The following is a 127,991-nucleotide window of genomic DNA, read 5'->3' as shown; positions in this document are numbered from 1 at the left end:
TTAAGGTTATATAAATATTCAATAGCGATAGAACTTTTTCAATTCTTTTGAATTTTTAAGATTCATCATACGTGGCGTTGTTACACCTAGGAGGATCCATTATATCTTGCAACTCGATATAAGGCAACCCGTCAAAGTTTCCACCTATATACTTTGAATCTTTAAAATATTTAAAATAAGGTTGGAGAGAAGGTCACTATTGTTGTAATTATAATGGACAAGCAAGCTACATATATGGTAATAAAATTAATTCATACTTATTCATACTTCAAATAAGTAATACTATAAGGTCAAGTTTCCAGCCTATATACTTTGAATCTTTAAAATATTTAAAACGTACCTTAATAAAACGTACCTGGTCTACTCCACTATCACCAGCAAACAGAGGTTGGAGTCCAAAAAGTAATATTTGTTAAGTAATTTAAAGTGAAAATGCATAGAAATAAGGAAAAAAATTTTAGCAACTAAACGGCCTATACGTACCTAGAACAGATGTAAGATTATAAGAGTAGCACCAAATATATTTCAGTTTAAGAAAATATAAAAACTTTATCTATATCAGTACCAAATTTTAATTCAAAGATTAAATGGTAGCTTCAGTTGAACCAAATCAAGATCGGAGGAGCAGAAGCGATAAATGAAGTCTGTACCCTCAAAGAAAATCTGCAAAAGCGCACATCTTTTCAAACCATTTCGCAAAAAATACAAAATCTTTTATGAGCATACAAATGACTTCCACATCTGCAAAAAAATTGTAAATACAAGGCACATAACACAATTAGCAAATCCAGTCAGCTGTTTCTTCAAACCTTGACTTTCCTAAAGTGCCCAAATCGAACACATTATCCTACATCTTAAAACAGGTTTCAGAATAAGTACAAGCAAATACTACCATGCTCATTCCCACTCACACATGAATCAGAGCATCATAGGAAATAATATCAATATTCTAAAGACAGAAAGCATAAGAAAAAACTCAAATACTAACAATTTCGTTTAAGGACAATAGCCACCTCTTGTTCTCTTGACTATCATCAAGAATTTTCAGCATGGCAGGCAGTTCTCTTCTTTTTTGGTTCATTACCAACATTTCAGGAACATTATTTATAAAATTTCACAACCATCATTTTTATTAAGTTCTAGGTTTGGTGAACAAAAACAATATAATGAAAAAATATCTTAGAACTTTTGACTTTGTCTCACGAAAGCACTTCCTTTTTGGTAGTATGGAGGGTATGAAACTAAAAAGAATCCAACAGGAAACAAGTGAGGATAAAATGATTGACACAGAACTAGACATGAACAGGTTAACAACCCAATGTGTAGGTTCCCAAAAGAACATGAAAAATTATTCTCGCAAGAAAGTAAAGTGTCTTTTTCTTGCATGCCAAAATTCTTTTATTTGATTCAAAATGCATGAAAAGGAAAAATCAATATTAGGCTAGACTCTAGAGACAGCCAAGGAGAAAATTAGAAAGAATCTTCACATAATTTCAAGAATGGTGAAATAGAACATAATGTCAATAAAAGCGTAAATTCATATAAACTGGTTTTCTGCAGAGATTGAAAACCAAACAATGACCAAGAAGCTCAAATCAAAAGGTCCTTTCAGACGACGCGAGCAACAAATGCGCTTTTAACATTCAAGACCGAGCAAATAAATGCAGAACTACCCTAGGAGAATTCCAATTCAAACAATAAAAATAATAAACAAATGGATAATAAAGCGATCCAAGACGACCAATTTCTTCACATAAGCGAAAGAAAATGAATAGAGGAATTCAACAATATAAAACGTGAGCAACAAGACAAGAATAAACTCTTAAATCAATCTAAGTCCACACTAAACACATAAGTTGGATAGAAACATGAAAAACAGACCAAAAGAACATCTAAATAACCAAAATATAACAATTTTATTATATAAAACGTGAGCAACAAGACAGCAATAAACTCTTAAATCAATCTAAGTCCACACTAAACACATAAGTTGGATAGAAACATGAAAACAGACCAAAATAACATCTAAATAACCAAAATGGAATCACCATTATTATGTAAACATGAAAATGCATGATTGAAACAAACCAACTTTGCATGTGCAGAATCATACTCCACAAAACTCATAATCATTAACTTCTCCTAACCAGAATACCAACTTTATATTTACAGAGGCCTTGATGGAAACTAATATAACTGTTGATATATAACTTATCTAATAAGAATCACAGAATATGCAGAAAGTACCGAGTATTTAGTATCAAGAGAACCATGTATTCAAAGGAAAAGAGCAGAATTGATCAATGTATGCAAAACTTGGTCTATATTTCAAAAGCTGAATCTGACTTTCATCTATTACCAAATACATACATATATAGAGACACAAACACACAGGCATACATCTTCCATTACAGGCATCTGTTTCTTGAAAATAAAAGATAAGTACGCTTCTACTGAAACTTAACGAAGGAAGCCAAATCGAGACAAAACACAAAAAGAGTGGATGAAATAAGCTTAAAATTTAGGAATGTAATTAAAATGTTAATTAAATGTTAGGAAAAACATTAAAACTTTACGAATGTAATTAAATGTTAATTAAACATTGAAAACATAAAAGGAAAAACATGTTGAAAGAAACATAAATGTTAGGAAAAAAGGTTACCTTGATTGAAATGGAAATGTTTTCTTGAGGGTTTATTTAGAGATGCTTGGGATTGATCTCTAATAATGTCGAGAGACTTCCTACTCATTGCATTTGAAGAACAAAAGTCATTTACAGTCGACAAAACAATCAAATGAGTTCTAAAATAAACAACATTTAATGATTGGTATAATATTAATTATATTGCATAATAACGGTGGGAATAAACAAATAAAATGATTACAAAAATAGCCAGCAATATGGTATAACATTAACAGGAGAAATAGGACCAAGCTCAATACCATTAAAAGACAGTAAGTTACATTGTATACATATTAAAAGATAGTAAGCTGTTGTTGCTCCAGTAAATTTGAAAGCTGTCCATATATTTGGGAACATAGGAGATCAAATATATATAAGCACTAACAATATTACTGTTAATGCCAAAGACCGTTTTTTACTCTCCGTGAGAGGAGCTGATCCCTCAAACACCAAGTTATCCACAGTTTGCCGTAGAGAAAAGTGAATAACAGGGAAAACCAGAAACAAATGAAGACCAAATATAATTCAAAGCAGTGCTAAAACGAATTCCCAGATTCCTATCAAAATTGGTCAAAATATCACCTTCGAGCTCATTGTATATAGGTTGAACATTGAAATGGCAAACATATGCATTAGTCATAATAGGGATAACTACTAGTAAATCCAAATTTGCCATATTCGATCCAAAATATAGGCTCCTCCTTGGAGCCTCTATCTTCCCTTCAATAAGCTTAATGAATGCAACAGCAAGGCAAACCACAATTAAAACAACAGCGAGAGCTATCGAAGCAGCCAAAGTCATGCTCAATGAATGAATCCTATCTAACACGCAAAGTTGAGCAAGAAAAACAACCATAACAACCAAAACCAACAACTTCCTATGATCCCCAAAACTAGTCCTAACCACTGATCGAGAACCCCAATATGATGAACCGAACCAGACATAACATCTCCCAGACATTACGAACCGAACCAGTCCTAACCACTGATCGAGAATCCCTAAAACAAGCCCTAGAACCTTCATAGTAGCAGGTAAAGCCATGATTCCAGCACCAATAATTGTGGTGGTTCAGTTCAAAACAGCACCAGAAACACCAGACTCGGTATTGGGTTTACTTAAAACAAGGGTATAATCATTGAGATCAACATCAACATCAGTATCAACATCATTAATCTAAAATCCCAAAAAAAATAAAAGCCAAGTAATACAGTAACTACACATTAAGCTAAAGGGGAATAAAAAACTAACCATTTAAAACCCATAAACCATCTGACCGTCGACGAGAGGAAAGGGAAAATAAGTAAGGGATTTCGAGAATGGGGGGAACAGATTAAGGGAAAAAAAGGGGACTTGGGGAAAAGGTTAGGGATTTGGGTTTGGGGAATTAGGGATGATTTGGGGAAAAAAAGAGGTTTTGTTTTAGGATTTGGGAAGGAAGACGAGATGGGGAAAAGGACTTAGCCAAAAATGAAACCGATTTGGGTAAAGGGCATAAACCTCGGAGAGAAAAACGACGCGCTTCAAATAAGCAAAATTTGTGGCGTTTTTAGCAACGCGCCGCTAATAAGACCTTTTGCGGCGTTTTCAGCAAAGCGCCACTAATACCTATTTCGTATACACAATAAAACGATGCCGTTCTAAAACGATTTGTGGCGTTTATTATAGAAACGCCGCTAAAGCCAATACTATTCAGAGGAAACGACGCCGTTTTACTGTAATGTATAATGAAATTTTGTGGCATTTTCTAATAAAACGCCGCTATTTTCTATCTTTTGCGGCGTTTTTTGTGTAAACGCCGCTAATACCTAAAACCCTAACTATAGTTGAAACTTTAATTTTGTTTTAATACACATTTTAAAATACATATTATGTATGCATATAAATTAATTAATTAAATAAAAACATGATGCTGTTTATTATATCAATAACGTGTAAATTAATATTTTACAAGATCTAGATCAAATTACAATTCATGTACACAATTGCACACTACACCATTGACCCTTAAACCCTAAACTCTTAACCTATATCTACATAACCCTTAAACCCTAAAACTCTAAACACTAAGATCTTAGACCTTAAACATTAAACCCCAAATAATAAACTTTAAAACACTAAACCCTATCCTCTATCCTCTTAACCCATATAAACCCCCCCCCAACATCTAACCCATAAACCACTTAAACCCATGCATATATATCCCTTAATACTAACCACTAACCAATAACCACTAACCCTTAAACCCTAAACCCTAACCTTCTAAATTATAAACCTCAAACTCTAAATCAGTAAAACATAAATCATCAACCCTAAATCATAACCCTTAAACCCATAACCCTAAACCTATAAAAATATTAAGTGTAAAAATCGGTTTAAATAGAAAATTTTAAATTCATTTAAAAATAAGTTAGATGAAACATTTAATACCGAGTTTGGTCTAATCCGTTTTCAACTTCATAATATTTTATATATATACTATGTAATTTTATAATTTATAAAAAATAAATTTATACTAAATGTATAATAGTAGTCTAATATAAACATTAAAATAATATTAAGATAACTATATAAAAATTTAAATAAATAAAAAATATTAAATTAAAATGACATAATTATTACAAAAATTAAAAATATAATATGATTGGACTTAAAATAGACTTAGGTTAATCATTTGCAAGTATTAGTGGGCTTTAACAAAATGTTAAACCTATAATTTAAACCCTACTAAAAATAAATTCAAACAAATATAAAATATATGATATTATATTTAGCAATTGCGGCGTTTTTTAAAAAAACGCCACTAAAGTTTGATCTTTTGCTGCGTTTTTGGGAAAACGCCGCTACTGCCAAAGGAGCACATATAAAACGACGTCGTTTTCCCTAACATTTTAGTGGCGTTTTTTCACAAACGCCGCTATAGGTTTCCTTTAGCGGCGTTTTCCAGAAAACGCCACTAATGCCAATTAAGCTCATAGAAAATGACATCGTTTTTCCTAACATTTTAGTGGCGTTTTTCCAAAACGCCGCTATAGGTGGACTATAGCGGCTTTTTATAAAAACGCCACTAAAATGTTAAGCTCATGTGAAACGACGTCGTTTTGATTAACCTTTAGCGGCGATTTTAAAAACGCCGCTAAAGGTCGATTTATGCGCTTTTCAAAAACGCCGCTAAAGGTCGACCTATTGCGGCGTTTTTTTAAAAGCGTCGCTAAAACTCCATCTATTCGATTTTTCCGTTTTCTTTTAAAACGCCGCTAAAAACGCCTGCGAAAAGTCTGTTTTGGTGTAGTGAATGAAAAAATTAAATAAAACAAAACAAAATGATAATAAGAATAATAATAATAAAACAAAGAATAATTATAATGATATCGAATAATAAAGATAATACCTTAATAACAATAATATGATAATAATAATAGTAATAGAGAACAACAATACATTAATAATAATATAGGTTAATAACAATAATAATAATATGTAAAAAAGGAATAATAATATAGTAACAATGATAATAACATGTTACTAAGAATAATAGTAGTGGTAGTAATAACAAGGTAATAGTAATAAAATAGAAATAAAAATAATAGTTATAATGATAATAATAATAATAATAATAATAATAGTGTAGCAAAAAAATGAAAAATATAAAAATGATAACATTAATAGTACCATAACGACAATTGTAGTAAAATAAAGAATACAAATAAAAATAGTAATAGTGGTAATAATAATAAGACCACAATAAAGGAGAAAGAAATAATAATATGTAAATGATAATAACACTAACAATACTAATAATAATAATAATAATAATAATAATAAATTTAGCAAATGATAATAATAATATTAAATAAATAAAAATGGTAAAATAGCAAAAAAGACTAAATTGAATTTGGCTTGTTACCCTACTGCTTAGGGAGACAAGATCTGTAATTCAGCCTGTTACCCTACTGCTTAGGGGGTTAAGGCTCACCGTCTTTGATCTGCTCCACTACTGCTTAGAGAGACAAGATCTGTAATTCAGCCTGTTACCCTACTACTTAGGGGGTTAAGGCTCACTGTCTTTGATCTACTCCACTTCTGATTAGGGAGACAAGATCTGTAATTTGGCCTGTTACCCTATTGCTTAGGGGGTTAAGGCTCACCGTCTTTGATCTGCTCCACTACTGCTTAGGAAGACAATATCTGTAATTCGGCCTGTTACCCTACTGCTTAGGGGGTTAAGGCTAGTAAATTCACCGATCTAGAGACATGACCTATAGGATCGGTTTCATGTATCTATGCTTATGCCAAATAATTAGGATACGATGATCGAAATGAATCAAATGCTCCTAACTAGATGTGATGCTTATGTCAAATAATTAGTATGCTATGATCGAAATGAATCCAATGCTCCTAACTAAATGTGTCATGAATGATATATAAATGCAAAAAATATGAATGATCCTTTTTAGAAGGCTTAAGGTATCATTGCTCATTGTTCATCAGGGCCTTATCACTAACGTATTACGCTACCGTCTTGTTCAACTGGTATTCTTGACGAAAAACCCTAAGTAACAACCACATTCTGTTTAGCAAGCTTGCCCCACTGTAATTGCAGAGTCCTTTCTAATGTACCTTCTGGGACATAAAGTTTGTACTTCCCATTGAAAACTTCAGGGGAATAACATTTGGTTTCATCCATCCATCCTGCTGCAATTCAGAGGTACAGGATTTGTATCATCTTCAATCAATTAATTTGTTACACTATTCCCTGGGTGTAATGACTAGATGTATATGTCTGATATCTGTATGAATGCAGAGTATCATTTTTCTTTTCTCGAGAATGATCCCCTTTAATGCTTGGGTGAACATTGCTCGTCATTCGTCGAGGTTGTATCACCAATGCAATATCTTGTATCCGATACTTTTGACAAAAATCTAAAGAGATAGTCACAATTTGGACTCCTCTTTCCAACCCTTAAGCTTGGTGAGTTCTAAACAATAATCCTATTTCAGGTTCCTGTACCATTTAGAAACTTCTAGAGTAATACGCAGAACTTCTTTTATGAAAGTATTATTGGTCCATTAATCGTAATTTCAATGCAAAATGCTTGAAAAAGATTATAACAATAAACAAGAAGGAAATTGATTGGAAACATATCTCGAAATGAATAAATTAATCAAAGATTGCAAATGCAATAAGAAGGAAATTAACTCAAAATGAATAAGTTAATCAAATATAGCAATTCAAAATGGGTAGAATGAAAAACTAGGTGCTCCAGATATCGCAACTTGAGCTTCTCTATACCAACTTCTTGAGGACACTTCTGAGCTCAATATGTGTTTAGGGAATCCACAGTACTTTGTCGATGCCCCACTACGTAACATACCTCTTTATTGTTAATTCAAGAATAGCAAGACTGCTGTATGCCCCACTTTGATCAAAATTTGAGTCGCCCTTTTTGGGTTTTCAACTCGAATCCCTTTTAGTCTCAAGGCGCCATTTGCTAGGTTTCGCCTTGGCCTCTCTTTTTTTTTTTTGCTTTTTTTTAGGATTTTTTTATTATTTTTTGTTTTTGTTTTTTTTTGTTTTTTTTCAAGGCTCCCTTTGCGAGTTTTCACCTTGGCTTCTCCCTTTTTAGGTAGAATACTCCTTGACTAGATTTGAATTCACTGATTTGGGAAAATCTTTTCCATCCATTTCGGTCAATATCAATGCCCCTCTAGAACAGGCCTTCTTTACTACATAAAATCCTTCTCCATTCGGCATCCACTTTTCTCTAAAGTCCTTTTGTATAGGAAGGATCTTCTTCAATATCAAGTTCCCCTCGTAGAATTCTCTAGGATAAACCTCTTTATCGTAAGCTCATATCAGTCATTTTCGGTGCATTGGACCTCGACAGATAGCTTTCGACCCTCTCTCTTCAAATTCAATTTATCCTTTTAGGATTGGATCCATTCTGCCTTATCCAACTTCAGCTCTGACAAGACTCGTAGAAAAGGAATCTCATCTTCAAAACTGATTCTATCCCGTAAACCAATGAGCAATGTGTTGCCCCAGCTAAGGTCCTGGTCGACGTTTGATAAGGATAAAGGGTAAAAAGGTCACTTCCTTATACCAATCTTTACAAGTCTCGGTTGTCTTCCATGATTTTTTTGCTGCCTTTGCTATACTGTGATATGGCGTCTGATCTACGAACTTTTGACATTGTGCAGTTAGAAATAATCTTTTTGCCATCTTTTCTTTTTTTTGTTTTTTGTTTTTTTCCTCTCTTTTTTGAATTTGATGACCGTGGACTTAGTAATATTGGCCATATGAACTGACTTTCACCCTTTTCATGAAGTAATCAACGACCCCAAAGATGAATCAGTATCGGTTAGAAGCTTTTGACAAGATCAGCCCCATAATATCCATGCTCCACATATAGAAAATCTGTGAAGAAATGGATGAGGCACATAAGTCTTATCTTCCTCCATTTGGCATTTATGGTAGAACTAATACAATTCCCTTCTACGGTGGGCCAGTAGAACTCGAATCTCATGATTAGCCTGGCCATCATAAAACCATTAGCATATGCTGCTCAAACACCTTGCAGCATCCTCACGTCTTAATAGCCCAGGCATATCTTGATGCGATCATGCGAAAATATCTTTGAATTGGGAATAACTCAATGATGTCTCACTTTGTCTTTGTGGTGAGCTAGGCTTTGATCTTCACCTCTTTTCTTCTCTTAAGTTCACGATGTCCATTGCCCCTTTGTAAGGTAGGATCTATTTCTCATCTTGTTCTACCATCCTTGACAAATCAGGAGATAGGCTACAATCTCTATCATCTTCAATGTCCTGAGATCCCTCTAGACACATATCTTACTCAAAAAGAGACTCGGAGTTAGTGACAGCGTCGCTCCCGTCATTGATATCTGGAGACCTGTTGTAGGTACAAAGGCATATTCTAAAGAATAAATGATTCTAAGGATGATTATTTGTATGGTATGATCATGAATGAAGAATAAATGAATTTTTGAAAGAAAGTCCAAAGAACAAAGGAATCTAAGAACAAATATTTGTACAGTATGAAATGAAAAAATAAAATAAAAGAATACTTGCTCAAGAAGATGCATTTTATTGAAATAAAGATTTTGGACACAAGCCTATTTCACAAAAGGATTCTTATTGCTTCTAGGCTTAAAGCAACAAGCGTGTTTTGAATATTACTCTAGATTGGCTCTAAAAATACATATATCTCTTCCACAGCCCCATTGTTCAAAACATTCTCAAGTATGCAAGGGTTTGAGAAACTTTTATTCCCCAGTTCCCTCTTCGGATATGTCATTCAGATTCCCCGATATTTCTTCTAGGCTTTTGACTTGTTCAAGGCATCGCAACTCTTTTGCCCCCATTTTAAAATGTCGCATTTACTGCATTGTTAGAGCGATTAGGTTCTGAGGAATCGTCAAACTTCACAATTCCCATTTCAATGAACCTTTCGACCAACTTTTTAAATGTAGTATAGTTTTCAATTGAGTGTCCCGTTATTCCCGCATGGTACTCGCATTGAGCATTCTCATTATACCATTTTGAGAATGGAGGTTGTACGGGTTTCGAGTAGAACGGAGACACCACAAGCACATCAAAAAGATTATGATACAACTCCTTATATGACTCGGGATGGGTGTAAACTAGAGTCTTTTTATGTTTGGCCTCGAGTTGGATTCTTGCCTGGAAGGGCCTTGATAGCTAGTGGTTACAGCCCTCGGCTGACGTACGTTAACTAATTTGGAAGATGTGCTCACGATGTTCACTTTATTTTCCTTGTTTCTCGGGGTTGACCTTTTAGCGCTTTCTCCCGCATCTATCTTCCCACTTCTTACCGTATTTTCAATCATCTCACCAGACATCACTTTATCTGAAAAGCTCAAAGTAGTGCTTCCTAACATATGGTTAATGAAAGGGGTTTTCAGAGTATTGGTGAAAAGCATCGTGGTCTCCTTTTCCAGAAGAGGCGGCTGGACTTGTGTTGCCACCTCTCTCCATCTTTGGGCATACTGTCTGAAGCTCTCATTGGGTTTCTTTTCCATGTTTTGTAGTGTAATTCTATCGGGTGCTATGTCTGTCACGTGGCCATATTGTTTCATGGAAGCTTGAGCCAAGTCTTTCCATGAACCAATTTGGGCGCGGCTCAATTGGTTGTACCATTTGGCAGCTGACCCGATCAAACTGTCTTAGAAGTAATGAATCAATAGTTGGTCATTATTGACATAGCCTGCCATTCGTCTGCAGAACATGGTGATGTGAGCTTCGGGACAGCTAGTCTTGTTATACTTCTCAAATTCTGGAGTTTTAAACTTGAGGGGAATCACCAAGTCCGAAACCAAGCTTAATTCCTTAGCATCGATTCCACCGCGATAGTCAACGCTTTCCATTTCTTTAAATTTTTCTTCTAACCATCTACACCATTCTTTGAGTTCTTTCGAGAGCTCTACCCTTGTCTTTTTTGTTTCTATTACATCATCAAGATCGGGGACAACGGGGTTAGTTGGGTTATCCCCCGAATTAGAGCCTAAGCTGGCTTGATAGTTCATCGGCACCAAAACACCAACCTAAAAATGTTGGGGCCTAATTGTGACAGATATCCTTCGTGGGTACACATTGGGTTGTGTCTGAACATTCGTTGGGGTAAAACCTGGAGGGTAGAGAGGATTTTCATTATCATCTCCTGCATTGGTGATGGTACTTTTTCTATTTTCTAATCCCCCAGCCAGTAGTCGTGTTAATTGATCCATCATACTTCTCTGGGACTCTAGCATCTGGTCCCTCATATCTTGCTGGATTTTGGCCAGCTGTTCTTGCATATATGTTTGTAGTTGATCCTGCATCTTTTTTTGCATTTGTTCCAACCTCTCCAACCTTTGTTCTATTGCTTTGGTTTTTTCTCTTGTACCGTAAAGATGCCTAGTCATTTGACTTTTGTCAGTTCCCAAGTTAACTGAAATAATTTTACCTAATCAGGGTCTTTTTTGTGAAAATATGATGAAATGCAATTTAAATGTATGGAATGAATGCAAAAAGAAAGAGAGGTGTTGATTCTGAATTCAATTCCATTAGAATAACTATTCTAGAAAACAAATTTCTTTATATAAAAAAAATTACATATGCGGCGTCGCCTTTATATTCCAAGCAAATGCAACGATCTTTTCTTCATATCCAGATGTTATGGTCAGATCTTGTGAATTTTCCAAAAAATGTCTCTATTATCTCCTTTCTGCTTGACCCGGACCGCGACCCATTACTTACTTATCCCCGCTATGCTCGTCAGCTTCTTTAGGACATGACGGCTCTCGAATAATTTTTGTTGCCTTGAATCCTCAGGCAATAAAGTAAAGTCGTGTATTCCTTCATGGACTATCGGCCCTCTCTTGTTGTTTACTTGGATCCTATTCGAACAACCGTATTATAATCCATTTTATCAAAACATCCGTTTTCCATGACAAGCTATTCTATTTAGCAATCAAATATGAATCAACACCTCCTTTCTATGATGAAAATGCAATGCAATCAAAACAAGAAAAAACATGTTAGCACAGGAGAAATAAACAAAATAGAGTACCTATCCGAGTGACCACTAGGGGTTCGGAGTGGCTCTACCTAGGGTGGGCTCTTAAGGCTTGCTATATGGGGCTCGGTTCTAAAGTAAAGGTACCTGAACCAGTAGATTCCTCGATCCTCACCCATTATAGGCTCATATAGACCGAGTTTAGTTCAGGGGAATACATTTTCCTATGGCTGCACGTAGATGAAAATCTCACGAAGACATAGGTACGGATGTATCCCAAAAGCGATCCGCTATCCTGCACGGAGGTGAAAACCTCACGAAGGAATAGTTTTTCACTCCCACTTAAAGGGTGTGACCACAACGGCCATGCAACGCAATGTGCAAGGATATATGCATAAAAACTCGAAGCAATTAAAGAAAATAGGAATAAAATGATGAAAATCGGAAGAAAAATAGGTGAGATGCAATGAAGGGATCATATATCAAAACCAAATTTTCAATTTTCGACAAAAAGACAAAAGGTAATCAATTTGTGGCTTGACTCTCTTATTTGGGTCCCCAGTGGAGACGCCAAGCTGTTGAAACCATTTTTTTGTTTGAAAAAATAGGGATCAACTTTGGAAACAAAAATGAAAGAACGGGAGTCGCCACCAATCTTTTTTGATGAGGTGTGATCGGGTCACCTCAAATTAGTCATTTTAATAAAAGTTAAGATTCACTAAAATGATAATTTTTGGTCTTCAAAAATCAGAGAGTGAGTTTGGGAGTCGATTACGCACGAGGAAGGATTAGCACCCTCGATACGCCCAAAAATTGGTACCTAGTTGATTAATTAGTGTCTTAGTGTCGAAAGTTAAAAATTTGAAAGACTTCAAAATACGATCCCTCTTTTTGTAGACCTTCTCATCTATAAGTAATGAAACATCACATCCTGTAAGTTTGGACGTAAAGTCTCGAACTTTTGAGAATGAATCTGTCTTTTACTTAAAATTCATGTATTTTTATCCTTTTTTTAAGGGTATTCGATTATTTTAGAGTAAACGAGAAAAATCGAAACCCAGTAAGTTAGGGCGCGATATCTCGAACTTTCAAATACCGAATATTTCTTTTGTTTGCAAATATCTCATCTCAAGGTAACAAGATGTCATATCCAGTAAGTTAGGACATAGCACCTCGTATATCCGAGAATAAGTATTTTATTCAAAACTCATGTTACGATTTAAAAAAGAATATGTCGTTTTTTAGGTTAAACGAGAACAATCGAAACCCAGTAAGTTAGGGCACGATTTCCCGAATTTCTAAACACGTAATATTGCTTTACTTTAGAAAGCACAATTGTTGTGTCGAGTAGAAGACTAATGAATTATGATTTTATGGTAGAATGAGAGAACAAATTATAATGCTAATATGTGCAACAAAGAACGTAATAAAAGTAATAACGTAAATAACAATGACAAGTGCAAAGTAATCAATAAGATAAATAATAGGTTAAATAAAAACAATAAGTGAAAATACAAAATTATTTGATAAGATAAAAGGGCTCGAATAACAAATAATAAAAGGCTAAGCAAATAAATGTGAGAATAATGAAAAAAATTAAATAAAACAAAACAAAATGATAATAAGAATAATAATAATAAAACAAAGAATAATTATAATGATATCGAATAATAAAGATAATACCTTAATAACAATAATATGATAATAATAATAGTAATAGAGAACAACAATACATTAATAATAATATAGGTTAATAACAATAATAATAATACGTAAAAAAGGAATAATAATATAGTAACAATGATAATAATATGTTACTAAGAATAATAGTAGTGGTAGTAATAACAAGGTAATAGTAATAAAATAGAAATAAAAATAATAGTTATAATGATAATAATAATAATAATAATAGTGTAGCAAAAAAATGAAAAATATAAAATGATAACATTAATAGTACCATAACGACAATTGTAGTAAAATAAAGAATACAAATAAAAATAGTAATAGTGGTAATAATAATAAGACCACAATAAAGGAGAAAGAAATAATAATATGTAAATGATAATAACACTAACAATACTAATAATAATAATAATAATAATAAATTTAGCAAATGATAATAATAATATTAAATAAATAATAATGGTAAAATAGCAAAAAGGACTAAATTGAATTTAAAATAGGAGTTCGGGCGAATTGAAATAAAATGAAAAGGAAGGTCCATATTGCAATGCGCGAAAGAAGTGGGGACCAAAAGTGCAATATTCCTCCTTCAAAACAAAAGATAAGGGAGGACCAAAATGAAAATCCAAAAAAAATTACAGGGCACATTTAAAAAACCAAAAGAACTTGATTTTAAAACAATGAAAAGGCAGAAGGGCTAAAAGTGCAATTAGCCCTTCTGTTGAAAACACACGGATCCTAGGCCTGAAGCGGGTCGGGTCGCAGGTTAAGGCTCAAAACAACGTCGTTTTGGGGTTTAAGGACCCAGGCCAAAACGACGTCATTTTGGCCCTCTATTTAAGCAAATTTTCTAAAATAAAAATTCATTTTAGCATTTGTTTAAAAAAAAAACCTTTCTCCTTCTAATTTTCTCTCTGCAGACGCCTTAGGCCGGTCGAAACTTCGGCGAAACATCCGTCATGACCACCACTGTCGCCGACCACCACGCGAATTCCAAAAGGTACTCTTTTTTCCCCCTTCTTTTTGTATTTTTTTTATATGTTTTTAATATTCGTCTATATAAATGGTAAAAGAAAATAAATGGGTCTTTATATGTAAATATAGTTACGAAAAGTAAATAAATAAAAATGAAAATAGATCGAAAATACACCTTATTCCGAATCTAACTCCTCTGTTTTAGTATTTCTTGCTATGATCGAATGATTCTATTGGTGTTTGAATCTCTTTTTTTTTGTTCTATTTTCTGTCCAAAAAAGTTACATTCAGTTTTTTTGGCTTTTATAGCCATTTACAAAAATATTAAATATCTCTGCTTGTCATTTCCATTTTAATTCTTGCAGGCGCAAGTGGAGGGTGGTGCTGACACGAGCGGTGGAGCAGGTGGGCAGGTGGAGCAGGTGGACAGGTGTGCTGGTGGCAGGCAGTAGGGACGGCACACCTAAGGGGCTAGGGTTTGTAATTGGGCTGATTAGTTTTTGGGTAGTTGGGTTTTGGGTATTTTAGTTTGGTGGGCCGGGAAAAAGTAGGTTGGGCAAAAGTGGGCTGGTACACTCCACATTGGAAGCTTTATACTTTGATGGTAGAGATGTTGATGACTCGGTTTTGGACTCACAAGGCTCGCTTTCTGATGCAATCTTTGATGGCAGTTCGGAGTTTGGGTTCGGAATTAAGGCATTGTCAGCTTTCTGCTGTTCCTCCAACATCTTCGCAAATACCTTGCATGTTCTTCTATGCGAATCGGCGACCTTTGTAGCTGTGCATTACTCAAATACATTCGAAATAGAACATCAACGAATTCAAACCAATCAAATAACAAAGCTACTTAAATCGGACTCAATTGTGTCATTAATTGGTACATTCATTCTGAGACATGATAAATACCTCCAATTGTTCATGTAATTGTTTCGTACTTCCATCGCATGCGGAAAACTTCCGTAATATGCATTCCCCTGCTCACAAATGGTGAAAAACCACTAGTTTACGTGTAGATTCTATTTCTTTTTTAGATTCAAATAATATTGAAATTAATATCTACTGCAAATTTGGAACCGATGTTGACTTTAACCATTGGATATTTATTATTCAAATTTACTTTGTTTTCGCAGATAATGAATTTGGATATCTATATATTCTATTCAACGGAAAATGTTATCTAAGTCGAACCCATATTTATCATAATAAATGTCCAAGGCTTATTACCGGAACCGCTTTCAAATGAGGAACGAGGCTTGAGCATAGCCTTATTATCGCATTTGCATATTCAAAGATTCCAATATTTAGTGACTCCCAATGATTGAAAAGTAGTTTTGAGAGAAACCAACCCGCTTTACAAAGACATTAATTAGGTTAGGATCGGAAAAATTACTATTTAGTTTCTGATTTGATCAATAAGTGGAGAAGAAAATGGAGCTGATCGAGAGGCGTTTCAGAATGATAAGACCTTCCTTTGGATATTGTATAGACAGGTCAGTAAATCGGGTGCACCTTTGGTTACATTTGGGAATATCGGCTCTCAATTTCGTGAATCGAAAATCCACTTGCTTAAAACCATCCATTTCCATAGGTACATACGAAGTCTATGCAAGTGTGGGAATACCTCATAAATCGACTTGTAGAAGCGGCACCAAGAACTAATTTTTCGATAGCAGCATGGGATACATATTCTGTCAATGCTTTTACAACATCTGTATCTTCAAGTATGATATCAAGGCACTGTATCTGCAGTTGTCAACCCAAAACAATCCAATTCCGACACACCATTTCATATAATAAAAATCAACTTAAACTTACATCCTTTCGAGTACAAAAGACATGGAAACTCAGGAGCAATTCCTTGGTTTGCCTAACCACACTACATGAAAATAGGGCTATAGTGGCGTTTTTTGTGGCGTTTTATCAAAAAACGCCGCTAAAAACAGAGCAATAGCGGCGTTTTTTACTAAAACGCCGCTAAAAATAAAACATTTGCGGCGCTTTTGGTAAAACGCCGCTAAAGACCAGAGCATTAGCGGCGCTTCCGGTAAAGCGCCGCTAAAGACCAGAGCATTAGCGGCTCTTTCGGTAAAATGCCGCTAAAAACCAGAGCACTAGCGGCGCTTTCGGTAAAACGCCGCTAAAAATCATATAACCCCTAAACCCCCAAAAAATCATAAACACTAATTTATAACCCCTAAAACAATAATTATTAAAATTTATGGTTATACAATATATTAAATATTTTCTTATATAATCGTAAAAGAGATAGTATTGAATTTAAAATATTAAATTAATTATCATTATAATTTAAGGTTTATGAGTTAACTATGGTTTAAGATATATGGTTTAGGGTTTAAGGTTTAAGAGTTAACTAGTATTTGAAGGTTTATGATGAATTATGGGTTTAGGGATTATGATTTAAGGTTTAGGGGTTAGGGTTGGAGTTTAAGGTATAAGGGTTTAGGGTTAAGGGTTTAGTGTTTATAGGATAGGGGTTAAGAGGTTTAGAGTTTAGATAAGCAATAAAATTCCTTTTTAATTATCTTTGTCCCTTGTAATATATATATATATATATATATATATATATTTAGTGTAGCACCCCAAACCCGGCCCAGATGTTATGGCCTGATCCGACATGCCACATCGAAGCGTTCAAAACATTTTATATTGTTGATCCGAAAAACTTACTTAGTGTTTTAAAAGATAATTTCATTATAGGTTAAAGTGAATGGAAGTCGTGCACCGGTAGGAAACCGAGAAAAGAGGTGGTAAGTCCATCGGATCGCTAATACCAAGCTCCTTCGGATCCAATCCTAGACATGCATACCGCCATTGCCACACCTTAACGTCATGGATGTTTCTAGGAAACCGATTTGATTAAGTCATTTTAGGAAAAGTGATTAATTTTGGAAAATACTTTCATTGCGGAAGCTTTGCTTGTTGTCGTGTTATTTTGAAATCAATTGTTGTTTTTGAAAACGCGCCTAAAGCTATCCAATTTCAACAGTTAAAATAAGTAATACCTATCTTAGTAATACATATTAAAACCATCAAAAATAATTAAGCGGCCTTATTACATTTAAAACCCAAAACTTCAAACGTAAATAAAAGGATGCCCAGTTCACCAGAAGAAAATCAAACTTTCAGAACGGGTGGCCACTCCGAATTCCCTCACAGCTCTAAGCCCACTATGGTTGGGGATTTCGGCGTGGATGAAAATAAAAGGGTGAGTTTGGGGAAACTCGATGTGTAAGGAAAACCCATTCAAAGCCCAAGTCGGCTCAAGCCTATTGGGCCTAAGCCCATTCAGGTAACAGTGGTACTAGGCCAGAACCCTTTTCAGATTACAATAAAATGGGCCTTAGCCCCTTATTCAGATAACAGTATGGCCCATAGGCCCATTTCAAAATACATGCAACATCAGTAAACATATGCAAGCCCATTTGGGAGACTACTCAACCCACCAACCACTACACTCCACCGTAGCAGCCATACACTCCATGTGGGAATAGCTCAACCCACCCAACCTAACACTCCACGATTCTTGCAAAGATTGCTTTCGATTATCGATAAATTGAGGCAAAGCCTCTAGTACGTGGACAAGTCACTTTCAGTACTTCCTCGTCAATATCCCAATCCCATGCATCAGATAATAACAACATGGCATGCGATAAATAACAACAATCAAACATGCATTTAAGTCAATTTAACCCTAGGGGTATTTGGTAATTTATCTCCTAGGGGTAAAAGCGTAAATTTTCCACTTTTAAAGGTATTTCAGTAATTTATCTATTTTAGGGTTTTTCATGCATATTCCTACTTTTCATGTACTAATGAATCACTACCGAGGGTTCTTACTGAATTGGGCAGTTGGCCCATCATTCCAATTTTGGCCCATTAAGCCCAAAAATATCGAGGCACGTAAATCATACACTTTGCGGTCCAAATTTTGCAGCTTACCAAAACATTAATCAATTTACCTCACGAGCATTCGCACACTCTCAAATCTACAAAATACCGGTTTTTGGCATTTCGGCTTTTCGACTTTTGCCGATCCAGACTAAGAAAGAGGGTGTTAGTTACACACCTGTTTGCGACAATATGCTGACGAGATCCACACACGAATCGCCTACAATTGGATTACTAACACTTTAATCTAACTATTCAAATACAAATTACGTATTAACCCCTTACAATATTAGGCCAACCACACCTACAGATCATAGTAAGCTTATAAGAAATCAATAAGCAACTCATTAACAAATTTTTGTCAATATTTACCACATAATCATAATTTCACTGCAAGCTGTCTTCCTGAGCAATAGTCACTAAATTATTTATAACTGGAGCTACGAAACTCCAAATCAAGTGCCGTTAATTTTCCTTGAAAATAGATTCATATATCTTCTATCCATAAAATTTTCAGAATTTTTGGTTTAGCCGATCAATACCAGATTTTTCTCAAAGTTTCCCATGTTTCACTGTTTGACTAATCTGACCACCCTTCATTACGAATCAAATTTCTCATTGTACAGAATTCAAAATATGTTCTTGTTTATTTCATTAGAAACTAGACTCAATAAGCTTTAATTACATAATTTATTCAGCTTCTAATTCATCTCCCACAATTTATGGTGATTTTCCAAAGTCACGTTACTGCTGCTGTCCCAAGCAGATTTATTACCAAATCACTCTTTCATACACCTATCTTGCATGCATGTTATTTAAGCATGTATATCACCAATCAATCATCACATATCTATGATTTTTACTTAAGCATAATCTCCATTTCATCATTTTAAAGCACCACATGTTAGCCGATTTTTCCCTTTAGCATCTAAGGCACATGCATGCTCATTTGTTTGGCTCAACTTCACATATCTTCCATTTTTCATCAAAAGAACATGAAACAACAACCATTTCCTTCATTTTAATTCATGACCAAATGCTCACAACACAACTAAAAATCAAAATATACTTCAAGAGTTAAGGTAGAATCAAGAAAAACTCATGAACCTCAAAATAGAAGCAAGGTACCAAGAGCTTACCTTCAATTTTCCTCCTCCTAATGACCGAATACTCAAGAGCTTTCTCCTCTCCTTTCTCTTCTCTAACTTTCAGCTATGATGAACAAAGATAGACAAAACTTTGTTCTTTTCACCCCTTTTTCTTTTAATAAAACTTCATATTTCATCCATTTAATTCTTTAATATAAAAGACATGAAATTCTTATCATGAAACATTTACCTAACCCATTATCATGGAACATTTACCTAACCCATTATCATGGAACATTTACCTAACCCATTATCATGGAACATTTACCTAACCTATTATCATGAAACATTTACCTAACCTATTATCATGAAACATTTACCTAACCTATTATCAATTTGTATCAATTTGTACCATAAATTATAGATATCAAGTGTACATTTTGTCTACAACAACATGATGGCTGGCCACTTCATGTAAAATGGGAGGTTTGTCATGCAAATCCTCCTATTTTGCACTCCTATTTATTTGGCCACTTCAATTTAATCTATAGCATTTTCAAACATTTTCACATAGGTCCTATTTCACAATTTCACTCCCTTTTTCTTATGGAACAAAAATTAACTAAAATTACCGGGTTCTATCTTAAGCTTGGGCTTTCTAGAGGCCCACTAACATACTTAAACCTATGCCAACATTCATAGGATTCCCGAAAATTGGGGCGTTACATTTAGGGTTTAAGGTGATGTTGGTTTAAGATCTAGGGTTTATGATTGGGGTTTAGGGTTTGGGTGTGGGGTTTATGATTTAATTTTTAGGGTTTGGGGATAAATATGGTGAACTACATAACTTGTGTATCTTGGATTTTTTTATAATATAAATCTAAATAAGATAAATATAAATTTTTATTTTAAAAAATAAATATATCAAGATAGGTTAAATCCCAAAAGCATACATGAACAACGGTTTAGTGTGCAATTGTATACATGAACTTTAATTTGATCCAGTTATTGTAAATTATTAACACAATTATTGATATAACATCATTTTATATTTAGGGTTAAGGATTTAGGCTTTATAATTTAGAGCGCCTCAAAATTTAGTGTTTATGGGATAGGGTTAAAGGTTTAGGGTTATGATTAAGAAGTATGAATTAATTTATATATTAAACGATTTCTTATATAATTGTAAAAGAGATAATATTAATTTGAATATTATATTAAAATTATAATTACAGTTTAAATTATTTAAGAGATAATAGATAAACTTTATATAAATAAAATAGTTTAAGATTTAATCTAAAAATATTTTGATATATTAAAATAATTCAATTCAAATTAATTCCTCTACACTTAATTTATTTAAGTGAAATTTAAACTTAAAATTGTCATAGAATATAACAAATAAAAATGAAAACTAAGAGATTAGTGGCGTTTATTTAAAAAACGTCGCAAAAAACATAGCAGTTTAACGAAAATGGCGTCGTTTTAATTGGATATTTAGGAGAGTAGCGGCGTTTTTTGCGTTTTTTGAAAAAACGCCGCAAAAAAATATAGTTTAACGAAAACAATGTCGTTTTTATTGGATTTTTAGAGTACCGCTTTTTTTAAAAAGCATACAAAAAGCAAAAAAAGTATAACGTAAACAATCGTTTTATATGAAGATTTAGGGATTAGCGCGTTTAAAAAAAATGCGAAAAAACATAGTACTTTAAAGTAAACGTCGTCGTTTTCATATGTACTCTAGAGTAATATGGGTTTGAATCATTATTGTATTAATTTTTAAAAAAAAGGCAAATTATGCTATTATCCCATGTACTATATGTAAAATGTGTATTTAGTCCTTATATTTTAATTTGATTAGTTTTAGTCCCTGTATTTTTCAAATCGATCAATTTTATCGTTTGTACTTTTCAAAATTTAAAATTTTAGTCATGGTGACTCAAATGATAGCAATTTTATATGTTTGGTTAAATTATGCTATTAGTCTTGGTATTGTGCGTAAAGTTGTAGCTTGAGTTAATGTTATCCAATTAGATTATTATTGGTCCCTATATATACTTTTCGAATTTTAAAATATTAATTTTGACACAAATGACAACCGTTAAATTCATAACTGGCTTTTTGTGAGTAATATGTTTGTTACATTAGATTTTAGAAATAGCAAAACTTAATGAATTTAATAGCTACCATTTAATTAATACTACAATTTGAAAATTTAAAATTAAAATAACTAAAAATAACAAAATGAAAGTAAAATGACTAAATCCACAACTTACATATAATTAAACAACTAATAGAAAAAAATATAATTAAAAATATTCAACTTGTTTATATTTAAAAATTAATAAATATCAAATGAAAATAACATGTATATATTTATTAAAAAAATTAAAACAGTATCATTAGGTTTAAATAAATTTACTTTAAGTATTTATAAAGATTTAAGAGATTTAAGTAAAATTAAATTGAAGATTTAAAGAATTAGCGACATTTTTTTAAAAATGTCACAAAAAATTAAAATAGTAAACGACATATTTTTAATGAATATTTAGGGGATTAGCAACGTTTTTAAAAAAAAAACGCCGTAAAAAAACATAATTGTTTACCTTGAACGGTATGGTTTTCCTTGAAATGTTTGCTTCTTTCTCATGCCCGACACCTCCCCCCAACCCAAAATAGATTTCTCAATTCTCTAATTTCTTCTAATCCCTAAATTTCCCCCAAAAGAATCAGCACCCAAGAAACCTAAGACCAGACCCCTTTCATGCAAACGGAAACTGTCTCTACAATTCCAATTCATGCGTTTTTAAGCAAGGGTATACATATAGATCTCCTTTTTTGCAAACTCCATTAAAGTTTCTTATCCTCTTTATAACTTTTGAAAACTGCAGATATATAAGTTGAGAAGCTTTGGAAGCCATTTGAGCAATGCCTGCCATGAACAAGCATGTAATGGAATCTTCATGTTCATAGGGTAAGCTTTTCTTATTTTGCTTTTAAAAACAGTTGTGGGTCATTTTCGTATTATTTTGCTTTGGAAGCACAGATATCCAGATTCGCTGATAAAAATAGGCTTCTTATTGGATTAATTAATGTTTTGTTAGCTTCGTGATTATTGCGTGTTAGCTTCGTGGTTATTGCTTGATCTAGGACATACATACATACAACTATATCTCTCACATGCTCCACTGCATTTAACCCATATAGACTTCATACATTTCTCATTGCAAACTCTAAGACCCATCACAAGTATATTTTCCTTCATGTTTTTGACTGACCTGAAACTTGAACAAGAAATGATCAGTCTTAAGTTTTCCTAATTTGCAATTTTCTCGTTCCAGTTCCTCCTCCAGACTCTTTAACTTTTCCTCTGTTTCTTAAGTTGTTCTTTCAGACCCCCCTTTTTTTTTGTTTAGTAAGCCCAAAGTGTAGTATGTTGAATTAGTGGAGCCGAGTGTGGAACCTTTAAATCGAAAAAGTGAGTAAAAACGAAGAGGTTTATAAACTTGACAAATAAAAAAAATAGAAGTAAGCTGGTGTTGTGCATAGGAGTCTGAAAGTTGCCAAGTCTGGTGTCAAGAAGAGGAACAAACCTTGAAGATCTATGTCAATAAGTAAGCTAGACAATTTAAGTTGTCTGTGCTGCGATTTTCGTTGTACTAGACCCCTTTCATTTTTATCCATTTTGTGTCTAGATTTTTAAAGCAAAGATTCATGGTCCTTTCCAGTTTGATTTCCAAATTATAGTATGGTAATTTTGAGGAGAAAAAAAAAGTCTCACTCTCTTTCAATTTATTTTTAAAGTTCTGATGCAACATTACTCATTTAGAACTTGGAATTTATTTTTAAAGTTCTGATGCAACATTACTCATTTAGAACTTGGGTTTCTTCTCTCTTCTAAAACAAATATTATTTTTCCTGGAAAATTTCGTTGTTCCAATTTTTTTTTTCTTTGATTATGTATAGTGTCAATTATGAACTTGGGTTAATATTTGTATAGTTAGAACCTAACTAAAGCACAAATGCTCTATATTAAGTTTGTATATTGTCTTGTGATGATAATTTATTTCTAAGAGTGCTTAAACTTGTGAATGGTTTGTATTTTAACCATTATTGTATTTGATAGAATGGTTTCTAAATTTCTTTTCAACGTCAATTGTATTTTTTTTCAAAAACATTTTTTTGACAGCTATAATGAATATTACTAAACTTTTCAAAAACAATTTTCCATAAAATAGCTCTTAGAGACTACAGTGGCCAACTGCTTTGTTTCCTTCATCGGAAGTGAATGATGTTGCGAATGTATCATCATTTGAACAGGGTACCTTCTAATAAAACCCTTTGAATCTTAGGAACAATCAATACCTAAGGAAGTCTCTTTAAAAGGTAACTCATGTCTCTTTAAAAGGTAACTCATTTACTCAATCCACAATCAAACAAAGGCCTATTCAATTCCAGGAACAATCTATCACATATCAAGTCTGTCATTTACTATTTAGCATACTAACTCCACTTTAGAAATAACCATACATTCTAACAAAAACAGAGGTATCACACTAAAGTAATCCACTTTTTATGTTAAAATATGACTAATGATTACATATCTTGATGAGAGAAATATTTTTTTAATTTAAAATATAAATTCTAATGAAGAGTATTTTTATCACAAAAATACGAGAAAATCGGGTTCTGTACATTTTATACAATAATTTTTGGTACGAAAATAATTTCCCAATAGGAAATTATAAGAGTAAAATATTGATAATGTTGAGTGATACAAAATTAAAAGAACCACTTAACATATGAATCTATCTGTGATGTTCTGTTTCAGTTTTGGCTTGGTTTAAAAAGTCTGTTTCTTTTCTTTTTTTTTTTAATTGTTCTTTGGGTTCAACTAGTTTAATATCGTCCCTTACTTCCCCATACCATGGCCATGCTTTATTACATCCATTAACTAAAAAACTAAGCCTTTTTTTTTTAAGAGTATTATATTAAAATAGCAAGTTAACATGTGATAACATATTTTTCACTTGAGATTTATGAAATAATAAAATTTAACAACACTTGAAAAATATAGATAAAATTAGGATAGAAAAACTAAATCTCCAATATATATAGTGTAGGAAGCAACCTAAAAAAAAATCCTATTTCTCGAATCTAACCCGACCATCAACATATTTGGTTAACTGTGTTTACAAGAATTAATCATGAAAAACCAACGTGAGCCAAGTAGATTCTTAATTGGTATTATGTCTTTTCACAAATTGTAGGTAATTTGATAAAGTTTTTATTTTTTATTTTTTTACAATGGTTACATTTTCAACTATATGGTAAGTATTTCTCATTTTAATATTATGAGTTTGGGCTTTTCATTTTATTGTATTTGTTAGTTTTAATCAATAATTTATGTGAAATAATAATTTTTTATGAAGATATATGTTTGGACATCACAGTGAATTGGTCTTATAATTTTGACAATTTGGTCTTATAATTTTCTAAACCACAAATCATTCACTACTACAACTAAAGGCAGCCACCGCATCAATCTGGATTCAGCATATCAAACAAATAGAAACACTTCAATTGTTTCAATGCCCTCAAGTCAAAACGAGGCGTGAAATTAAACAGTTCCTACATAGAAAAAGGTAAACAAACAAAGCCCCCTCAAATTCTTTGATCACAGTAATTTCAGACACTCACCGTACATTCCAACTCATGTTATGGCAGATAACATTCATTTTTCAGCTTGATTCATTTATCTCTATAATTAAATTAGCTTATTTGGGAAAATTAGAATCCATTATCTGGTTTTGATGCTTTTAGGAATTCAGATGAGGTTAACCCAAAATATCTATGGCATATATACAAAGGCATATCATATTTTTCTTTTGATTGCTGCTTCACTAAAAAATAACACTTTCTGTTTGGACCAGATTCAGCATCAGTTACTGCTTCCTGCTCCTCCTGCAACTATTGGTTCAACTGAAGCTATCATTTAATCTTCGAATTAATATTTGGTACTGATATAGATAAAATTTTTATATTTGTTTAAACTGAAATATATCTGGTGCTACTCTTATAATCTTACATGTGTCTGTATTAGTGAATTAATGTTGTATGTATTTCAGTTACTGCTTCCTTCTCCTCCTGCAACTATTGGTTCAACTGAAGCTGCCATTTAATCTTCGAATTAATATTTAGTACTGATATAGATAAAGTTTTTATATTTGCTTAAATTGAAATATATTTGGTGCTAATCTTATAATCTTACATCTGTTCTAGGTACTATCGAGCACCTGAATTAATATTTGGTGCAACTAAATACACCACAGCCATTGACATCTGTTCTAGGTACAGGTTTCGTTGCTAAATTCTTTTCCTTATTTCTATGCATTTTCACTTTAAAGTACTTAACAAATATTACTTTTTTGACTCAAGCCTCTGTTTGCTGGTGAGAGTGGAGTATGAATAAGTATGAATTAATTTTATTACCATGTAGCTTGCTTGTCTATTAAAATTACAACAATAGTGACTTTCTCTCCAACCTTATTTTAAATATTTTAAAGATTCAAAGTATATAGGTTGAAAACTGACGGGTTGCCTTATATCGGTGTAAGATATAATGGATCCTCCTAGGTGTAACAACGCCACGTATGGTTAATCTTAAAAATTCAAAAAGACTTAGAAAAAGTTCTATCGATCTTATTTACTATTGAATATTTATATAACCTTAATTTATTTCCAATTTACTTATAAAAATTAAACTACGATTCTTTTTGATATTATTATATTCAAATTACTATTTTTATATTAATAATGTTTGATTTTAATATTTAATATTTTAAATGTCTTTAAAATTTATAACTATTTTTTATCAAAATAGTATTAATATTGATCATTACTTAAATAGATTACATAACTTACATAACTCATATAACTTACATAATTTACATAACAACTTACATAACTCACATAACTTACATAATTACATAACAACTTACATAACTCACATAACTTATATAATTTACATAACTCACATAACGTATATAACAACTTACATAACTTAACTAATACATGTAGTTTAATCTAATAATTTCCTTAAAAGCATATAGTTTAAAGTTCAAATTTCATAACTTACATAATCTACATAACTTACATAAAACATAAAAATATATCATATCAAGACTTACATAATAAACAACTTACCCGTGTAACTTATTGCCAACTTTAGACTTCAACAACTACGAAATGGATAGGACTTGGATGAATTTCTCAAGGGCAAGCAACGAGTATCAAAATGGAGTGCAATCTTTTTTAGATTTTGTATTTCACAATTCAAGCCAAGAGAATATGATTCTTTGCCCGTGTAAGAAGTGTGGCAATATCTATTAGCATTATCGTGAAGTTGTCTACGAACATCTAATTGTTGATGGCTTCATTCGGGGGTATAAAAAATGGATTTTCCATGGAGAGTGTACACCTAGTAGAGCCTCTTCGACGATTAATCCGGGTTATCCTTATAGTGGTTACCGTCAGTATGTTAGAGAAGATGACGTGGAAGGTATGATGCGGGATGCATTTAATATGCGGAGTGAAGGTTTCCAATCATTTCCACCAAACTATGTTGCATCCGATAATTATAATATTGGTGGGAATACTTTTATAGAAACGAGAAGAAGTGCACCAGATGAACAACCAAATGAAGAAGCGGTGAAGTTCTACACGTTACTTGGTGAAATGAATGAACAACTTTATGAGGGATCAAAATTTTCGAAAATGTCATTCTGTATTCGCCTTTTCCACTTAAAATGTTTGAGAGGGTGGACCGAAAACTCTTTGACAATGTTGTTAGAGCTTTTGAGAGAAATGTTCCCGTTTGCAAAAATCCCTCAATCATGTAAAGACATGAAGAAAGTGATAAAAGATTTGGGCCTTGGGTACAACAAAATTCATAGTTGCCCAAATGATTGCATGTTGTATTGGGGTGATCGAAGAAATCAACAGTCTTGTCATGTTTGTGGTAAATCTCGTTGGATGAATAGAGATGCAGAAGATGTTAATGAGGATGAATATGGGCCACAGTCAATAAGGAAGCCGAACAAGATTTTTGCGATATTTTTCGCTAATCCCAAGGCTTCAAAGGTTATTCATGTAGTCAAAGACAGTCGAGTTTATGACGTGGCATCATGATCATCGAACAGATGATGGATTATTAAGGCATCCTGCAGATTCTTTAGCATGGAAATCATTTGACAATAAATTTCCAAGCTTTGCAAGTGATCCTTGAAGTGTAAGGCTCGGGTTAGCATCTGACGAATTTAATCCTTTTAAAATCATAAGCACCTCGTACAGTACTTGGCCTGTGGTCCTTGTTCCTTATAATTTGTCTCCATGGCTCTGCATGAAGCAATCTTCTTTGATATTATCTATGATTATCCCCAGAGAGAAAGGCCCCGGAAATGATATTGATATATATCTGCAGCCACTTATTGAAGAGTTAAAATAATTATGGGCGGGTGTTAAGACGTATGATGTATTAAGAAAGGAGAACTTTTACCTATGTGCTACTTTACTGTGGACAATTAATGATTTCTTGGCATATGCGAATTTATCTGGTTGGAGTACCAGAGGACGTTATGCTTGTCCTTGTTGTGCTACTCAAATGTGTTCACAGTGGTTATATAATGGGAAGAAGTTCTACTATATGGGGCATCGTCGGTGGTTAGATGAAAATCATAGCTATAGATTTCAGAGGGCTTTATTTGACGATACTGAAGAGTTGAAAAAAGCTCCTGAGCAGACCATTGGATCTGAAATCTTATTCATGTTAAAAGATATGGATTTCGATTCACGGAAGTGAATCAACCATCTAGCAGGCAAACAAATAGATGATCGAGGGATGAATCTGATGATGAATCTGACGAGGAGGATGACCCTAATGAAGCGGACTTGTGGAAGAAACGAAGTATTTTTTTTGAGTTGCCTTATTGGGAGCATCACATATTACGCCACAATCTTGATGTGGTGCATATTGAAAAGAATGTCTGCCAGAACATCATCCAGACAATTTTGAACGTCGTTGGTAAATCAAAAGATAATCTTCAGAGTCAACTTGATTTAGTTCACATGGGAATTAGGCATGATCTTCATCCCCAAGTACGTCCTAATGGAAAATATTGGTTGCCGCCTACAATTTTTGCAATGTCAAAGGAAGAGAAAGAAATGTTCTGCACGGTGTTGAAGGATATAAAGGTTCCGGATGCATATGCATCAAATATATCTCAATGTGTAAGTCTTAAAGATTGAAGACTATATTCATTAAAATCACATGACTATCACATCTTGATACAAGATCTACTTCAGCTTGCTTGCTTGCGGTCTTTGTATGTCAAAGAAGGTAACGTCCTGTATAATTGAACTGTCCAATATAATGAAAGCAATTTGTAGCAAAGTTCTGAATGTTGAAGAACTTGAAAAAGTACAAGATCGAGCCTCTTTGACATTATGCAATTTGAAGAAGATCTTTCCACCTTCCTTCTTCACAATTATGGTGCACATTATCATTCATCTCCCTCGTGAAGCAATAATTGGTGGGCCAGTTTTCTATCGTTGGATGTATCCAATTGAAAGGTGCTAATTTATTTCAAAGGCATTCCACCTTTATACCTATAGTTACCAGATTTGATAATGTTGTATATGGTGTTTAGGTTCCTAAGCAAATTGAAGTCTTATTGCCGTAACAAGCGTTATCCGGAAAGATCGATTGCTGAAGGCTACTTGGCAGAGGAGTGTATGACATTCTGTTCTAGATATTTAGAAGATGTTGAAACAAGATTGAATAGACCAAGTAGAAATGCCGGACTCAATGATCCTAGCTTGGCGGAAACTTATTTATTTCAAAGTTATGGAGAACCAATCGGCAAAGTTGAAATTGCAGAATTAGATGACCAATCTTGGATACAAGCACATAGATATGTTCTTTTCCACCACGATGCACTTGAACAATTACGCAAGTAAGTTCTAGAATATGATAAATATTCATCTTTTTTTGATTTGTTTATTTTTTAACGAATTAAACATGTTTTTAACATAGTGAGTACAAACAAGTCTTAAGATCTCGTTCACGCTCACGAAGATTACAACATCGCGAGATTAATAGCTTATTCACAGAATCTTTTCATGAATGGTTAAGCCAAATGGTATGCAACTCAACATTTTATTGACAAATAATAATGTTTTCTCATAACATTTACAATTACTCAATTTACTTTTGATTCAATAGGTTTGGAGTGGGAATGTCGTTAATGACGAAGTTAAATGGCTTTCCCAAGGTCCGAATAGAGTAGTAAAAAGATATAGTGGCTTCATCATGAATGGATTCAGATTTCATACCAAATATCGCGAGAGATTGAGAAGAACTCAAAATTGTGGAGTAGTTGTTAATTCTTTAATTACAAGTTATGCTAGTGCTAGGGAAAGTAATCCTGTCGAAGGAAATGTGGAGTATTACGGACTTCTAACCGACATTATTGAGTTGGATTATTATGGAAAATGGAAAGTTGTCTTATTTCGATGTGATTGGTGATGCTAATACCGCCGCATGGAATTAAAATGATCAGTTTGGTTTTACAATGGTGAATTTCTCTCGATTAATTCACACTGGAGAACATTTGATAGACGAGCCGTATGTATTTTTTTCTCAAGTTAAACAAGTTTTTTATTCGAAAGATCCAATTGATGAGGGTTGGTACGTTGTACTCCGAAACACCCCTAGATACTTATTTGACATGGGGAATGTAAGTAGAGATGACATCGTTGAAAGATCAGAAACTTTGCTTTTCCAGAACAAAACTTAAATGAAAATATCCCTAGTACTAGTACACAATTTCAATGGGTTCGTCAGGATGTGGACGAAGATATTTACGATTTATGATGTAGTAAGATTTATGATTTTTTATTTATATGTAATGTTATAATTTTAACATTGGTCATGTTATATAATTTAACTATTTTATATTTACTATTGTTGTTATTTCTTACTAAAATTTTAACTATTTTATGTGTTGCAGGAAAAATGCCTAGAAGAAGATTAAGAGATCTTAGTATTGTACAGAATACTACAAATTCAGAAGAAGTAAGTACTGAACAGCAGACAGTTGTTGGATCTTCAAGTGTGCCGGAGACACTTGACGAGTCTATGGAATTTCAAAGTAATGTTAAGTTTATTTTACAAATTTTATTAAATTTTATTACTGATTTATTTTTAAAATTCAATATAGTAATAATATATTATTTTTCAGCTGAAAATGGTCGGACGTGCAGAGGTCGAGGACGTACGCTCCTAACATATTTATATAACTTAAATTCTGTCGAGCGTGTCAAAGTAACTAGAAACAGCCATGGTCAGCCTGTTGGACAAGAAGCTTGACTTTTAGCAGGCTATTTGGGCATTATAGCATGAAATGCCAATATGTTGCCCATCAACTACGAATCATGGTATAACATGCCTGATAGCAATAAAAATCAAGCTCTCTCTAAGATTAAGGTAACAAAACGTTAATGTAATTTATAATACTTTGGTTTAAGTTTCATTTATATTTACTTCCTAAACTTGTGTTTGTTAGGAGAGGTTTGCTTTAGAGGTCTCTGATGCCTATATCAAGAAGGCATTGGGTAAAAAATGGAGAGACCATAAAAGCATTTTGAAAAAAGAATATTTTAAAAAACCCATAAGCCTCGAAGAAAAATTGCAAAATGTCCCACCGGGAATGCTGAGGTACCAATGGGAAGATGCGGTTAGATTTTGGAATTCGAAGAAAGGAGAGGTATTATGTACTTGCAAACTCTTATAAAATTTTCAGTTTATAGTATTTACTTATACATAATAATAATTTCATTATGTAGGACCGTGAGCGAGTTAGAACAAGCAGCAGGCAAAAACAAAAATTTACGCACACGGTAGGATCGAGAAGTTTTGCTTGTGTAGCTTAGGCCGCGGTACTATGGATTTATTAATTCTATCAAGTATTAATGACTTTTTACTATTAAATAATATTTACTACTATATTGTAAGAAGCCTCGCCCGGTCAAAAAGTTGGACGCCTTCAACTCTTTGACATTACGCATGTGAAAAAAGATGGAACTCGATGACATCCGAGGTCGCAGAAATTATGGTATATTTACTTAATAAAATTTGATTCATTATAAATATTTATAATATTTAATTATAATGTTTTAATTAAATGCGTTTTATTAGTTTAATTTAAATAATGTTATGTTGTATTCCTTTTATTGTATATTTCGTTTCTAACTCTTTAACTGATTTATTAGGAGAAACTAAAAGATAAGAAGGCAGAGTATGAAGTGACTGCTTCGACTGATAGTTTTGTTAATTTTGAGGATATTGATAACATAATTATTAATGAAGTTTTGGGTCTGAAAGGTATGGTGGGTTAGATTTCAAGGATCCGTGTTAACTTGACCCAATATTTTGGATCCACCTCGCACCAATACATGCCTTCCGGAGTCAAAGTCAAGTCAAGTTCGAGGCTAAAAGATCGAGATAGTTCAGATACAAGCTAGCATGATGAGCAAACTTCTCAACTTAGAGCAGAGGCAAGTAGCAGGAGGTGGAGGCAAGAATGAGGAGGCGAAGCAAAAGCAGAAAATACAATAAACTCAACTCTGACTTGATCTATGATGACTATGTTCCAGCAATTTCAAAATCCGCCATCTTAGACATTTGTTTTCTTGTAACTTTTAACATTATTGTAAGAATATTTTAAATATTCATTTATAATTTATATAATATATTTTTCGTATAATTTTGTATTATTTAAATTTGCGGGTTTTGGTTGGATTTCATGGTATATTTGCTGTTTTTGGTTGAATTTCTTGCAGGAGGGTTGGATATAGGTGCAAAAATACATATTGCAAAACTGGGCAAATTAGCGGCATTTTTTAAAACAAGCGCCGCTAAAAGTCCTGGTCTTTAGCGGCACTTTTTTAGTCCTTGTCTTTAGCGGCTTTTTTTTAAAAGCGCCGCTAAAAATCCTAGTCTTTAGCAGCGTTTTTTAGTAGCGGCATTTTTCTAAAAAACGCCGCCAATTTTACCGGTGTTACATATAGCGACGTTTTTTGCGTTTGGGAAAGCGCCGCTAAAGGCAAAAAAAAAACGCCGCTAAAAGTTTGTTTTCCTGTAGTGCCATCGTATATTTTGTTGGAGCAAGTGAGCTTGTTTCATCTGCACCAATCAAATATTTTCTCATCATGCAATAATAACATCCCATCTCCAGACTAAGCATAAATTGTCCAACACAAAGAAAACATGACATACATGTTGGTTTAGTAACATGAATAAGAACAATAGCTTGGCCTCTGGAAAGAAGGTGTTCCACAGCCCATCTAAGAGCATTTTGGCTGCCTTTGTCCTTATCAATGGCCACAGCAACCAATCCATTCCCTGCTCCTCTCTTTTGTCCTCCCTTTGGATTCCACATTTTCTATCTTCTTCTTCTTTTATTTATTTATTTTTTTGTCTCCTTTTAAAGAATTAATTAACAAAGAAAAGAAAAGCTAGCCAGATCATGAAAGGAAAAAAATAATATCAAAGATTGAAATTATTGTTATTTAGAACTAATTTTCAAAGCTCCAAAAGCTCCTCAAATTCCTGTTTTAATTGCTTTTTTTCTTATTTTAATTAGTTTTTTTTCTATTTTGGTTGTTAAATTAAAGCCTCAAAAATTATATGTATTTTGACCGAAAATTGTGTGCTTACGAAACATGTTTTAAATTAACAAAGCTGCCACAAAATTTTCTCCTTTTTTCTCTCTATTTCAATGGGTCAAAATTATGTTCTCTATAATACAGCAAAAAAAAAAAAAATCCCATAATTTTTTTAAGAAAAAAAATTCCATCATTTGTAGTAAATAGAGTCAAGGATTAAACATGATATATTAATTGGTAATTTTGGACATGGTAAACAAATACGAAACCAACCTTATGTGTTGCATGAAAATAGTGCATTAAGAATTTGAAAACCATAAAACACCACGTGTTTAATCTACATATTATATTCATGTTCAAAATTTTAACACCTTTATAATTTTTATTTTTATTTAAATTTTGCGCATCGTTGGATTTTAATTTGATTTTTTTTTACTTTTTAAATATTAAAATTTTAGTTGTGAACATAATATAATTGTTAAATTTATTAAGTTATGTTATTTTTCAAATCTTATATGGTAAATATATTATCACATGTGTGATATAATATCTATTTATTATTTTCACATATTATTTATAGAAAAAATGTAGTAAATGAATTTAAAAGCTTTATTAGTGTCAAGATTGAAATTTCAAATTTTGAAAAACATAAATACTAAGAATGATCAAATAGGAGGATATTGACTAAATTTATAACTTTTGCATTGTACAAGACTAATAACATAATTTAACCGAATAGATTTGACTACTACCATTAAATTTCAAAAGTATAAAGATTAAAATTAGCTAAATTAAAATATTCGCAAATTTCCAACTTGCACGTAATTTATGGACTAATAACAAAATTTTATTTATATATTTATACACGGGCTATTTTGTCATTTACATGTTATTTTTTGTGATGTCAGGTTTTTGATTTTTTTTTGAAATTTCCCAAATCATTTTTTTAATTATTTTTATAGTGATACAATTTTTCCTTTAAACTTATTTACTTAAAAATTAAATTATTGCATCACACATTAATATTAATATCATATTAAAATTTTAATTTTTTAAGCACGGCGAGGATGTTCAGTATAATAGAGATTACCTAAAAAATTCATAATTTCAAACTTTACAAATTAAAAATTATAAGAAAAAAAACAATGTCATGTAAAAAGAACAATTTTTAAATATGTATATTTATATGGTCCCATGAAGAGCAGCAGCAAAAACAAAAACAAAAAAATGGCAATGGCTTCTGTACTTGAAGAGGAATTAAAAATGGTAATATCATATGGAAGTAGTTGAAATTCCGTGACATATACATCATATGATAGAAGAATCTTTATGCTAATTAAAACGTAACAGCTGTGAATCATGTTGGAGAACACCTTCAAATATGAGACAATATCAGTATTTCAAATTGCATCTGCTGACCATCACCAAAATGCTTAACACCCTATTGACAACGTATTCTATCACTTTTAGTTTAAATGGCAAATCCTCTGGAAATATGAAACATTGTTAAAAACAGAGGATAAGAACCGAAGCTTAAATCTTCTCTAAATTATTAGCTGCTTGAGAAAGAATGTAAACATACAAAATAGTTGTGGATTTTTATATACAAACAAAAGGGTTAAGTATTTCCTTAAAAAAAATAATGAATTACCTGGCATTAATGATAATTACTATCACTTGCAGTCTTGGAATATGATAGAAGGAACGTGTTGGACTTTGCAGAAATCTTCTCCCCCTTCCTCCACTCTATCTTTGAATGTCTTTGGCATTGATTCAATCTTTAGTTCTTGGAGGGTTGCAATGAACCTCAGCCCATCTGGAAGCTTTTTTAGTTGTCTGCAGTTTTCTATCTCCAATCGCCGAAGACAAGGCAGCGCCCTTTCATCCGCCTTCCACTCCTCCAAATTGGGAAGACACACAAGGCTTAGAGACTCAAGTTTGGGAAAACCTTGTGTAGAGCACAACATTTCGTTTCCTATGAAAGCTCTGGGATGGAATTCAAGAATCCTTAAGTTAGGCAGCTTCTCAAGTGTTGCCATTGGCTCTTTCTCAAGCTTGCACCTTATCAACTTTATGTAAGCGAGATTTGAAGACAAGTAGTGGTACTCTGGTAACCTTCTTATCTCCACATCTAAGCTCAACTTAGAAATGTTTTCGCAACTCAAAAGGAGGTGCACCAAATGTCTTGGATCCATTCTTCCTTCATCATTGATAATAGACAGGGAATGAAGATATTTGCTTTGGATGATAGGTGGATTCTTGTCCAACTCCTCCGTGTTAAAATCTTCAATATTGAAGGGCCCTCGAATCTCCAACTCCCTAATATTTGTCAAGTTGATAAGATCCTTTACATAACAATTCTTGGTGTTGAAGTTGACGAGCGTTTGGAGGTTTCTCAATGTACCCAAATTCAACTTTGTTTTACGACTACATTGCTTGGGGAGATATAGATGTCTTAGTTGATGCGGCCTCCATAACACGTTAGGTACATGAAACAATCCCGAATACAGCCAGTTTTCCATTCTTAAATCCAATGTTTGCAAGCACCTTAAGTTGCCTAGAGATGATGGCAAGGCAACTTTGACCGTAGGAACTCAAGATCCCTTAGACTCAATAATCTTAAATGGACGAGTTTACCAATGTCTTTGGGTAACTTGCATCCTGCACCTCGTCCTCTTTCGTAGTCTAAGACTCTAAGAAAATTAAAATTATTGAACATATTTTTCCAAAGTCCCATGTATTTAATACTTAGCATGCTAACTCCTAAAAGCATCACAAACCAAACCAGTGGATTGAAAAGTTCATCTTCGTGGTCGTCGTAGTAGCTTCGCATTGTCAATGGCAAAAGCTTTGAGTGTTCCTCTTTCGGTAAAAACTCATCAAAGAGCAAAAGCGTTCGAAGACGTGGACTTTTAATGCACTGTAAGGAAATAAATTTGTGGACAGAAACTCTACGAACCCTCCCAATTGTGGATAACTGGCAGGCATTTGACTGATTAGCAATATCGAAGAATTTTTCTTGTTTAGCTTTTGACAAGCAAACATCTCTCATTAGATCATGCATCTGAAAACTTCTCATCTTTAAGGTTGGAATGTCTCTTTCTCGTACTTGAATCATACATCTTTCTGCAAGCTCCATTAAATAACCTTTAGCCACATCTTCCGCCATTAGCCCTTCATCTCCTTCTTCTTGCTTTGATGAAACAATACCTTCGGCAATCCATAACTGAATCAATATATTCACAGGTATCTCATAATCCTTGGGAAATTGGCTTAAATAAAGGAAACATGGTCTTAAATAGGGAGGCAAATCATCATAACTTAATGCTAACACATCTTTTAGTACTTGACCTTTATCGATCTTGAAGTATGATTTCACATTTACAGATACCTTCAGCCATTCAGTTAATGAAGGATACTTTGTAGCCAAAATTCCTCCCAATATAATGATGGCTAATGGAAGCCCTGCACAGTGTGTCGAAACCTCCTTAAAAACAGGTTTTGAAAAACGAAAACGGGAGTCGTCACCAATCTTTTAAAGTGTGATTGGATCACTTTATAAAACGTTTTGGTCTACGAAATTATGAGAAAATAGGTTCGGGAGTTGGTTACGTACGAGGAAGGATTAGCACCCTTGTAACACCCAAAATTGGTACCAAATTGAATAATTTTATCTTAGTGTCAGAAGTTTGAAAGAATTTAAAAATGAAATTCCCTTAAAGCCGTAATGTTTTGAGAAAAGAATCAAGATTCCTTCGTTTTTAAAAGAGTACAAACATCACATCCAGCATGATTGGACATGATATTTTAAACTTTCGTAACTGAAATCATCTTTTGATTTGTAAAACTCGTTTTAAAAGGATATCTTAGATATTTAGACAAACGAGAAATCGCAACCCAGCATGTTAGGGCACTACTTCCCGAGTTCCTAAATATCAAAACATTGCCTCACTTTTTTAGAAAATTCCTTTTGAAATGAGATATTTTTTCTTTGGAAATAATGATGTATTTTACATTTTTACAAGAAATTAACATTTAATAAACCTAACTATATAGTACATGCTTTATAATTTTATGCAAATATAGTATAAAGAGTAATAAATAATGGTGTAAATTATACAATATATATTATCACTTTATACATATGTCATCATAAAAATGTTCATGCATTATTGTTACATGCAAAAATACAACATAGAGTATAATGAATTTAATAATATAAATTACATAACACCTATATATAACAACATTTCATGCAAATGTACCTTAAATTAATATAAATAATTAACTTCCATGCAAATATGTAAAAACAATAACAAATAATTTACTGAACAATAACGAAATATGAAAAAATAAGCAAAGTATAAACATATGAAATATAGATCATATAAAGATATTCATAAATTTTAGATTAATATGAAAATAATAAACGAAAACCCAAAAAAATGATTAATATATATAAACCATATTATAGGGTATAATACCTTAATAATGTACTAAATATTAATATTACACATACTTATTTAGTAAAAAATATATATAACTAATGAGTGATAAAATAGTATATATTTTATAATGAAATAAAAGTAATGTAAATGATAATATATATAGTAAATATTTAGTGTATAATATAATTTATAACCAAAATATATAATAATATAAACCATATAATAAGTAATATAAAACATATATATAATAAAATGTAATATGTAATAAAATGTAAATATAATGAAGGATAATATATATACTATTATTTAATAAAAATTAAAATTTACACAATTAATAAATAATAATACATAATTTTTAAAAAATAATATATATAAAATATATAAATAAATATAATTTATAAGTAAAAATAATATAATAAACAATATATAAAATAATATATACTATTTTTATAATTAATATTTATAGATATAAAGTATTTAATAGATTATAAAAATATTTAAAGGACTATAATGAAATAAAATTAAAGTTTTAGGGCTAATTTAGATAATAAAAAAATTTGGGCCTTCTGGAATGCATGTTAAAACCGAGGGACTCATTGGGCAAATTGCCCTAATCCCAAAACAACACTGTTTCCCCAAATTAAATTTTAAAGCACTGTGAAGACCAAATTGAAACAAAATTTAAACATTAGAGCTAAATTAAAAAAATAAATAAAATGAAATTATAAATATTAAAATTACGAGAGGACCAATTGGGTAATTAACCCATTTTACAAAAACACGCGGATTCTCCCCAGGTAATCGGGTCAGCACGCGGATCCCCTGTTGAAACGGTGCCGTTTTAGTGCTTATTGAACTAAGCCAAAACGACACCGTTTTGTACTGCTATATATATCAGAACTTAAGCCTAAAATTCATTTAGTTATTGTTTTAAAAAAAAAAACTTTGAAAAGCTCTCTGAAAGAGAGTAGAGAGCAGTCCTCCGGGCTCCGGCCTCCGTCGAGCCGAGCCCCGGTCATCGGACTCACGCGCCCACATGCCGTCGTCGACTCCGCCTCACACGGCGGTCGGAAGCCCAAAGTCTCAATTTTTCGAAGCGATTTCAAAGGTAAATTCGTTTTTTATTTATTTTAATGGTATTTGCATGTATTTAGGGAAAAAATGAAAAGGTAAAGGTATATCACCTTTAAGAAACTGTATGTATTTGGCTTTTGTATTCCTCGTTAAAAATCTCCGTCTGTTTACAGGTTACAAAGGAGGCTTTTATAGCCACTGTTTCTATTACATATTTTGGGAAAAAATCTTTTATTTCTTTCCATATTTGTTTTGTTTGTTTGCTGCTGTTTCTTTCTCTTTTTGCAGGTTTTCATGAGGAATGTAGACCACCGGCGTTGATTTGGCCGTGGACCACAGCCTGATTCGAAGCCTGCAATCTCGGCTCTGATGGTGGGTAACAAGAACGACGGGACACGAACAGACGCGTTGATCGCGGTGCAAAACGAGGCTGATGTCGACTACAATCTCGAGGAAACTTTGCGGGGTGAACCGTAGCTAGGGTTCCTCAGAAGCTGAAAATAGGTTGGGCCATTTGGGCCGGTTAAGTCTTGAGTTACTGGGCTAGTTTAGGGTATTAGGGGTAGGGTGTAAATGGGTCTGCTGGGTAGTTCTAGTTTTGGACCTACGGGCTATTGTAAATGGACTGTTTAAAAATAAACATTCATTTATTTATTATTTTTTTGTTTTCGATTTTATTTTCTTAATTAAAAATAAACCATGAAAAGATATCTTTGAACTCACGTAGCAACTCAATCAGTCCTTGCCTTGTGTCTTTGGCAATATGTGTGCCAATTTTCAACTCCTTCCCTTCCTCTAGGGCTAAATTCTCTATTGCCTCTTTTTCATGAGGCATGATTTGCTTTTCTTCATGTTTTACCATCCTCAAAAGATCCGAAGACACATCACAATCCTGGACATCTTCAAAATCCAGAGATTCCTCTAAACACATGTCTTGCTCACGAGAGAAATCAGGATTTGACCTATCGGTGCTCATGTCATTGATATCTAGGGACCTGTGAAGTATAAAGAATATACAAAGAATGAATGAATTTAAGAATGATTATTTATGTGCTATGAATGAAAGAATAAGAATTGCCAAAATTTAAAGGAATATTGGTTGATAAAAATGAAACAATACTCGTTCAAATTGATAAAAGTTATATTTTATTTAAATAATAATAGATGAACATAAGCCTATTTCACAAATGTAATCCTATTACTCCTAGGCTCTAGAGTAACAAGAATGTTTCAAAAATTACTCTGAAGAATTCCTAAAGACTACAGGAAGTTCCTCCACAGTCCAATTGTTCAGAGAGCTTCCTGATTCGTAAGGGCGAATGCATTCAAGGTTTCTTTGCTTCGATCCTTCGTCTTGTATAGCATTAATCTGATGACTTCCTTCTATAAGTAACCCTCCCAATATAAAGGTTTGGGATATTGAAGGGAATGTCATTGGCTCCCACTCCACTTCTCTTCTATTAAGGCACGCCCTTCTTCCCTCTTGGCGCTTCTCAATTTCCTTCCTCCTTTGCTTATAGTCTGGTTTGAAGCCCAGACCAAAGCGATCTCTCTTCTCCTTAAGTTCTGGGATTTGAGTCCCTCCTTGTAGGTATTTTCCTAACCCTTTTCTTGGTAAGGCTCCCTTTCTTGCCATCATTCGTAGAGCCATCCTCGTAGCTCTTGCTATCTTTGGCACTAGTAGCTCACTCCTTTCTTAAATGAAGGTTTCATTTAGAAATTCCAAAGAGTGAAAGGAACACTCAATAGACTCTTCATTCGACTTGACATAAGGGGCATTGCTAGTGACTGCAGCTATAATGTCCTCCTCCGCATTGATGGCTACTAACCATCCATCCGTCACTAACTTCAGTTTCTGGTGCAACGATGAGGGCACCGCTCCCGCTGAGTGTATCCATGGCCTACCTAATAAGCAATTGTAGGAAGGCTTGATATCTATCACCAAAAAGTCTACTTCATATATATTCGGCCCAATTTCCAAAAGGATGTCAATTCTTCCCATTACCTTCCTTTCTGTACCGTCGAAGGCTCTTCCCACATTTTGACATGTCTTCATGTAAGAATCGTCAATGGGTAATCTATTCAATGTAGATAACGGTAAAACATTCAAGGCTGGTCCATTATCAATAAGTATGCTTGGAAGTGTGTACCCCTTGCATCTAGTTGTGATGTACAAGGCTTTAGTTGACCCCCTGCCCTCGGTGGGATTTCATCATCATTAAAGTAGATGAAATTATCTGCACTTATGTTATTCACCAACCGGTCTAACTTGTTAACGGATATGCCATGGGTGACATATGTTTCGTTAAACACCTTCATTAATGCATCCCTATGCACTTTAGAACTCAGCAGTAGAGCCAATACTGATATGCGAGCCGCAATTGCTCGACCACGCTATACTCGCTATGCTTAAGGAACTTTAGAAATTCTTTAGCCTCCTATTCCTTTACTGGCTCCTTGACAGACACTTCAGCCTCTTTCTCCTTCTCCGTACTAACACATTTTGCTTTTGTGGGCTCCTCTCTGACGCCCACCATATTATACCGCTTCCCACTCTGTGTATGAGAACCCTCCACTTGAGCTTTCTTAGAAGCAATTGCTATATCTTCTCTCTCTGGCATTGACACATGACAATTATAACTCCATGGCACCCTCATGTTATCCTTATAAGGAAAGGAAACAGGTTTGTGAATGATGACTTTCGGTACCATTGGTGTTTCAACTTCATTACTTCCTGGTAAAGAAATAATGATCCTTGGCCGGTTTTGATTTTTCGGTGCACCTTCTAATGTGCATATATGTTACTCATTTGGCACAGCTTTATAAAATTCTAACTCTTTTTATCCATAAGGCTTTGTATCGAGGCTTTGAACTCGTCACATTCCTGGATCTCGTGCCCCTCTTCAGCATGGTACTCACAGTAGTCCCTTGCTCATTTATTCCTCTCTTTAGAGATTACCATCTCTCTTTTCACCATTTCCTCCCAAATCATCCTTATTAGCGTTCTCACCTCAGCCACGTCTTCCTTCATTCTCCTCGCACTGGCTTCGCCAATGGCATTCACTCCTTGATCGCTATGATTTGGTAATGGGTTTTCAGTAGTATTGTCAAACTTCACTACCCCCATCTTAATAAGCCTCTCTACAGCCTTCTTAAAACCAGGACAATTTTCAATCGAATGTCCCAGCATTTCAGCATGGTATTCGCATCTAGTGTTTGCATCATACCATTTGGGGTATAGGGGCTACAGTGGTTTTAAGTGAAAAGGAGAAATAGCATGTGCATCGTATAAGCTTTGATAGAGCTCACGATATGTCAAGGGATAGGTGTGAATTGCATCCTTTCAGAATTTTGCCTTGCACTCGACTCCTTCCTTTGAGAACTCTGTTGCTCGACCGCAACTGTTTTTGGTTGACCAACTGTGATTGCCCTTGTATTGAAGGTGCTTGTGTTATTCACTTTATTATCCTTTCTCCTTGGGGCCGATATTTTGGTCGTTTCCCCCTCGATTTTGCCACCTCTTATGGCATTCTCGATCATCTCTCCTACCATGACTATATCCGCAAAACTTTTACTGGTGCTTCCAATCATGTGAGTGATGAATGGAGCCTTTAGAGTGTTGATGAACAACATAGTAGTCGCCTTCTCCAACAACGGTGGTTGAACTTGCATTGCCACCTCTCTCCATCTCTGTGCATATTGTCTAAAATTTTCATTAGGCTTTTTCTCCATGTTTTGCAGCGTGATCCTATCCGGAGTCATGTCAGTCACATGATTGTATTGCTGCATGAAGGCCTGTGTAAGATCCCTCCATGAACTTATTCTGGCCCAGCTCAGTTGATTATACCACTTGGCTGCTGCTCCCATTAAACTATCTTAGAAACAGTGGATCAACAGTTGATCATTATTCACATACCCAGTCATCCTCCTACAAAACATCGTAATGTGGGCCTCTGGGCAAGTAGTCCCATTGTACTTCTCAAATTCTGGCATCTTGAATTTTTGAGGAAGCACCAAGTCTGGGACTAAGCTTAGATCTTTGGCATCAACCCTATGATGCCCATCAGCATTCTCTAAAGCCTTAAACTTTTCCTCCAACCATTTGCAGCGTTCTTCCAACTGTCTTGCAGCCTCAGTTCTTAGATCCTCTTTTTCAACCATGTCTAACTCAGAAATGACTGGATTTGTAGGATTGTCACCCAAATTGAATCCTGAACCAGTTGGGAAATTTATGGGGATCCTAGTATCGACTGACCCTTGTTGGGGCCTTATAGTGACAGATGGCCTCCTAAGAAGTGCCTCAGTTTGTGTAGGCACGTGGGGTAGGGTGAAACCTGGAGGATGATCCTCACCGTCCTCGCTAGTAATTACCATGGGAGCCTTTCCCTTATCAGTGGTCCTCAGAAGTTGAGTCATCTCAGCCATCATGTTCCTTTGTGCCTCCAACATTTGCTCCCTCATGTCATTTTGCATTTTTGCCAATTGGTCCTGCATGTCCTTCTATAGCTGTTCAAATCTTTGGTCCATACTTTTCGACTTAGCGCGTGTACCGTAAGGATGTGTTGCTTCCAGATTTTCTTTCTCTTACTCTCTTTTTCCCTAATAATTTTAACTAATTAGGGTCTTTCTATAAACTTGAATGCATATGATATGATGAAATGCAAATGCATGAATGCAAAAAGATGTCGATTCTATAAACGGATTACAAATATACTTTCGCCCGTAGGCCTAGAGTCTTAACCCTATCCAATAATAATGCTAACTCTCGTCCTTTGTCTGACGATGATCATACATTATACTCAGTGTTCTAGCTTGTATTGCCAAATCCTGCAAGTGTTCAGCAACCTCTCGAATCTGAACTAGGGCCTGTTCCATGACATGATCTCTATCTCTCACTTGATCCCGAAGATGGTGAAGTTCTTTCTTCCACTGTTGTTCTCTCGCCTCGAGCTGCTCAATTCGTAGCTCATAGTCTTGTAGTGCTGCCTCTAACCCTTCGATATTGTGCTTCATTTCCTCGATCTTGTTTAGACTTGCTTTTAACTCGGCTGTGGAATTACGACTTCGATGATGATGAAGAGATCGTCCAAGCTCTGTGACCTTAACCTTTAATCCTTGATTTTCTTTTTCTAGGGCCTGATTACGCGACTGTATCTTTTAGAACTTTTTCTCCCAATACTCAGCCTTGGCTCTTTCCTCTTGAATCTCATGTTGCCACTGTTCTGAAGATCTCACTAATCCGACCCTTTTCAATGTTACTTGGGCTTTCTTGTAGTGCATCTTTAAATCATCTCGATCTTCTTCGATCTTTCTTTTTTCCTTTTTCACCTTCTCGACTTCCATCTTTTGAACATCGACATCGAGACTCAAACATATTTTTTCCTCTTCGAGCTTCTCCATCTTCTTTTCAAGCTCCAAATTCTTTCTCTTGAACTCTTGCTTCATAACTTCCAATTCTGATGGAATCACTTGTAAGCTTTCTTCTAATGATCGAGCCATTCCCAAAATTGGCCTAGGGACATTATCATTGACTCTCCTACTAAACCACCCTTTATACTCAGGAGTTGATGTCGAGCCTTTAGTCAAGATCTTCATACAGAAAGGCTTCTTCCAAGCCTCAGAAATCTCTCGCATCTTCTTCTTGTAGTGATCGCCTTTATAAGAGAAATCACTTTGAGCTAAGCCCTATGTAGCCAGTATAAACTGCCTTGCTCGATACTGCCTTAGAACAAGCAATGGTGTATATCCAACAACTCCCCAAATTCCTGGCAAAGGGACCGAATCAAAACTGCCACATAGGTAAAGGACTTCACTAGGACCCAACCAAGGAGCCTTCCACATAACATCTTCCTCTCGAAGATTCTGAAGAATATCTATCCACCTCTCTTTTGAAATGTCATCTTTTCTAGGCATGTCTACGGCTTCCTTTAAGGGAGAATAACCCTTAAAAAATACTCAAAAAGGAACCTTATCAAGTTTCCAGAAGTGGCTATGAAACCAGACCAACAGTAATTGGGCACATCCAATGAACCTTCCTACACCAGCTCTTCGACATGCACTCAAGGATCTTATCGTCTTAGCTAGAATTGCGGGCACAGGTGTGTTCTGTTTACCAAGTCAATCAAATAAATCCGCAACCGCCTCATCTATATGCCCCAACGCCTTTGGGAAATCACCATACCGTAAATACTCAAAGCCAGAACGTCGACCCTTTTTTTCACGTCTAGATGTGTCGATATCAAATTCCTCAGAACAGCCCATGGAATGCACTTACTATCACCTTTTTGCTACATACGAGTTACAGCCCACTGCTTACTCATCCTAGTAATCATTACCAACTTCTTCGTAAAAGCTGGAAGGCTAGCAGGCCTAACATAAACCTTGTGACCCTGAATCCTCGGGCAACGCAGTAAAGTCGTATATTCCTCTAGAGTAGGTACAAGGTCAACATCACCAAATGTAAAGCAAATATAAGCAGGGTTCCAGAACTATACCATAGCTCGAAACAAGTGCCTATCTACCTTGACGTCTAGCAAATATGAAAGGTCTCCATAATTCTGATAGAAAAGTTGCTTAGCCTCGTCATCCCATTGGGCCCAAATGTTTCTTAGCTCCTGCAACTCATTCTGCGTCAAATTAATACGGGTGAATTCCCATAACTATGACGTATACCCTTCGGTAACACTATCTCCTTTATCTAACTGGGTTTTCTCTAACCAGGTACGGACAGAAGCATTGTCCTCCACTTTATTAAGGTATCGTTCCTCATTACAAAACTTCCTAACTCAAAAATCGAACCTTGAATCGACACCTTTTAATGCCAAATGACATGCAATGATAGCAAAATAAAAATAGGTCATTATCATATATATATAAAAAATGATAAATAAGTACTTATAAGGGTAGCTTTACTAAAGGCTATCACTATCTTTCCTAGGATAAGCTCTTAAAGTTCACTATATGAGTTTAGTTCTAAAGCAAGGGTACCTGAACCAGCAGATTCCTCGGTCCTCACCCATTATAAGCTCATATAGACCAAGTTCAGTTCAGGGGGACACCTTTCCCTATGGCCATACGGAGATGAAAATCTCACGAAGACATAGGTACAGTATCCCGAAAGCAATCCACTAGCTCATACGAAGGTGAAAACCTCACGAAAGCGTAACTTCTCACTCCCACTTAAGGGTGTGACCACAACAGTCATGCAAATGCAATGTACGGCAATAAGATAGAAACATATGAAACAAAGACATGTAAAACAGGATCAAATTTTAAGCATTCCAAACTTTTGACATTAAGACATAATCAATTTCTTGGCTCGACTCTCTTAATTCCCCAGTCAAGTCGCCAAGCTGTCGAAACCCCCTTAAAAATAGGTTTTGAAAAACGAAAACGGGAGTCGCCACCAATCTTTTAAAGTGTGATTGGATCACTTTATAAAACGTTTTGGTCTACGAAATTATGAGAAAATAGGTTCGGGAGTCGGTTACGTACGAGGAAGGATTAGCACCCCGTAACGCCCAAAATTGGTACCAAATTGAATAATTTTATCTTAGTGTCAGAAGTTTGAAAGAATTTAAAAATGAAATTCCCTTAAAGCCGTAATGTTTTGAGAAAAGAATCAAGATTCCTTCATTTTTAAAAGAGTACAAACATCACATCCAGCATGATTGGACATGATATTTTAAACTTTCGTAACTGAAATCATCTTTTGATTTGTAAGACTCGTTTTAAAAGGATATCTTAGATATTTAGACAAACGAGAAATCACAACCCAGCATGTTAGGGCACTACTTCCCGAGTTCCTAAATATCAAAACATTGCCTCACTTTTTTAGAAAATTCCTTTTGAAATGAGATATTTTTGCTTTGAAAATAATGATGTATTTTACATTTTTACAAGAAATTAACATTTAATAAACCTAACTATATAGTACATGCTTTATAATTTTATGCAAGTATAGTATAAAGAGTAATAAATAATGGTGTAAATTATACAATATATATTATCACTTTATGCATATGTCATCATAAAAATGTTCATGCGTTATTGTTACATGCAAAAATACAACATAGAGTATAATGAATTTAATAATATAAATTACATAACACCTATATATAACAACATTTTATGCAAATGTATCTTAAATTAATATAAATAATTAACTTCCATGCAAATATGTAAAAACAATAACAAATAATTTACTAAACAATAACGAAATATGAAAAAATAAGCAAAGTATAAACATATGAAATATAAATGATATAAAGATATTCATAAATTTTAGATTAATATGAAAATAATAAAAGAAAACCCAAAAAATGATTAATATATATAAACCATATTATAGGGTATAATATGTAGCACCCCAAACCCGGCCCAAATGTTATGGCCGGATCCGACATGCCACATCGAAGCATTCAAAACATTTCCGATCCAGAAAGAAAACTTACTGAGTGTTTTAAAAGATGATTTCATTATAGGTTAAAGTGAATGGAAGCTGTGCACCAGGTAGGAAACCGGAAAAGAGGAGGTGTGTCCATCGGACTACTTAAGTACCAAACTCACCCTTTTTATTTTCATCCATGCAGGAAATCCCCAACCATAGTGGGCTTGGAGTCGTGAGGGAATTTGAGTGGCCACCCGCTCGAAAGTTTGATTTTCTTCGGTGAATTGGACATCCTTTTAATTACGTTTGAGGTTTTGGGCTTTTAAATGTAATAAGGCTGCTTATTTATTTTTGACGGTTTTTATATGTTTTATTAAGATAGGTAATATTTATATTTAACTGTTGAAATTGGATAGCTTTAGGGCGCGTTTTCAAAAACAGTAATTGATTTCAAAATAACACGAAAACAAGCAAAGCTTCCGCAATGAAGATATTTTCCAAAATTAATCACTTTTCCTAAAAAGGACTTAATCAAATCGGTTTCCTAGAAATATACATGACGTTAAGGTATGGCAATGGCGGTTTGCATGTCTAGGATTGGATCCGAAGGGAGTTTGGTACTTAAGCAGTCCGATGGACTCACCTCATCTTTTCCGGTTTTCTACCTAGTGCACAGCTTCCATTCACTTTAACCTATAATGAAATCATCTTTTAAAACACTCAGTAAGTTTTCTTTCTGGATCGGAAATGTTTTGAATGCTTCGATGTGGCATGTCGAATCCGGCCATAACATCTGGGTCGGGTTTGGGGTGCTACATAATACCTTAATAATGTACTAAATATTAATATTACACATACTTATTTAGTAAAAAAAAATATATAACTAATGAGTGATAAAATAGTATATATTTTATAATGAAATAAAAGTAATGTAAATGATAATATATATATAGTAAATATTTAGTGTATAATATAATTTATAACCAAAATATATAATAATATAAACCATATAATAAGTAATATAAAATATATATATATAATAAAATGTAATATGTAATAAAATGTAAATATAATGAAGGATAATATATATACTATTATTTAATAAAAATTAAAATTTACACAATTAATAAATAATAATACATAATTTTTAAAAATAATATATATAAAATATATAAATAAATATAATTTATAAGTAAAAAATAATATAATAAACAATATATAAAATAATATATACTATTTTTTATAATTAATATTTATAGATATAAAGTATTTAATAGATTATAAAAAATATTTAAAGGACTATAATGAAATAAAATTAAAGTTTTAGGGCTAATTTAGATAATAAAAAAATTTAGGCCTTCTGGAATGCGTGTTAAAACCGAGGGACTCATTGGGCAAATTGCCCTAATCCCAAAACGACACTGTTTCCCTAAATTAAATTTTAAAGCACTGTGAAGACCAAATTGAAACAAAATTTAAACATTAGAGCTAAATTAAAAAAATAAATAAAATAAAATTATAAATATTAAAATTGCGAGAGGACCAATTGGGTAATTAACCCATTTTACAAAAACATGCGGATTCTCCTGTGTAATCGGGTCAAGACTGGATCCTCGTTGAAAGCAGTGCCGTTTTAGTGCTTATTGAACTAAGCCAAACGACACCGCTTTTGTCTCGCTATATATATCAGAACTTAAGCCTAAAATTCATTTAGTTATTGTTTTTTTAAAAAAAAAAACTTTGAAAAGCTCTCTGAAAGAGAGTAGAGAACAGTCCTCCGGGCTCCGGGCTCCGGCCTCTGTCGAGCTGAGCCCCGGTCATCGGACTCACGCGCCCACGCGCCGTCGCCGACTTCGCCTCGCACGGCGGTCGGAAACCCAAAGTCTCGATTTTTCGAAGCGATTTCAAAGGTAAATTCGTTTTTTTATTTATTTTAATGGTATTTGCATGTATTTAGGGAAAAAAATGAAAAGGTAAAGGTATATCACCTTTAAGAAATTGTATGTATTTGGCTTTTGTATTCCTCGTTAAAAATCTCCGTCCGTTTACAGGTTACAAAGGAGGCTTTTATAGCCACTGTTTCTATTACATATTTTGGGAAAAAATCTTTTATTTCTTTTCATATTTCTTTTGTTTGTTTGCTGCTGCTTCTTTCTCTTTTTGCAGGTGTTCATGAGGAATGTAGACCACCGGTGTTGATTTGGCTGTAGACCACGGCCTGATTCGAAGCCTGCAATCTCGGCTCTGATGGTGGGTAATTGGAACGACGGGACACGAAAAGACGCGTTGATCGCGGCGCAAAACGAGGCTAATGTCGGCTACAATCTCGAGGAAACTTTGCGGCGTGAACCCTAGCCAGGGTTCCTCAAAAGCTGAAAATAGGTTGGGCCATTTGGGCCGATTAAGTCTTGGGTTACTGGGCTAGTTTAGGGTATTAGGGGTAGGGTGTAAATGGGTCTGCTGGGTAGTTCTAGTTTTGGACCTACGGGCTATTGTAAATGGACTGTTTAAAAATAAACATTCATTTATTTATTATTATTTTGTTTTCGGTTTTATTTTTTTAATTATGGGCCCGGGTAAATTTGAGTTATTACACAGTGTTTAACCATGCCCTCTCCTAACTCTTTCATTTTCGCATCAATTTTATAGCCTGTATAATACAGAAACAAAATTTTAGAAAGATAAGTGATAATTTCAAAACCAGTCTACAATTTAGTAATTAACCACAATATTAACATACTAAACAATTTGAAATAATTAATAAAGCAGGATGCAATACAAGTTACCCACAACATTACATTTTAGTAATTAACCACAACATTACCACCAATTTAACAATTTTATAAGTTATTAAAAATAAATAAAATGGTTTTTGATTGCTACAAAAAAATAAAATAAAATTTGATTGCACAATCATATTACGAGGATGCCTAGTCACTATTAGCATAACCAAGCAGTTTTATTTCATAAACCTTGGTGAATTTCATTCCAAAGCTTAGTGTACCTTTGATGTACCTGATAACTCTTTTGGTAGCTTGAAAATGCTTATCATTGCAGTAATGCATGAATCTAGATAGCAGACTCACAACAAACATGATATTTGGTCTAGTAATTGTCAAATAGAGCAAGCATCCAACTAGACTTCTGTAGGTTGATTCACAAACCTTCTCAAAATCTCCTTGACTCGATAGCTTTTCTCTAACAGCAATTGGTGTGGTTGTTGCTTTGAAATTCAGCATAGAGAATTTGTTCAGAATCTTTAAGACAAAAGCCTTCTGACTTAAAAAGATTCCTTGCTTAAGTTCAGACACTTCCATGCTAAGAAAGTAGGACATTTGTCCAAATCTAACATCTCGAACATCTTTTCCATTTTCTTTTTGAAATCAGCCAACATGACATTATTGCTTCCTGTTACCAGTAGATCATCAACATACAAGGACACTATGAGCTGTGTTTCAACACCTTCTTTCTTCACATACAAAGTAGGCTCATTGATGCTTCTCTTGAACCCCAAGCTAGCTAGGTAGCTGTCGATTCTATCATACCAAGATCTTGGTACCTGTTTTAAGCCATACAAGGCCAGATGTTTGCTATTTCAAAGTAAACTTCCAGGTAAATTTTGGGCTGAGGCTGTCAATACCTCAGTATATCTACTCAACAAGCCTTCTACTCGAGCTGTGAAGGACAAAACACCTTTTGAGGCATGGTATGGACTTAAACCATCAGGTTCACATCTGAAAGTGTTTGGATGTATATGTTATGTTCTCATTCCAGTTGAAAGAAGAACCAAACATGAAAGAAGGTCTGCTCCTGGTATATTTGTTAGCTATAGCAGTACCAAAAAGGGCTACAGAGTGTATGATCCCTCAACAAAAAGGATTCTGGTGAGAAGGGACATCAAATTTGATGAGGAGAAGGTCTGGAGTTGGGAAGGTTCAGATGCAAGTCAGTTTGATGAAGACCAGTTTGACATCAGCTTAGAGCCAGCTGAAAGTAAAACTGAAAATGCTGCTATTGATGATTCTCCTGTAAGAGGAACTAGAACCATTGCTGACATCTACCATAGATGCAATGTAGCAATATTTGAGCCTTCGAGCTATGAAGAAGCTGCAAGGGACAGATGCTGGAAAAAGGCAATGAAAGCTGAGCTTGACATGATCAAGAAGAATGAGACATGGGACTTGGTTGATAGGCCAGACCAGAAGAAAGTCATAGGTGTCAAGTGGGTTTTTAGAGCCAAATTCAATGCTGATGGCACATTGAACAAGCACAAGGCAAGGCTAGTGGTGAAGGGCTATAGTCAAGAGTATGACACTGACTTCATGGAAACATTTGCTCCAGTAGCAAGGCTTGACACAATCAAGTTATTGTTTGCCTTGGCTGCCCAGAAATAGTGGAAACTTCATCAACTTGATGTCAAATTAGCTTTTTTAAATGGTTTTCTAAATGAAGAGATTTACATCGAGCAGCCAGATGGATTCAAAGTTTTAAGGAAGGAAGAAAAGTCTATAGGCTAAAAAAGGCTCTGTATGACTTGAAGCAGGCACCTAGAGCCTGGTATGACAGAATTGATGAGTATCTGTCTAGGCTTGGATTTGAGAAAAGTCTGAGTGAACCAACACTTTATGTGAAGAAAGCTGAAGATGAAACCTTGCTGATTGTTTCAATTTATGTGGATGATCTGTTGGTAACTGGAAGCAAGACTGATTTGATCAATGACTTTAAGACACAAATGGAGAAAGTGTTTGATATGACAGACTTGGGAATTATGACATACTTCCTTGGGATGGAAGTGAATCAGTCTGATTATGGCATTTTCATTAGCGAACATGCTTTTTCCCTGAAGATCCTAGACAAGTTTTGCATGTCTAATTGTAAATCAGTGAGCACACCAATGGCCCAAAGAGAGAAGCTGACCAGCTTTGAAAGTCAAGAGAAGGTTGATGAGAAGGAGTACAGAAGCCTAATTGGTTATCTGCTTTACTTGACAGCAACCAGACCTGATCTCATGCATGCTGTTAGTCTATTATCAAGATTCATGCATTGTTGTGACACATCTCATTTCAAGGCATCAAAAAGGGTACTCAGGTATGTTAAGGGAACCTTGAAGTTTGGTGTCATGTTTAAAAAGGAAAATGAGCTTAGGCTGATTGGATACTCAGATAATGATTGGGCTGGATCCTTAGAAGACATGAAAAGCACCTCGGGTTACTTCTTTACCCTTGGTTCAGGAGCCTTTTGTTGAGCTCAAAGAAGCAACAAACAGTTGCTCAATCCACAGCTGAAGCAAAGTACATTGCAACAGCAACAGCAGTGAATCAAGCCATTTGGCTCAGAAAGTTGTTGTTTGATTTGAATGAAGAACAAAGTGAAGCTACTGAGATTATGATTGACAATCAATCAGCAGTTGCCATATCTAAAAATCCAGTCTTTCATGGCAAGACTAAGCATTTCAAAATCAAATTTCATTTTGTTAGAGAGGCTGAGCAGACAGGAGAAGTTAGCCTTATTCATTGCAGCTCACAAGTCCAATTGGATGATATTTTGAGTAAGCCATTTGGCGCAACAAGGTTCAAGGCTTTAAGAAGCAAGATTGGTGTATACTGCATACAGTCCAAGGAGGAGTGTTAAGCATTGGCCTGCAATGAAACATTGGACCAGCAGCAGCTCATGAAACCAGAAGCAGCCTTAGCATTTTGTTTCTTCTGTTCAAATGTAACTTGTTTTAGTTGGTTTGTAACTTGTAATCAAAGTTAGTAAGATTTTTTGATGTAATGGATGTAATGGCTGATCATATCAGCTGTCGCAATCGTTTTAAAAGGGGAGGGTATTTTGAAAACGGGGTCCGATTTTTTTAAAAAAATGAAAACGAATGGGAGTCGCCACCAATCAGTTTAAATGTGATTAGATCACTTTATAAAACGTTTTGTCTACGAAATCACGAGAAAATAGGTTCTGGAGTCGGTTACGCACGAGGAAGGATTAGCACCCTCATAACGCCCAAAATTGGTACCAAATTGAATAATTTTGTCTTAATGTCAAATGTTTGAAAGAATTTAGAAATAAAATCTCTTTAAGACCGTAATAATTCGAGTTAAAAAGAATCTAGATTCTTTGGCTTCGAAAGAATATAAACATCATATCTAGCATGATTGGACACGATATTTTTAAACTTTCGTAACTAAAATCATCTTGTGATTTTCAAAACTTATTTAGAAGGATATTTTAGGTATTTAGACAAACGGGAAATCGCAACCCAGCATGTTAGGGCACTACCTCCAGAATTCCTAAATACCAAAAACATTACCTTATTTTTAAAATTTTTTTTGGATCGAATGAAATATAAAAGTTCTTTAAACTGATGATGCATTTGTCATATTACAAAGGACTAATATTAAAATAAATTAACCTACATAATATCTTCTTTAACATTCCATGCAAATATAATAAAAAAATAATGAATAATGGCATAAATTACACAATATACGTTACCATCTTATGCATATGTGATCATAAATAACATAAATGTACATGCATTATCGTTACATGCAAAATACAACGTAGAGCATAATGAATACAACAAATATAAATTGCAATATATATGATAATATTTTATGCAAATGTAACTTAAATTAACATAAATAATTAATTCCATGAATATATAAAAACCATAACATCAAATAACAAATAATCTATGAAGATTTAACCTACTAAAACAAAATCAAAATAAAAGAAAACAAAAATAACAAATTATGAACATATAAAATGTAAATCAAATGAAATAAAAATAGAGATATTTAAAAATATTTAAAATAATATAAGAATGATAATAGAGAACCGCTTTTTTAAAAAAATTGATTAATATATAAATCATGTTATAGAATATAATAACTTAGTATATATTTAAAAAATAATGTGCTAAATAGTAATATTACACATATTTATTTAATATATAAAAAACATATGTAGTTAATGAGTAATAAAATAATGTATATTTTATAATAAAATAAAAGTAATGTAAGGAATAATATATGGTAAAATATATAGCATATAATAAAATTTATAAACAAAGTATATAATAATATAAACTATATGATAAGTAATATAAAAGAATATATATATATATAATAAAATGTATATAATATAATATATAATAAATATGATATGTAATAAAATATATAAATAAAATATAATGAAATATAAATACTATCATATAAATAAGGATAACATATATATTATTATTTAATAATAATTTTAAAATTTAAAATTTACACAATTAATGAATAATAATTTTATAAATAAATATAAATTGAAAAAGAAAAAATGTAAGGAATAATATATAGTAAAATATAATGTATAATATAATTTTTAAATAAAATGTATAATAATAAAAATAATATAATGGATAATATATATAAATAAAAATAATATATATTTTATATAACTAATATTTATAAAATAAATAATATATAAAGCATTTAATAAATAAATTATGCAAAACAATATTTAAAAGGATTAAAATTAAATAAAACTAAAGTTCTAGGGCTGATTTTAAAATAACAAAAAAGTTTGGGCCTAATTGGAACGCGTTTAAAACTGCAAGGGACTCACTGGGCAATTTGCCCTAATCCCAAAACGACGTCGTTCTTCAGAATGGATTTTAATGTCCGTTAGGATTAAATTGAAACAAATATAAAAGATTAGGGCAGAATTAAAATAAAAATAAAATAAAATTATAAAGATTAAAAATGCGGAAGGACCGATTGAGCATTTTGCCCATTTAATAAAAACACGAGGATCTCATCCGGGTTTCGGGTCAACACGCGGATCCTGGCTTAAACGGTGCCGTTTTGGTACTTATTAGATTAAGCAAAACGACACCGTTCTAATTACACTATTTAAGTCAATTTTCAGCCCAAAAATTCATTTTAGAAACTATTTAAAAAAAAAACTTTGAAAAACTCTCTGAAAGAGAGTAGAGAGCAGTCCTCCGGGCCCCGATCTCCGTTGAGCCAGGCCCCAGTCATTGGACTCACGCGCCCACGCGCCCACGCGCCATCGCCAACCCCGCCATGTACGGTGACCGGAGGCTAAAAAAAACCTGCTTTTTAACGTAGATTAAAGGTACGTCCTTCCTTTCTTTTTTTATTTTTACTGTTACAATATCTATATATATTTAGAGAAAAAATATTCACCTCTATATTCCTCAATTGACTGTGGTTCTCTCTTCTGTATATGTGTGTAAAAACGACTTTTTATTGAATCTGTGTGTATCCAAAAAAACTGTGTATTACAAAAGATCAAAAAGGGGTTTTTATAACCTTCTGTTACATTTTAGGAAAGATTCCTTTGATTTCTTTCCCTGTTTGTTTTTTTGGTTGCTGTGGTTTCTTCTTCTTTTGCAGGTACCAGCAAGGCGGCCAGTAATGAACGAGCACTGATGACGGCACACCGGCGTTGATTCAGGCGTCAATTTTGGAGTGATGTGGTGCCCGGAATTACGGCGCTAATGGTGGGTCACTGCGAGACGAACGGACACGTCTGTTGGGTGTTTGTGGCGCCTAGGGTTTCTGAAACCCTAAGCCTTTCCGTATTCTGTTAACATTTTGGGTCTCTTGGGCCCCGTTCATTTTTTGGGTTAAGGGTGTAATGGGTATTGGGTTAAATGACTTTTTGGGCTAAAGGTTTAGGCTAATCAGGTCTTGGGTGTAACCTGGTATAGGGCTTTTGGGCTACAAAGGCAACTGAACTTTGGGCTTTGTAAATGGACTGAAAATGGACTTTATTTGATTTTTTTTGATAAATTTATTTTCGTTGTTTTTTTATTTATTTATTTTATGGGCCCGGGTAAATTTAGGTTATTACATCAGCTTACTTTTGTATGTGGTTTAAATTTGTTTTTGTTAAGTATTAGTGGGAGTAGTTAAGTTTAAATGTCCATTGACTTTGTAATTCATATAAGTTACCATTTTATGCAATGAAAAAGTGGAATTTTTAGTCATTCTTTGAGCTCAAGTTCTCTTAGTTTCTTTTGCTTTTTGTTTTGATTTCTTAAGCTTGTTTTGATTGCATTGTTGCTGCCATTGTTCCAACATATCCATCGTCTCTCTGCATTCATGGTGGAGGTGACCCCTCCATCTCACACTTCCCTACAGATATAGAATCGAAACAGAGAATTGACTGCGGCCTCTCATCTATTTTTCTCACTCGGATAATAAGAATGACCTAACGAAAGAAACTCAGAATGAGAATTGAGTGAGGATATTCAAATCGATTATGAAGAAAATATGTTGAATCCCAGAGACGGACGAAGCTGACGAAAATTCAAACTAAAATTAAGAAAAAAGGAAGAATAACGAAAAGAGAGGGATCTAAGGAGAGCGGTAACTGACAAGGGGTCTTACAAGCCAAGTGGCCAGCCGAATCGGGAGAAGGCTATCTTAGATCAGATAAAAAATAATTTGGGTAATTGGTCTAATTTGCTTCCGATCCTTGTACGTTTCATTTAGTCCTTTTCTTTTTAACACTCTATTATTTTGATTTAATAATTGAAGTCTAATTGATAACATTCTCAAAGGACTTCAATTAAATTAGATCACGTGACATTTTTAAAATAAAAAAGTTTGCTCATGTGGCTTATATTACATGCATTGGAAGCATTTTTAAATTAGCCACGTGAATAAATAGGTTAAAATATGTTCCAAGTCCATTACTCTTCGAACATTTGGAAATTAATCTTTCTATTTTTATTTTAAGAAATTTAACCTCTCTATTTTTAGGATTTAAAAATACAAGTCCAATTATTAATGTCGTTAAAATTATTCTATTAAATTTAAGTTCATTACAATGATAATTTTTTTGTTACACGACTTCTAAGTGAATTTTTCTTTAAAAAGAAATTGAAAGTGTCGTACCGGTGAATTTAACAAAAATATTTTAACAATAATAACAATTAGATTTATATTTTAAAATATAAAAAATAAATTAAGGTACAAAAACTTATAACATATTTTAAGCCAGCAAATAGTTTAATTTTGAAAATGTGACATAATCTAATTTGGGTGTTTAGTCACTTTTTTCATATTATATTTTGCCTGTTTAATATTATTAGTATTTTGTTTGCAGTTAACATATTCATGTCTTTTTCTTTGGTTGGATTTGTGTTTTGGCAGCATATTTTACATTGTAGAAACTCTATGCTTGATCCTAATGTTATTTTAACTGTCACTTGGGTTATTGTATAATTTATTGTTACTCTTATAATTTTTATTATTATATAAAATTTCGATTTCGATTGTATTTATAAAAGCATATTTTCTTGTTCCATTTAAATATAATGATATTTTTAATTGTTGATTTGAGTTAAGTATTTCTTTCAGTTGTATATGCATATGCATTTTCATTAGTTTTATGCTTGAGGACGAGCATAGTTAAAGTGTAGAGAAATTTGATAAGCATGTAACTTTCTAATTATTTTTATATTTATTTTGTTTAATTATTCTATTTCAATAATTAATTATATTATCAAGAATTATATTTTACTTATTATAGATTTAGGGAATAATTGAAGAAAAAGAGTTTTTTTTTTTTTTACAAGTTTTAGTTTTTTTTTTTTGTCATACTTGAGCTACAAAATTTTGTTTTGGCTCATAATAAACCGATTCGAAAGGAATCAAAATATCTAGCACAAGTTATTTTACAACTCGAGCTCAAATAATATTGGGAATGTGTCCAAAATTGACTTGAAATTTTGACGGGAAAATTACCAAGAAACCTAGAAATTTTCTTTAATTAATGACACTTTTTTTTATTATGTGATTTTTGCTCTATAAATAGATATTATTAAGTTATATATAATCACCCCTTAGCATTATTTTTATTTTTGTGTTTTATTTTCTCCTTGAATTGCTAATTTTTTTTTCTAGTTGAAGGAACTTCGAAGTTTGACTTGAAGATTTTGTCACATATAAATATTCTTGATCTTTCTTTGTTTTTCAATATTTATATATCTTCTGATTTAATTGCAAATATTTATATTTGTTGAATATATAACCCATATTCAATTGCTTAAAATATTTGTCTTGTCCATTAAAAGTGTCAAATCAGTAATTGTATACTAGTGATAAGCAACATAGGTGGGTATGATAAAGATATGCATTCTATGTTGTGCGGGCATACGGTCCAACTTAAATAAACTCTGATTGTATATTTAAATTTGTTGGTTAAAATTAAAGCTCTTTCATTCTCAATGTTATTGATAGATTAAATCCAAAGTGGTCATTATATGATTGTTTATCAATAAGAGAATTAATTAATAGCATTTGTCTTATTTATCGAGAAAGTAAGAAGTGATTAGTTGCTAGATGATCATCGAGAACTATAATCAATTTATTAAAGCACACTGAAAATCATCTTTTCTTAATGATTAAACTCCTGAATCGAACGGTAATTTTACCTTTGGTGAAAGTTTCACCTTATTGATTTTCTCTCAGCTTTTGATTATTGTTTTTCTATTAAGTTTGAATTTTAATTTTAGTTTTATAAAAATATCCCCCATCATCTTTAATTTGTTTATTTTTATTGAAGAAATAGAATCACTGGTATATGTGGATTTGACCTTACTCACTGCTATTTGCAAAATTACTTTTGAGTAGGAATTTAGTTTTGGTAGTCTCGACAATTGTCGAATATAATTTTATAAATTTTTTAGAGTTTTTATATATCATTTTAATATTTTTTAAATTTATATATATATTATTTTTTAGAATCTAAGCTAAATTAAAAACTTAATTATTGTGTGCTTGGCTATTGCTAGATGGATTGACCATTGAAGCAATCAGAGTTTTATGTTGGGGTCTAGTCTTTCATTTTTTGGCTGTGCCGTTTGTTGTATGTATTCCTTACTCAAATTACTAGTCACAATATTTACGTTGTGCTTAAAATCTTAGAATCCAAGTATTAACATTACAAGAACAGAACAAAATAGATCAGCATAAGGCAAAACACATCCAAACAATACATCAAAATGACATGGTTAAGAAAATGAGAGGAAGACGGAGATAGAGGAGTGACGTGAGTATGGGTCACTTGTTGGGGTATCTGACACCAATTGGGTTCTGTGAACTAGACCCTTAGGGCAACCACCTCGAATACTTCTTCGGGGACGATAGCCTCGTTGATTTTGGGCTAGAAAAGGATATGGCTATGATCCTAATTAATGAGGTCAATGAGAGATATTACGTGATGGTTGAAGAATTGAGAACACGGATGGGACGAACTGCATTGTTTCACCGGGAATATGTATCAAAAGCGATTCTGGAAAGTTGGAGCGAATCGTGCGCAATAACAGAAAAGTAAGAAGCATCTACGATTTTGATGATGACGAAATTGTGAGATTAAGGAGAAAAAAAGAAGATGAGGCAATGGAAAAGAGACGAGGCAGACCAAGAAAGGATCATTCTAGATTATTGGCTACTACATCGTTAAATAAATTTAGCTCTTAATCTTTACACATTTATTTAATTTGACCCTACTCTTTTATTGGAAGTAAATTAGAAAATTTTAAAACTAATAAAGCTAAAGGGTCAAAATGCCTTAGTAAACAAATTTAAAAATCAATTAAGCCCTTTTAAAATTTAAAATTATTAAAAATTTATAAATTTATAATTTTTTAATAAATAACCATATTGGCTCAATAAAAGAGTTGGGGTATTTTTAATAATTTTATAACTATTAGATTTAATGGATTGGTATTCTTATTTTTAATAAATATTTTATAATTTTAAAACTTTTATAACATTTTATTTATAATTTTTTATGAATTTTTTAATAATTTTAAATTTTAAAATGGCTTAATTGATTTTTTTAATTTGTTACTGCTGCCTTTTTAACTTTTTAGTCTTATTAAGTTTCAAGTTTTTAATTTACTTCCAATAAAAGAGTAGGGTCAAATTGAACAAATGTATAAAGGTTGAGGGCTAAATTTATTATTATATCTTATATATAAAACCAAATTTTAACGGAGGGGCTATTTTTTCAACTCATCTAACATATAGGAGTTAACTCGTCTATTTTTTCAATAGAAAAACAAAAATGTAATCCAAAATATAGTATATGTGATACTTTTATCGATCAAATACTCTAGAAAACGAAATCAAATGGCTTGAATTAAAAAGAAAGAAGAAGAAGGAAAAGAACCAATCAAATTACAGGTCCAAAACTAAAAAAAAAATAGTACCATCAAGAACCAAATATGATTGCATAACTTTGATGAAAAATTAAAATTACAGTAAAATTTTTCCTCCATGAACTTAGAAGGTATATTGCTAAAATAGTCCCTAATATTTTCCTGGTTAGTCATTAGCCCTTATTCTTTTTTATTTTTTGAGCACTTTAATCCTCATAGTTTTTTTTATCAAATTGATCATTTTCTGATGGAGTTGATAATGTGTCCGTTAGTTGACTAATAGTCAACGGCATGTGTTAACATGCCACTCTACATGTGCATAATTATTGATGTGTCGTTATTTTATCTTATATGTCACGTTAGCAAAACAATTAAAATAATTAAAAATAAAAATAATAGAAAATTTTAAGAAAAATAATGCAAATAAAAATTTTAAAAATAATTATTTAAAACCTAATTTTTTTATTTATATTCTAATGTCTTTCTTCTAAATTTTTCCAAGCTGTTAAATTTTTTAATTCTTTTTTTAGAAAAATTTTAAAAAATTTAGAACTTTTTAGAATTTTTTTGTTTTTATTTAAAACAAATAACTAAACATACGGTTAATAAAAAAAGTAAATATTAAACTTCTAGGGACGTACCAATACTTATGTGGATAATAAAAAGGTATAATGACTTTTTTGACCCTCCAATTTTACAAAAAAAGTTATTTTAGGCTTCAATTTAACTCTTTTTTGCCTCTTTTAGGCCTTAAACTTGTATTGTTTGTCAAATCACCCCAAAGTGGATGGAAAAGTTAACGTTTGTTAACTTTGTTGACATGGAATATGTCGAAACCATTTTTTTATTTGAAAGAAAAAAAACAGAAATCAACTTTTAAACAATACGTGGAGTCGACACCAATTTCTTTGTTTAGGTGTGATTGGGCCACCTACTAAAACGTTTTGTTCCACTTAAAACCATTTTTGGTTCACATAAAAAATAAAAAAATGGGTTCGAAAGTCGGTTACGCATGAGGAAGGGTTAGCACCCTCATTATGCCCAAAAATTGGTACCAAATTGATTCGATGCTATCTTTATATCAAGATTTTAAAAAAGGATCTTTCGAAGAATGGTTCTTTTTAAAATGTTTGAATAGTTCAAGTTAACTGTCAAAATTCTCTCGTTTCAAATATATGCAGCATCATACCCAGCACGATTAGACATGATCCTTTATACCTTCAAAAATACGGTTGATTTTTGACTTTCAAAAACTCGTACGCTAAAATTATAAAAGGATATCCAAATATTTAGTTCACCGAAAAATCATACCCAGCACGGTAGGGCACGATTTCCCGAATTCCCAAATATTGGATATTGCCTTATTTCAGAATTTTTGAATAACAAGGAAAATTAGAAATTAGCTCAAAACACATTTATTTGTTTTAAAATAGATGGAATACTTAATGCATTGTAACGAAACATTTGTATAGAAAAGGATTAATAAACATGAAATAATATGCACACATATAGTACAATAATCCACAATTAATAAATCTAACAATTAAGTACAACTATTCTAAGTAAAATGTAACCAAATTCTTAATCATGAATGAATAATAAATAAAACAGTGACTAAATAATATATATCAACAATAAATATGGCACAATATAAAACAATCCACAAAACATGTACAGAATAAAATGGAATTAGAAGTCAATATGGTATAAGACATTTTCAAAATAATGATGAATTAATGAACTCATAATATATATAATATATAAGTTGACAAATTTGCATAAAAACTAGGAATATATAATTATTGAAATAGATATTATATAATAAAAGTTTGAATCAAATTATATGCAAAATATTTTAAACATAAATTCATTTAAAAAATTGACAATATACATGATAACTTAAACAATATATAAAATATGAAAGAATAATAAAAATACATGATAAGATATAATACACATAATAGATTCACAAAACATACATATATAAATAGATCTAGGAATAATTATTTGTAAAAATAGCATAAGATTAATAATATATATAAAATTAAGTTAATTTATAAATTATATACGTACCATTATACATAAAAAACATTTAAATGAGATACTATATAAGACATAATAATAATATAATATAAAGAAGCATTCCAAAATAATAATTTTATAAACATAAAGATGAAGTTCCTAAAATAGTTTCATATATCCATAAAGAAAAATACTAGGTGAATCATAAAGCAAGAAGTATTTTAAATAGAAAAATCTAAAAATATTTAAACAAAAGGTTATATAAAAGTATTAAAATAGCTTAATGTAAAAAGAATTTTAGAATGATGATTTTATAAAACAAAATAAAGTCAAACTCATATACAAAATGTTGTGAACCTCAAAATAATAGGTATTATATATTGAAATCTCTATGAGAATAATGTGTATATTAATATGTATAAAATATTTTAAAAAAATATTGTGCAAAATGTAAAAATTATAAGATAAAAGAAATCTCAAAATAATTGTACAAATGAAAACAAACAGAATCATTAAAATAGATTAACACATATAAAAATATTAAATGTATTTTAAATTAGTAGATTATACAAATGAAAGACCAAATTAAGATTGAATCCAAAATAAGAAGGATAATTTACAAATGAAATAATCGTAAATAAGATCAATGTACAATGCGCGAAAATGTATGGGGACTAAAATTGCAAATATCCCTGAGCCCGAAACGCAGCACTGTATCACAGACTAAAATGAAAAAACGCATGAACTAAAGAGCCAAATTAAGAAACAAGGCAAAACTAACAAGACGCAATTGAATACTCGCGCGTAAGGAAGGATCCAACGCGCAATTTCCCCATTCAAACAAAAGGGCGTGGATCCGACTTGTTAATCGGGCCAACAAGCGGATCTTTATCCCTTTGAACGGCGCCGTTTTATTAATAGGTTATTTAAAACCTTTTTTTTTCCTATTTCCTTTTCCAAACACAGCCAACATTCTAACCAAATTTTACAGCCCTAAAATCAATTTGTTAGGGCTCATTCCAGCAACCGCCGAACCACCATTCCATTTGGTGGTCGACAATGCACAAGCAGCGACCAGATTCCACCGACGAAGGCTCCGCTCAAGGAAATCTGGTAAGCTATTTTTTTTTTTAAAAAAACTTTAGATCTAATACTACTTGCTCACGAAAAAACATAGCAAAATTCGAAAGAACACACTCAACCATTCAACCTCGCCCATACCTTCACATTTCTGAAATGTTTGGGCTCTCATTGGCGTCATTTCAGGTATTCGTTTTGTTTTCATGCAAAAGATTGCAAGCAATTCAAAAAAGAAAAAAAACAGAATAAGAAATTACCTTTGAATAACTTTTGATTCTCTCTTTTTGATATTTAGTGTGCGTGCTTGCGTAAAAATACATGAAGTACAATTGAGGCTTTTATAGCCTGAATTTACAAAGAAATAGCGAAAAAATAAAAATATTTTCCTACTGTCATCCGCGTATTCTGTTATTCTATTTCTTCTCATGTATTCTTTTACAGGAACGGCTGTACGGAGGAGCGAGGAAACGGCTCATGGGAACCACCCCCTGGCACTATTCTGGCGTATTCCATAAGTTTCTGGTGTTCTCGGTTGTTGATTTTCTTTGGGTCCAATTGGGTCTCGGGTTTAGGGTTTGGGTTTATTCAATTAGGTTTAAAAAATGTATTTGGGCTGCTTTTAATTTAATTTATTATTTGGGCTGCTTTTAATTTAATTTATTATTTGGGCTTGATAGTTTGTAAAAAACTTAGACTTTATTTATTTATTTTTAATTGATTTTTGGTTTTATTGTGGGCCGGGCGAATTGGGCCTATATGGTTAATAAAAAAGAAGTAAATATTAAATTTCCAGTAACGCACCAGTACTTACGTGGATAATAAAAAGGTATAATGACTTTTTTGATCCTTCAATTTTACAAAAAAAGTTATTTTAGGCTTCCATTTAACTCTTTTTTGTCTCTTTTAGCCATTAAACTTGTATTATTTGTCAAATCATCCCAAAGTGGATGAAAAAGTTAAACGTTTGTTAACTTTGTTGACATGGAATACACATGAATTACCACATGTATGCTACATTAGCAATTAATTATTTTTTAAAAAATAATTTTATATTTTTGTTAATTTCAATAATTTTCAATTTTTTAAAACTTTAAAAATTAATTATTTGCTTACGTAAAACTCACCTGTCAATCCATGTGTATGCCACATCAACGAAGTTAACAAACGTTAACTTTTACTTCCATTTTGGATGATTTGACAAAAAACGCAAGTTTGAGGGATAAGAAAGGTAAAAAAAATTAAATGAAGGGCTAAAATGACTTTTCCTATAAAGTTAGAGGGCTAAATAATTATACCTATAAAAATATTATTTAAAATCAATTAAAATATTATTTCAAATGGAAAACTCTTTGGAAAGATGATGTTTCTACTCATGTAAGTTTAGTATTTATCTTTTTTATAAACCATATCCTTAGTTATTTGCTTTTAATTTAATTTATTCTTTATTTATTTAGCCTTTCACATAACGTTATATTATCCACATAGATTTTAAAATAACTTTAAATGTCGAATTTTCATTTGCTAATTTAGTAATTCACTAGCGTGGTTAACATTAGATATCATAATAAAACATATTAACAATTTAGGTACCACATTGTATATTTTTAAAGTACAGGTATCACATTGGATATTTTATGAATGTACATTTACGAATATGCATTACTCGTAGCTTATTTAAAATTTATAAGGTTTTTTTTTTATAAATTCATTAATTGAGTTGATGTCGAGTTGATTCATAACACTAATTCAGTCACATACTTACCATGCTTTTTTTAATTATTGTTACCTTTAAAGTCATTTACTTAAAAATTGAATTATCGCATCACACTTTGATATTATTATCATATTAAAATTTTAAAATTTTTAAGCAAGGGATCTACAGTAGAATAGAAGTTACCTAAAAAGCTTTTCATAATTTTGCACCTTACAAACTTGAAAATTATAAATAAATAAATAAAAAAACCCAATCTCTAGCGAATAAAAAATACAAGACAACTTCAATCTCTAATTTTACAATACAAAAAATTTCACACCACGTACACAATTCCACACGGTACTGTTACAACTTTTTAAAATATATTTGGTCCCATGAGGAGCAGCAACAGAATAAAGAAATATGGCAATGGCTTCTATAGCTGAAGAGGAAATATTAAAAAATGTCAATATGATATGAAGTAGTTGAAGAATCTTGAAATAAAAGACAATTTCAGTTAATTTCAGTCTTCCATATCGCTTTTGCTGACCATCACGAACGTGCTTAACACCCTATTGGCAACATTTTTTTAGCACTTTTAATTCAAATGACAAATCCTGTGGGAATATGAGACATTGTCAGAAACGGAGGATAAGAACGGAAACTAGGATCTTATCTAAAGTATTATCTGCTGCTTGAGAAAGAATCTAAACATGCAAAATAGTTGTGGATTTTTATATATAAACAAATGGGTTAAGTATTTCATCAAATAAAGATTATGAATTACCTGGCATTAATCATAACTACTGGAATATGATAGAAGGAACATGTCGGACTTTGCAAAAATCTTCTCCCCATTTCCTCACTCTATCTTCGAATGTGTATGGCATCCATCTAATCTTCAGTTCTTGGAGGGTTGCAATGAACCTGAGTCCATCTGGAAGTTTTCTTAGATGTCGGCATCCTTGTATCTTCAATCGCTGAAGAGAAGGCATGGCTCCTTCACCCACCTTCCACTCCTCCAGATTATTAAGGCCTGTAAGGCTTAGAGACTCGAGTTTGGGAAAACCTTGTGCTCTGCACGACATTTCCTTTCCTATGAAAGCCTCTTCATGTAAGTCAAGCATCCTTAAGTAAGGTAGTTTCTCAAGTGTTGGCATTGGATCTTCCTCAAGCTTGCACCTTCTCAACTTTATGTAAGCAAGATTTGAAGACAGGTAGTGGTACTCTGGTAACCTTCTTATCTCCGCATCTATGCTCAACTTAGAAATGTTTTCACAACTCAAAAGGAGGTGCACCAAATGTTTTGGATCTATTCTTCCTTCATCATTGATAATAGACAAGTAATGAAGATATTTACTTTGGATGATAGGTGGATTCTTGTCCAACTCCTCCGTGTTAAAATCTTCAATATTGAAGGGCCCTCGAATCTCCAACTCTCTAAGGTTTTCCATGTTGATAAGATCCTTTACATAACAATTCTTGGTGTTGAAGTTGACAAGTGTTTGGAGGTTTTTCAATGTACCCAACTTCAACTTTGTTTTAAGACTACATTCCTCGGGGAGATATAGATGCCTTAGTTGCTGCATCCTCCATAACACGTTAGGTACATGAATAGACCTTCGACATATGTTTTTGATTCTTAAATCCAATGTTTGCAAGAACCTTAAGTTGCCTAGAGATGATGGCAACTTTGAAGTGAAGAATTCAAGACCCCTTAATCTCAAGAATCGTAAATGGATGAGTTTACCAATGTCATTGGGTAACTTGCATCCTGCCTCTCCCCCTCCTTCGTAATCTAAGACTCTAAGAAAATTAAAATTATTGAACATATATTTCCAAATTCCCCTACATTTAGTACCTAATACGCTAATAGCTAAAAGTATCACAACATCGTGGTTCTTGATGTAGCTGTGCATTGTCAATGGAAAAGTATTTTCCAGTTCTTCATTCGGTAAAAACTCATCGAAGAGCAAAAGTGATCGAAGACGTCGACTTTTAATGCACTGTAAGCGAATAAATTTGTGTACACAAACTCTGCGAACCCTCCCAATTCGGGATAACTGGCAGGCATTTGACTGATCAGCAATGTCGAAGAATTTTTCTTCTTTTGCCTTTGACAAGCAAACATCTCTCATTAGATCATGCATCTGAAAACTTCTCATCTTTAAGGTTGCAATGTCTCTTTCTCGTACTTGAATCATACATCTTTCTGCAAGCTCTATTAAATAACCTTCAGCCACATCTTCCGCTATTAGCCCTTCTTCTTGCTTTGATGAAACAATACCTTCGGCAATCCATAACTGAATCAATCTATCCACAGGTATCTCATAATCCTTGGGAAATTGGCTTAAATAAAGGAAACATGGTCTTAAAAAGGGAGGCAAATCATCATAACTTAATGCTAACATATCTTTTAGTACTTGACCTTTATCGATCTTGAAGTATGATTTCACATTTACAGATACCTTCAGCCATTCATTTAATGAAGGATACTTTGTAGCCAAAATTCCTCCTAATATAATGATGGCTAATGGAAGCCCTGCACAGTGTTTAACCATGCCCTCTCCTAACTCTTTCATTTTCGCATCAAATTTATAGCCTGCATAATTCCAAAACAAATTTCATAGAATTCAGTGCAACAGTTTAAAAAATTAACCACAATATTAACATACTCAACAATTTCAAATAATCAGTGAAGCAGGATGCAATGCAAGTTGCTGACAAATTAACTCTAATATTAATTAAGTGATTGTTAAGATGCTTAAAATTTCATCAAGTAATAACTCTATTTTACATTAATAAAATCAACTTACCTTCTTTTTACATCAATTTTTAACTAATATAATTACAATTATCACAACTTTTTCCTATATTTTATGCTTAGAGTTACACTCAAGTAATAATTCTTTTAAAGTAAAATAAATTATCTTAATTTCTAGTTTACTTCAATTTTTTGATATGTGAATTTAGTAATATGATAAAAATAAAAGGTATTCTCGTTAATTCAAAATATTTTTAAACTTGTGATTTTATATAGATTATAGATACAAATTATAGAGCTAGTTGTGCTTAGAGTTTTGAAAATAAAGAGTATTATAGGCTAGAAATGTTGATAAGAAAGATTGGGATATTTTCAACTTTGGGATAGTCTGAACCACCCAATGTAACATTTAGAAAAAAATCAAAATAAATTAAATGCTCAATTTATATTAGATATTAAAATTATTTAAATTTATTTTTATAAATTTAATATTTAGATACTACTTTATATAAGTTTACTAAAATAAACTACAAATATGATCAAATTTATCATAAAAATTACAAAATTCATACAATAAATCAATTAACAAACTCTGAAAAGCTTTTGGGAACAAGACATAAACTCATAAACAAATTGAGAAGGACAATAATTTATCTGGCTCTCCAATTTTATAAAAAAGATAATTTTAGTTATTCATTTAATTTTAATCTCTTTTCATCCTGAAACTTGAGTTGTTTATCAAATCACTCCTAAAAATAATGAAAATTTTAACATATATTAACTTTATTGAATTGGCATACATGTGAATGTCAAGTAAGCAATTAATTAATTTTAAAAATTTAAAATTAAAATAAATTATAAAATATTTTTAAAAATTAAATATTCTTAAAATTCTTAAAAAGTTATAAATATATATATTTTTAATATTTTAATTTTAAAAAATTAATTAATTGCTATTGTACGTGGACTATCATATGAATGTTACGTCAACAAAGTTAACAAACATTAACTTTATTATCAATTTAGGAGTAATTTGACAAAGAATGTAAGTTTAAGAACTAAAAAGGTGAAAAATAAATGGATGACTAAAATAATTTTTTATAAAGTTGATGAGATAATTAAATTATTATGCAAATTTAAAATATAGAACTCTTCAGCAAAAAAAAAAAATTGAGCAAATGTTGCAATATATATTTAGATAGAATAATTTTGCGATTATGAAATCAAAAAACATATTACCTGGAGAATTTGTTTGGGGGAAGGCAATCTTTTGAAATAGTTCCCAGCTCTGATCGTAGTTTAGGTACTGCAGCTCATATAAGAAACCATTTTTGTCGGCGTGTGAAACTATCTCCTTGTTCCGAGAGGTGAGTAAGATCTTGCTTTTCGTCTCTCTTGCTGAAAATGCTGGTTTTAAGCTATTCCAAGCATCGATGTTCCAAACATCATCCAGTATCACCAAACATTTGTTATCCTCAAAGAAACTAGATAACTTTTTTGCTAATTTTTCAACATTCATCTTCCTGTCTTCGTCACTTGGGATGTTAAGACCTGATAGAATATCTTCCCAAACCTTTCTTTTTTGACAGTGTTCAGAAACATATACGCAAACCAAGTGCTTGAAATGACCAACAACTTGGCTGTGATGATATATTTTCTTGGCAAGAGTGGTCTTGCCCAGACCACCCATTCCGCATATGGAGACAACCCTACATTCACTTTGCTCATTGAGAAGAACTGTGACTAATTTCTTAACGTCATCATCCAATCCAACAATGTTATCATCCATAACATGAGGAAAAGGCCGCCTTGCCTCCCGCCTTACAGTTGAAGAACTTGGTCCTTCTCCATCAACCCCGAACTTTGATACATCATACATCTGCAATTGTCGAGCCAATTCTTTGATTTTGGCTGTGATTTTCTCTATCTCTGACTTGATCTGGTGGAGCAGGCATCCCTCTTTGAGGAAACAAGCGGATCTTTTGATGCAATTTGAAAATCCACCTCTCCTTTTGGAAGCAACTTTGAGGGAAAACGTCTCTATCACATCTTCAGCATCGTAGGCCAACTCTCTGATCTCAACAACGCTGGTACGTATCATATCATTGTCAACTTTTCTTGCGTCTGCCACCTTCAGGAAGCTTTGCATCCATCTCAACTCACTTGCCAAGCCCTCAACTTGTTCATCGACGCCCCACAAGGATGTGACTTCTTGTGTTAGCTCGCCGATTGCTTTGAGAGCAGAAGAAACAGCAGAGAAATCCATGAGAGAGCAATTTTTTTTTTTTTGTGACCAAAGACAGTTGATAACTTGGAATTTTTGGTTTCAGGTACAATTGATTATATGGTTAAAAGTTAAATTAAACCATACGGTTCTTGTTTGTGGACACAGGTTGAGGTGATTCCCATGGAAGGAGAAGAGTACTGCACAAGGGAAATTAGATTCTTATCCAATTGCTTTAGCAAGTAATCCTAATTAATGGAAGCTAAAACAAGAACAACTAAATTTATTGAAACCAATCTTTTTTATTTTTATGTTTATGTTAAAGTAAAGCAGCAAAAAACGATATATATTGGCAAAAGACAACATTTTGCAATGTTTGAACTATAAATTCTAGCTTGTGCAATAGGTTGAAGTGATTCCGATGATGTAACAAAGTAGTTTGCAATGAAAATTGGATTCTTAACCCAATGCTTAGGTGACTGATTCTGAATAAAAAAGGCAAAAGAAGAAAGAATAAATTGATGTAATCAAATCCTTTTTTTCTTTAATCATCCCTTGGTAAAAGCTTGAGCAAAAAATAGAAGGGGAGCCAATAATATTTGATCATCAATTAAATCAGATTGCACTAATTGCCAAAATAGAGTTATTCTTTTCTCATGAAAAGATACGAATAATATACTCTCTTTTTTTTAAAAAAACATTATATATTTAAAAATATTATTTAATGTTTACATCTAAATTGATGTAATCAAATCCATATTTTCTTTAATCATCCCTTGCTAAAAAATTGAGCAAAGAATAAAAGGGGAGCCAAAAATATTTGATCACCAATTCAATCAGATTGCACTATTGCCAAAATAGAGCTATTCTTTTCTCATAAAATGATACGAATAATATACCCTTTTTTATTCATGTCTAAATATATTAAAACCATTTAAACTTCAAAGATTAAAATATATATGTCTAAATAACGTTTCTGAAGTTATAATTGGTTTTGATTGCAGCATTCAAGAACCGTAGACAATGAAGTTATAATTTTAAAAGTTGTAATGAAAAGCGAAATTTAAGTAAACTGCATATATTTTCATTCATATTTGACGAGAAATATGATGAGGGAAGAAAACCGGAACAGAAATAATTAAGGAACGACGAAGCAATCGGAGAAGAAGATGAGATTTTAGAGAAAGAAGAGTAGAAAATTCATGTGCCCTCCATGCTGATAGGTTCATAAAGGGTGAATACCGGACAAATTTTGACAGACTGGCAAAACAGAAATGACTCAAAACGCACAGAACCACTAGTACATCTACTCCCTCTCAACTCCCCGTTTTCACACTGATCTAACTACCCTCCCTTACACGCACCATTTTCATTAAATACCAATGTTCAAAACGTAGCGTTTTGACAACATAGAATTTAACAGAAATAAACAGAATTACAAAAACAGTAATTGTTATTATGACTTCTCCCACATCAAAATATATCTGCAACTTGGAAGCAGTAATTTTATGGGCAGAATATCTGCCATGTCCTTGTAGGATTCTTCATGTCTGCTTTATTGAAGAGATCAAGGTCATCGGTGAAAAACAAATGCGAAATTTGTGGCCCATCTCTAGACAATCTGATGTGCTTCCATTTGTCACCTTTAACCGCTTCATCGATGAGATATCTTAAATGCTCTATGGCAATGGCAAAAAGAATAGGTGAAAGGGGTCGTAGTTTCAAACACCTGGAATAGTCATCCAACCTACTTTAATTTTCCTTGTTCGCATTCTTTGAATAACTTCCTGCATTATAAGAATGTTGTCGATGATATTACGGTGGATTATGAAGCTAACTTTGTTTTGTTCAACCAAATATGACGGGATATTTTTCAACTTGTTGACAATGGTCTTAGTCAATATTTTGTATAGAACCGAGCAGAGGCTGATGGCAAAAAGCTGTGATAGTAACTCCATATTCTCTATCTTTGGGACCAAGACTAAAAGAGGTCTATTAAATGCCAATCCAAGTTTCTTTCCTTCAGAAATCCCTCTCATCATATCGCATATAGAGCCTCCAACTATACTCTAGTGTTGCTAGAAGAACTGAGCATCAAGATCTTATCAATCCAATGTTTTTAATAGTGTCATCCCAAATAAAGCATTATTAAAATCTCTACATTGTTTTTATACATCGGTAATGTTGTTGATCTTGATAACAACTAAAGAAAAATGATAAATAATTCAACTACATTTAATATTTTTAATATAATTTATTTACCTACTTAAATTTCTTTTTACTTGCAATTTAAACTAATTCAGTCACATACTTAAATAATAGAATAGATTTTAACACATTTGTATATTTTATCGAAACCTTTTTTTTATATAATGTATTTTAATTATTTTATGTTCTCTTCGTGTTCATCATGTTAGTAATATAAATTTCTTAACATTAGTAAACCATTTTATGTATAGTTTGATATATTCTTTTATACATGTCGTGTTAATGATATTTTTCGTATTTGGTCATATTTTATAAGGGATAAGTCTCAAAATTATACATGAACTTTAAATTGGTGCAATTATGCACGTCAAACTATAATTATAGTTCAAATATATACTAGAAACTTTAATTTGGATTTAACCATATATATTTAAAGAAAAAAATCAATCAATTTTTTTATATTGGATAAATATAATTATTTTATATATGCAATGTATAAACATAAAATGATGTTATAACAATAATTGTGTTAATAATTTAAGAATTGAATCAAATCAAAATTTTAAGTATAAAATTATACAGAATCAAAGTTCATGTATATAATTGCACATTAAATTATAATTTATATATAATTTTAATATTTATCCTATTTGACAAAGTTTGTTTTCTTTTAAATTATTTTACAAAGATTGTCACTTTGATACAATTTAGAGGAATAATTTGGTTTTGGTATTGCGTTTCAATTTTATCTTAGATTTTATATAACAAAATGTGTTTGTAATATTTTTATATATATTATGGCTATTTATGTCATTTATAAGTTATATTTTGTGATGTCACGTCTTTTGATTATTTTTCATTTTCTGTAAATGTCTCAAATCATTTTATTTTTTAATTATTGTTATAGTGATACAATTTTACCTTCAAATTTATTTACCTAAATTGAATTATTGCATCACACATTAATATTATTATCATATTAGAATTTTAATTTTCTTTGAAGCAAAGCGAGGATGTTCAGTATAATAGAAATTACCTAAAAATAATTTCATAATTTGAAACTCTACAAATTTGAAAATTATACAGAAAAAAAAAAGAAAGAAAAAAGAAGCTAATCTTACGTGAACAACCATAGAATACACAGCATACATAGAAAATACAAGACAATTTCAAATCTCTAATTTTACACCACGTACACAATTCCACACAGTAATGTTCCAACTTTTTTAAATATAGTTGGTCCCATGAAGAGCAGCAGCAGAATAAAAAAAAAAATGGCAATGGCTTCTTTACCCTGTTGAAAATATTTTCTAGCACTTTTAATTCAAATGACTAATCTTGTGCTAATATGATACATTACCAAAAACAGAGGATAAGAACCGAAACTAGGATCTTCTCTAAATTATTATCTGCTTGAGAAAGAATCTAAACATGCAAAATAGTTGTGGATTTTTATATATAAACAAATGGGTTAAGTATTTCCTAAAACAAAGATTATGAATTACCTGGCATTAATCATTATTACTATCACTCGTAATCTTGGAATGTGATAGAAGGGACATGTCGGACTTTGCAAAAATCTTCTCCCCCTTCCTCCACTTTATCTTTGAATGTCTTTGGCATTGATTCAATCTTCAGTTCTTGGAGGGTTGCAATCAACCTCAGTCCATCTGGAAGCTTTTTCAGTTGTCTGCAGTTTTCTATCTCCAATCGCCGAAGACAAGGCATGGCTCCTTCACTCACCTTCCACTCCTCCAGAAACTTCAGCTTCTTAAGGCTTAGAGACTCAAGTTTCGCAAAAGCTTGTCCACAGCAAAACATTTCCTTTGCTATGATTGCCTCTTCATGTAATTCAAGAATCATTAAGTTAGGCAGCTTCTCAAGCGTTGACATTGGATCCTCCTCAAGCTCGCATCTTCTCAACTTTATGTAAGCGAGATTTGATGACAAGTAGTGGTACTCTGGTAACGTTCTTATCTCCATATCTAACCTCAACTTAGAAATGTTTTCGCAACTCAAAAGGAGGTGCGCCAAATGTCTTGGATCTATTCTTCCTTCATCATTGATAATTGACAGGGAATGAAGATATTTGCTTTGAATGATTGGTGGATTCTTGTCCAACTTCTCCGTGTTAAAATCTTCAATATTGAAGGGCCCTCGAATCTCCAACTCTCTAATATTTGTCATGTTGATAAGATCCTTTACATAACAATTGTTGGTGTTGAAGTTGATAAGTGTTTGGAGGTTTCTCAATGTACCCAACTTCAACTTTGTTTTGCGACTACATTGCTCGGGGAGATATAGATGTCTTAGTTGCTGCATCCGCCATAACACGTTAGGTACATGAATAGAGTTCAACACATCGTTTTCGATTCTTAAATCCAAGGTTTGCAAGCACCTTAAGTTGCCTAGAGATGAAGGTAACTTCGAACTCAAGAAGTCAAGATCCCTTAATCTTAAGAATCTTAAATGGATGAGTTTACAAATGTCATTGGGTAACTTGAATCCTGCAGCTCCTCCTTCGTAATCCAACACTCTAAGAAAATTAAAATTATTCAACATACATTTCCAAATTCCCCTCAATTTAGTAGTTAACACACCACAACCTAAAAGCATCACAGAGCAAACAAGTGGATTGAAAATTTCCTCATCGTGGTTGTAGATGTACCTTACAATTGCCAATGGCAAAACATTCTCCTGTTCCTGAACCGGTAAAAACTCATCGAAGAACAAAAGTGATCGAAGACGTGGACTTTTAATGCATTGTATTGGAAAATATTTGTGTACAAAAAATCTGCGAACCCTCCCAATTGTGGATAACCGGTAGGCATTTGACTGATCAACAATATAGAGGAATTTTTCTTGTTTTGCCTTTGACAAGCAAACATCTCTTATTAGATCATGCATCTGAAAACTTCTCATCTTTAGGTTGCAATGTCTATTTCTCGTACTTGAATCATACATCTTTCTGCAAGCTCCATTAAATAACCTTCACATCTTCCGCTATTTTCCCTTCATCTCCTTCTTCTTGCTTTGATGAAATAATACCTTCAGCAACCCATAATTGAATCAATCTATCCACAGGTATCTCATAATCTTCAGGAAAGTGGCTTAAATAAAGAAAACACGGCCTTAAATAGGGAGGTAAATCATCATAACTTAATGCTAACACATCTCTTAGTACTTCATCTTTATCGTTCTTTAAGTATGATTTCACGTTTGCAGATACTTTCAACCATTCAGTTAATGAAAAATACTTTGTAACCAAAATTCCTCCCAATATAATGATGGCTAATGGAAGCCCTGCACAGTATTTAACCATGTCTTTTCCTAACTCCTTCATTTTCTCATCAATTTTATAGCCTGTACAATGCCAAAACAAAGTTCCAAAAAGATCAGTGAAAACTTCAAAATCAGACTAAAATTTAGTAATAAATCATAACATTGACATCTTAAACAATTTCGAATAATTAGTGAAGCAGGATGCAATGCAAGTTGCCCACAAAATTACATTTTAGTAATTAACTGCAATATTATTACCCATTTAACAATTTTAAAAGTTATTAAAATAAATAAGATGTTTTTAACAAGTGATTTCTTGCATGTCATTCAGTTACACACTTAGTATATCAAATGTAAATTCTTAATACAATACCACTTGAGCCTAATGAATCAAGATTTTGATATTAATGAAAGTTAATTAAGTAAATCCTGATTTATGACATTGAAACAACTAGTTTTACAGAATATTTGTAGTAAAAAAATAGAATGTAGAGTAAATGTTGCAATATATATATATATATATATATATATATATATTAAGACAGAATGATTTCGGTATTATGAAATCAATAAACATATTACTTGGAGAATTTGTTGGGGGAAAGACAGTCTTTTGAAATAGTTCCCAGCTTTGTTGGTAGTTTAGACACTGCAACTCATAGAGGAAACCTTTTTTGTCAGAATGGGAAACTATCTCTTTGTTCCGATATGTGAGCAATATCTTGCTTCTCGTCTCCCTTGCTGAAAATGCTGGTTTTAAGCTATCCCAAGACTCGGTGTTCCAAATATCATCGAGTACCACCAAACATTTATTTTCCTCCAAGAAACTAGATAACTTCTCTGCTAATTTTTCAACCCTCGTCTTCTTGTCAGCTTCACTTAAGATGTTAAAATCAGATAAAATGTCTTCCCATACTTTTCTTTTTTGACAGTTTTGGGAAACGTATGCCCAAGCCAAGTGCTTGAAATGACCAACAACTTGCCTTTGACTATATATTTTCTTGGCAAGAGTGGTCTTCCCCAGACCACCCATGCCGCATACGGAGAAAACCCTGCATTCACTTCCCTCATCAATGAGAACTGGGACAGTTTCTTGATATCCTTATCCAATCCAACAATGTTATCATCCATAACATGAGGATAAGGCCGCCTTGATGTTGTTCCAATAGGGTCGGAAGCGTGTAAATTATTGTACTAAAAAATCACACAAAGTTCAATTCCCAGGGAAGAGAGGTGAATCACAAGGATCTCTTAAATACCAAGTCTTTCCTTAGTCAGAATATTCCTTCTATAGTAATTTAATAGCACAATTAAATACTACTATTATACCCTCAAATATTGAAAGAAAAATAGGACAAGAAAAAAACACAAGAGTTTTAACGAGGTTCGGTAAATTATACCTACGTCCTCGGGCACTAACACCAGATGATAACTTTACTATCTCCAAAATATTACAAACAAATAGAATTCCTTAAGAATTCTCAAATGGGAGAAGAGAGAAAACTAAGAGAGAAAGATTGGTTGGGATGGTTGAAATGAGAAATGGTTAAGCCTATTTATAGTTAAGGTTCAGGGACCAACTTGCAAATGGCCTAAAAAATTAGGGACCAAAATTGCAATTATCCCATTCAACTTTAAACAAGTTGCCTACCACTTTTTCTTTCGGTGCCAATTGCACCTCCCATTTTTTACTTTTCAACACCCCTTTTAATTGACTTTTCAACAATCTCCACCTTGAAGATTTGATTAGGATAATCACATCTTCACACACTTCCTTCAACTCCCCAAATTCGATAAAGCTATCTTTTGTAGTGCCTCCAAATGCGCTCTCGAGCGCCATACACCTGAAGGTGCTCAAATTCTCAGGATGTTAATCAAGTTCAAACAATGATTAAACTTGATTGTTGTTACCACCTTGGTCATCATATCTGCGGGATTATCTGCTGTCGGAATCTTCTGAAGTAAAATTTTTCCTTTTTCAAAGACTTCCCGCACAAAGTGATATCTTACATCGATATGCTTGGTTCTTGAATGATAGACTTGATTTTTCGCTAAATTAATAGCGCTCTGACTGTCACAATATAAACTTATGTGACTTTGAACAACTCCCAAGTCTTTCAACAATCCATTAAGCCAAATAGCCTCCTTAACAGCTTCTGTAACCGCCATATATTCTGCCTCTGTAGTAGACACACCATCATGAGATCGTAAGGTAGACTTCCAACTCACTGGGGCTTTCACAAGAGTAAACAAATACCCCGTAGTTGAACGACGTTTATCTAAATCACCAGCAAAGTCAGAATCAACATATCCAACTACAAACTGACCAAGTGCTTCATCCTGCTCAAAAACTAAACCAACATCTACGGTTTTTTGAAGATACGGTAGAATCCATTTCATAGCTTGCCAATGTCCTTTTCTAGGATCATGCATATACCTGCTCACAACTCCAACAGCTTGTGAAATGTCAGGCCGCGTACACACCATTACATACATCAAACTCCCAATTGCATTAGCATATGGGACTTTTGCCATATATTCTCTTTCTTCTTTAGTTTTCGGAGATAATTGAGCACTAAGTTTCAAATGAGAAGCAAGTGGAGTACTTACATGTTTTGTGTTTTCATTTACACCAAAACATTGTAATACATTTTTCAGATATTGCTTCTGATTCAAACAAAGCTTGCCTCTCTATCTATCTCTACTTATCTCCATGCTGAGAATCTTCTTGGCCTCACCTAGATCTTTCATCTCGAACTCTTGATTCAACTCAGCCTTCAGCTTATCTATCTCTTTTTGGCTCTTCGAAGCAATTAACATATCATCAATATACAAGAGTAGATAAATGAAAGATCTGTCATGCAGCTTCTGCAAATACACACAATTGTCATATTTGCTTCTTGTGCACTTCTGCCTTCTCGTAAAGCTATCAAATCGCTTATACCACTGCCTCGGGGATTGTTTCAATCCATATAGCGATTTGTTCAGCTTACAAACCCAATTTCTACCACCTGCATCTGTGTATCTTTCGGGCTGAGTCATATAGATCTCTTCTTCTAACTCACCATGCAAGAAAGCCGTCTTAACATCAAGTTGAGCTAGCTCCAAATTCAACTGTGCTACCAAGGCCAACAAAATTCTAATGGAGGAATGCTTCACAACAGGGGAAAATACATCATTGTAGTCAATTCCCTCCTTCTGAGCGTAGCCTTTAACTACCAATCTTGCCTTGTAGCGAATATCTTTCTTGCTAGGAGATCCATCTTTCTTTGCGAATACTCACTTGCATCCGATTACCCTTTTACCTTTCGATAATTGCGCCAACTCCCAAGTATTGTTCTTCCGGAGAGACTGCATTTCTTCATCTATGGCGCTTTTCCATTTATCACTTTCTAAGCTTTGCATTGCTTCTTGATAAGTGATAGGAATATCATCATCAACAACGGGAAGGGCGTAGGCTACCATATCAGTAAATCGAGTAGGTTTACAAATTTCTCTCTGTGGCCTTGCAACTGCAACTGGTTCTGGTGTACTTAATGGTTCTTGGGTTAGAACCTCTTCAACCTCTAATTCCTCCATTGTGGCTGGAGAATTAGACTTATTAACTGGGCAAATCCCTATCTGCTCAAACTCCACCTGTTTTGGAGTACACTCCACCTGCTGTGGAGTATCGCTTGTCTGAATATCTTCATCTGCTACCTTTTTCAATGTGGCAGATTCATCAAAGGTAACATCTCTGCTACAGATCATTTTCTTTGTGCTTAAGCACCAAAGACGGAATCCCTTCACTCCAGAAGTGATTCTCATAAAGAGAGCTTTATTTTCCCTCGGATCTAACTTTGACTCATTCACATGGTAATATGCAGTGGATCCAAACACATGTAAGGAATCATAATCTGTAGCCGGTTTTCCAGACCATACCTCCATAGGAGTTTTTCTTTCTAATGCAGATGATGGCAAATGATTAACAAGATGGCCAGCGTATGTCACAGCCTCAGCCCAAAATTACTTGCCCAAGCCAGCATTGGACAACATACATCGAACTTTCTCCAGCAATGTTCGATTCATACGCTCTGCCACTCCATTCTGTTGCGGTGTATCCCTAATTGTGAAGTGTCGAACAATACCATACTCTTGGCACACATCGAAGAACGGATCACTTCTATATTCCCCTCCATTGTCCGTCCTAAGCCGCTTGATTTTCTTGCCAGTCTGGTTTTCGATCATAGTTTTCCATTTAAGAAAAACTCCAAGCACTTCATCCTTAGTTCTCATGGTATACACCCAAACTCTTCTGGAAAAGTCATCAACAAAAGTAACAAAGTAGTGTTTTTCTCCCAACGAAGGTGTTTTGGAAGGCCCCACACATCTCGAAAGTGAATATATTCCAAAATACCTTTTGTATTATGGATAGCAGTCTTGAATTTCACTCTTTTTGCTTTCCAGAACACAATGCTCGCAAAATTTTAATTTGCAAGCCTTTGCACCTTTCAACAATCCTTGCTTTGCTGAATTTGCAAGGATTTTTCATTTGCATGTCCCAACTTCATATGCCACAACCGCATTGAGTCCAATTATTTGTTACCGGAAGTGCAATGATCGCTCCAATAACTGTACTACCTTGGTAGTAATACAAGTTATTTTTCCGATGCCCTTCAATATCACAAGTCGCCAGATGTCACTTTCAAAATCCCATCTCTCATAGTAACAACTGAACCATTGGATTCCAAGGCTCCCAATGAGATGAGATTTTCTTCAAAGCGGGAACGCATCAACATCGATCGAACTCGGTTGATCCATCTTGATTCTTTAATTGGATTGAACCTATCCCAACAGTTTTACAGGCATTGTCATTGCCCATATAAACAACTCCTCCATTTAGTTCTACTAAATCAGAGAACCACTCCCGGTTAGGGGACATATGATAGGTACAACCCGAATCCAATATCCACTCATCTGAATGGAACGACGATGATGATGCAACCAGTGATAGTTCAGAGTCACTAGTATCATGCTTTGCAACACAAGCATCTACAGTAGCTTTTCCTTTATTCTTCAGCTTTGGACAATTTTTCTTCCAGTGGCCTTTCTCATGACAAAAGGCACATTCATCTTTCCCGAGTCTGGACTTTGACTTTGTTCTCCCTTTCTGAGTTTTCTTCCGAGTGTATGAACGACCTCGGACTACTAAAGCTTCTGTATCTCTGATTGAGTTTTTCTGTTTGTCCTTCTTTCTCTGTTCATAACTATATAAGGCCGCACAGACTTCGTTCAAAGATATATCACTCCTGCCATGAAGTAGAGTAGTTTCTAGGAACTCAAACTCCTCAGGAAGTGACCCCAACAGCATCAAAGCCAAATCTTCATCTTTGAATGTCTCATCCATATTTAGCAAATCAGTGACTAACTGATTAAATTTGGTGATTTGATCATTCATTGTGGTACTTGGGACGTAAGTGAAGCGAAACAGTCTTTTCTCCAAGTGGAGCTTATTTTGACTGTTTTTCTTCAAAAATTTCTCTTCAAGTGCCACCCACAACTTATTTGCAGAAGTCTCCTTTGAAAAAGCATACCTCTGTTCTCGAGAAAGGCATGATCAAATTGTGCCACATGCCAACTGATTGATCGCCTTCCAATCTTTCTCCTGTACATCATCTGGTTTCTCTTCATCAATGGCAATGTCTAGACCCTGCTGAAAAAGGGCATTTAGAACCTCACTTTGCCACATACCAAAATGGCCCGTGCCATCAAAGATCTCCACGGCCAATCTTGCATTTGCAATTGTCGGTCTTGTCCACATGGACGATGTTGAAGCTCCTACACCAACCATTTTCTCCATAATCTTTCAATATACCTAAGGAAATCTTTTCTGATGTGGAAGATCAGTTTAAACTGCAACCACAGAGTACACTACGATTAACCTTCGGCTCTTGATACCACTTGTTGTTCCAATAGGGTCGGAAGCGTGTAAATTATTGTACTAAAAAATCACACAAAGTTCAATTCCCAGGGAAGAGAGGTGAATCATAAGGATCTCTTAAATACCAAGTCTTTCCTTAGTCAGAATATTCCTTCTATAGTAATTTAATAGCACAATTAAATACTACTATTATACCCTCAAATATTGAAAGAAAAATAGGACAAGAAAAAAACACAAGAGTTTTAACGAGGTTCGGTAAATTATACCTACGTCCTCGGGCACTAACACCAGATGATAACTTTACTATCTCCAAAATATTACAAACAAATAGAATTCCTTAAGAATTCTCAAATGGGAGAAGAGAGAAAACTAAGAGAGAAAGATTGGTTGGGATGGTTGAAATGAGAAATGGTTAGGCCTATTTATAGTTGAGGTTCAGGGACCAACTTGCAAATGGCCTAAAAAATTAGGGACTAAAATTGCAATTATCCCATTCAACTTTAAACAAGTTGCCTACCACTTTTTCTTTCGGTGCCAATTGCACCTCCCATTTTTGACTTTTCAACACCCTTTTTAATTGACTTTTCAACACTTGATTCCCGCCTTTCAGTTGAAGAACTTGGTCCTTCTCCATCAACCCCTAACTTTGATAAATCATACGTCTTCAATTGTCGAGTCAATACTTTGATTCTGGCTGTGATTTTCTCTATCCCTGACTTGATCTGGTGGAGCAGGCATCCCTCCTTTAGTAAACAAGCGGATCTTTTGATGCAATTTGAAAATCCACTTTTCCTTTCGGAAGCAACTTTGAGGGAAAATGTCTAGATCACATCTTCAGCATCGTAGGCTAACTCTCTGATCTCAGCAACGCTGATACGTATCACCTCATGATCAACTTTTCTTGCGTCTGCCACTTTCAAGAAGCTTTGCATCCATCTCAGCTCACTTGTCAAGCCCTCAACTTGTTCATCGACGCCCCACAAGGATGTGACTTCTTGTGTTAGCTGGCCGATTGTTTTGAGAGCAGAAGAAACAGTAGAGAAATCCATATATTGTTCTGAAAATTAATTTCTCAAAATGTAATCTTTCTATAATTTCAATTCTGGTGAGCGTGAAAAGAAAAAAACGAAGACTTTATTCTGAAGTGTGAAAAGAAGTAGCAACAGCCAGTCTTATTTAACTGGAAACCAAGTCGGAGGAAGAGTGAGTAATTTTATTTAGGTCAGATTGTGCTAGTAGTCTATATATTTTATGTAACTTGTAAATTTAATCATTCTAATCTGATCAATTTTAATCTTTTATTTTTTTTAAATTTTGAGACTTTAAGTCGATTTTGTCAAACGGTCCTAGTTAAATATGTTACTAGTTAAATATGTTACATTATTCTTTACAAATTCATGTTTGAATAGATGAAAGTGTAAAAAGCAACCCAATGTAGGTCCATCTAACCAACTGCGACTCATCATACCACATTCACCAACACCGCATTCCCATTCTACCTTGTGCTTCTACTTTTATGGGTATTGCTATAAAAATTGACTTGATTTAGATCACAGCCTGCAATTCTTCTTAGAAATTATACACGTCATCCTAGCCATATATTTTTATAATTTAATTAGATAAAAAAACCATTCAACTACAATTTTCAAAATTAGTAGTCAAAATTTGTCTTCAATGAAGGATTATATCTTTATACTTAAGCCCAAATATATATTATCAATAATTTAATAGTAGATCAGTGGTGAAATTAGTTAGATAACTTATTTTTAGTTTAATCCTCAAATTAATCATTTGGAAACTTAAAATTTCTAATATGTTAATAAGGTTTAAAAAATAATTAGGAAAAATCATAAAAATAAGGAAATAATAATAAATACAAAAAATAACAATATAAATTATATTAATAAGTTTTATTTCTATGAACCATTGCTTCAAGAGCAAATATACTATTAGTCTCCTAATTATTAATAAATTTTTGTTTTGGTCATCAAACTATAAAAACTTATAATTTAGTCACCTATATTTGTGGCACTGTTTTGTTTTATTTTGGTCATCAACCATTAACTAAGTAACAAAATGAGGAAGTAACATTTTTTTTAATTGGAATAACAAAAAATTTACCCTACTTGGATTGTTGGTGGGAACAAGAACACATAATATTTCCATAGTCGTGCCTCCTCAAGGTGTCGGCGTAATCAAATTAAATCTCTTAGCCTGTCAAATGGTGATTGGTGTCATGATGAGGAATAGTTGTAGCATTTAGTAGTCTCCCTCTTTCAACAACTAGTCTAACGCACTAAAATTTTTACTGTTAAAATATTTGAAGCGAATTGGTTTAGTTTAATGATTAAACGTTATGTTTGTGTGGAAAAGATCCTGTATGCAAAGTGGAAATATTTTAGCTCTATTCTACTATTGTCGTCCATGCTTGTCAAAGTTATGGTAAAACTCTACTGTTAAAAGATATAATGAGATTGGGTTTTTTTTTTTAAATATAGCAAAATCCCTAAAATTCCTCCCTCGTAACCGTCTCTCACTTCCACTCTTCACTCTAGTTTCCGTCCACCTTTTTCACATTTCACGTTTCACGTTTCCATTTTCTTTTCTTTTGATTTTGGTTTTCCTTTTCCTTCTTCTATCGAAATTACTTCCCTCTCTTTCCATAACTTCTCTGGCTTCCTCTCTTTTTCCATTAATTTCAACTATTACTTTGGTTTGGTGTGAGTTCTTTCGTTTGATTTCTTTTTGGTGGACCCAAATCCGGTGTTGTTGGTACTCATCTCAGTTTTGGTGTTGCCTGTGCATGATTGTGGTGTCGAGTAAGAGTATGGATTTTCTGTTATGATATAGTATTTGGTATTGGGTAAGAGTAAAGGATATATTTGGTGCTTTTAACAACACACCAGATATAGTCATCGAGGACATCTTAAACCATCAAATTAATTGTGGGAATGCCCAACAATTAAGCCTTACCGAACAACCACGAAATACACATCCGCAATTTTGCTCCTCGATAGCCTTGTGAACTAGAAAGGATCAACTCGAATCAACGGCTTCAATTGTACAAATTGTTTGAATCTAACTTCTATTTTCCTTGACGGATCTAACCAACCACTTAATTGGACATACCAATGTGTTCTTTGGTAAACCGAGTACAATATATGATTGTGTTGGTTCTTCCAACTGTACATCTATCAACACCAAATTAATGAATTCTTTTGAACTTGATATCAATACAACATTATGAGACGACGGTGTCTATCTTATATATATATATTTATCAGAGAAATAAACTAAATTACTTTAAGCATTTGATTATTGATATAAAAGATATTTTAAGCTGAGGTTTTTATTTAAGTTTTACAAATTATTAAAAATTAAGTAGAAAAGGATAGAGGGTGGAAGCAATGGAGAGATGAAAAATAATTCAATGTTTGGCCCAAACGTGAATAATGGTGCACTCTTAAAATAACTTGTCTTGTGGAAAGCTTGTGTGAAATTAATGGTGGAAAAAAGGTGGCCATTCTTTAAAAATTCATGTTTGAATAGAAGAAAGTGTGTAAAGCAACCCAAAATCAGGGAGATTAATAATGGCTCAACCCAATGTAGGCATGCAATCTTAAAATAACTTATCTTGTGGAAAGCTTGTGTAGTGGTTGAAAAAGGGTCAAATGATTCTAGATAACTATATTAGATCAATTCTGCTATTAAATCTCATGCTCCTTATTCTCTAATTTAATAATATTCTGTTTATATATATATTTTTAAAATTTAAAATGTCAAATTTGACTCAAATTACTGCCGTTAAAACCATTATAAATAACGTAGTGTTTTTAGTATTACTTGGAAATATCAAACTATTACGTTTAGCGGGGAAGCGGAGAAAAACACATTTCTACAAATAAGATTCCCATAATTAAATCCACAATGAGTGAAAATCAATAAATTATTAGAAAAATTCATTATTAGCGATTTTTTTTATATCTATTAAGATCCATAAACAAGGATATTCAGGAAAATGTAATCAAATCTTACAACTAAAAAAATAAAAACAATCAAATTACAGATACTATGAAGAACAAATTAAAATATGATTTTGTATTGATTGAATTTTTAAAGCATAAAATAAAGTACTATTTAAACAAATTTTGGTCCTTGTTAGGAATTTTAACAAAATATCTAACGAGATGTTTTAGGTTTTGCTTAGAAATTTTAATATCATGTATTGTGTTAGAAATATTGATATCATATTAGAAAATTTCAGTATTTGTCACATTAAAATTTTGGTTTGGCAAAATATCTAATTATATCCCTTAAATTTTGGGGAAACATGCAAAAATAAAATAAAAATAAAAACGATGCCTAGTGACCCAAATATTAGTATTGCCTTCAATATTTTGATACTTTGATAGAAATGTTGTATATCAAAAAAAAAAAAAAAAAGCTTACAACATTACATATATTTTATTATGTATTATTTAAATATATTATATTTTAGAAATTTTGTATGCTAAAATAAATTTTATATCATCTGATATAACACGATTAGAAATATTGGCTATCACACACTCCATGAAACCATCTTCCTCTTCATTGGCTTGTTTATACAATTTAATTGCCTTCGCCGTCTTACCATCCATTTTCGCTTCCAAGTCTGATTGGGACTACACTCAAAAGAATCATTTGATTTAACTCTCTAATTTCTTAGTGATAATTTGTATGCTATCCCTATATAGTTAATCTCTCTCATTCGGCTTTATGTATTGCTCAAAATGTAATCTTTCTACGAAACCAAATATAATTTCAAATTTGGGGAGAGTGAAAAGAGAAAAAAAGGAATACTGATTAATTTTCTTTTATGTCAAGTTTTACTATTAGTCCATCTACTGTGTATGATTTATAAATTTAATCTTTTAAATTGGTCTATTTTAGTTTTTATATTTTTACAATTTTGAGATTTAAGTCAATTTGGTCAAATGGTACTAGATTATTAAATCTCATACTCCCTATTCTCCAATTATAAATTTCAGTCTTAATTCAAGCTATGTCCGTTAAATCCATTATAAATAGCATACCCTTTTTAGTATTATTTGGAAATATCAACCTAACATAGTGTTACACTTATACATATGTTGTATGATATGTAAACAACAAAAAGTGCATAATGATAAATTTAGCTTTTAATGCTTACATTTTTTGACATTTTGGCCATCATTCTTTTTTAAGTTAAATTTGGCACTCAATCTTTCAAAAGTGTCAAATTTAATCATCAACCTTTTAAGAAGAATTGAATTATTATTTTTAATGAAAATGTCAATTAAAATATTAAATTTTTAGACATGATAACTTACATGATAATTCATGTGTACTTCATTATTATTATTTTGTAAATTATAAACTTTCGAATGATATCAAGTCTTGGTCGTTACCGTGGTTAAAACTCTTCATTGTATATTTATAATATGCCTTGTTTTTTGGCCTCTAATTCAAATGGATATGATACAAATACTCCTATTAGTCACACAGATGCATCTTGGAGCCAGCTATAATCCACGAGACTTACATAATATGCCATCGAGAAGCCTTGATTGTAGATGTTGATAGAGATGGAGATGCATTTGGTATCAGATTTGATTCTGGTGAGCAATGCCTTCTTCTGAGCGATGATGATCTCTGACGATGGTGGCCACTGATATAAGAAAAAAATAATAATGAATGCTGTCGAAACCATCTTTCAAATGAAAAAAAGGGGAATCGACTTTTTGAAAAACGAAAATGTGGAGTCGCCACCAATCTTTTTGTTTAGGTGTGATCGGATCACCTAGAACTCCGGTTATTTTAATAAGATATTTCTTTTCACTAAAACAACGATTTTGGTCTTACGAAAATATGAGAAAATGGGTTCGGGAGTCGGTTACGCATGAGGAACGATTAACACCCTCACTATGCCCAAAATTGGTACCAAATCGATTAAATACTGTCCTTATGTCTAAGATTTGAAAAAGAGTTTTTGGAAATGTGATTCCTTTAGAAACATTTGAATGGCCGAGTTGGTCGCCAAAGTTCTCTTGTTTCTGAGGAATGCAGCACCACATCTAGCACGATAGGACACGATCCTTTATACCCCCGAAAACAACGATAAATTTTGACTTACGAAAGTTTATACGTTGAAAATTACAAAAGGATGCCCAATTATTTGGTCCTGACGAAAAACCGAAACCCAGCACGGTAGGACACGATTCCTCGAATTTCCAGACATTGAACATTGCCTTGCTTTAAGAAACACGAGCGAAATTCAAAAGGAATATTCGATTATTTTGAACAAACAGGAAATCGAAACCCAGCACGATAGGGCACTATTCCTCGAATTTCCAAACACCGAATATTACCTTCGTTTTGAAGAATTTGTACAGACATGAGTGAAATCCGAAAGGAATATTCGATTGTTTTCACAAATGGGAAATTGCAACCCAGCACGATAGGGCACGATTCCCCGAATTGCCAAACATCGAATATTGCCTTCGGTTTTTTTTAGAAAAAAATATTTTAATGAATAATTATAAAACTAGCTTAAAATGTATTAATTTTGCTTGAAATAAAACGAAATTAATCTTAAAGATTTGGACCTTATAAAATCACATTTCATAAACCAAGTGGAAAACAATGATATGGGACAATACACACATAAGATACAATGCCAATTAGCACACTAATAATCAAGCATAGCTAATCTAAGACAAATATGATCGGACTCCTAAACATGGATGGAGAGCAATTGATATAACAATAAAATGAATAAATAATATACAACGATAACATACATGATGTAATATAAAATGATCAATACAAGATGCACAAAACAAAATGCAAATAAAAAACAATATGGTATAAAACGAGTTTAAAACAATGATAAATACTTAATATATATATATATACATTATATAATGAATTGATGGATTAAAAAAACTAGAAATATATAATCATTTAAAATGTGCATTACAGAATGAAGATTTTAAAGTCAAATAATACAAGGTGTTAAAAACATTTAAAAATACATACAATAAAATAAAATTTGAAAGATATATGTAGTATGAAAGAATAGCAAGAATGCATGATAAAATATAATCCTAAGAAATATATATAATAGATTTACAAAACATATGCTAGAATTTAAAATAGTTTACATGTATAAAGAAAAAACTTCAAATATATAAATAATTATTAAAATATATACGATAAAAGAAGAGATTTGAGTCAAATAATGTACAAAATATGTTTAAAATAAAGTATCTACTTAGGGTTGACCATATACATATAACAAAAATGTAAAGAACACGTAATATGTGAAAAGTTTTAAAATAACAAAAGAATATGATAAAATATATTTTATACACATAAGGTTTTAAAATATACGTGTATATATATATATATATATATAAATAGATTGAAAAGAAATCATGTATGTATAACAGTAATATATATAAGGATATTTACAAAACATTATACAAAATGTTGCAATAATATGACATTAAAAAAAAACAATACAATAGTGATTTTAGGAAAAAAAATAAAAGCATTAAAATAACCTAAAATATAAAACATAAATAAAGATAAAATGTCGAATGTACCTTTAAAACAATAATGAATCATAAAATGAAAAAAAAAAAAAAGGCTCAATTAAAATAGAATTGAAATGGGAGGAACAAATTATAAATGAAATGAACAATTAAAATAAAAAAGGGACCCGCGTGCATCATGCGCGAATGCGCAGGGACCAAGTCTGGAAATAAACCAGACCCCAAAACGCAACGCTGAGACATGGACCAAAGTGTAAACACGCGCAAATTTAAGGGAAAATTTAAGAAAACAAAGAAATCGGGACTTGGCCTAATAAAAAACCAGCACGAAAGAAAGGGGTCGAACATGCAAATAACCCTTCACCGCAAAGACTCGCGGGTCCTGAGGGTTAGGAATCGGCTCGGATCGGGGCTTGTCCAAACGATGTCGTTTTTAAACCATAAAGATTGGTTTAAACGGCATCGTTTCTGTTACCATAAAAAAGGCTAAACCATGCCTTCATTCAGCCGAAACCCTAAAGTAACCCTAGCCTTTTCCTTTTCAATCCTTAAGCCGACCCTTAACACTCCTCCAAGAACTGATCCGCCACCATGAACAAAGACCAGCCCGTCCAAGCCTCAGAGTTGTTTTTCAGCCTTCAGACCCCTTCTATATTTCGATTTCGACAAAGAAGAAGAAGTTTCATGGCGCATTTACAAGGTAAAATTTCATTTCCCTTTTTTATACATTCAAATGCGAAGAAAAAAAGATCCAGAAAGAAAGAGCCAAGAAAAAGAAGAAATTCGAAAAGTTTTAATCCGAAATCACCTTTTTTACTATTCTTGATTGCTTTTTCTCTATATATGCGTGTATTGCCTGAGCGTAAAAAAATTACAATCGATTCCCCCATGGCTTTATTGCCGAATAATCAAAAAATTAAAAAAATACAATTTTTCTTTCTTTACTTTCGTATTGGCTACTGCTCTGTTGCTGTTTTCGTTTGTTTTCTTTCGCAGGTACGGAGTACGGGGCTGTGCTGGAGCTTGGCGTGAGGCGTACAAAGGCGCGCGTAGTGGTCGTACGGTGCTGAAGGCGCATGGAGGCTGAACGTGGCTGTGGCGCTAAGCAAAGGCTAGGGTTTGTCTTAGCTGAGATTTGGTTTAGGCATTGGGCCTATTGGGCCATCGGGTTTTGGGTTAGGGGTTTGTAATTGGGCTAGTTATTCGGGCCTTGGGTCATGTAATTGGGACATTTTAATGGACTGTCAACATTTGATTTAATTTTAATTTATTTTGTATTTTGGTTCTTCTTTAGGCCCCGACAAATTGGCCTGTTTACAAATGCTTTAACCAATGAATTTGGCATAAGCATAGCCATGAATCTACTTAAGCTGAATGAGTTTATATGGATGTTCATTGTATTGCTTATATCAATATTTATATATTGAACTAAATCTAAATCAGCCTGCAATTTAATACGTTATTTTAAATTTATCAATTTTGATTATATGAAATTATATAAAATATGTTAGATAAAGTTAAAAAAAAATAGTGTAGTTAAATAATTATTTATAATTGAATAATAAATCTAAATTAACCTGTAATTGAATAAGTAAAATGAAGATTTCATTTATATATTTAAGTTTTATTCATTTAAATTAAATAAAAAATGAGAGATTATTACTTATCGTAATATGAGCTCATGTAAATTGTTATATATGATATATTAGATAAAGTAAAGAAAGATTAACAATGTGACTAATGATGCAGTCTGCTAGTGAGGAAGCATAGTTGGTTTACTTTTTAAAGTGAGGATTATTCTATTTTTAAAAAAGCAGAGTGAAGATTAATCATATAATTACAATTGATTATTGAAAGGCAGCTTAATTAGTGGGGTCTACTTTATCAAATCTCCAATTTTACACCACGTACACAATTCCACATAGTACTGTTACAACTCTTTTAAATATATTTGGTCCCACGAAGAGCAGCAGCAGAATAAAAAATATGGCAATGGCTTCTACACCTGAAGAGGAAGAGTTAAAAAATGTCAATATCATATGAAGTAGTTCAAGAATCTTGATATAATAGTTAAAAAATTGCGAGCTTAACACCTTCTTGACAATAATTTCTAGCACTTTTAATTCAAATGACTAATCTTGTGCGAATATGATACATTACCAAAAACAGAGGATAAGCACCGAAACTAGGATCTTGTCTAAATTATTATCTGCTTCAGAAAGGATCTAAACATGTAAAATAGTTGTGGATTTTTTGTATAAACAAATGGGTTAAGTATTTCCTAAAACAAAGATTTTTGAATTACCTGGAATTAATCATAATTACTATCACTCGCAATCTTGGAATATGATAGAAGGAATATGTTGGACTTTGTAGAAATCTTCTCCCCCTTCCTCCACTTTATCTTTGAATGTCTTTGGCATTGATTCAATCTTCAGTTCTTGGAGGGTTGCAATCAACCTCAGTCCATCTGGAAGCTTTTTTAGTTGTCTGCAGTTTTCTATCTCCAATCGCCGAAGAGAAGGCATGGCTCTTTCACTTACCTTCCACTCCTCCAGATGGCTCAGATCCTTAAGGCTTAGAGACTCAAGTTTAGCAAAGGCTTGTCCACAGCAAAACATTTCCTTTCGTATGAAAGCCTCTTCATGTAATTCAAGAATCCTTAAGTTAGGCAGCTTCCCAAGAGTTGACATTGGATCTTCCTCAAGCTCGCATCTTCTCAACTTTATGTAAGCGAGATTTGAAGACAAGTAGCGGTACTCTGGTAACCTTCTTATCACCACATCTAAGCTCAACTTAGAAATGTTTTCGCAACTCAAAAGGAGGTGCGCCAAATGTCTTGGATCAATTCTTCCTTCATCATTGATGATAATAGACAGGGAATAGAGATATTTACTTTGGATAATAGATGGATTCTTGTCCAACTCCTCCGTGTTAAAATCTTCAATATTGAAGGGCCCTCGAATTTCCAACTCTCTAATATTTGTCATGTTGATAAGATCCTTTACATAACAACACTTGGTGTTGAAGTTGACAAGTGTTTGGAGGTTTCTCAATGTACCCAACTTCAACTTTGTTTCAGGACTGCATTGCTCAGGGAGATATAGATGTCTTAGTTGCTGCATCCTCCATAACACATTAGGTACATGAACAGATTCCAAACATATTCCGTGTTTGATTCTTAAATCTAAGGTTTGCAAGCACCTTAAGTTGCCTAGGGATGATGGCAACTTTGAACTAAAGAAGTTCAGATCCCTTAGTCTCAAGAATCGTAAATGGATAAGCTTACCAATGTCATTGGGTAACTTGCATCCTGCATCTCCTCCTTTTTCGTAATCTAAGACTCTAATAAAATTAAAATTATTGAACATATATTTCCAAATTCCACTAAATTTAGTACCTAACACACTAACAATTAAAAGTCCCACAAACCAAACAAGTGGATTGAAAAGTTCATCTTCATGGTTGTCGAAGTACCTTTCCATTGTCAATGGCAAAATATTTTCCTGTTCCTCGAACGGTAAAAACTTATCGAAGAACAAAAGTGATCGAAGACGTGGACTTTTAATGCACTGCAAGGGAAAATATTTGTGTACAGAAACTCTGCGAACTCTCCCAATTGTGGATAATTGGCACGCATTTGACTGATCAGCAATATAGAGGAATTTTTCTTGTTTTGCCTTTGACAAGCAAACATCTCTCATTAGATCATGCATCTGAAAACTTCTCATCTTTAAGGTTGCAATGTCTCTTTGTCGTACTTGAATCATACATCTTTCTGCAAGCTCCATTAAATAACCTTCAGCCACATCTTCCGCTATTTGCCCTTCATCTCCTTCTTGTTGCTTCGATGAAACAATACCTTCGGCAACCCATAACTGAATCAATCTATCCACAGGCATCTCATAGTCCTCTGGAATTTGGCTTAAATAAAGGAAACATGATCTTAAATAGGGAGGCAAATCATCATAACTTAATACTAACACATCTCTTAGTACTTCACCTTTATCGTTGTTCAAGTATGATTTCACATTTGCAGATACCTTCAGCCATTCAGTTAATAAAGGGTACTTTGTAGCTAAAATTCCTCCCAATATAATGATGGCTAATGGAAGCCCTGCACAGTGTTTGACCATTTCCTCTCCTAACTCCTTCATTTTCGCATCAATTTTATAGTCTGTATAATACCAAAACAAAATTTCATAAAAATGGGTGATAATTTCAAAACCAGACGAGTTTAGTAATTAACCACAACATTAACATCTTAAACAATTTCAAATAATTAGTGAAGCAGGATGCAATGCAAGTTACCCACAACAATACATTTCAGTAATTAACCATAATATTATCATGATAGGTGCTAAAAGTAACATGTTTTAATCTCATTCTTAATGTGTTTTTGGATGATTATTCGATGTAATATGGTAAATTGTATGCTACTAATCTTTTAAATTCATTTCTATACTTAAGAGAGCATTTGGGAGTAAAAGGAACATAAAAGAGCGAAAATCGAGAAATCAAAAAATCGGAGTAAGTTTCACGAGCCACATGCGTTGGGTCATTCCAGACGGGTTAGACACACGACCGTGTGAGCCACATGGGCTGTCACACGGCCATGTGTCAGGCCGTATTGAAATATCAAATCACACTCCAAATTTGTGGGAAAACACTTTTTTTTAGGTTTTTCGGATATTTTAAGACTTATATATGACAAAGATAAGAAGGGAGGAGTAAGCTGTCAGATATTAATGAAGAAAACAACTTGAAAACACCTTGAAAAACACCATTGAAGCCAACTTTGAAATAGATTTCCATCAAGATTGAATATCTCCTTTCGATTTCTTTGAAGTTTATTATGAGTTTCTTTGTTTCTTATGGCTATACTACCTTTGGGATGTTTTTATTTGCTATCATGAACTAATTTTCTAAATACGTAAGGAGATGAACCTCAGGATGGAGATGAACCCTAAGATGGATTCAGTTATTTGATTTTTATTTTTACGCAATAAATACTTGGTTCTTGTTCTTAATTATGTGTGATTAATTCTTAATTTTATATTTCTAGATTATTAATCTATGTTTGATTTGGTTGAATCAGAGGAGGAATATATCTTATTTAAGAGTAGATCTAACATAATTGAGTGGAGTTGCATGCAATCCTAGAAGTAGGATGACATAAATTTACCGGATTAGAGTTAAATCTAATAGGGGATTCATAGATCAAGTTAATGTGACAATAGGAGTTTTAGTTAGAAAGAAATTTCAATTAATCAACCTAGAGTCAATTGCTCTTAGTATTGAAGAGAGATATTAGCATAATTTAAGGATTTCTATGAATCAAGATACTAAGTGAAAAAATTATATAATTTAGATTGATAATAATAGACGAAATCTAGGTAAATTCTTTCCTTAGTATTATCCTACCTCTTGGTTGTTAATCGTTTATTTTCCTGATTTGTTCTTTGTTGTGTTCTTTAGTTAATTAATTTGTTAATTTTAGTTTTAATCAATCACTCCAATTTGTTGGTTAAATAATATAAAGACGGTAATTACTCGTACTTTTAATCTTCGTGGGAATGATATCTTTGCTCACTGTGGCTATACTATTAATTGATAATTATACTTGATTTAATCAAATTTTAGTTGATTTATGATTGTATCATACCACTAATTTAACCAATTTAAAAATTATTAAAAATAAATAAAATGTTTTTAACAAGTGATTTCTTGCATGTGATTAACCTATACAGTTGGTATATAAATGTAAATTCTTAACACAACGCCACTTGAGGCTAATGATTTTAGTAAAATGAGAAATTAGAAAATTGTATTGTACTATATTTTAAGGCTTTATTTTAATAGGAGAAATTAGAAAGTAGAATTTTAATAGGAGAAATTAGAAAGTAGATCAACCAACAATATTACGAGCAATAATAAATAATGTTCTTATATAAATTATAGATGCAAATTGTAGTGATATTTTATACTTAGAATTTTATTCAAATAATAACATTATTTTAAAATTAGCATAATTTTTAACTAATAATTTTAAATTAAATTATAATCATCTCATCCTCCTAATATGTATTTCTTTAATGAATCAAGAAATTGATATTAATGAAAGTTAATTTAATAAATCCGATTTATGACATCAAAACAATTAGTTTTATAGTATTTTATTTCTTCAAAAATATCAAAATCTAATCAATTTCATGTCAAAAGTTTAAAGTTTTTATTATATTAGTTTTCATTGTCATATGGATTTTCAATGTTCGATATTTAATCAAAATTAAAATATTTTATTTTTAATTATAATAATTAACGTAAAATATATTTTTATTTAAATTTCAAATATTATAATATAAAATTTTAAAATCATATTTAAAATATTTTAAACATAGTCAACATATAATATAGTTTTACTTTATATAATTAATACAAAAAAATTATTCAAAATAATAATTTATTAAGTGATAATTAAGATGCTTAAAATTTTATTAAGTAATCACTCTATTTTTCGTCAATAAAATTAACACAACTTCTTTTTTACGTCAAAATGTTTTAACTAATAATTTTAATTTAAAATTGTTAGAGTTACATTGAAGTAATAACTCTATTTTAAAATTAGCATAAGTTTTTAACTAATAATTAAAACTTAAATTATAATTATTTTAAATGTATAATTATCTTAACTTTTAGTTTACTTCATTTTTTTAAATGTGAATTTAGTAATATGATAAAAATAAAGGATATTCTCCTTAATGTAAAATTATAGATTATAAATACAAATTATAGAGATATTTTATAGTTAGAGTTTTATTAAAGTAGTACCTTTATTTTAAAATTAGCATAACTAATTTTAACTAATAATTTAAAATTAAATTATAATTATTTTAAAATTAATTTAATAATATGATAGAAAAATAATGAGTATTCTTATCAAGTTTCTCCAAACACGTACTTTTATATAAACTATATGTTTATAACATGAAATGATACAAGAAACAAGGGGAAGCTAGAAATGTTTATAAGAGAAATTGCAATAATTTCAAATTTGGGGTAGTCTAGCGCACCCAAAGTAACATTTAGAAAAAAAAAAAATTAAACTAAATTAATTGCTCAATTTGTATTAGAAACTTTGGAAAGCTTCTAGGGAACAAGACATAAACTCAGAAATAAACTTACAAGGCAGATTTATTTAGCCTTCTAATATTATAAAATGGGTCATTTTAGCCATTAATTTAATTTTTCACCTATTTTAGTCTTTAAACTTGAGTTGTCTGTCAAATCATCTTAAAATAAATAAAAAAGTTAGCATCTATTAACTTTGTTGAAGTGACATACATGTGGATTGCATGTGAATGTCACATTAGCAATTAATTAATTTTAAAATTTTAAAAATCAAAAATCAAAATTTAAATTTTTAAATTTAAAAATTATTAAAAACTATAAAATATATATTTGTAATAATTTTAATTTTTAAAATTAATTAATTGCTTACATACGTGGACTGCCAATGCCATATAGATGTCGCATCAACAAAGTTAATAAACGTTAATTTTTCTAACCGTTTGAGAGTGACTTAACAAATAATACAAGTTCAAAAACTAAAATAGGCGAAAAATAAAATGAAACGCTAAAATAATTTTTTTTTATAAAGTTGGTGAGTCAAATAAGTAATAATGCTAGTTTAGAATATAAATTTTTTTAGTAAAAAAATAAAAATAAAATGTTGAGTAAATGTGGCAATATAGATTAAGATAGAATAATTTCACGATTATGAAATCAGTAAACATATTACCTGGAGAATTTGTTGGGGGAATGGCAATCTTTTGGAATAGTTCCCAACTCTGTTCGTCGTTTAGGCACTGCAATTCATATAGGAAACCATTTTTGTCAGCATGTGAAATTATCTCCTTGTTCCGAGAGGTGAGTAAGATCTTGCTTCTCGTCTCTCTTGCTGAAAATGCTGGTTTTAAGCAATCCCAAGCCTCGATGCTCCAAACATCGTCGAGTATCACCAAACATTTGTTTTCCTCAAAGAAACCAGATAACTTCTCTGCTAACTTTTCAATCTTCATCTTCATCTTCCTATCTTCTTCACTTAAGATGTTAAGATCAGATAGAATGTCTACCCAAACTTTTCTTTTTTGATAGTTTTGAGAAACATATACCCAAGCCAAGTGCTTGAAATGATCAACAACTTGGCTGTGATGATATATTTTCTTGGCAAGAGTGGTCTTGCCCAGACCACCCATTCCGCATATGGAGACAACCCTACATTCACTTTGCTCATCGAGAAGAACTGGGACAAGTTTCTTGATATCCTTATCCAATCCAACAATGTTATCATCCATAACATGAGGATAAGGCCGCCGTGACTCCCGCCTTTGAGTTGAAGAACTTAGTCCTTCTCCATCAACCCCGAACTTTGATACATCATACGTCTTTAATTGTCGGGTCAATTCTTTGATTCTGGCTGTGATTTTCTCTATCTCTGACTTGATCTGGTGGAGCAGGCATCCCTCCTTGAGGAAACAAGCGGATCTTTTGATGCAATTTGAAAATCCACCTTTCCTTTTGGAAGCAACTTTGAGGGAAAACGTCTCGATCACATCTTCAGCATCGTAGGCCAACTCTCTGACCTTAACAACACTGGTACGTATCAGCTCATTGTCAACTTCTCTTGCATCTGCCACCTTCAGGAAGCTTTGCATCCATCTCAACTCACTTGCCAACCCCTCAACTTGTTCATCGATACCCCACAAGGATGTGACTTCTTGTGTTAGCTCGCCGATTATCTTGAGAGCAGAAGAAACAGCCGAGAAATCCATGAGAGAGCCTAATTTTTTTTCTGACCAAAGACGGTTGATATCTTGGAATTTTTGGTTTCAGGTACAATTGATTATATGGTTAAAAGTTAAATTAAATCACACAGTTCTTGCTTGTGGACACAGGTTCAGGTGATTCCCATGGAAGGATAAGAGTACTGCACAAGGGAATTAGATTCTTATCCAATTGCTTTAGCAAGTAATCATAATTAATGGAAACTAAAGCAAGAACAACTAAATTTATTGAAACCAATCTTTCATTTTTATGTTTATGTTTATCAAATCCTTGCAGCATGTTTAAGTAAAGCAGCAAAAAACGATATATATTGGCAAAAGACAACATTGTGCAATGTTTGAACTATAAATTCTTGCTTGTGCAATAGGTTTAAGTGATTCTGATGATGTAACAAAGTACTTTGCAATGAAAATTGGATTCTTAACCCAATGCTTTGTCGACTGATTCTGAATAAAAAAAAAAAAGGCAAATGGCAAAAGAATAAATTGATGTAATCAAATCCTTTTTTTTAATCATCCTTTGCCAAAAAATTGAGCAAAGAATAAAAGGGAAGCCAATAATAATTGATCACCAATAAATCAGATTGCACTAATGGCCAAAATAGAGTTATTCTTTTTCTCATGAAAAGATACGAATAATATACTCATTTAAAAAATAAATTCACATCGCGAAATTCGAGTTTGAAGAAATTGGATTAGTAAAGCCAAGAGTAGACACGTTATGATTTTGAGTTAAAATTGTGAAAATTTTGTTAAGTAAATTAACTTAGTTTAATAGTTAAGTATTGTGTTTATGTACGTAAGGTTTTGCGTTCAAATTTCTTTCTTTAAAATTTTATTAATTTTTGTTTTAACATCTGACTTTGAAGACCTAGCTTATATGTTATTTTCACTCAATTAATGTTAAGAATGAACATGCTAATTCAGTGGTAATGTGTTAGTTTACCTTTTAGCATTATGTTCAAATCCTTGCACATATAAAGTGAAAATTATTTTTGTTTTAAACTCTGGCAACCTAATAACTTACCATAAAATTTGTTTAGTTATTTTTTTTATTTTAATATTAAAAATATTTTCCCACTTCCCTCTCCCAATTTTTCTCACGTTATTTTCCATTTTATTTATTTATTTATTTTTCTCTCTTTCTGTCGTTTCTTGAATATTTTTCTTTTTTGCTTTGTTTGTTTCGTTCTTTAAATGAGAAAATTTATCATCTCCTAATCTTCTCTTTTGTTAAATCTGTTTCCTTGTGGTGCAATCGTTTTGCTTTTTCTCTTGTACTGTGCATTCGACGGATATTTATCGAGTTCGTTATTGTGTAAGTATCGTCGGCTTTCTTCTTTTCATAGTGTATGTTTATTTTTGTTATACCCGTTAATTCGTGGATGGTTGGTGTTTTGAGCCGTGTTTTCTGTTGCTCCTAATTGTGTTGGGGATTTTCACGTTTGGGGTTATAATTTTTTTTTTGTGGGACAATAGTTAATTGTGTGAAATTCTTGATTTAGGTGGGAATTTGGTAACAAGTAATCCTCCAGCGATCTAGGTGCTGTTAAGGTTGCTGATTTTAACTAGTGTAAGTATCGAATGCTAAGTTGGGGGCTACTTTAGTTGCTGGGCCGAATGCCCTATTGTTTTTGGTTGATGTTTTAGGAAGCAAAGGTTGTTTTCCCTTTATTGATTTTCGTTTGTTTGCTAATTCGTTATTTGGAATGTCGTTTTTAGGATAATGGAATTTCGTCTGTGGATTTTGCATTGAAAACTGATCAAGTGAGTAATAGAAAACTGAAAAACAGTGAATGATGCGAAGACAAAAACTGCACAGTCGACATCACACGGTCGTATGGCAAACCGTGTGCACCACACGGTCGTGTGTGACACACGGGCTAGGTTATTTGGGCCATTGGCCCTCACGAGCATGTGGGTGACACGGGCATGTGTTAGACCGGCTCGGCCGGTTGGGCCGTGTGGACCACACAAGCATGTAAGCCCATTTTTCAGAAATTTTAACTTAGGCCCGTTTGACTCTAAAATTCGTAATTAGACCTTTCGTGGGGTCTGTTTGGCTTATATATGACTCTGAAACATGAAATATGATATTTTGCTATTGTATTTGAATGGTTAATGTACATGTTTCAATTGCAAGCATGTCCAAAATGTGAAATTCGAATATGATTTGTAATTGATGTTTATGTTAGCATGTTCTGATGTGAAAAGCATGTATGACATATTTGTGTCTGATGTCTGTTAGTCTGATGTCTGTTAGTCTTTGTATATACATTGGGTGGGATATGATATGTGATGGAGGAAGTGTGATTCTAGTAGTATTAATGCATCTTCTGGTAGTATATTTGCAATGTTTGTTCTGACAACTTGACTGCAATTATAGTGGCTCGACCACGTATATTTGATTCTGACGGTTTATCGCAACATTTCTGTCTTGCAGCTCAACTACACTTATATGAGTGACATACCACCACGACCTGGTGTGATTGGATGGATGAACTCTTATGGTCCTAATTGATGTGATTGGTTGAACGGAGTTGGTGTGTAGCAGATAGAGATAGGATCTATATCTCTATCTGTAATTGAATCTGTGTCTGCATTTGTATCTGAATGTATTTGATTTTGAGAATACATCTGATTCCATATATGAGAATATGTCTAGATCTGTATATGAAAATATATCTATTTGTGTATGTGCTTCTAGCTTGTTGGTTGGGATGTGTTGGACACTAGGCTTCTAGTTCACTGGTTTGTTTAATACGTTTTAGGTGATATTCTGACTTAGGACCAGACGATGTGCGGGAGTTCAAATTCTTTTTCTCAATTAATTAAAATATGGTTATTTTCGTAATTATTTATTTTGGAATGTAATTTTTTTTTTGCTTTGTTTTAGTTTTTGTTTAAATAGTTGGTAATTGATATTTTTGAATGTAGAACTACAAAATTGCACGAGTTAATAAAATGAATTTCGGTTTTCAAAACTATAACTCTGAAATTTTTTTTGCTACAAATTAAGTAATTTCTTAAGTGTTTTTATGTAAATGAAATCTAGTTAACAGCTATGTTGTAAAATAAATAAGCTTTGTGCTTACTGTTCGAAATAACATATAAGTGTTTTGCTAAAAATAATATTTTCAGAATTCACGGTTTCTAAAACTATGATAATAACTTTTGGGTTTTTAAAACAAACTAATATAACTATAACATCTAGGCCTGATTTGGGGTGTTATAAAAATTATTCATGTCTAAATATATATAAAATATAAATGTTAAAAAATCATTTAAATTTCAAAGATTAAAACTTTTTCGTTTTCCATGCATGCTTGTTTGCTTAACGTTTTTGAGGTTATAATTGGTTTTGATTGCAGCATTCAAGAAAAAAGATAAAAATTTTAACTTCGGTAGAGAATGAAGCTATAATTTTAAAAGTTGTAATGAGAAGTGAAATTTAAGTAAACTGCATATATTTTCATTCAAATTTGACGAGAAATATATTTGCATCTTGGAAGCAGTCATTTTATGGGCAGAATGGCTGCTCTGTTCTTGTAGGATTCTTTGGACTTCACCATGTTTCATGTCTGCTTTATAGAAGAGAACAAGGTCATCGGTGACAAACAAATGCGAATTTTGTGGCCCATCTCTAGCAGTTTGATGGGCTTTCATTTGTCACCTTTAATCACTTCATCGATGAGATGTCTTAAATGCTCTATGGCAATGGCAAAAAGAAAAGGTGAAAGGGGTCGTATTTTCGAACACCTGCAGTGGTTTGAAATTATTTGTAAGCACCCTATTTCAAATGGCTGGTATAGAAGTAGTAATACAGTTCATAATTATCCGAATGAGGCTTTTAGGGAGCCTCAGTCTACAATGAAGTCCCACCACAGCCTATCATGGCCTTTCTTCAAATCTTCCTTAATAGTCATCCAACTTACTTTAATTTTCCTTGTTCTGAATAGCTTCCACAACTATAAGAATGTTGTCCATGATATTACGGTGGATTATGAAACTAACTTTATTTTGTTCAACCAAATATGACAGGATCTTTTGATTTCCCATAACCAAATCTGAACGAATCTCCCATAACCAATACAATTGATGAAACATGCCGAAGCGAGCTGATTTCCCATAACCAAATCTGAACGAATCTCCAATCATGTTTTCCAGTTTTTTTTTTTTTTCTATTTGCTAATTTAATCTTAGTATTTTATTATTTTGTCACAAAACCCAAAACCCTTTTATTATTGTTCGTACTATAACTTAATTAAAATACTGATAAGATGTTATTCTTGCTTAGATTAAAATTGTTCTAGTATTTGGTTTCTATTGGTACGATCCTCGGAGTATTTACATATTTCATAGTAAACTATATTACAACTTGACCAGTATATTTATGAACATAACATCAAATCTATATCTTTTAGAAGCAATATTCACACTCTAGATGTTAATACATCTGGAAGCAGTCAATACACAATTACAGAAAGTCCTGTTAAAACTTTCCCATGAAGAGCAGCAGCAGAATTAAAAAAAATGGCAATGGCTTCTATTCCTTAAGAGGAAAAGTTAAAAAATGTCAATATCGTATGAAGTAGTTGAAGAATCTTGAGATAAAAGACAATGTCAGTTAATTTCAGTCTTCTAAATTGCATCTACTGACCATCACGAACGTGCTTAACACCCTATTGAAAACATTTTCTAGCACTTTTAATTCAAATGACAAATCCAGACTTTGTCAAAAACAGAGGATAAAAATCGAAACTAGGATCTTCTCTAAATTATTATATGCTTGACAAAGAATCTAAAACATGCAAAATAGTTGTGAATTTTTACATATCAAGAAAAGGTTAAGAAAAGGTTAAGTATTTCCTAAAATAAAGATTATGAATTACCCAGTATTAATCATAATTACTACCACTTGCAGTAGTGGAATATGATAGAAGGAACATGTCGGACTTTGCAGAAATCTTCTCCCCCTTCCTCCACTTTATCTTTGAATGTCTTTGACATTTATTCAATCTTTTTGGAAGGTTGCAATGAACCTCAGTCTATTTGGTAGGTTTTTTAGCTGTATGCACCTTCGTATCTCCAATCGTCGAAGACAAGGCATGGCTCTTTCGTCCACCTTCAACTCCTCCAAATTGTCAAGAAACAAAAGGCTTAGAGACTCAAGTTTGGGAAAATGTGCAGAACAAAACATTTCCTTTCCTTTGAAAGCTCTGTCATGGATTTTAAGAATCCTCAAGTTAGGCAACTTTTCTAGTATTGGCATTGGATCTTCCTCAAGTTTGCACCTTGTCAACTTCATGTAAGCGAGATTTGAAGACAATTAGTGGTACTCTGGTAACTTACTGATCTTCTCATCTAATCTCACCATAGAAATGCTATCGCAGCTTGAAAGGAGGTGCGCCAAATGTCTTGGATCTATTCTTCTTTTGTTATTGGTAATAGACAGGGAATGAAGATATTTTCTTTGGATGATAGGTGGATTCTTGTCCAACTCCTCCGTGTTAAAATCTTCAATATTGAAGCACCCTCGAATCTCCGACTCCCTAATATTTGTCATGTTGATAAGATCCTTTACATAACAGTTCGTGGTGTTGAAGTTGACGAGTGTTTGGAGATTTCTCAATATACCCAACTTCAACTTTGTTTCAGGACTACATCTATAAGGGAGATATAGATGTCTTCGTTGCTGCATCCTCCATATCACGTTAGGTACATGAACAGGGTCCGACCATTTTTCCTTTTCCATTCTTAAATCCAAGGTTTGCAAGCACCTTAAGTTGCCTAGAGATGATGGCAACTTTGAACTCAAGAAGTCAAGACCCCTTAATCTCAAGAATCTTAAATGGATGAGTTTACCAATGTCATTGGGTAACTTGCATCCTGCATCTCCTCCTTTTTCGTAATCTAAAACTCTAAGAAAATTAAAATTATTGAACATATATTTCCAAATTCCCCTACATTTAGTAGCTAACATACTCCAACCTAAAAGTATCACAAACCAAAGCAGTGGATTGTGAGATTCATTTTCGTGGTTGTCGAAGTAGCTTCGCATTGTCAATGGCAAAATATTTTCCTGTTCTTCATTCGGTAAAAACTCATCAAAGAGCAAAAGTGATCGAAGACGTGGACTTTTAATGTATTGTATCGGAAAATATTTGTGTACAGAAACTCTGCGAACCCTCCCAATTGTGGATAATTGGCACGCATTTGACTGATCAGCAATATAGAGGAATTTTTCTTGTTTTGCCTTTGACAGGCAAACATCTCTCATTAGATCATGCATCTGAAAACTTCTCATCTTTAAGGTTGCAATGTCTCTTCACTACAAGAAAAAAGAGCATTAGCGGCGCTTCAACAACAACGCCACTAAAAAACGAGCATTAGCGGCGCTTATAAGGAAACGCCGCTATATGTTGAGAATTAGCGGCGCTTATATGAGAAACGCCACTATAGCTTGACTATTAGCGGCGCATTGGGGAAAACACCGCAAAAAAAATACACACAACGTCGTCGTTTTTTGTAGCGATTTAATGGCTTTAGCGGCGCTTGATAAAAACGCCACTAATAGTGACTTTTAACGGCGTTTTTCAAAAAAGCGCTGCAAAAGATCGATCTATAGCGGCGCTTTTTTGAAAAACGCCACTAAAAGTCACTATTAGTGGCGTTTTAGAAAGCGCCGCTAAGAGTATAATTTATTTTGATTGTGTATTTAAATTCTTAAAAGAAAATAATGACACGTAGAATAATTTTAAAAGTAAAAACATAGGAAAATATTTATTAAAAATGAAATAAATTAAAATATTATTATTTAAAATTATTTAAAAGTTTTTTGGTATATGACTAATTGTTTTTATATTTATATATTAATTTTTTCTTATATAATTGTAAAATAGATAGTATTAATTTTAAAATATTGAATTAATTATCATTATAGTTTAGGGTTTATAATTTAGGGTATATAATTTAGGGTTTAAGGTGTAGGAATTACTAATTTAAGGGTTACAATTATGTGGTACTTTAAGGTATTGATTTAGGGGTTTAACAGTTAGAGTTTAAGATTTAAGTGTTAGGGGTTAATGAGTAGGGTCAGGTTAGGGGTTTAGGGTTTATGAGTTTAGGTTAGAGTTTAATTAGATATGTGTGTATTGTGATATTTAGGGTATCAATTAGTTTAGGGTTTAGGGTTTTAAGGCCAGATAGGGGGTTAGAGGTTTAGGCGGTTTTGATTAATTATCATTTTTTAATTTATATATTAAACGATTTCTTATATAATTGTATATATAATATTTATCTTAATATATTAAAATTATATATGATTATAGTTTAAATTATTAAAATTATAAACTTTATATATATATATATTAAAAGGTTTAGGATTTAAGTTGGTTTACTTGAAATTTGTTAAATTAATGATGAAATTTTATACAATCAATTGATGCTTTTTAAAACATATATATGGATATAGGTACTATATCTACTTAATAACATTATAAACACATAGAAACCATAGAAATTAAAATATAAGGATTAAATATTAAGCATATTTAAAAGATAAAAACTGAAAATTATCTACTTAGTAAAATGTAAAAAAAAAAAAAAAAAAAGAATAGTATGTACGTACCATATATCGGAAGAGATATAAATCTTTTAAACTTTTATTCATAATATTAGGATTAAATTATAACTAATTATCATCATATTAACATTTATCATCATTAGTATTAATAATTAAAATCATTAATTAATCTAAACAGTTAATTGAACAAAGAATTCAATTCAAATTAATTCCTCTACACTTAATTTATATAAGTGAAATTTAAACTTAAAATTTCAAAGTTATCATACAATATAGATATATTATTAGCTATTGACTATCATAAGTAAATTATTATGGCTACCAAATTATAACAAATAAAGAAGAAGAATAAAATTAAGAGATTAGTGGCGTTTTAAAAAAGCGCAAGAAAACAGTATAGTTGAAAGAAAACGGCGTCGTTTTAGATTGATAGAGTACTAGTGGCGTTTTTAAAAACGCCGCAACAGAAGTAAAGTGTACTGGAAGCATCGTCGTTTTAGTTCAATATATAGGGGATTTGCAACGTTTTTATAGAAAACGCCACAAAATACAGTTTAGTTTAACGAAAACGGCGCCGTTTTAGTATATACGGGTATTAGTGGCGCTTTCAAAAACGCCGCAAAATAATTCAAGTTTATAGTACACGTCGTCGTTTTAGTTGAGTATATAGGGATTAGCGGCGTTTTTTAAATAAACGCCACAAAAAACATTAGTGCTTAATAGGAACGGCGTCGTTTTCTTCAAAGATTAGTGGCGCTCACCTGGAAACGCCACAAAAGATTGTCCTTCTTTCAAAACGGCGTCGTTTTCATTTCAGATGTTATGTCCTTCTTTTATACCCGATAATCTCAGCCTTTTCCCCTAAAACACCAAAATAGATTTCCCCTAATCCCTTAATTTCCCCCAAATCCCTAGGCATATCAGTCGATCGACCACCTACTCATCGTCGTTCGTCGTCGTCTCTTCTGCGTCCCTTCGCCGTCGCTCTCCGCTTCCACAATTAGTCGGTAAATTTCAGTACCCATTTGCTGCAAATCTAGTGTCTCATTTTCGTAGACAAGTTATACTTTTTAACTTAGTTTGTTTTTCCTGCTCTTCAACTATACGGATAAGAATTGAATTCGGTAAATTAGTGACCAAAATGTTAGCTATATAGTTTACCCTTATTTCAATACAACTGTTTTCCATTTGTATTCCCTTTTTCTTTAGCCAATTCGACCTTCTTTACTTCGATGGGCGCATGATCTTATATTGCTAGTAGAGTCTGGTTGATTTCTTGCATGGAGGCTCTATGGTTGAAGCCAAGCTTTCACCAGGATGTGAAATGGTTATTTATTAATTGGTCCTTTTGGATCTGAAGAAGTTGTTCTAGTTGCCTTTGTGTTCTGTCTAGAGCCTTATATTGTGCTTTGAATGCATTAGACAAGAACTGAAACTGTGACGTGCAATGGGAATGAGGATCGGGCTGCTGTGAACCCAAGGCCCAAGGGTGTAGCACTAGTCGTTGAAGACTACAAAAATATCCACCGTAGGCTGTTGATGTCCAGCGATCTGGATGTGACTAATAGAGTGCTCAATCTGGGGATCACATGATTAGTTGTAGCTTAAGAAGGTCGTTTATCATTAGTTTGCACATTAGTCATGATTGGCGAATGGATTTGGTGATGAGGATTGGCAGTTATGGTGCTATATTCGTTGCTAGGTCATATCTAACTAGTGAAGAAGATTGTCGAAATTCTGGAGCAGACGTATGTGGCGAGGGATGTGTGGCTGAGGTCATTCTGGCATTTCCAATAATTATTAGCTTGGGAGGAGGATTGGTAGTCAAGATAATCACGAGTGATTGAAAAACAACTGAAAAAAATTGTCTGAAGTGATTACCTCAACTCAAGTTTTTTTGTGTATTGGTGTTGGTTTGGCTTAGTTGTTTAGCAAGAGAATCAATGGCTTCTGTTCAGGTTCCTACAATACCAATTGTTTGTCAATTTTTGAGGACTAGGGTGAGATGATGGTTAGTAAGCTATGGCAATAAGCAAAAAGGAGAACAAGTTAAATGGGTATCGGAATTTTATCTCTAAAGGATCTTCCAATACTTAAGTTATCATGGTTATAGTAATAGAGAGTGTGCTTTATTGAGAAACAAAACAATGTAACTTACTGTCTTTTAATGGTATTGAGCTTGGTCCTATTTCTCCTCACAATGGTCTTCATTAGGGTGACTGTTACTTACTATCTTTCCCTAGAATTTTAACTTTGATTTTTAGTGAAAAATCCGGCAACTTCGGTTATTCCAACAAAACCAGCCCTTTGTCCCCTTATTTGTCTCTCATTTATATTTTTCTCTCTTTTTTTACTTAATTCGGATTTTTAATTTTCATCTCATGATACCATTGTTGACGTAGCTTTATTTTTAGTAATTCTTGTAGCTTCTATTTTTTTTATCAGTTTATTTGTTTATTCCTACCTGTTATTAGCAAATATAATTAATATTATACCAATCATTAAATGTTGTTTATTTTTAGAACTCATTTGATTGTTTTGTCGACCAAAAACAGAATTCTGTTCTTCAAATGCAATGAGTAGGGAAGTCTCTCGACATTATTAGAGATCAATCCCAAGCATCTCCAAATAAACCCTGAAGAAAACATTTCCAATTCAATCAAGGTAAACATTGTCTTCCCTAACATTTATGTTTCTTTCACATGTTTTTCCTTTTATGTTTTTAATGTTTATGATGAAAGATTCAACATCTCTAGAAACTGAATCATGCATTTTTGCTTCTAGGATTAGCAATCTAGTATGAATAAGTATTGGTAAATGCATTAAATAAACTACGATTATTATACTGTGGTAAATGCATGGTTCCATCGAAGGGCCTACGATTTAATACATTTCCAATTTAAAGTGTGTGGTGGTTATTTGTTCAAGTGATTATATTATATGTTTCACAATTTCATTATTGCTTTTGTCTCCAGAATAGACCTCTTTGGCCCAATAAACTCCTGTGATTTCAAAAACGATCACATAGGGCCTACCTTGTGAAATCCGAAATTACTAGTTTACCATTTATGAAATGGTTTAATTTTATCTTGTCCCTGTATTCTTTCAAGTTTAGTCCTTCAAATCTTTTTTTTTTACAGAAATTAAACCCTTTTACTTCTTCAATTCCTTTTTTTTTACTTATTATATATATTCAATTCCTTTTTTTACTTATTATATATATATATATATATATATATATAATAATAATAATAAAATATAAAGGTTGAATAAAAGTAGATTTTATGTGAAAGGTTGTCTCATTGGTCAAGAATTGCATAATTAGTTATATATATAAGAGAAAAATATTATTCATGTAATGCCTATGTAATGCCTTCTTATGTTTGCTCTGGCATTTCATTTTTCATGAAGTACCGATGTGTGGCACTTGTGTTTAACATGTATCCAGACAGTGCTCTGGGGATGATGATCGTCCAAATATATGGAAAAACTTAGAACAAATTTAACATACTTGTGTGGACATATATCCATCTTGTCACACCGAGTCCAAGTAAAATAGATGCATTCGATTTCATTATTTGCATTTCGTGTACATCACTGGTGTAGGATTTGCTATCCCGTCAGTCACTTGTGCTCAAGATTGTACCTCAGCTGATCAAATTTGGCAAAGTAAGTTTCATTAAGTAAATTCTTGGTCTCCTCTTTTTCTAATCTGTGCTAATCTGTTTTTGACTCACCTCAATAAAATCTTTTTGAAAATGTGTTAATTATATGAATAAGTGAATATTTTAATATTTATAGGAATAAATATTAAATTTATACATAAATATTGATCAAACTTATAATTTGATACATAAATTTTCATTTGGTGTTATTATATAAATGAAACTTAAATTATGGTTCATATGTATGTATAAAACTTTGATTTATTTCAATTGTACATGTTTAAAAGAAATAAATACATACATTTTTTGTTATATTGAATTAATATAATTGTGTGAATGTAATATAATTGAATAATTATATAATGTGTTAAGTTTGAGCATTGTATAAGTTAGTAATTTTTAATTATGTAATTGAATAATTCATCTCGTTATGTGCACAAGTATTTAAATGTTCATGATAGCAGCTGGTTTTTTTTTTTGAAAGAGAAATTATAGCTCTAATTAATTTATATGGAGGACAAATTTGGAAATATCTACTAAGGTAGGTCTCTCTCCATACTTGGTATGATTTATACTGTTGTTTGTTTTGTGTTATAACTTGCGGAGCATTGAATAATTATATAATTGATGGTGATCATTATGGAGCCTTAGTCTATAAAATATTACTTTATTATAGTAACTGCATTTATAAGCAATTAAAACAATAGCTGACCTTCTCTCCAACATTATTTTAAATATTTTAAAGATTCAAAGTATATAGGCTGGAAACCTGACGGGTTGCCTTATATCGAGCTGTAAGATATAATGGATCCTCCCTAGGTGTAACAACGCCACGTATGATGAATCTTAAAAAATTTAAAAAGACTTGAAAAAAGTTCTATCGAGCTCATTTACTATTGAATATTTATTACCATGTAGCTTGCTTGTCCATTAAAATTACAACAATAGCTTACCTTCTCTCCAACCTTTTTTTTAAATATTTTAAAGATTCAAAGTATATAGGCTGGAAACCTGACGAGTTGCCTTATATCGAGCTGTAAGATATAATGGATCCTCCCTAGGTGTAACAATGCCACGTATGATGAATCTTAAAAATTACTATATTCAAATTACTATTTTTATATTAATAATGTTTTATTTTAATATTTAATAATTTTACTTTAAAAGTTATAACTAATTTTATCAAAATAGTATTAATATTGATCATTACTTCAATAAATTACATAACTTACATAACTCATATAACTTACATAATTTACATAACAAATTACATAATTTACATAACTCACATAACGTACATAACAACTTACATAACTTAACTAATACATGTAGTGTAATCTAATAATTTTTTAAAAGCATATAGTTTAAAGTTCATATTTCATAACTTACATAATCTACATCACTTACATAAAACATAAAAATATATCATATCAAGACTTACATAATAAACAATTTACCTGTAATTTATTGTCAACTTTAGAATTCAAGAACTACTGAAATGGATAGGAGTTGGATGAAATTGTCAAGGGTAAGCAACGCCTATCGAAATGGAGTACAAACTTTTCTGAATTTTGCATTTCAAAATGCAAGCCAAGAGAATATGATTCTTTGCCCGTGTAAGAAGTGTGGCAACATCAATTGGCATACTCGTGAAGTTGTCTACGAACATCTAATTGTTGATGGCTTTATTCGGGGGTATAAAAAATGGATTTCCATGGAGAGTGTACATCTAGTGGAACTTCTTCAACGATTAATCTGACTTATCCTGATACTGATTACCATTAGTATGTTAGACAAGATGACATGGAAGGTATGTTGCGGGATGCATTTAATATGCACAGTCATGGTGAGCAATCGTTTCCACCTGACTTTATTGCATCCGATGATTGTAATATTGGTGGAAATGTTTTTGGCGAAACGGGAACAAGTGCACCTTATGAGGAGCCAAATGAAGAAGCGGCAAAGTTCTACAATTTACTTAATGAAATGAACAAAGAACTTTACGAGGGATCAAAATATTCAAAATTGTCCTTCTGCATTCGTTTATTTCACTTAAAATGTTTGGGAGGGTGGACTGGAAATTCTTTTACAATGCTGCTAGAGTTTCTGAGAGAGATGTTTCCTTTTGCAAAAATCCCCCAATCTTGTCAAGATATGAAGAGACTAATAAAAGATTTGAGACTTGGGTACGATAAAATTCATAGTTGCCCAAATGACTGCATGTTATACTAGGGTGATCAAAAGAACCAACAGTGTTGTAATGTTTGCGCCAAGTCTCGTTGGATGAATGGGAATACAGAAGATGTGAATGCAGATGAAGGTGGGGTACAGTTAAGAAAGAAGCCAGTCAAGGTTTTGCAATACTTTCCCCTAATACCAAGACTTCAAAGGCTTTTCATGTCGTCAAAGACGGCCGAATCTATGAGGTGACATAATGATCAACGGACCGATGATGGATTGTTAAGACATCCTGCGGATTCTTTAGCTTGGAAATCATTTGACATGAAATTTTCAAGCTTTGCAAGTGATCCTCGAAATGTGAGGCTTAGGCTAGCAGCTGACGGCTTTAATCCATTTAAAATCATGAGTACTTCGTATAGTACTTGGCCTGTGGTGCTTGTTCCTTACAATTTGCCTCCATGGATTTGCATGAAGCAATCTTCGTTTATTTTATCAATGATTATTCCTGGAGAGAAAGGTCCCGGAAATGATATAGACATCTATTTGCAGCCACTTATTGATGAGTTAAAACAATTATGGTCGGGTGTTGAGACATATGATGTATTAAGAAAAGAGAACTTTTATTTACGTGCAGGTTTATTGTGAACAATTAATGATTTCCAGACTTATGCTAATTTATCGGGTTGGAGTACTAAAGGACGTTATGCTTGTCCTTGTTGTGCTGCGTAAACTTGTTCGAAGTGGTTGTACAATGGGAAGAAGTTCTCTTACATGGGACATCGTCGGTGGTTAGATGGAAATCATAAATTTAGATTACAGAGGACTCTATTTGACGGTACTGAAGAGTACAGAGGAGCTCCTCAGAACCGTTAGATCTGAAATCTTGTTTATGTTAAAAGATATCAACTTCGTTATGGGAAGATGAATCAACCACCTAACACGCAATCAAAGAGAAGATCGAGGGATGAATCGATGATGAATCGACGAAGAGGATGATCCTAATGAGGCGACTTGTGGAAAAAAGAACTATTTTTTGAGTTGCCTTATTGGGAGCATAATATTTTACGCCACAATCTTGATGTCATGCATATTGAGAAGAATGTCTGCGAGAACATAATTGGGACAATTTTGAATGTTGATGGAAAATCAAAGACAATCTTTGAGTCAACTTGATTTAGTTGACATGAGAATTTGCGTGATATTCATCCTCAAGTACTTCGAATGGGAAATATCGGTTGTCGCTTTCTATTTTTTCAATGTCAAAGGAAGAGAAAGAGGTGTTTTGTATGGTGTTGAAGGATATAAAGGTCCCGGATGCGTGTATCGTCAAATATATCTCGATGTGTGAGTCTTAAAGATCGAAGATTATATTCATTAAAATCACATGATTACCACATCTTGATGCAAGATTTACTACCAGTTGCTTTACGGTGCTGCATGTAAAAAAAAGTGACGTCCTGTATAATTGAACTATCCAATATAATGAAAGATATTTGTGGCAAAGTTTTGGATGTTGAAGAACTTAAGAAAGTACAGGATCGAGTTGCTTTGACTTTATGCAATTTGGAGAAGATCTTTCCACCTTCTTTCTTCACTATTATGGTGCACTTGGTAATCCATCTCCCTCACGAAGCAATACTTGGTGGACCGGTTTTTTATCGATGGATGTATCCAATAGAAAGGTGCTAATTTATTTGTCAAGTATTTATTTATTCGCGTCTATACATTTAGTTACAACTTTTGATAAATATTGTATATCGTGTTTAGGTTCCTAAGCAAATTGAAATCTTATAGTCGCAATAAGTGTTATCCAGAAGGATCAATTGCTGAAGGCTACTTGGTAGAGGAGTGCATGACATTCTGTTCTAGATATTTAGAAGATGTTGAAACACGATTGAATAGACCAAATAGAAATGCTGGGCTCAATGATCATAACTTGGTCGAAACTTATTTATTCCAAAGTTATGGAGAACCAATCGGCAAAGTTGAAATTGCAGAATTAGATGATATATCGTGGATACAAGCACATCGATATGTACTTTTTCACCACGATTTAGTTGAACCGTTACGCAAGTAAGTTCTAAAATTTCCTCACATATTCGTCGTTTTGATTTGTTTATCTTCTAACCAATTACACTTGTTTTTAACATAGTAAGTACAAACAAATTTTGAGATCTCGTGCACGCTCTCGAAGATTGCAACATCGAGAGATTAATAAGTTATTCACTGAATCTTTTCATGAATGGTTAAGTCAAACGGTATGTAACTAAAGTTAATAAGTTACATATAATCCCGAAATTTAGTTAATTATTCAATTTACTTTCGATTCAATAGGTTTGGAGTGGAAAGGATGTCAATGACGAAGTTAAATGGCTTTCTCAAGGTCCGAACAGAATAATAAAAAGATATAGTGCCTTCCTCATCAATGGATACAGATTTCATACAAAGTATCGTGAGAGAATGAGGAGAACTCAAAATTGTGGAGTTATTGTTAATTCTTCAATTACAAGTTATGCTAGTGCTAGGGACAGTAATCCGGTTGAGGGTAATGTGGAGTATTACGGACTTCTTACCGACATTATTGTAACACCCCAAACTCGGCCTAGAAGTTATGGTCGGATCCGGCATGCCACATCAAACACGTTAAAAAAAATTTCCATTCTAAGTCCAGAAAATCGTACTTGATGTTCAAAAGATTAATTCATTAAGGGTTAAAGTGAATGGAAGCTGTGCACCAGGTAGGAAACCGGAAAAGAGGTGGTGAGTCCATCGGACTGCTTAAGTACCAAGCTCTCTTTGGATCCAATCCTAGACATGCATACCGCCATTTCCACACCTTAACGTCATGGATATTTCTAGGAAACTGATTTGATTAAGTCATTTTTAGGAAAAGTGATTAATTTTGGAAAATACTTTCATTGCGGAAGCTTTGCTTGTTGTCGTGTTATTTTGAAATCAATTGTTGTTTTTGAAAACGCGCCCTAAAGCTATCCAATTTCAACAGTTAAAATAAGTAATACCTATCTTAGTAATACATATTAAAACCATCAAAAATAATTAAGCGGCCTTATTACATTTAAAACCCAAAACTTCAAACGTAAATAAAAGGATGTTCGGTTCACGGAAGAAAATCAAACTTTCGAGCAGTGGCCACTCCAATTCCCTCACGACTCCAAGCCCACTATGGTTGGGGATTACTGCATGGATGAAAATAAAATGGGTGAGTTTGGGAAACTCGGTGTAAATTAACCCAACCATGGCCTATATCAGCTCAAACCACGAAATAGAATAAGTTGGCCTTAGCCTGCAATGCAATTCGAATAAAGCCCATAGGCCCATAGCGAGCAGGATAGATATTACATGTTTATGCGAAACCCAACCATATCCAACCGTATACACCCCGTACCAACCTTACACCGTGTGGGGAGACAACTCGACCCACCCAACCGCTACACACCACGTAATTTGCAGCATGGCTGCGAATGAATAATGTGACAGAGTTACAGATCTGAGATAATCGTGGCGAGCCACCGTATCGTATATATGTGGCGAGCCACCGGATCGATATTTGTGGCATAGCCACCGTAACGCTTCCTCCATAATATAACCCATGTCCCCATGCAATGATATATAATCATGGCATACATCATACGTAATCGATCGTCATGCTTTTCGGTCAAAATTAACCCTAGGGGTATAACGGTAATTTTACACCTGGGGTATAACAATAATTTTCCATACATAGGGGTATTATAGTAATTTAGCTACTTTTAGGGTTTTCATGCATATCCTAACTATTTAAGTACTATCGAACACTTATCACAAGATACTTACCGAATTGGGCCGTTAGCCCATGAACCCGATCTTTGGCCCATTAAGCCCAAATTATCAAAATGTACTAAATCGCGCGATCTGCAGTTTATTACTTTAGATTACCAAATATACAACCCAACTATCTTACGAGCATTAGACATCAGAAATTCCCAAAATACCGACTTTTCGGCATTTCGCTTTTCGCTTTTGCCAATCTAGTCTAAGAGAGGGTGTCGATTACACACATTTTATGACGATATCTTGTGAGATCCACACACGAACCGCCTACAATTGGATTACTAACACGTTAATCTAATTATTCAAATACAAACAACGTATTAACCCCTTACAATATTCGGCCAACCACACCTAAAGATCATAGTAAGCTTATAAGAAAACAATAAGCAACTCATTAACAAATTTTTGTCAATGTTTACCACATAATCATAATTTCACTGCAAGCTGTCTTCCTGAGCAACAGTCACTAAATTATTTATAACTGGAGCTACGAAACTCCAAATCAAGTACCGTTAATTTTCCTTGAAAATAGACTCATATATCTTCTATCCATAAAATTTTCAGAATTTTTGGTTTAGCCAATCAATACCAGATTTTTCTCAAAGTTTCCCATGTTTCACTGTTTGACTAATCTGACCACTCTTCATTACGAATCAAATTTATCATTGTACAGAATTCAAAATATGTTCTTGTTTATTTCATTAGAAACTAGACTCAATAAGCTTTAATTACATAATTTATTCACCTTCTAACTCATCTCCCACAATTTATGGTGATTTTCCAAAGTCACGTTACTGCTGCTGTCCCAAGCAGATTTATTACCAAATCACTTTTTCACACATAACTTGCATGCATGTTATTTAAACATGTATATCACCAATCAATCATCACATATCTATGATTTTACTTAAGTATAATCTCCATTTCATCATTTTAAAGCACAACATGTTAGCTGATTTTTCCCTTTAACATCTAAGGCACATGCATGCTCATTTGTTTGGCTCAACTTCACCTATCTTCCATTTTTCATCAAAAGAACATGAAACAACAGCCATTTCCTTCATTTTAATTCATGACTAAATGCTTACAACACAACTAAAAACCAAAATATGCTTCAAGAGTTAAGTTAGAATCAAGAAGAACTCATGAACATCAAGATAGAAGCCAACTACCATGAACTTACCTTCAATTTTCTTCCCCAAGTGACCGAACACTCAAGAGCTTTCTCCTCTCCTTTCTCTTCTCTAACTTTCAGCTATGATGAACAAAGATGGACAAAACTTTGTTCTTTTCACCCCTTTTTCTTTTAATAAAACTTCATATTTCATCCATTTAATTCTTTAATACAAAAGACATGAAATTCTTATCATGAAACATTTACCTAACCCATTATCATGAAACATTTACCTAACCCATTATCATGGAACATTTACCTAACCTATTATCAATTTGTATCAATTTATACCATAAATTATGGATATCAAGTGCACATTTTGTCTACAACAACATGATGGTTGGCCACTTCATGTAAAATGGGAGGTTTGCCATGCAAATCCTCCTATTTTGCACTCCTATTTATTTGGCCACTTCAATTTAGCCTATAGCATTTTCAAACATTTTCACATAGGTCCTATTTCATTATTTCACCTCCTTTTTCTTATGGAACAAAAATTAACTAAAATTGTCGAGTTCTATCTTAAGCTTGGGCTTTCTAGAGGCCCACTAACATAATTAAACCTATGCCAACATTCACAGAATTCCCAAAAATTGGGGCGTTACAATTATTGAGTTGGATTACTATGGCAGATGGAAAGTTGTATTATTTCGGTGAGATTGGGATGATGTTAATACTGCTCGAGGAATTAAAGAAGATCAATTTGGTTTTACAATGTTGAATTTCTCTCACTTGATTCACACTGGACAACAATTGATGGACGAGCCATATGTATTTTCCTCTCAAGTGAAACAAGTTTTTTATTCGAAAGATCCAACTGACGAGGGTTGGTATGTTGTACTCCGGAACACCCCTAGAGACTTGTTTGACATGGGTAATGGAAGTAGAGATGACATCCTCGAAAGATCAGAAACATTACCTTTTCCAGAACAAAACTTAGATGAAAATATCCATAGTACTAATACACAACATCAATGGGTTCGACATGATGTGGATGAAGATATTACTGAATAATGATGTAGTAAGATTTTACAATTTTTAATTATATGTAATATTATAATTTTAATCTTTGTCATGTTATATAATTTAACTATTTTATATGTACTACTATTGTTGTAATTTGTTACTAAAACTTTAACTATTTTATGTGTATTGCAGGAAAAATGCGTAGAAGAAGATTACGAGATTTAAGTATTGTCCAGAATACTCCAAATTCAGAAGAAGGAAATAGTGAACAGCAGACAGTTGTTGGATCTTCGAATGTGCCGGAGACACTTGATGAGCCTGAAGAATTTCAAAGTAATGTTATGTTCATTTTACATGTGTCGATTTTATTATTGAATTATTTGTCAATTTTAATATAATAATAGTATATCATTTTTCAGTTGAAAGTGGTGGGACGCGCAGAGTTCGAGGACGTACGCTGCTTAGAGATTTATACGACTTAGATCCTGTCGAGCATGTTAAAGTAAGTAGAAATACTCATGGTCAGCCTGTTGGATCTGAAGCTCGACTTTTAGCAGGGTATTTGGGCATTTTAGCACGAAATGCAAATATGTTGCCCATCAACTACGAATCATGGCATCACATGCCTGATAGTAACAAAAATCAGGCTCTCGCTAATATTAAGGTAACAAAATGTGAATACAATTTATAATACTTTGGTTTAAGTTTCATTCATATTTACATTCTAAACTTATGTTTTTTTAGGAGAGATTTGCTTTAGAAGTCTCCGATGATTATATCAAGAAGGCATTAGGTAAAAGATGGAGAGACAATAAAAGCACTTTAAAGAAACAATATTTTAAGAAAGACATAAGCCTCGAGGAAAAATTGAGAAATGTTCCGCCGGGAATGCTGAGGTATCAATGGGAAGATGCGGTTAGATTTTGGAATTCAAAGAAAGGAGAGGTATTGCATATTTCCAAACTCTTATATATAGTGTTTACTATATACGTAATAATAATTTTATTATGTAGGACCCTGAGCGAGTTGGAACAAGCAGCAGGCAAAAACCAAAATTCACGCATGCAGTAGGTAGAAGTTTTGCTTCAGAGTGAGGTGAGGTATTATGAATTTATTAATTTTTCAAATATTAATAACTTTCTATTATTAAAAATATTCTTACTACTATATTGTAGGAAGTCAAATCCGGACAAAAGTTGGACGCCTTTAGCTTTTTGAGATTACGATAGGAAGAAAGATGGATCTCCTATGACATCCAAGTGGAGAAATTATGGTATATTTACTTAATAATATTTGATTTATTCTAAATATTTATAATCTTTAATTATAATTGTTTAATTCAATTCATCATTAGTAGTTTTAAATAATGTTAAGTTATGTTACATTCCTTTTTAATATATATTTCGTTTCTAACTTTTTAATTGATTTTTTAGGAGAAACTAAAGGAAAAGAAGGCGGAATATGAAGCGATTGCTTCGAGTGATAGTTCTGTTAATCTTGAGAACATTGATAACAGAATTATCACTGAAGTTTTGGGTCCTGAAAGGTACGGTCGGGTTCAATTTCAAGGATCTGGTGTTACCTCGACCCAATATTTTGGATCCGGCTCCCAGCAATACATGCCTTCCGGAAGTCAAGCTCAAGCTGAAGTTCAGAGGTTAAGAGACCAGATAGCTCAGATGCAAGCGAACACGGTTGAGCAAATTGCCGAGGTTCAACGAAAATATGAAGAACTCCAGCAACAACTTAGAGCGGAGGCAGCAGAGAGGGAGGCAGCGGCTGCAGCGAGAGAGGCAGAGGCACGAGCGATGGTAGCAGAGCAGAGCAAAAAGTACAATGACCTCCACTACTGACTTCAAAGAGATGATGCATATGTTTCAAAGAATCATAAAAGCCGCCATCTTAGACATTAGCTTTCTTATTGTAAGAATGTTTTTAAGTTTTGTCACATTTAACATTATTGTAAAAATATTTTAAATTATACTTTATTTATTAATTATATCATATATCTTTAGTTAAAATTGAAGTATCATTTAGAATTAATGTTTTTGGTTGTATTTTTATGCTAAATTTCTTTGTTTTTGGCTGTATTTTATAATATATTTGTTGTATTTGGTTGGATTTTAATGCAGGAAGGGCTGGATATTGGTGAAAAAACATTACAAATCTGCCATAATTAGCGGCGTTTGTAGAAAAGTGCGCTAAAGTCACGATTTTAGCGGCGCTTTTTCTACAAACGCCGCTAACAGCCGTGACTTTTAGCGGCGTTTTTTCCACAACCGCCGCTAAAAATCGTGACTTTTAGTTACTTTTTCCCACAAACGCCGCTAAAAATCGTGACTTTTAGCGGCGTTTTTTTTCAATAAACGCCACAAATTTTTGTGGCGTTACCTATAGCGGCGTTTTAGAAAACGCCGCTAAAGGCTAAAAAAAGCGCCGCTAAAAGTCTATTTTCCTGTAGTGCTTTTTCGTACTTGAATCATACATCTTTCTGCAAGCTCCATTAAATATCCTTCAGCCACATCTTCCACTATTTGCCCTTCATCTGCTTCTTGCTTTGATGAAACAATACCTTCGGCAACCAATAACTGAATCAATCTATCCACAGATATCTCATAATCTTCCGGAAAGTGGCTTAAATAAAGAAAACATGGTCTTAAATAGGGAGGCAAATCATCATAACTTAATGACAACACATCTCTTAGTACTTCACCTTTATCGTTCTTCAAGTATGATTTCACATTTGCAGATACCTTCAGCCATTCAGTTAATGAAGGATACTTCGTAGCCAAAATTCCCCCCAGTATAATGATGGCTAATGGAAGCCCCGCACAGTTTTTAACCATTTTCTCTCCTAACTCCTCCATTTTCACATCAATTTCATAGCCTGTACAATACCAAAACAAAGTTAAAAGCAAAATCAGTGATAACTTCAAAATCAGCCTATGGTTTAGTAATTAATCACAACATTGACATCTTAAACAATTTCAAATAATTAGTGAAGCAAAATGCAATGCAAGTTACCCACAATATTACATATTAGTAATTAATCACAATATTACCACCAATTTAACAATTTTAAAAGTTATTAAAATATACACTTAATATATCAAATGTAAATTCTTAATACAACACCACTTGAGCCTAATGATTTTAGTAATATGTTTTAAGGCTTCATTTTAATAGGAGATATTAGAAAGTAGATCAACTAAAAATATTACGAGTAATCATAAAATCGTATTTTTATATAAATTATACATAAATTACAAATTATAAATATAAATTATAGAGATATTTTATACTTTAAGTTTTATTTAAGCAGAAATTTTATTTTAGAATTAGCAAAATTTTATTAATTAATAATTTTAAATTAAATTATAATCATTTAATCTAAAATGAAGTTAATTTTAAACGTATTATGATTGCTGCTTGTAATATGTATTTCTTTAATGAATCAAGATTTTGATATTAATAAAAGTTAATTTACAAATTCCTATAATTGATTTATGACATTGAAACAACTAGTTTTATAGAATTTTTTAGCAAAAAAAGTAGAATGTAGAGTAAATGATGTAATATATATTAAGATAAAATAATTTCAGAATTAAGAAATCAATAAACATATTACCTAGGGAATTTGTTGGGGGAAAGCCAATCTTTTGGAATAGTTCCCAACTCCGTTCGTAGTTTAAGCATTGCAACTCATATAGGAAACCATTTTTGTCCGCATGTGAAATTATCTCCTTGTTTCGAGAGGTGAGCAATATCTTACTTCTCGTCTCTCTTGCTGAAAATGTTGGTTTTAAGCTATCCCAAGCCTCGATGTTCCAAATATCATCGAGTATCACCAAACATTTATTTTCCTTCAAGAAATTAGATAACTTCTCTACTAATTTTTCAACTTTCATCTTCTTGTCAGTTTCACTTAAAATGTTAAGATCAGATAGAATGTCTTCCCATACTTTTCTTTTTTGACAATTTTGAGAAACATATGCCCAAGACAAGTGCTTGAAATGACCAACAACTTGGCTTTCACGATATATTTTCTTAGCAAGAGTGGTCTTCCCCATACCACCCATGCCACATATGGAGAGAACCCTACATTGACTTCCCTCTTCGACAAGAACTGGGATCAGTTTCTTGACATCGTTATCCAATCCAACAATGTTATCATCCATAACATGAGGATAAGGCCGCCTTGCCTCCCACCTTTTAGTTGAAGAACTTGGTCCTTCTTGTTACATCATACGTCTTCAATTGTCGAGTCAATTCTTTAATTCTGGCTGTGATTTTCTCTATCTCTTACTTGATCTGGTGGAGCAGGCATCCCTCCTTGAGGAAACAAGCGGATCTTTTGATGCAATTTGAAAATCCACCTTTCCTTTTGGAAGCAACTTTGAGGGAAAACGTCTCGATCACATCTTCAGCATCGTAGGCCAACTCTCTGATCTCAACAACGCTGGTACGTATCACCTCATGATTAACTTTTCTTGCGTCTGCCACTTTCAAGAAGCTTTGCATCCATCTCAGCTCACTTGCTAAGCCCTCAACTTGTTCATCGACGCCCCACAAGGATGTAACTTCTTGTGTTAGCTTGTCGATTGTTTCGAGAGCATAAGACACAGCAGAGAAATCCATAGATTGTTCTGAAAATTAATTTCTCAAAATATAATCTTTCTATAATTTCAATTCTAGCGAGCGTGAAAAGAAAAAAGAAAGACTTTATTGTGAAGTGTGGAAAGAAGTAGCAACAGCCAGTATTATTTAACTGGAAACCAAGTTGGAGGAAGAGTGAGTAATTTTATTTAGGTCATATTGTGCTACTAGTCCATATATTTTGCGAAATTTGTGGATATAATCCTTTTAATTTGGTCAATTTTAGTATTGTACTTTTCAAAATTTGAGACTTTAGGTCAATTTGGTCAAACGATACTAGTTAAATATGTTAGATCAAAATTTTCTACTAATCCCGTACTATGCATAGGTTGTGAATTAATTCCTTATTCTCCAATTTGATAGTTTTTAATCCAAATACTTTTAAATTTAAAATTTTAATCTTGATTCAAATTATAATTGTTAAATTCATTTTCTTAAATAACATGAGTTTTTTAGTATTATTTGGAAATATCAGTTCATAAGTTATTATTTATGTAATAATATTTTATCGCAAAAGATTTTGAAAATAGAATTTTTTTAACTTAAGAAATTTAGCAGACACATAATACATGGACTATTAGCATTATTTGACCTTTAACTGTAAAGTTGTATAACTTCCATATATTTTTATTTCCCATCTCCATTAATCATTCGCGTAGACAATTCTTTAATGGAATCCTCCAATTATTAGGACTTCCAAAATAAATTTATTATTCCAATCCCATTTTTTTCAATTGAACTTTATATTTATAGTAATGCATTGGCAAATTTTACACTAATATTGAATTTGATTATTCCACAATTATATAAAGTGAAAAGTAAAAAATTTGTATTATTATTTTAAAGCATAATATAATTATTTATATAAAAACTAATTTGCAAACATTAGTTTGAAAATGGACAACATATATCTATACAAGATGTGATGAATGAAAGAAGAACAAAGTGGGCTTAAAAATCCCTTTTTGTGCCCTTGTTTGTAAGAATGGGATGGGAAGGCATAGCTATTAGTCATCAACTGGCAATTGCGATTTATCACATGCACTTGTATTATGGAGTGAATCACGGTATATATTTTGCCTTTCTTCATCACGTCAACCACTTGAAGTCTCACCAGATAAAATATTACTAGGAGAACGATGGGCCCCATTAAAATTTAAGTCAACTCGAGATTGGTGGGCCCCACTAAATGATTTAAGTCAACTCCAGATTATAGCACGTGTATTTGAACATCACGTGACAGCCCACTTGTAAGTTGTAACTTCAGAAACATCACATGGCAATTCTGTAGTAGCACGTGTATTTGAACATGGTGAGTCACATGGCAACCCAGTTACTGTTGACAGAGGCAGAGAAGAAGCACATTTTTCATTTATCACTATTTTTCTTTGACCTTGTTTTTAGAGCTGTCAAAACATACTTGGGGTACGAAAATTTGTTCGTGTCGATCTAAACTTGTAAACTATAAAGCATCGATACAGCGAAATAATCATCATACCTGTGTCGCACGAGTATCCAATATAGGCATGTTTGTAGATACGCACGGGATACGCCAAATAAAGAAAGAGATTAGAGGAATAACGTTTAATTTACACAAACTTATAATATTTATCCAAATTATTAGTTAATTACATTAACCATAAAAGTAAAAATAATAATTTTAGATTAAATAACATAATTTTTTTATCAATAAATACGTAACTATTAATACAAATAATAACATTTTATTTATACAAACTTTAGCTTAAAATATTTTAATTAATTAAGATTAAATTAGATTCTTAAATGCTACTAATATTTTAATAATATGATTGTGAATAAATAATATCAATTGAATTATTAAATATCTTACTACAGCAATTGGAATGACAAACCACATTATTATATCATTTGAATTAAAGTAATGCTTAGCAAATGTTACCCCACTACATCAACTGGATTAATTCAACCAACCAATAACAAACTCCCATTATATCAAATGGATTTTATATCTCACAATTGGATTACCAAACATTAAATCATCATTGCATCAATTGGATTAATTCAACCACTAGTAAATGTTATGTTAGTATATCAATTGGATTATAGTAACATGATTATGAATAAATTAAATTATTATCTCACAACATCAAGTGAATTATTAAATGTTATCTCACTAGGTTAATTTAACCAATACCAAATGTTACCTCATTACATTATTTGGATTAATATCATAATTTTGAATAAATGAAATTAAATTATTATCTCGATATAATTTATAAATATTAAAAATTATAATATTTAAATGATTTTTAAACAACTTCAAATTTTCCTTTATAACTTAAATTCAAGGCTCCAAAGTAGGTATGTTCAGCATTTCTTTTATGTTTTTGAATGAGTTATTTTTAATTTATTATATATTTTATAGTGTTATATAGTTAAATAATTTCATGTTACTTTGAAGCATAAATTGATTTTTCTTTTTCATTTTGTTAATATTTTAAGTTTTTAACCGCGACTTCTTCTCAAATTGCTAGTGGTAGTGAAAGCATTAGTTCATCAACTAATGTTTGTAGTGCTAGTATTATTGGTTAATCAATTAATTAATTTCGGTTGTCTAAATTATTGTTTGATGATTATTAGAAACTATAATCAATTTATTAAAGCACACTGAAAATCATCCTTTATTCAATAATAAAATTCATGAATTAAAAAGAGATTTTACCTTTGGCCAAAGTTTCACCTTATTGATTTTCTCTCCCTAAGTTTGAAATTTAATTTTCTTTAGTTTTAGTTTTTATTTTAGTTTTATAAAAATCTCCCCATCATTTTTAATTTGTTTATTTTATTGATTAAACAGAATCATCAATTTTATGGATTTGATCCTATTCACTGCTATTTGTAAAATTATTTTTGAGTAGGAATTTATTTTCTACGGTTTCGATAATCACACAATATAATTCTAATCTTTTAGATTTTTATATATCATTTTAATATTTTTAATATTTTAATTTATATATATTTTTAGAATCAAAATTAAATTAAAAACTTAATCATGGTGTGCTTGGCTAATGCTAGATGTTTGGACCGTTGAAGAAATCAGAGTTTCATCAAATCAGTTGGGGCTAAGTCTTTCATTTTTTTTTTGGCTGTTCCGTTTGTTGTAAGTATTCCTTACTCAAATTACTAGTCACAATATTTATGTTGCGCTTAAAACCTTAAAATCTAAGTATTAACATCACAGAAACACAACAAAAATAGATCAAGGCAAAACACATCCAAACAATACATCAAAATGACACCGCTAAGAAAATGAGAGGAAGACAGATAGAAGGAGAAGCAACATGACCAATTCGTCCTTGGTGGGGTTTGAACTCCCCGCCTATGTTGTATAGATCATTTGTTAGGGCATACCACTTGAGCTCTGCGAACTAAGCTTTTAGGGCAACCATTTGTGGCACGCTGACTCTTGACAAAGCATTGGAGACGAAACCTTCTTTCGAAGACAATACCATCAATTGTCAGCAAATTGAATTGACTGTCTGACGAAGGACATTTTAAAGACGTCTCCAAAAAGAGTCCATCCTCCATCAATTAATTAGCTAATAATTTGATTTTGGGTTCTACAAAAGAAAAGGATATGGATATGATGGCTCAATAAGAGATATTACATGATATATGGTTGAAGAAGTGAGAAGGATGGGACGAACTACATTGTTGAGCCCTTTAACGATGATATCACCAGTTTAAAGAAAGGGTCATTCTAGATTTTTGGCTTGTATTACATCGTTAAAGAAATTTTACCATTAAATCGCTTTCGGTTTCTGATTTTAAGAATGGTAAGAAAGTAATTTTGAAAGAGGCCATAGAAGCTTGGGAATTAGGTAAATTGTTGGTTCTTAGGGAAGACAGAAATGATAAGGAAGTTATCAATGATTTAGTTCAACTTGAAATGCATAGATTAACTGGTAAACTTTAAAGCTATAAGATGCCTTTTCATGTTTCGTGAAGTGAAGTTGTTACGTTCGTAAGGATGACGCTAGCTAAACCTATGATCCATTCTTTGGCGGAGATATGATTTTAAGTTTTGTTGAGGTTCCATGTTTTTATGAGTGATGAAGATAAGAGTTATTTATTGTTCTTTTGTGTATTGAGCATCGCTTTTGGATCAGAGTTTGTGGTGGGTATTTCTTGGATTGGAGGAGAGAATGTGGATATTGAAATTTGGAGTGGTCCTTGTATTTGGTTCAATTGATTGTGTGTGGTGTTATTTTGGTCGTTCTCCGTTGAATTCTGGATTGTGATTTTTACTTGGTTGATTTGAATCTCGGTGTTGAATCTCTGCGACATTTTTGGATTATTGGTGCAGTTCAGCTTTGAGGGATGGGCTTTATCCATGATTGTAGGCAAGATGGTTTTTGCGGGGGAGATATATTGTTCAATCGATTTGGTTTTTTGTTGTTGGTATTTCGATCAATTGTGAATGTTTTTGGTGTCTCCAATGCTTCTATTTTGGTCTCAACTCAAATTTTGGAACACTTTTGATTTATTTATTTATTTATAATTTTTTTACTATATAATATATTTGTTAAATCCTCAATTCACTTGTAAAACCTAACAATTTTTGTAGATAATGTATGGAATAATTTTCCAATATATTAGATAAGGTAAAGAAAGATTAAGATGGAGTTTGGTGGTGAGGAAGTATATTTAAGATGAGTTTGAATGGGCGGTGGGATGCGGTATGTTTAGTTTACTTTTTATCTCACACTACAGTATTGTTACATTAATATTTAATCTCACTGTCACCGTTGTTTTTATACTAACCGTAAGTAAACGTACCGTCTATCCAAACTTACCCTTAATTTACTATTTTTAATTTTTCAAATATATTCATTAGAGCGAATTTAATGACTAATCTTTCATGTTTTATACATCATTAAAGAGGTAAACGCTAATTAATATTTTAAAGTGAGAATCACTATATATTAAAAAAAAAAATAGAGTGAAGATTAAGGATAATATAATTAAAATTAATTAGTGGGGTCAAATTGAATGTTGAGCGGGGGAGGGGAAAAAGACACGTTTCTATAAATGAGACCCCCTTCATTAAAATCAATAAATTATTAGTGCTTTCTTTTTTACTCAATTAGAAGATTTCACCATTAACGATTTTGTTAATTATTTCGTTTTATCTATATAGGTAAAAAGTATCACAAAAACTTTTTACTATATTTTGGATTGTATTTTAATTTTTATTAAAAATAATAAATTAGTTCTCATAGGTTAGAACTAAATTAAAATTTAGAGTCTATATACAAGATATAATAATAAATTTAACTCTCAATCTGTACACATTTATTCAATTTGACCCTACTATTTTATTGGAAGTAAATTAGAAAATTTTGAAATTAATAAAATTAAAGGGTCAAAAGGCATTAGTAAAAATTAAAAAAATCAAGAAAGCCATTTTAAAATTTAAAATTTAAAATTATAAAATTATAAGTAAAATTATAAAATTATATTTTTATTAATAAATAACAATACTGGCCTATTAAAAGAGTAGGGTCAATTTTTTAAAAATCTTATAATTATTAGATTTTAATGGGTTGGTATTCTTATTTTTAATAAAGATTTTATAA

General features: G+C 32.6%; 3 protein-coding genes, 4 long non-coding RNA genes and 3 pseudogenes across 8 annotated transcripts; 5 read left to right on the top strand and 5 right to left on the bottom strand.

Moving 5' to 3' along the window:
- Positions 1-22,461: 22,461 nt before the first annotated feature.
- LOC128283576 (uncharacterized) lies at positions 22,462-31,968 on the top strand. Of its 2 annotated transcripts, XR_008273952.1 has the most exons (9): positions 22,462-22,690; positions 22,766-22,848; positions 25,404-25,519; positions 25,808-25,891; positions 26,157-26,225; positions 30,944-31,084; positions 31,175-31,419; positions 31,499-31,699; positions 31,779-31,968. It is a non-coding gene; the product is annotated as an uncharacterized LOC128283576 (long non-coding RNA). The 2 variants fall into 2 exon arrangements; XR_008273953.1 differs by lacking the exon at positions 25,404-25,519.
- Positions 27,210-29,974, top strand: LOC128283575 (uncharacterized). The gene is made up of 2 exons (XM_053020993.1): positions 27,210-29,504; positions 29,582-29,974. The coding sequence occupies exons 1-2, from the start codon at positions 29,260-29,262 to the stop codon at positions 29,889-29,891; spliced, it is 555 nt and encodes a 184-aa protein (XP_052876953.1). The 5' UTR covers positions 27,210-29,259; the 3' UTR covers positions 29,892-29,974.
- Positions 31,969-35,272: 3,304 nt separating the features above from the next.
- Positions 35,273-41,019, bottom strand: LOC108472317 (probable disease resistance protein At1g58602; annotated as a pseudogene).
- A 22,624-nt stretch (positions 41,020-63,643) lies between these two features.
- On the top strand, positions 63,644-64,528 carry LOC108472969 (uncharacterized). Its single transcript, XR_001869621.2, has 2 exons — positions 63,644-63,831; positions 64,240-64,528. It is a non-coding gene; the product is annotated as an uncharacterized LOC108472969 (long non-coding RNA).
- Positions 64,529-66,294: 1,766 nt separating this feature from the next.
- Positions 66,295-70,599, bottom strand: LOC108472318 (putative disease resistance protein At1g50180). Its single transcript, XM_017773815.2, has 2 exons — positions 69,495-70,599; positions 66,295-68,093 (listed from the first exon to the last, which is right to left on the bottom strand). The coding sequence occupies exons 1-2, from the start codon at positions 70,519-70,521 to the stop codon at positions 66,295-66,297; spliced, it is 2,826 nt and encodes a 941-aa protein (XP_017629304.1). The 5' UTR covers positions 70,522-70,599.
- A 3,615-nt stretch (positions 70,600-74,214) lies between these two features.
- Positions 74,215-82,938, bottom strand: LOC108472320 (probable disease resistance protein RF9; annotated as a pseudogene).
- Positions 82,939-89,772: 6,834 nt separating this feature from the next.
- Positions 89,773-90,732, top strand: LOC108470838 (uncharacterized). The gene is made up of 2 exons (XR_001869414.2): positions 89,773-90,166; positions 90,463-90,732. It is a non-coding gene; the product is annotated as an uncharacterized LOC108470838 (long non-coding RNA).
- A 508-nt stretch (positions 90,733-91,240) lies between these two features.
- LOC108472321 (probable disease resistance protein At1g58602) lies at positions 91,241-98,489 on the bottom strand. Its single transcript, XM_017773816.2, has 3 exons — positions 97,268-98,489; positions 91,772-93,643; positions 91,241-91,471 (listed from the first exon to the last, which is right to left on the bottom strand). Exons 1-2 carry the CDS (start codon positions 98,298-98,300, stop codon positions 91,794-91,796), a joined length of 2,883 nt encoding a protein of 960 aa, XP_017629305.1. The 5' UTR covers positions 98,301-98,489; the 3' UTR covers positions 91,241-91,471; positions 91,772-91,793.
- A 1,670-nt stretch (positions 98,490-100,159) lies between these two features.
- LOC128283577 (uncharacterized) lies at positions 100,160-100,994 on the top strand. Its single transcript, XR_008273954.1, has 2 exons — positions 100,160-100,293; positions 100,756-100,994. It is a non-coding gene; the product is annotated as an uncharacterized LOC128283577 (long non-coding RNA).
- A 2,229-nt stretch (positions 100,995-103,223) lies between these two features.
- LOC108472323 (probable disease resistance protein At1g58602) lies at positions 103,224-122,444 on the bottom strand (annotated as a pseudogene).
- Between the last annotated feature and the right edge of the window lie 5,547 nt (positions 122,445-127,991).

The sequence above is a fragment of the Gossypium arboreum genome, chromosome 11 (assembly GCF_025698485.1).
Source record: "Gossypium arboreum isolate Shixiya-1 chromosome 11, ASM2569848v2, whole genome shotgun sequence".
Classification (NCBI taxonomy): domain Eukaryota; kingdom Viridiplantae; phylum Streptophyta; class Magnoliopsida; order Malvales; family Malvaceae; genus Gossypium; species Gossypium arboreum.
This window is presented reverse-complemented; position numbering and strand designations above follow the sequence as displayed.

Excerpts from the sequence above, each read along its gene's own strand:
- LOC128283575 (XM_053020993.1), top strand. The coding sequence starts at position 29,260 with ATGTCAAAGAAGGTAACGTCCTGTATAATTGAACTGTCCAATATAATG. Across the intron at positions 29,505-29,581 it reads TGGATGTATCCAATTGAAAG|GTTCCTAAGCAAATTGAAGT; the intron begins GTGCTAATTTAT and ends TATGGTGTTTAG.
- LOC108472318 (XM_017773815.2), bottom strand. The coding sequence starts at position 70,521 with ATGGATTTCTCTGCTGTTTCTTCTGCTCTCAAAGCAATCGGCGAGCTA. Across the intron at positions 68,094-69,494 it reads CCCCCAAACAAATTCTCCAG|GCTATAAATTTGATGCGAAA; the intron begins GTAATATGTTTT and ends GGAATTATGCAG.
- LOC108472321 (XM_017773816.2), bottom strand. The coding sequence starts at position 98,300 with ATGGATTTCTCGGCTGTTTCTTCTGCTCTCAAGATAATCGGCGAGCTA. Across the intron at positions 93,644-97,267 it reads TCCCCCAACAAATTCTCCAG|ACTATAAAATTGATGCGAAA; the intron begins GTAATATGTTTA and ends GGTATTATACAG.